Source organism: Xenopus laevis, chromosome 8S (assembly GCF_017654675.1).
Source record: "Xenopus laevis strain J_2021 chromosome 8S, Xenopus_laevis_v10.1, whole genome shotgun sequence".
Taxonomy (NCBI): Eukaryota; Metazoa; Chordata; class Amphibia; order Anura; family Pipidae; genus Xenopus; species Xenopus laevis.
The window spans coordinates 27285175-27429236 of NC_054386.1; the positions used below are offsets into that span (position 1 = coordinate 27285175).

The window sequence follows — 144062 nt, forward strand, 5'->3', positions numbered from 1 at the left end:
TAATCGGGTCAGAGAACAGAAATGTTTTTCCTCCTCAAAAATCTATTTTTGGAGGTTTTTACTTTTTATAAAAAAGTGTTTATGAACCTGGGGCATAATATAATATTACCCCCCCCCCACACACACACAATACTTTTCTAATATAGTTCAGTGACTTTTCTGTGAGTGTCAAGGAATCTCTGTTTGGGTTCAGTCTGTGCTCAGCAATGGTCACTGGGTCCAGCCCAAAGAACCACAAATGGAAAGAGAATTTTAAGGGGAGGAGGCAGCTGCACTCACACTGAGCCTAAATGTGGCCCCTGCTGTGAGATCTTACTGAGGGGCCCATGATGTAAATATTTTATTCCCTTCTCTGTATATTTCTATTAATACATAAGGGAGGGAGCTGCCATATTGCTATGCACACGGGGAATGTTCTGGGCATATAATATATTCTCCATCTCTATATGCTGTTAGCAGGAGGGGGGTATGGGACAGGCTGAAGGCTAGGGGTGTAGGGCAGTGGTCCCCAACCAGTAGTTTGTGAGTAACATGTTGCTCACCAACCCCTTGGATGTTGCTCCCAGTGGCCTCAAAGCAGATGCTTATTTTTTAATTCCTGGTTTAGAGGAATGTTTTGGTTGCATAAAAACCAGATGTACTGCCAAACAGAGCCTCCTGTAGGCTACCAGTCCATATAGGGGCTACCAAATAGCCAATTACATCGCTTATTTGACATCCCCATGGACTTTTTCATGCTTGTGTTGCTCTCCAACTCTTTTTTACATTTAAATGTGACTCACGAGTGTGACTCACGAGTAAAAAAGGTTGGGGACCCCTGGTGTAGGGTAAGGACAGTGAGGGTGGGAGGGTCTGTACAAAGAGGACACAGATAAGGGATAAAAGCTCCTCTGGGATTGGCTAAAGGACAAGATCAAACATTAAAGCCCCCAACCAGGAGTTAGAGCCCAGGACAGGGGGTTGTTCCCAGAGTGATTAGAAGTTTGGAATGAGCGGAGAGCACTTCATTAGTCTGAGGGGAGAGCACACATGGGGGGAGACATGAACATCTGCTGGGCCCTAATTTTGGTCCCCACACTCCTGGCTCTTAGGAGGTGCAGCCCAATCCAGTCAGAAGACAATATCCAGATCCAGGAGAATTTTGATCTCCAGAAGGTAAAAGAGCTGTGGGGGGGGGGGGAGGTTCTAAAGGGACAGTGCTCCTTATTCTCCTGCACTAAGCCTCCTTATGGGGGGGTGGGGACAAGACAATGTCTTGTCTATATGTGCACATTTGTGCAGGAGCTGCCATACTGCATTCCCAACACACACAACGTATTTCTTTTTAAATCTACTTTTTGGGTTACCTGAAGCTGCAGTGAGTTGTCCTCTCCTGCAGGGGGCGCCACACCCTTCTCAATTACTGACCAGTTTAGTGAGAAAGTCGGAGCAATTTAGTAGCACAAGGTTATTGGCAGCATTCCTGCTTCTACCCACTAGTACTGAGCCTTCCTTCCCAACACTGCTTTAGTGCTACAGTCGACATACCAGTTAGTTGCCCTTTAACCAGGGAACTTTCTGCCCCGTGTTTCCAGATTTACGGCAAATGGTACGACATTGCCATGGGCTGCAAATGGCTGAAGCAACACAAGGAGAAGTTCAACATGGGGACACTGGAGCTTAACGATGGGGAGGTTCGGATTGTGAACACAAGGATGAGGTAAGGGGGGACCCATCTCAGGTTACACGGGGCAGGCAGGGGTGAAGCCCAGTCATATCAAATGCTGACACTGTGAGTGTTTTAGAATCAGGGTACTCTTCTGGTGTATTGCAGAAAGACAAAGAGGATACCAGAAGAGTTATCTATAATCTAGATATTTTACATTTTGAATTCTGACAGCAGATGAGTGATCTAGAACCCAATATATATATTGGCTAAAAAAATCCAGTGTGCTCTAGAATGATTATGTCTTGTTTAGGTCAAAGGAAGGAGAAATGTATTGTCTGGTTTAATGAAAAGAGAGTGACAATGAGTAGAGTGATCTAAAACCAGGGTACACAAAAACCTTTAAAGTATGCATTGTGCAATGAAAGGGAAGAACGGAACGCTTGTCCTATTTGAGTGATTTAGAATCAATTGGAATAAAGTAAGATGGACTAGGCATGTCTTGTCCAAAGGAAAAGAATCATGACAGCCAACATGGGATCTAAAAGCCAAGTATGTCTGGCACCAAGAAATAGTATTGGTTGAAGGCCCATTTATAGTCTACGCTTGATGAGAAGAAACTAATTCCAGAATAATTCAGCACCACAAATAGAAGGTTGGCATGGAGCAAGGAGAGAGGAATAAGAAGTTCAGTAGTGTGGGGGTGCCATGGGATTCACCAGTGGAATCTATTTCCCTCACAGGAACGGAACCTGCTCTCAGATTGTTGGTTCCTATCAGAAGACAGAGACCGAGAAACCCAGGGAAGTTTGACTACTTCAAACCCGCATTAAGACTTTACCTTACAGATTGTTCTAGATCTCAGCTTTATTGATACACTTTTTACCATCCAGACCAATTCTGTTCTCTAGGGTGGGGAACCACGATCCAGAACTATGTTGTCTTCACCAACTACAACGAGTATGCCATCATGCTGATGAAGAAGAAGAAGAAGGACGCGGAGAACAAGACGACCGTCAAGCTGTACAGTGAGTATCACCTCTGTCCTGTTTTTGCCTGTGTTGACGCAGTTGGTCTCTCTCAACCGAAGAAACAACGGATAGGCGCACTCAAAACGTAGCTGGATCCAAAATAGGATGGGGTACTCTGGTACAACATGTACTGATAAAAAATCCTATTTTATTAAATATACGTTAAAAACATAATTATTGTTTGGAATGGATGTATAGAGCAGGGGAGTGCATGGCTCTACTCGTTTCATGACTGCATGGGTCCCTTCATCAGAAGCCAAAAGCGCCCCCTGCTGGCAAAATACTTATACAAAAGTTAAAACACACACAGGTGATTTAATCAATCTGAATTTAAAAACGTGGCAGTCATTATAGCGTCAATAAATTGATGATTAAATATGTAATGTGTAATATGATAAATTAATTAATAAATAGTATATTATGAATCCAATAAATAATTAAATTAGACAATATAGATCATTCATCAATTAGTTAATACAGTGTTACAGATAAATATATCTAGATATGATGCCAGTGAAGAAATAATCAAGTAGTTCATGAAGGATATATGAAATATAAAATATAAATGCAAATACAAATGAAACTTAAACAAAAAGAATCAAGCAAATGAAAAAGCGACATACAATAGAAAAATGAAAAAATGAATAAATGAGAAAGCAATCGAAAATTTAAAAGAATTGAAAAAGAATTGAAAAAAATTGAAAAATTAGAAAAGGGGGGGTGGTACAATGGGAATGACTAATCAACTAATGAAATAATTAAGTTCCCATTCCCTATTTAAACCCCTGGGTGTCACCATATCCATGGTAAAAATTCAAAAAGCCTCTTTTTTTTAAAAAACCCTTGTTTCAATTCTTCATATGGAATTTCTCTTTGGTGGATCTTAGGGCGGAGCCCAGACTTGCAACCGACTATTATAGATGAATTCAGACAGTTTGCCTTGACTCAGGGCAGCCCCGAAGACTCCATCTTGATTCTAACAAACGGCGGTCAGTACAGGGTGCCAGTGGGGGTGTAATGTGGAATTATGGCACAGTTTTGGCACTGTTCCTTTAAGGCATTATATCCTGACTACATGCCATGCTGCTTCTGCTGGCACAGAGTGATCATCTGATCTTCCTTTCTTGTTATTTCTCCTGCAGGTGAGTGCTCTCCAGGGGAAATTGAAGTTAGACCCCAGGTAGGTATGACCAGGCATATGGCAGCTCTCACCCATATACACAGAGAGGGAATGCAGGTACATGTATGTAATAGCCTGCTATGCTGTGTGTTGCAGAGAACTCAGAGGGCGGTGCTTCCTGAGGAAGAGGAGGGGTCTGGAATGGAGAACAGCCCCCTATCCAAAAAAAAGGGAGGTGGGTATAGTGCAGGGAGTTACTATTGCATTGTGGGCACCCATGCCCGTTAATTAAACTGACACACTTTGTCACCTTCCCCTAGGGTCCTGCAGGCTGGCCCCGGCATCAGGCCCTTGCTTCGGCAATAACAACCGCTACTTCTACAACTCCACCACCATGGCCTGCGAGAGCTTTCAATATGGTGGCTGTCTCGGTAACAACAACAACTTCCATTCTGAGAAAGAATGTCTGCAAACCTGCAGGACATAAGGTAAGTACAGGGGTGCTGGTGAATAAAAGTGTAAATGAATATTTCTGGGCCATTAAAGGGATAGTAGTATAGAGAGTCAGTCACTGCACTTCCTGATCCTGGGCTGCTCTCTTTCCCATGGTCAGTCAGGAACCTCCCCCTGAGTAAGTGAATCCAATCTCCCCTAGTACTTACCCAGGTACAGAACTCCGATTCTCTGTACCTCCTGCTCTTGGGCTGCTCTCTTTCCCATGGTCAGACAGGAATCTCCCCCTGAGTAAGTGAATCCAATCTCCCCCCCCCAGTACTTACCCAGGTACAGAGCTCTGATTCTCTGTATTTCCTGCTCCTGTGCTGCTCTCTTTCCTATGCTCAGACAGGAACCTCCCCCTGGGTAAGTGAATCCAATCTCCCCCCAGTGCTTACCTAGGTACAGAGCTCTGATTCTCTGTACTTTCTGCTCCTGGGCTGCTCTCTTTCCCATGGTCAGACAGGAACCTCCCCTTGGAAAGTGGATCCCATCTACCTCTAGCTCCTGGGCTGCTCTCTTTTCCATGGTCAGGCAGAGTGGAGACACATGACCATGAGTGAGATGCTGCTCCCTCTAGAGGCAATAGAAGAATCTGCACCATAAAAGTGTAGTAAGGCAAATAATGCCAAGCACATGGTTCTACAGCAGATATTTGTTTGACATGATGACATTTCACACCATATACCGAGTTTGTTTTCCCTTTAAAATCCCTATCTTTCATGTTGCAGCTGCCTGTCGTTTGGCGATTATCCCCGGCCCATGCAAGATGGACAAGACACGTTGGGCATTTGATGCGGCACAAGGAAAGTGCATGACATTCTCCTACGGCGGATGCTGGGGTAACGGGAACCAGTTATACACGGAGGAGGAGTGCAAGGAGTACTGCGAGGTACTGAAAGATGGTAAGTGACGGGGCAAATAGCAGGGCAGGGCAGAACTTTCTGATTGGGGGTGTGATGGGGTCATCTAGGTACCTCCACCTGGGCGGACCCCAGCAGGGGGGTGTGATTCTCACTACTTCCTGCTCCTGGGCTGCTTTCTTCCCCATGTTCAGGCAATAGGCTGAGCTGTAGTCTTGCACATAGGTCAATTTAGGTAGCTGATAAAAGTTTCTCCATTAGAGGGAGCACTTTCTCAATAAAACAGCTCAATGGTGGCTTGAGGACCCACCTTAACAATGGGAGGAGAGCAGCACATGCAGAAGAGACACATGGTTATTGTGTTCTTTTGTCCCCTTTCAGTGAGTGAAGAGTTGCAGTAAGGATCAAATCATGACCCCACCTCTCCTTCCTGTACTCACCCTGGTGCAAGAACAGCCGATTGGCATCAAAATATAAAAGCTGAGGGGTGAAGCGGCTCCTCTGTAAGTCTGATGGAATGGCCTTGGGACCATTGGGATAATCTTCAGCATGGGGGTGGGGTTCTGCAATGTTTTGGGGGGCAGCTTGGTATCCCCCACCCTCAATAAACTGTTACTCGAGATCATTCTGTGTGAGTATGCCTATCCTTCTGCCTATGGTAAATACTATGACTACACTGCGCTTCTCTTTTCATTGTACAATCCCAGAATCCTTTGTGTGACTGACATGAGCCAATTGCACAGATTTGGGGTGAAAGGTGCGATAAAAACTTGCATCACTAGGTGGCAGCAGAAGCACACGGAAGTGAAACATTGTTCCCTCTCATCCCCTCTAAACCAGCCTCATATGGGATCCCCGTGCTACAAATGCACTTTGCATGGCTGGTTAGAAATCAGTGCAGTCTGCAGCATACAATGATCAGTACTTACCCATGAGGCATGAGAAATCATGGGGCTTAAAGGATCAGTAACATCAAAAAATTAATTTTTTTAAAGTAAAATTTGCCCTGCACTGGTAAAACTGCTGTGTTTGCTTCAGAAACACTACTATAGTTTATATAAATAAGCTGCTGTGTAGCAATGGGGGCAGCCATTCAAAGGAGAAAAAGCTCAGGTTACGCAGCAGATAGCAGATAAGCTCTCTAGAACAAAATGGTATCTGTTATCCACTATTTATCCTGTACCATATAGCCTTTTTTCAATTTTCACCATTGCTACTCAGCAGCTTGTTTATATGAACTATAGTAGTGTTTCTGTTAAAAACCAGATCAGTTTTACCAGTGCAGGGAACAGTACATGCTATTTTCATTACTTTAAAACACTTTCAGTTTTTGGTGTTACTGTTATTTAACACTAGTTAATTTCCTCTAGGGGGGCACGGGTTGTTCTCCTACTGCCTTCAAAAAGTCCCATTGTGGTTGGCCCTGGCAACAAAGCAGAATGGGACCCCAATTAATACAAAATATATTGTCAGATTTAGACTGTGCCTCCAACGATCCCCAGTGACTCCCTGTTACACCGCAACATGATCACTGCCCTCCCACTCCCAGACAAGGTTCCTCCCATCTGGGCCCCCACTACAACTACAACTGGGCCCCCAACAGGCTGTGATCATAATGTGGGGGCAGAATAAGGGATTGTGGGTAATGCATGCAATGTCTGGGGATGGGAGGGGGTGTCCGATGAGATTGTCAGCTCATTGTCCTTGATGATGATGATAATGAATGTAGTGATGCAGCAGGAGCGCCACTTACTGGCAAAAGGAAAACATTGCAGGCAACAAAGGCGGCCTCTGCTTTTCCCAGCGTGTCCCTGAATCCAATGGGGGGTGTGACAGCTCAGGGAATGGACAGCACAAAGGTCAGCAGCCCAACTACGCTGGTTCTGACATCCCATGAGCATTGAGCAGGTTCTGCGCTACTCCTTAAAGGGATACTGTCATGTGAAAAGATGTTTTTTTCAAAACACATCAGTTAAAAGTGCTGCTCCAGCAGAGGTCTGCACTGAAATCCAATTCTCAAAAGAGCAAACAGATTTTTTTATATTCAACTTTGAAATCTGAAATGGGGCTACACATATTGTCAGTTTCCCAGCTGCCCCCAGTCATGTGACTTGTGCCTGCACTTTAGGATGGGACTACTTTCTGTCAGGCTGTCATTTCTCCTACTTAATGTAAAGCTAACCATACATGGAGAGATCTGCTCGTTTGGCGATGTCGCCAAACGAGCGGATCTCTCCCCGATATGCCCACCTTGAAGTGGGCAATACCGGGCTGATCCGATTGTGGGCCCTAGGGCCCAACGATCAGATCCGACGGGATTTTTAGTCCCATCCGATCGAGATCGGCCAGATACTTACACGGGCCAATAAACTGCTGGCAGCTTTTATCGGCCCGTGTATGGCCACCTTAACTGAATCAGTCTCAGTGGGACTTGGCTTTTACTATTGAGTGTTGTTTTTATATCTACCAGGCAGCTATTATCTTGTGTTAGGGAGCTGCTATCTGGTTACCTTCCCATTGTTCCTTTGTTAGGCTGCTGGGGGGGGGTAATTGATATCACTCCCACTTGCAGTACAGCAGAAAAGAGTGACTGAAGTTTATCAGAGCACAAGTCACATGACTGGAGGCAACTGGGAAACTGTCAATATGTCTAACCCCATGTCAGATTTCAAAATTCAATATAAAAAAATCTGTCTGTTCTTTTGAAAAATGGATTTCAGTGCAGAATTCTGCTGGAGCAGCACTATTAACTGATGTGTTTTGAGAAAAACAATGTTTTCCCGTGACAGTATCCCTTTAATGGGACGGCCACTAGGTTTTCGCCCCGTCCCCTACGTTTTCCGATATTCTTCCCAGGGAAACTACACAGCATCCATTGGACTTTTTTGGGGTGGGGGAGGGGGATTACAAACAAAGAGCACCCCCCTTTGCAAGGCCCTATGGTAACACTTTATTCTGTAAGAATGGCATCAGCCCTGGAGAGAATTTTCTGTGTGGCTGCACAGGGTGAATGAGGCCTTTGAAAACCCCATTTTGGAAAAGCGGTGGGGGGGGGGAGTTTAACCCATGCACTGCCTGTGAGCCCTTAGTAGCATTAAAGAATTCACCGTCTCAGGAGAAAAAAAATGGGCAGAGGGAAACCCAGAATTCCTGGCTCCTATAGAACAATCTGCTGCCAGAATCTGCCTTTGTTGTCTGAAGCCTCAACCCCCCTCCCCAAACCAACACACCAACAGCCTCCACACGCTCTTTAATTTTCCCTTCCCAACATCTTACACTCAGCACTGAGACCTACACTATATACAGCACAGACACCCACAGCACCGACCCAAGGAATCAGAATATTCTGCTTCCCTTAGGACAGGAGTGCCCATACTTTACTAATGCGGGGTCTACTTTTAGTGATAATGTCCAATTATGATCTACATCCATAATATCAGTTAGCATGTTCCATGGAAAATATTACTTGAATATTATATTGATTTATAAGAGAATTTTCATTGCTATTTTTAAAAAAAAACAAATATTTCTTATGTAGCCTTAACATAATAAATATCTGAATGAAAAGAATAAAACAGAAGGGTAATTTAGTCAAGCTGTTTGTTGACAGTGTATTGCGATCTACTGATCACCAGCTAAAGGTCTACTGGTAGATCCCGATCTACCAGTCTTAGGATCTCTGCAGCCACTGGGACAGAATGCTCTGTTATACAGATACTGTAGCTAGAATCTCAGCTGCCATAAAGCAGGGTAGGACTGCTGCTTCCAATGGGGATCAGATAGGATCTGTGCAGCCACTGGGACAGAATGCTCTATTATACAGATACTGTAGCTAAAATCTCAGCTGCCATAAAGCAGGGTAGGACTGCTGCTTCCAATGGGGATCAGATAGGATCTGTGCAGCCACTGGGACAGAATACTCTGTTATACAGATACAGTAGCTAAAATCTCAGCTTCCATAAAGCAGGAGAGAACTGCTGCCAGGCACACAGCACAGGGTGCAGGTTGGCAGGGTAATGAGGTGCAGATTTGCCACAGTGGGTGCTGTGTGCAGGAGTTGGGTGAAGGAGTGGGAATTTTGGGATGAAATGTTGCATTTACAAATTCCAAAGCAGACACAACAGTCTGTGAGTATGTGGGGAGGGCCGGGTGTCTGGCAGTTGGGGGGATGGAGGAGGAGGCGGAGGGGGGGGTTGCATCTATTTAATGCAATTCAAGACTATTCTGCCTGCTGGTTAATACATTTGAATGAGAAAAGGCGCCAGTGTTGGGGTAAGATGCCTCCTTTGTGAGTCTCCCTGAGTGCCAGGGCATGGCTGGATTTATTTAGCATCTTGGAGAGAGGGGGTGGGAGCTGCGGTGCACCCTCTCATTAACATAGCAGCTGCTCCATGAGGCTCCCAGAACAAGGGAAGGATTGGGGTGTCCCAGCAGTGAATAGAGAGAGAAAGAAAAGCTAGGAGAGGGCAAGATGAATGGATGGGGGCATTTGAATCAGGAGGGGGGGGATATATCAGCCTTTGCCTTTAGTCTGATGAACTTGTGCAAAGACTCACAGATCTGGGGGGCAGCCTGGCAGGTGTGACAATGGTACTGCCGATGAGCAGGGGGTGCTCTGTCAGTCTCTATCATCATTTGCTGCCCCACTCTCTGCCTCATTGGCACATGGGGGGGGGCAGATCCTGTGTCCAAATAATGAATTCCTCTACAAAATCCTCACCGACAGCTTCTACAGACCCAAGACTTCAGGAGGGATAAATAAATGTCATCTCAACTGCCAGTTTGATAGAAAAGTCTGGGTTGGGCAGTGCCAGGAGGACACTACCTGCCTGAATTCATAATGTCAATGGTAATATTTGGGGGAGGAGAAATAATAGTCTGGGGCTGTAGGTTTGGGTCCCTGGTTCCAGTGAAACCTTAAGAGCAGAGGCACACACTCAGATTTGGGGAGATTAGTCTCCAAGTGACAAATCTCCTCTTCTTTGGGGGGCGACTAATCTCCCCGAACTGCCTCCAGCCGGCTAGAATGTAAATCATCAGCGGGATGGCAATCGGTGCGCTTAGTTTTCCGAAGTCTCACAAAGTTGTCTCACAAGGAAAATTAAGAGCTCCGAGTGCCATCCATCCGACAATTTAGATTCTAGCCGGCGGAAGGTGGTTTGGGGAGATTAGTCACCCCAAAGAAGAGGCGATATATCGCCGGGCGACTAAATCTCCCCGAATCTGAGCGTGTGCCGCTGCCCTAAGGCTACAGGGTACAATGGCATTCCTGACAATTCCATGCTTCCTACTTTGTGGAACAATTTGGGGGGGCCTTTCATGTTCCAGCACCATAAAGTCCCCCCCATTAAACAGAGCCAGGGCCATACAGAATGGGTTTGCTGAGATTTGAAGAATCTCAACCCAACTGAACCCCTGTGGGATGAACTGGAACCCTGACTGTGAGCCTGATACCGAACATCAGTGCCCAACCTCATGAATGCTCATGGAACTCCCAGCAATAAGAGGGGAGACTGCATATTAACCCCTTGGGTTGGGAGGGAGATGTTGGGGGGAGCAATTTCTGACTTTTTAATTAGGGAAGATAATGAGGTAAGTAGGTGGCAGCCCTACCTGGGAATGCTCATTACCATTTAAAGAGACCGCTCCTGCTGTTATACTGGGAGGTCACATGATGATCTAATTTGAGAACTTCTAGCCCCTGGGGCAGATCAGTTCATAGGCCTGGGAAGGAGAGTCTAACAGAGGCAGCGAGAGAGGAAGAGGTGGGGGTAGTAGGTGTGGTGGGGCAAGATGGAGCCCCTGGAGCCTGTAGAGCCACAGACGAAGAGTAGTTGGGTCATTCCATAGCATTTTTGCATTTTCGCGTGCATGAGGGCATTCTCACCTACAGGGGTACATTCTCATGACCGGACAGGCTGAGGGGAGTGAGAAGGGGGAAAAGCCTGTGACAGGGAGGGTGGGGTAAGAAGACAGACAGGAGATTCTCCATCTGCTCTGCAATCTGAGGCCCTAACAAAGCAGCCGTCAAACACAATGTGAGTGAATATGCTGGAATTCCTCCTGCTGCTCCTTGGGATGGGCAGTAAAACTGAAGGATTTCTGGTTACTGAGTTACAACCCCCACCCTAAAGAAACGTGACCCTGTTCAGCAAAACTATTAAACCAATGAGCCAACTGCCAGCTCATTTTACTGTCACCTAACAGCATGTAGCTAATCTCTCCCTCAGTGGTTATGTACCAAGTAGGTCCCTTTCCATCATTGCTGCTCCCTATGTACCGGGTAGGTCCCCGTCATTCCCGCCTGCTCCCTATGTACCAGATAGGTCCCTGTCATTACGGCCTGCCCCCTATGTAATGGGTAGGTCCTTGTCATTCCCACCTGCTCCCTATGTACCAGATAGGTCCCTGTCATTCCCACTGCTTACCCCTTATGTAATGGGTAGGTCCTTGTCATTCCCACCAGCTCCTTATGTACCAGGTAGGTCACTGTCATTCTCACTGCTTACCCCCTATGTAATGGGTAAGTCCTTGTCATTCCCACCTGCTCCCTATGTACCAGGTAGGTCCCTGTCATTCCCACTGCCTGCTCCCTATGTACCAGGCAGGTCCCTGTCATTCCCGCCTGCTCCCTATGTACCAGGTAGGTCCCTGTCATTCCCACTGCCTGCTCCCTATGTACCAGGCAGGTCCCCCGAAACGTTGATCACGAGGTGATATAATAAAGAGGGGTGTCCCCCCAACTGCTGATAATAGCGTGTGTGCGGATCCGTTTCTTGTTTGCTGTTTCCAGGCAGGTCCCTGTCATTCCCGCCTGCTCCCTATGTGCCAGGTAGGTCCCTGTCATTCCCGCCTGCTCCCTATGTACCAGGTAGGTCCCTGTCATTCCCACTGCCTGCTCACTATGTACCAGGTGGGTCCCTGTCATTCCTGCCTGCTCCCTATGTACCAGGTAGGTCCCTGTCATTCCCACTGCCTGCTCACTATGTACCAGGTAGGTCCCTGTCATTCCCACCTGCCCCAGTTCAGGTTTAAGAAGGGATTTGACCCCCAACCCCTCAGCAGACATCAGAGATGAGTGCAGTGAAACAATGTAGCAAAAGTCAGTACTCCAGCCCATCTGTTAATCAGCTGCTACATTATGTCAGGAGTCGTATTATGAACTATATAACCAGCAACATGTGTATATTGGCAAGTTATGTTGGGGGTTTACACCCCCTTTTAACCCTTTATTAAACTGCAAATCCCCCCCCCCCCCTTTAAAAGACTTAACATTATTATTTGGCAACAAACGGCACAGGAAATAATGACATCACAATCTGGACTTTTGTTTGTTTCTTAAAAAACAAAAACTTGGAATTTATTTCATGGGCTACAGGATATATATATATAAATATATATATATATATATATATATAAATATATATATATATATATATATATACACCATACACTCCAGGTCACATGGTGCAGACGTCATCCAGTTCATCACAACACAGCTTCAATATAAGCCTATAAGTTTAATTAACATAATTAAAGAAATGGTTTGTTTTTATAAAGTCTGGCGCTGGGATACAAGCAAACGTACATTAACTCCTTTCTGGAGTAGATTTCAGCCACGGCGTCCTGCTCATCCCAAGGATTTCAGTGAAATAACAGAATGAAATGGGGACAGGACCCAGAACGGACAAGACGCCGCTCTCTGTGGGTGGGGCACCTGCCGGTGCCCAGTGGTGGCAGAAATGGCTCTAGACACCATATGGCAGGGGTGCCTGCAAGGAAGATGCTTCACAGTGGAATAATTCATATATAAAAAAAAATGAAGTTCCCCTTTAAAAGTGGGAGTGGCTTGAAACCCTTGAGATGAACACAGAATATTCACATCATAAATATTATGACATTAAATTGTGGCAGATCCACTAACACAATGTGCAACAAGCTGTATTTTTTTTTTTTACATAAAAAAATCCTCCCTCCCAACCCCCCCCACCACTTTATTGTCTTTTCATTTAACCCTTCCCATTTTATACTCACAGAAGCACCAGTATGTGCTCCCTTTAATATCGCCAGTCTAGTCACATAGACACATTAAATAAAAGGGGGTCCCCCCTTCAATACAGTTTTTTTTTTCCTTTTCCTCCTCGATTTTTTCCTGCGTACGGAGAACGGGGGGAGGTTGGAGCCCACTATTGATGAATTGAGGCAATTCTGGATTGTCTTGAAAGATTATAAGCGTTTGCACCCCCAGTCTTGGTATAAAACACCTATTATAGGGCAAGGCTCTGATAAGCCGGCTCATTTCATTTACATCTCTTCCCCTGAAAAATAAAGGGAAGAAACAACCCCCCCAAGCACCAACCTATGGAGTGGACCCCACATTTGGACCAGGTCCATTAACCTGTTAAACCCATCCCTTTGGATATAAAGCAGAACCCACGTTAATGGGAGGTACAGGTGTAGTACAGACAGCTATTGGGGTGACCCTTCTTCTGCTATCTCATCCATAACTGAACCCCAGTGATTCTCATTTCCTTTAATTAAAGCAGCATCACAGTTCTGTCTCTAAATAGTCACACTATAAACAACACCCCCCCACTGCGCGTACACACACAAAGGCAGATCAGTAGTCGACAGGTCAGTTCCCAAGTAACTTTCAGACAGCAGGTGGCGCCATTGCTACTGTGCAAAACAGAAGTGCCCCCTTCACAAAAATATATATATCTATATAAAAATATTCCTAAAAGCCCAGATTGGGTGGTCAACTGCAACCTGTTGCTTTGCCTTTAAGAAAGCTTCCATAAAAGGGATATTTTTCTTATAAAAAAAGAGGGGTGGGGGTTATTTTTATCCCTTCCTGAAATGTTCAGCGTTTTTTTTTCTATTTAAACCCATATTCCACAGAGGTCATGAAGCTGTGTTTTATGGGGGAGGGTACTGAAGTGCAACATACAGTATCTACGTCCTGTGGGGGCAACACTGTACAAGAACGCCGAGGTAGATGAGAAAAGGAAGTTTTAAAAAAGTGATTTTTTTTTCTCCAAAAAAAAATATTTCTTTACAGCCCCCCCCCCTCAAACCTTCCTACAGACTGGGGGGAGGGTCTAGAGCAGCTTTTCCATGTCAAGTAAGAAAAATAAAAGGCAAGAAATTAAAAAAAAACCCACAATCTCTCCGTTGTACCTTGAACTCCCCCCCCCCGGACGAATGCAGACTTTACCCCATTTACAAATTTAAGGAGGAGGGGGGTATCATGGAAATGGGGGGCTCGCAATACAAAGAACTGAAGCAGCTGTTAAAATTCATTAAGACAATTAAAGGGGAAGAAAAATGAAAGAGAATTGATCCAATTTGCACTCCCCCCCACCACACTAGCACACTCACACATACACACAAGGACAGGGAGTGTTGGAATGTGTCTGAGTCCTGCACTCACTCCGCCACCTCGGTTATCGGCTGCTGGAGGAGTATTTGGCCTTAGTGATCAGGTAGAGGACAATGTCTTGGTGCCCACCATAAGCGGCTATGTGGAGCGCGCTCCATCCGTCCCTGTTTGCCAGCCTGATATCTGCCCCAAACTTTACCAACAGTTTCACCAGTTCCAGGTTCCCATCGATCACAGACTGGTGAAGAGCAGTCTGGCCCTCTGGGCCAAAGGAATTGACGTTAAACTCGCAGTTGGTCATGTTCTGGAGAAGGGAGTGCAGTTCCTTGGTGTTGCCATTGCGCACGGCCTCCTGGAAGACCCGCTGGGTATGGGGCATGGAGCAGGTGGACATTTCTGCCTGACTCATGGCTGGGCGACAGAAGAATAGATTCCAAGGAAGGAGCTTGAGCAGATGGTCAACAGTGAGTTGCCCCAATAGAAGGTCCACAAAGGAAGTCTCTACAGAAGCTGATCCAGTCGTGTGATCTCTGCAGCGAATGTCCAAAGCCAGAAGGTTCAGGTCTTGGATATGGCTCAATTGTAGTTGGTCCAGAGAAGAACTCTGCTGGTCCCAAGAGCTGATGGTTTGTAACCGGTCCACATAGGAGTAGATGGGCAGAAGAAAGCAAGCCAGATGGGAGTGCCTGGAAGCTTTGGACTAAGGGTGCAGCTAACAGCCCAGATGGTGGATCAGTAGCCAAATGTTTGTTCTGCAGCCAGTATTCCAAGAGGTCTCTAATAGGTAAGCCAGGTAGGTGCCCAACTGGAAGACCTTTGCAAGGGGTCGGCGACACAGGAGGCAGCTACCCAAGTAAGTGCAATAAGCCCAGGGCAATTCTTTAGGGGGGATCCCAGAAGGCCAGCCAGGCAGATGCTGTAGTCCCAGGGAATCAGGCACAAGCTCACGGATTCCAGTTCCCAGGCGAATCTCTTCCAGTGTTCCCCCTGGCAGCAGCGCCGCTGATCCCCGTCTCTGTGTCTCCCCTGCGCTGCGCGTCCGACTCGGAATTGGCTCCGCGTTGCCGCTGCTTTTTTACTCTAACCCCCTGATTTGCATCACAATGCTCAACAGCCGCGGCCGCCCATTGGCTGGAGGCCCACGTGGGGAGGGGATAGCGGGGGACTTGGAGAGCCCGCCCTTCCGTGTGGAACGTTGAGAGTCTGGGCGTGGCCGTGAGGTTTGAGTTAGGGAGAGAAGAGAAAGTTCTCACGCGATGTGCAGCCGAAGAATAGGCATTGCAGCATTTCCTATGCTTGGGGGGCACTCTGTACTCCATTATTGCCCATGCCATGGGGTGGGTTACAATAGCCATGACAATTTTGGCTGACCTGCCATTTGTATGTGCCTTGCCAACAGTGGCTCTTGGGACTACAAGGAAGTGGTGTTAATGGCATGAAAAAATGACAAATTAGGAGAAGGCCAAACTATTAAGGGAATTGGTATTGAAGGGCTAAATGCAGGACTCACAGAAGGAGTTTACAATCTAAAAGCTACTCTGAGCCAAAGGGCTTACGGTCTAATTAGTAGGGAACCGAATATGAATGTAGGGAACTGAGCCCCAGATAGAAGGTTTGGGGAGCAAATGTCGGGGCTCTGAGCTCATGAAAGGTGAGATTGTTGCTACCAGAGATCTGGCCTGTTCCTTTATGTGGAGGCAGGGGGCAGTACAGATATCCCACCATTCTTACACCGAAAGGACCCTCATTGTAACACTGAATGGCTCATCCAGGGAGGAAGCAAAGCAGGAGGGTGTGAAACTGACAGGGGCAAGAAAGGGATGTCACTTGTTACTTAAACTCCAGTAATGTCCCCCCCCATACTGTAGTGTACTGTAATGCACTATGGCACCTCTCTCCTCCCATATGTATAACTATAAATATACAGGGAATCTATATGGCACCTCCCTCTTCCAATATAAATATAAATATACAGGGAATCTATACAGCACTTCCCTCTTCCAATATGTATAAATATAAATATACAGAGAAGGAATGTTCTGGGCACACAATAAGCTATACCCTCACACTGTACTGTCTAAGGGAATCAATATGGCACCTCCCTCCTCCCATATGTATAAATACAAATATACAGAGAAGGAATATTCTGGGCACACAATAAGCTATACCCTCATACTGTATTGTCTTAGGGAAATAATATGGCACCTCCTCCCATGTGTATAAATACAGATATACAGAGAAGGAATGTTCTGGGCACACAATAAACTATACCCTCATACTGTACTTGCTAAGGGAATCAATATGGCACCTCCTTCCTCCCATATGTATAAATACAAATATACAGAGAATGAATTTTCTGGGCACACAATAACCTATACCCTCATACTGTACTGTCTAAGGGAAATAATATGGCACCTCCTCCCATATGTATAAATACAAATATACAGAGAAGGAATGTTCTGAGGTGCAGGATGCTCGCTGCAGACTGCACCAGATTAAGGAGGCAGCTGAACAGGACAGGACTTGCACTGGATTGCAGTCTGCGTGGGGACAGACATTTATACAGGGGGCTGGGAGTGAATGAGTGGATTCTTTCATATCCTATGTACACAGCAAACAGAGAGGGGTCAGTGGGAAAGAGAGGGGCAGATTGTTTGTGAATACCAAGTGTTCCCTCTTTCAAGGATCAAAATGAGATTTCCCAGCATTCCTAGAAAAAAAAGGTCACTGGTCGTCACTTGTGCACTGTCTCTTATTTGCATTTTTATATATATATTATATATAAAATATACATATATATTTTTATATATAAAAATGTTTTTTATCTGCATAGCTGCATAGGCTACTAGGGGCAGCAACATTAAAATGTACACAACTATGTAAAAACGGGTACTATGATCTCTGCGTGGCATCTTCACCCAAATACACAGAGGAGGATGGGGGGATTCAGGGGACCTAACTTAGGGGGGGGACTGTCATGCCAAGCATATGTGTTACACAAATCAGTCAGTTCTGGGTAATACCTATGTGATACAATGGCCACATTGAATGAAACAACCACGACCAGTGACCTTTTTTCTAATTCAACCCCCTTCACTTCTGACAGCTGAAGGGTGATGGGAGTTGCAATCAGTAAACAGACAGACAGGAAAATGGATATTTCAAGCCTCTCATATTCCCCTTTTGTTCCATTTGTACCTACCTTGAGGCACTCGCTGCTCTCACATGTGGCTCCGGCAGAGACAGGAGGGTGCACCCAGGAAGGAAAGTCACTTAGACCATTTGCTGGGTTCTCCCCACCTGCTGCAACAGCTCTTAATTGGACACAAGCTGGGGACGAAGGGACATACCAACTACCTTGGGGGGGTTCCACATACCCATGCTGCTTGGAGACCACTGCAGTCTGCAGCACAAGCCCATACAAATAGACAGGTCCGGACTAAGAATTAAAATAGGCCCTGGCATTTCAGGTACACAGAGGCCCAATCAGCCCACACAGAGGCCCAAACAGCCCCCACTAGCCCACTAAATACCTACTTTCTATGGCAGCTTATAGCAGCCCCTCTGGCATTTGCCAGAACCCACATATTGCCAGTCCGGGCCTGCACATAGCTGGTGGCTAGGAGCTGAAGAGAACTGAAAAGCAGGCACTTATGGTTTCCATATTCACATCCTTCTATATCTATCTGCAGCCTTTGACACAGATGACCATCCACTCCTCCTAGGCATTTTATACTTTCATGGTTTACTTCTTATCTGCCTGACTGTTCCTTTAAAGTTGCCTTCTCTAACTCTACTTCTACTACATTCCCTCTCTCTCTGTCGGAGTTCCTCAAGGCTCTATTCTAGGCCCACTGCTGTTCTCGCTCTATACTACTTTGCTAGGAAAACATAGTTTTTTGGACTTCAGTATTACCTTTATGCTGATGACACCCAACTCTACTTGTCTACTCCTGACCTCTCTCCTTTTGTCCTTTCCCAAGTTACAGACTGTCTCTCTGCTGTCTCCTCCTGGATGTCACGGTGCCACCTGAAACAGAATCTTTCAAAAACAGAACTCATATTTCTGCCAAGATCTTCCCCTGTCCCTCAGATCTCACTCACAGTAAACAACACCACCTTTCATTCAACCACAAGGGCACGCTCCTAGGAGTTATCCTAAACTCGCATCGGTCTTTTTCACCACACATCCAAACACTTGCAAAATCTTGTCTTATTCAGCTGTCAACATTGTCCCAATACGACCATATCTCAGTTGAGAATCAACCAAAACACTGTTTCAGTCTCTCATCATCTCCCGCCTTGATTACTGCAACCTACTCCTCGCAGGTATTCCAACAAGTTGCCTTTCACAACTCCAATCTGTTCTAAATGTGGCTGCTAGACTCATTCATCTAACTCACCACTCAACATCAGATACTCCCATATGCATATCCCTTCACTGGCTCCCAATCTCCTCTAGAATCAAATTCAAATTACTAACACTCTCATTCAAGGCCGTTAACAGTGAAGCCCCTCCCTACATTTCATCCCTGATCTCCAAATACACTCCTTCAAGAAACCTTCACTCTGCTTCTGACCTTCGCCTCGCTTCTCCTCTCATCACTTCTGCCCATTCTCGTCTACAAGACTTCTCTCTGGCCACTTCTTTTCTCTGTAAATCTCTACGTCGAGCGGTCAGACTTTCTCCTTTCCAAACACTCCTTAAAGACCCACCTATTTAAAGAAGCTTATTCAATGTACCTTAAACAATCATTACTGTATCATAAATCAAAAAATTGTTTCTAATATCCTAATGTCTCAATTGTTCCCCAAACATTTAGTTTGTAAACTCTCATGTGTAGGCCCCTCTAATCCTATTCTACTCTGTACACGCTTGTTTGTTATTCACCATTTACTCCCTGTTTGTTATAACTAAAGTAAAGCACTGCGTAACTTGTCAGCGTTATAGAAATAAATGGTGATGATGATTATATCCTGCATGACTTCTTTAATGCTGGTTTTGTATGCAAATGAACTGCGATGCGGCCACACAGTGGAAGGGTTTCCTTCAAGGAATGCTATAATAACACACTATTAAATGTGCATAATTAAGGAAGCCACCCATCTCACCCACTATAAAATAAACAAGATCATTAGCACTTCATTTGGGCACAGCGCTGCAAGGACATCAGTGTAGTCTGCAGCACGCATCTATTAAAGGATGTAAATTTAAAGGTGAACTAAAGCTTAACTAAAGAAGTAGGCTAGAAATGTTGTACATTATGTTTTGTGCTTCTATACCAGCCCAAGGCAACCACAACCCTTTAGCAGGGAAGATCTGTGTCTCCAAAGATGCCCCAGTAGCTCTTTTCTGTTGATTCACTGCACATGCTCTGTGCTGCTGTCACTTACTGAGCTTAGGGACCCACTCACAATATACACATAGAATAGAAATGTCATAATATAAGGCTGATAAGTAATTAAAGGGATGGTTCACATTTAATTAAACTTTTAGTATGTAATAACTATGGCTAATTCTAAGAAACTTTTCCACTGGTTTTGATTATTTATTTTTTATAGTTTTATAATTATTTGTCTTTTTCTTCTGGCTCTTTCCAGCATTCCAATGGACGTCGCTGATCCCATCTAAAAACAAATTCTTTTTTAAAATCACAAATTTATTGTTATTGCTCATTTTTATTTTTCATCTTTCTAATAAGACCCTCTACTTTTCATATTTCAGTGTCTTATTCAAATCAATGCATGGTTGCTAGGGTCATTTGGACCCCAGCTACCAGATTGTTTATAATGCAAATTGAAGAGCTGCTGAATAAAAAGCTAAATAACTCAAAAACCTTAAATAATAAAAAATGAAAACCAACTGCAAATTGTCTCAGAATATCACTCTCTACGTCATACTAAAAGTTAACTCAAAGGTGCACAACCCCTTTAAAAGACCAGTTTTTTATTAGAAGTCCAGCATGAATAAACAGATGATTTCACTTTTGCAATAAATCATTCATGTTATTAAGAGTTTTGTATGTGTATATTTTCAGTAAAATATTGTTTTATATAGAAATCTTGAAGGTTCTTTCCCCCCCCCCGACATACATGAAAAGATATTTGGTGAAATCTAGAATCTTTTAGGATGAGGCGGTGATATTTACATTTCCATATGCACCACTACATCTAAGTAAGATAAGTGCTGGAGATTCATTTTCTCTATTTTTCGTAAACATTTATAACAATACAAACAAAAATGGTTAACTTAAAATCACATGCCCATTATTTGCCTTGGAAGTAGAGATGTGGAACATCCACAATCACCCATTTGTTGGTGGATCCTGGGAGGCAGTCTTTGTCATCGTCAGGTTCAAGTCATTATGGCTAAGATTAACGGGTTGTTGCCTCGTAGGCATTCTAAGGGCTCTTACAGACGAGCGTTTTTACCTGCGCTCCCCTGCGTTCCGTTTTTCTGCGTTCAGCCGCAGGGGAGCGCAGGAATAGAGGCATTACATTTTTTCCAATGGGGCTGTACTCACACAGACGCATGTAGGTGCCGAAAAATGCAGCATGTTGCGTCTCAACCTGCGTTCGGCGCCTACACGCACCTGTGTGAGTACAGCCCCATTGGAAAAAATGTAATGCGTCTATTTCTGTGCTCCCCTGCGGCTGAACGCAGGGGAGCGCAGGTAAAAACGCTCGTCTGTAAGAGCCCTAAGTCATACCATGGGGTATAGCGGAAGGTAGAAACATTGAATTGTCTGATATCAGAGGAGAGGCTTAAGATGTATGTGGTCCAGGTGTCAACAAACTTATCAGTTTGGGTGGTTTTATTTAAAGAGGCTTCCAACCAGTCCATATAGAACAAGAAATGTAGTTTGTTCTTAACTAGGTTAATAGATTGAATAGGTTGTTGCTGCTAATCTTTCTGCCAATGCTTTGTTAGTTTTGGATACTTGTTGTGTCCCTTTAATTTTGCTAAATAGATCCCACTCTATATTGGGTTTGAATGTTTGTTTAGTCAGTGATTGCCAGTATTTATATATTTTTAGCCAGAATGTATTAATAATTGGACACGGCCATATACAGTGTATCAATGAGCTGGGCAGCCATCAGGGGGGGACAGGGGAGAGAGTTGTAGGGGGCCCTGAGGGGCCTAGCCACACCGACCTTACTTGATTAGCCAGGCCTCCCTGCTTTCTGAGAGCTGCTGACTTCAGGAAGGCAGGGCGGGAGCACAAGGGGAGGTTTCTTCTGTCCAATACTTCCCCTTATTGGTCACTGAGTTTAAGTCCCGGTTGAGCTGCTCAGGGATTGGATTGCTGAGGTTTGAACTTCTTCTCCAGCTCATCCAATTACCATGCAGCTTTACCAGGGCTTGAAATTCTGTGACCAATAAGGGAAGAAAATGCTGTCACTGAAAGAAGATGTAGCCACTTGTGCTCCTCTCCTCCCTTCTGTAGTTGGCAGCTCACTGACAGCAGGTGGGCCACACTAATGAAGTAAGTGTAACATGGCGAGGCCCCACTAAAAGTAACCCTTTGTGGTCCCTGTTGTGTGGTGGGGCCCTGGGCACCAAATCATTTTTAAACTTCTGGGGGGGGCAAATTTTTTTACATGGATGTTTATGGGGGGCCCTGGCTACCAATTTTCTTATAACGTGGGCCTGGCCACAAATGTTTTTTTTAATGAGGAGGCCTGACCACCAATATTTTTTTTTTTTTTATTAACATGTGGGTACCCTAGCCACCAATGGTTTTTTTTTACTGTGTGGTGGGGAGGGCAGACCTGTAGGTGGGGCTTTTGGTGGGCACAGCCCAGGGGGCCCAGGAAATTTTGTTGTATGGGGCCCTGCGATTTCTGATGGCGGTCAATGAGGCTTCCATTTCCAAGCATCTTAAGCATTTTGAATTGGACAATAAGCCCATTTTAAACCTCTTTAGAGGGGTCAGGTATGATTGATGTAACAGTTGTAAGGCCATGATTTGGTATTGTTCTCATAGAGTGGGAGTGAAGTTTAATAACGTCAGATGCAGGGAGAATTGGTGTTGTGTCTGACCATTTTCCAAAGGGGGTATCACTTGTCGATGGGCCAGGAATTGCCCTAATAAGTTTATAAATGTAGGATGTGGAGTGCAGGGTGTTGACTCCTTTCCATATATAGTTTAGAGAATTAGAAATATCCTGGTCTGTCATCCTATGTAAAACATCTCTCGCATAGCGAGAAGCTTGTAAATAATAGAAATATTGACCACAGAGGGAAGGATATTTGGCTGAGGCTTCTGAATGATAACCATTAGGTTTTTGGTAAGTATATCTCTGACGCAATATATACCCTCTTTTCACCAATTGTTAAAGACATTTGTTATTAGGCCACTTGAGAATTCTTTGTTACCAGTCCATGGTAGATATAATGAAAGAGATTGTGTGGCTTTCCATCTGTGGCGAGTATTCCTCCATGCTTTATGTGTATTTAAGAATAAAGGATTCATTTTTTTGTGTTTGTGTGAGCTCCTTGGGAGGGAGATGGAGCAAGGGGTTTAGGTATGTGGTTCCCATCAGTTTGCATTCTAATTCTATGTTGCTATAAGTGTTGGTATTATACATCCAGTCCCCAGCGTGACGCAGCAAAGATGCTTTGTTGTATTCTCTTATGTTTGGAAAATGTATGCCTCCATTAGTTCTGGGATATTGGAGTTTAAATAGTGCAATCCGGGGTGGTCTACCCCCCCAACTGAAGTTTCTAAATATTTTATTTATAAGTTTCTGGTCCGATTGCTTTAGATAGGAGGGTAGCACTGGATTTTATATAATAGCTTGGGAAAGTATACCATTTTAAGAAGGTATGCTCTTCCCAGGAATGATAGGCTTATCGCCTTCCGGTTCTCTAAGTCACTCTGGATACTGGATAAAGTTTGACTTATATTTAGTTTATAAGTATCTGTGTGATGGTTTGTAAATTTAATCCCTAGATAGCTGATATGATGTTGTGCTTTTTTAAAAGGGTTGTTTTGTGTCCAATCTGTATGGATGGTATGTTTTAGCATAATAGCTTCTGATTTATCATAGTTTATGTTTAGGCCTGAGAAGGTGGTGTATCTGTTGATAGTTTCCATTATTACAGGGATATCATGCTTCGGTTTATTTATGAATAGTAGGATGTCGTCTGCAAATGCTATTATTTTATATTGCGTTTGTCCTATGGTGAGGCCTGGAAATGTATGATTTTGGGCCTGGTGCCAAAGTAATGGATCTAATGCTATGTTAAAGAAAAGGGGGGATAAAGGGCAGCCTTGTCTGGTGCCTTTTCTTATAGGGAACTTATCTGAGTTTATATTGTTTACCGTAAGAAAGGCTGATGGGGAAGTGTATAGATTCCGAAAAAGTTTGATGACTAATTGATGACTAAAATGTTGGAATTTAAGTAGTCTGAGAAGATGAGTATGATATATCCTGTCAAATGCTTTTTCCGCATCTAAATTTACTAATATTCCATGTTTACGTTTTTCTATGTTATGTATATATATATGGAGGCTAAGATCTGCCAGGTAACTTTTACTGAATTTCTACCTTTCGTGAAGCCCAGATGAATTGGAGTCAGGATTCTAGGTAAGGTAAGTTGTAGACATAATTTAAAAAAAAAAATGTTTCTTTTTAACGAAAAAAAACCCACCAGTCAGTTTTAACTTTTAATTCCACCCTGCCTTCTATAGGAGATAGCCAGGGAGGAGAAATTGAGCGCCACGCAATGGATCGTCGCCCTATCGCCGTTTCTGAAGAGGAGCGCATGCAGAGAATTGGTAAGTAATTTCTTAATTAAAAGTTAAAACTGTCTTGGTGGTTTTTTTTCGTTAAAAAGAAACAAATTTTTTAAGAAAAAAAATTATGTTACTGGTCCTTTAATACAGATAATTACTACATGGCAGCACAGAAACCAGTGCAACTAGCACCAAAATTTAATAATCAGCCCTGTAGCATCAGCTTATATTACAGGCCAACCTCATTTTGTGTGATAATTTGTTACGACCCCTAAGCTTAGCTTCTCAACAGCTGCTCAGAGCCCACTAAGCATGTGAGCGTCGCCGATACTTTCCAAGATATTCATTTTTAGGGTTTACTTCTCCTTTATTAGCTATTGAAAGACGTACGTGTCTGCCTGTACTGCTGGCTCTGACAATTGAAACAATGTAGCAAAAGCCAGTTGCAAGGCATTGTGGGAACTGGTGTTGCATACCTCCCAACATTTTGGAAATAAAAAGAGGGACAAATAGTTGTGTGGCGAAATTGTTTTGTCCATGCCCATTTTTGTGGCCACACCCCCTAATTACCATGTTAATTTTACAAACTTTGGCAGGTTATGCGAGTTTGAACCTATTTCTGTGGTTATTTTCAGTTATTACAGTTTTGCTAATGAAGGTAAATGGGATTCTGGGTAAAATCCAATAAACCCAACCTTAAGTATACCCCTCGGCAACAGTCATAGGTTGGAAAGGCTGTAGCAGCATCACCCTGTTAATCTACTGACTACTGTGGTATAGCAATGCTTTAGGGAAAGTCCTGACAGTATTGGTCAAGTTTCATTATTGGTCACAGTGAGGCTTCTCCAACATTATCTTGTATCATGTGATACTGCTTGGTTCATTAAAGGGGTGGTTCACCATTAAGGTAACTTTTATTATGTTATAGAATGACCAATTCTAAGCAACTTTTCAATTGGTTTTTTTTTTTTTTTTTTTATAGTTTTATAGTTATTTGCCTTTTTCTTCTGACTCTTTGCAGCTTTCAAATGGGTGTTGCTGACTCCCTTCTAAAAACAAATGCTCTGTTAGGCTACAAATGTATTGTTATTGTTACTTTTTATCACTGATCCTTCTATCCAGGCCTCTCCTATTCATATTTCAGTCTCTTATTCAAATCAATGCATGGTTGCTAGGGGGATTTGTACCCTACTTAGCAGATGGCTTAAGATGCAAATTGAAGAGCTGCTGAATAAAAAGCTAAATAACTCAAAAACCTTCAATAAAAAAAAAACTGAAACGAATTGCAAATTGAAGAATATCACTCTATATCATACTAGTTAAAGTTATTTCAAATGTGAACAACCCCTTTAAAGGGAATTCCTGCTTTATAAGCATGATGGGAATTAGCAAAATAATACTGTGTTCTAATATATATTGGGAGGAGGTGTCATATTGATTCCCTTAGACAGTACAGTATGAGGGTATAGCTTATTGTGTGCCCAGAACATTCCTTCTCTGTATATTTGTATTTATACAAATGGAAGGAGGGGCCATATTTATTCCCTTAGACAGTACAGTATGAGGGTATAGTTTATTGTGTGCTCAGAACATTCCATCTCTGTATATTTGTATTTATACATATGGGAGGAGGTGCCATATTGATTCCCTTAGACAGTACAGTATGATGGTATAGCTTATTGTGTGCCCAGAACATTCCTTTTCTGCATATTTGTATTTATACATATGGGAGGAGGGAGATGCCATATTGATTCCCTTACACAGTACAGTATGAGGGTATAGCTTATTGTGTGCCCAGAACATTCCTTCTCTGTCTATTTGTATTTATACATATGGGAGGAGGGAGGTGCCATATTGATTCCCTTAGACAGTACAGTATGAGGGTATAGCTTATTGTGTGCCCAGAACATTGCTTTTCTGCATATTTGTATTCATACATATGGGAGGAGGGAGGTGCCATATTGATTCCCTTACACAGTACAGTATGAGGGTATAGCTTATTGTGTGCCCAGAACATTCCTTTTCTGTATATTTGCATTTATAAATATGGAAGGAGGGAGGTGCCATATAGCTTACCCCTCTCTGCAGAATATTAGAATGTGGCAGAGGTGCATGTTTGTAGCTACAAACAGAAGCTGAGAGTCTCTTTCTTACGGCACATTCCAGAGACGGGTCAGTCACGTCACTGCTCGGATGATCAACTAAAGGGAATCACAAGCTGCAACAAGGAAGATATAATTTTCCTTCTCCTCAGAGATAAAATGACCAAATTCTGGGGAAAACTCCTTGCAGCCAGAGAAAGAGAGAGAGAGAGAGGTGCATTGCACCGGTGGCAGAAGGGTTAATGGGCTGCTGTGCTGCCTGAGCACCTGACTCACAACTTGCAAGCGAATCTCCAAGGTCCCTAAAGGCTTCCAAAGCCACGCCCATGTCTCCAGCAACAGAAAGGCAGGGCCCAGAGGCAGCCAATAGGGCAAAGGATTCGGAAGCAGATGAAACAAAACAGGGTGTGGCCTTTAGTTAATTCATTAAAATGTGTCGGAGAGCGTGGGAACAGAGAGAGTTTTACTTCCCAGCACTGACTAATAGAATAGGAATAGAGATAGAGAGAGTGCAGACATTCTAGACCCCCTCACTCTCCCCATATATTACATACTTATAATAAGAGTAATAATAAGTACAACTAATGCAAATACTGGTGTGGGCTTTGGAAAATAAAAAATATCGACAAGAACAGTTTCCATTTTAAACCGAGTCAGCTACTGCAACTCCCAAGATCCACAGAGAAACAAGATCCGAATGTGGGGATGCTGGGAGTTCTAGTAGATTAGGTGTTGTTCTAGACTATTGGATGGATAACCTGGTTAAGTATTCTCCCTGACCCGATGACTGTACAGGTGACCTGGACATGATCACTTTGTGGGTGGCCTAGATGATGAATTATTCTGGAGGCTGTGAGGGTGACCGGGAGTTCCTCTAATGATAATCATTGATCGGGTGAAGTGATGCCTTTCTTGGTCATCTGGATTAATTACTCTTCTAGAGATACAGCACTGGAGTAGGCAAAAACAGTGCCTGTGAGCTCATTAGGTATTATTCTAGAGGTAACAACTTTACAGGTAACCTGGAATATACTGTATGTTATTACAGACCTGACTATATGATTGGACCTGGATTAGACATTCTTCCAGACATGGTGATTACGTGGGTGCCCTTCTTTAGGCTTTCCTCTCCTGAAGGCACCGGTGACGTGAATTAGATATGCTTTACATCTGATACATTTAAGTGTGATTAAAAATTCTTCTAGAGATGACCTGAGCATGTGTGGCCTTGATTAGGTATTCCTCTAGACTTGATGTCTTTCTGGGTGACCTGGGTTAGGTGTTCCTCTACTGAAGACACCGGTGACCGTGAATTAGATATGCTTTACATCTGATACATTTAAGTGTGATTAAAAACTCTTCTATAGATGATCTAAGCATGGGTGACCTGGATTAGGTATTCATGTAGACTTGATGTCTTTATGGGTGACCTGAATTAGGTGTTCTTCAAGACATTGTGACAGTGTGGGCAACCTGAATTAGGTGACAAATTATATATGTTTTAGATTTGATACATTTAGGCTTGACTTGGATTAAAAACTCCTCTAGAGAAGATTTAAACATATGTGACCTGGATTAAGTACTCTTCTAGATTTGGAGTCCTTATGGGTGACATGAAAAGATATTCCTTTAGATTTGATGTCTTTATGGGTGGCATGGATTAGGAATTCTAAAGATGACCACTGCGTATGTGACCTGGATTACATATTCCTCTAGAAATGACAACAGCATGAATAGTATGGGCATCCTTGCTTAAAGGGATACTGTCATGGGAAAAATTTTTTTTTCAAAATGAATCAGTTAATAGTGCTGATCCAGCAGAATTCTGCACTGAAATCTATTTCTCAAAAGAGCAAACAGATTTTTTTAATATTCTATTATGAAATCTGACATGGGGCTAGACATATTGTCAATTTCCCAGCTACCCCAAGTCATGTGACTTGTGCTCTGATAAACCTCAGTCACTCTTTACTGCTGTACTGCAAGTTGTAGTGGTATCACCCCCCTCCCAGCTGCCTGTCAGATCTAAGAACAACACTCAATAGTAAAAACCCATGTCCCACTGAGACACATTCAGTTACATTGAGATGGAAAAACAGCAGCCTGCCAGAAAGCATTTCTCTCCTAAAGTGCAGGCACAAGTCACATGACAGGGACAGCTGGGAAATTGACAAAATGTCTAGCCCCATGTCAGATTTCAAAATTGAATATAAAAAAATCTGTTTGCTCTTTTGAGAAATGGATTTCAGTGCAGAAGTCTGCTGAAGTAGCACTATTAACTGATGCGTTTTGAAAAAAACATGTTTTCCGATGACAGGATCTCTTTAAGTCTCTTTCTAGACCTGACATCTGGATGATTGGCCTAGTTAAGGAATTACTCTAGACATGGACGCTGTATAGATTACCCGGATTCATTGTGTTTGAAACCATGATGATTGTGTGAGTGAATGTATGTGTTGGTGGCCTGGATTAGGTATTCTTGAGATGACCAATGTATGGGTTGGAAATCTTCTAGATCTGATGACCTAGATTAAGTATTATTCTAGAGATAACCACTGTTTATCTGCTCCAGTCAGGATGTAGAGGCCTGATAAATGATGGTGAACGAATGAGAAGTTGTGCTATGGAGAACCTTGTCTTAGAGTGATTTTAGTCAGTGCCCCCTACAGGCCAGGCCAACTGAATATGAGATGATGGGGGGGGGGCATACACAGGTTTACAGGAGTCACAGGATTACAATTGCACAGGAACAAAACGTCATTTAATCCAGAAATAAAAGATTCAGGAGGAAGTTCATGAATGTCGAAGTATAACTTCATATACAAAGGCCATCTTTTCAGAAGAGTATGTCACTTCCCTCTCCGGCACTTTTGGGCACTTTATAGCAATAAAATACAGTGAATAAAAGATGGGGGAACCATATTGAAAACATAAAATACAGTATTGTCCATAAATGTTCATTAAAAGGAAAAAAACAACAGGAAGGAACAATGGCAGCTACATGGCAACTAGCAACGTGACTCATGAACACTCACTGCTCTGCTAAGGAATGGTGGTCTGGGACAGACACAATAGCACAGAGTAATTGGGCACCCGTCTTTATTGTCCATCCATTTAGGGATTCGGGTCCGCCAGCCAGTCGAGATTTTCCCCAGTGTCCTGCAGGACCTCTCTGAATTGGGACACTACTCTGCCAAAATGGGAGCCTTCCCAGAATACCTTGCCACACTGGCTGCAGCAGAAGAGGAGCACCAACTTGTGCAGAAGGCCTGGGGGTATGGAGTCCAGTTGCAGGGCTGCGCCACTGGGAAGGGTAAGAGAGCCCTGGCAAATCCCAAACTCTTCCAGCCACTGTTGCTCTTCACTACTGGGACACCTTGTCTGATCTTCTGATTCTGTGTGAGATGTAGAATAGGGAATGAATGAGCAGTAAATCCAGCACGATAGAGGTATGTCTATAGAAAGTACAATGGCTTCACTTGCTCTGCTTTAGCTTAGCTCCCATCTCTCTCTCAAAGTATCATGGTTCCACTTACTCTGCTTTAGCTTAGCTCCCTTCTCTCTAACCAAGTAACATTGTTTTACTTGCTCTGCTTTAGCTTAGCTCCCACTTCTCACTCTCTCTAAGTATCATGGTTTTACTTGCTCTGCTTTAATTTAAGGTGGCCATACACAGGCAGATAAAACTGCCAATATTGGTCCTTTAGACGAATTCGGCAGCTTATCTGTGCGATTATCAGGGCTTCCGACAGGTCTTCCCGATCGATATCTGCCCACGATATTGATTGCTCCTCGTCGAGCGGGCTCTCTTCTCTCTCTCCAATTGTGATGGGTTCATCACTTGTTCTGCTTTAGCTTAGCTCCCACTTTTCTCTCTCTCCAAGTATGATGGTTTCATGCTCTGCTTTAGCTTAGCTCCCAATTCTCTCTCCAAGTATCATGGTTTTAGTTGCTCTGCTTTAGCTTAGCTCCCTTCTCTCTCTCCAAGTGTCATGATTTTAATTGCTCTGCTTTAGCTTAGCTCCCATCTCTCTCTATCTCTAAGTATCATGGTTTTACTTGCTCTGCTTTAGCTTAGCTCCCCTCTCTCTCTCTCTCCATGTATCCATGTATCGTGGTTTTACTTGCTCTGCTTTTGATTAGCTCCCTACTCTCTCTCCAAGTGTCATGGTTTTACTTGCTCTGCTTTAGCTTAGCTCCCTTCTCTCTCTCAATGTATAATGGTTTTACTTGCTCTGCTTTAGCTTAGCTCCCTTCTCTCGCTCTCCAAGTGTCATGGTTTTACTTGCTCTGCTTTAGCTTAGCTCCCATCTCTCTCTCTCTCTCTCTCTCTCTCTCTCCAAGTATCATGGTTTTACTTGTTCTGCTTTAGCTTAGCACCCTTCTCTCTCTCTCTCTCTCTCTCTCTCCAAGTGTCATGGTTTCACTTGCTCTGCTTTAGCATAGCTCCTCTCTCTCTCTCTCTCTCTCTCTCCCTCTCTCTCTCCAAGGGTCACAGTTTTACTTGCTCTGCTTTAGCTGAGCTCCCATCTCTCTCTCTCTCTCTCTCTCTCTCTCTCTCTCTCCAAGTATTGTGATTTTACTTGCTCTGCTTTAGCTTAGCTTTCTTCTCTCTATTCCAATCTTCTACTTGTTAGAAGTAAAAAGTCTTTCAATTTACAAATATATATTTAATCAGTATGGCAACAGTCTATTGAACACCTGCGCTAAGGGCTTTCTTCTGATTGTCCACACCACCACCTTGCTGTCTGCAGCTTTATCCCTGTCTGTTTTGTGGTGCAGGGGGAACATATTTTTACAATTAGAGGCTCCAGCTCAGACACTCGTGGGACCATTTAACGTTCCAGTTTGTAGAAAGAAACAAAAGTAACAAGTGGAGGCATGAAGAAGAAGGAGGAGGAGGAGGGCTATACACTGCGTCAGGCATTGTCGGGGCTGTCAGAGTTGTGTAGAGACGGTTTCATAGGGAAGTGAGACAAGGCTTAGTGTGACTTGTTAGCCCCAGGACCTGTGCAAGGTGTGAGAGGATGAGGACTGTCACTCTAACATTAGGGAAAGGAAATGGGAGTACAAAGCACAGCTTCCTTCTACCTCCAGGCTGGCCTCACGGCCCATGAACTCAATTCTTACAGTGCAGCCCGCAAGCCTTGGAACTCCCTCGCTCCTACAGATAGAACTGCAATTTCACATAATGTACCTGGCTGCCAGTAAAGCACAGTTTCTTGTCTTTCTAAGCTCACTGGGGCATACATTGATGGGAACGTGATAGGGACCTTAGATTGTAAGCTCACTGGGGCATACATTGATGGGAATGTGATAGAGACCTGATATTGTAAGCGTAATGGTGCAGGCACGGATGGCAAAGGGATAGAGACCTTAGATTGTAAGCTCACTGGCGCATACATTGCTCACTGGGGCATACATTGATGGGAACATGATAGGGACTTTAGATTGTAAGCTCACTGGGGCATACATTGATTGGAATGTAAAAGCGAACTGAGATTGTAAGCTCAATGGTGCAGGCACTGATGGCAATGGGATAGAGAACTTAGATTGTAAGCTCACTGGGGCATACATTGATGGGAACATGATAGGGACTTTAGATTGTAAGCTCCCTGAGGCATACATTGATTGGAATGTAAAAGTGAATTGAGATTGTAAGCTCAATGGTACAGGCACTGATGGCAATGGGATAGAGAACTTAGATTGTAAGCTCACTGGGGCATACATTGCTCACTGGGGCATACATTGATGGGAATGTTATAGAGATCTGAAATTGTAAGCTCACTGGTGCAGGTACTGGTGGCAATAGGATCTTAGATTGTCCTTAGATTGTAAGCTCACTAGGGTATACATTGATGGGAATGTGATAGAGATCTTAGACTGTAAGCTCCCTGAATCTCCCTGTTTGACAGGCAGTCAGATGTGACTCTCCTCTCCATGGCGAGGGAAGTCGGCCAAGAGGAGAAAATGTACGGCATTGTTTCAGGGCCGGCCATTGTTTCCTGACCTTTTGCACACTTCAAGGAATGTTTGGTATTTCGGATTTCTCAGCAACCCCCCCCCCCCTTCCCAAAGGCATCTCAGCTCTAGATGGTCACTGAATAGTAGGCCAACGTCACAGCTGGGGCCGGCCAATGCCCAACACACTCCATGACCGGTAATGGCCAGAGATATGTTGTAACATTGATGGGTTAACGTTGTAATCATATCCTCTGGTGCACCCCTCTAGGGTTCTCACCTCACCCCTTTAAAACCCAAACCAAAACACATATGGAATCCACAGCCTGCATGGCTAATTAGCAATTCATTTAGATGCACGATGCATGGCTGAACATAAATCAGTTCAGTCTGCATCATGCATCTAAATGAATTGCTAATTAGCCATGCAGGCTGTGGATTCCATATGTGTTCGGGTTTTAAAGGGGTGAGGTGGCAATCCTACACCCATCCATCACTGGACACAAACAGGACAAAGGAGGGTGGGTGTCCATACCTGCTGCTTAGGTACTCTTTTTATAGGGGTATCCAGGGGCCACACAGAGCAGCAGTAACCGTCCCAACATACTATGTGCAAGGTGCAGAAAACAAGGCAGACTAGCCCTGTTCTTTGCACTTTGCCCCTTCCCCGTACATAGGAAATAGTCCCTATAACAACTAACAGCATGCCTTATGTTGCTTCAGTGTACAGGGGCTACTCTTGGGATTTTAAAAATCTAACAGCAAGTGCATGTGATGGGAACCAACGGTGCAGTCAGTCTGAGGGGTGCCTGTCAGCGTATGAGATGTCAGCGAGGTTGGGGGGTGGGGAAAGGGTTAATGAAGCGGCAGGTGGGAACAACTGGAACGGGAGATCTGGTTTCCATCTCAAGGATAATACCTAAGGGAATGAATCGGATAGGGATGGGGTTGCTAATTAATTAGAGCTGGGGCCAATTGGTTATTTAGGTGCTAATGAATAACCTTGGCTCTCAGTCATTGCCAGAGACCTTGGTAAAGAGCCCGGTTCCAGCAGGAACATCTGGATATGTTTTTAAGAAAATGCATTGAGTGCTGGTCAGTGTACCCCCCTTAGAGCCCTGGCACATGGGGTGTTTGCTGTACTGCTGCCCTCCAGCCAACAGCAGTGGGCAAATTGCCCCTCTCCAACACCATCTGATGCACATGGGACATTGACAGGCACCAAAAACTTGGAGAGCCCCAGCTGTCAGCAAGCCGTGAGCACCAGATGAAGCACTTTCCTTTACTAGAGCCGCCCAGGTCCCAGATTCTGCAAAGCTTGAAAGCATGCCGCAGACTGTGCTGGATGCAATGCAGCCATGTATCTAAAGGAATGACTGATGAGCCGGCGAAGGCCGTACCTGCACAAACAGAACAAACAAAACAGCAACAGCTAAAAAAATTTATGTTATGGGTATTAGAGGCTTGTGTGAGAAAGGATGGTGTAGGAATGCTGGGATGTCACCCCTGCCCCGGGGCTACAGAGGTAAGTGTCACTAGTCAGAATAAAGAGTCACTGATAGAAGATAAGGAAAGGCAGGTATCTCAGGAATTATGCAGTTACCTCAGGATCAGCAGTGCAACTACCCTGCAACTGCTGGTGGGCCCCATTAGGGCACTGACTTACTGTATAAGCACTTTAACATATGTTTATGGACATTTTTCAATAAACAGGGGCCCTTAAATGATGTTACCCCACTGCTGAAATATCACTTAAAGTGACACTACACTAAAACACAATGCAACCTCAGGTGTATGATGCAGGTGGCTGTATGGGGCCCTAGGGAGTATCTGGCTCCCTATGCTCATTTTGCAACAAAGTGGATCTCGAGGTGTATGACCGGATTTACATAAAGGGGGAATCAATTGTCTGCAGCGCTTGTAACTTCCTGCTTTTGAGCCAAGTCTAACGCAGTAAACAGGAAGTGAGACGCTGACAGGAAATGACCCCCTAAGTATGCAAAATTATATAGTACTGGCTGTGAACACACTTGAACAGAAGCTTGATCACCACTGCACATTTAAAGGGGAAACGCCACCTAAAATATGATTTGGTAATGAAAGAAAATTGTCAGTAATTAAAAAGATACTGACACCAGAAATTAAAAATTTAAACATCTATCATAATAATGCCTTTGAAAGCTTCTTATGACTTTGCCATACAGTATTTGCACAATGCATTTACATTAACTGTCTGATGCCCCATGTTCCTGAATGAGGGGGCTGCCATATTTGTGCAGCAGGAGTCCATTAACATTAGAAACTCTGACCGGCTGAGATGGGACAGTCAGGTTGGCAAAACAGTCAGGTTTAGAAACTTCAACTAACAATTACTTACAAAAACAAACCTCTCCGCAAAAAATACTCAACATGACCTATAGGTAACTTTGTAACGCACAGGGCCGCCATCAGGGGGGGACAGGGGGGACAAGCGTACCGGGCCCGGGCATGAAGGGGGGCCCGGCAGCGCTGCATTTTTTGAAGATCCGGGCCCCCCTAACGAGCGCCCGAGCCGTACGTCCTCCCTCTGCGTTGCCGAATGCGGAAGTGCCGAAAAGCCGAAGCCGATGCGCCGAAAAGACCCGAAGTCACGGAAAAAGCCGAAGTCACGAAGCGCCGAAAAGACCCGAAGTCACGAAAACAGCCGAAGCCGAAGTCCTGAAGCAGCGCAAAGACCCGAAGTCACGAAAACAGCCGAAATTGAAGTCCTGAAGCGGTGAAAAGACCCGAAGTCACGAAAGGAGGCGAAGTTGAAGTACTGAAGCCATGAGTTCAATCCTACTGAACACCAGTTTGTGTTTTTTTTTTTTTTAATCCCCTGGCCACCAATGTATTATTTTAATATTCTATAGGCCCCTGCCAACAATCTTTTTTTTAAAACATTTTTTTTGGGGCCCCAATTTTTTTTTTAACTCGTAAGGGGCACCTTGCCACCATTGTTTTTTTTTGGTTTTTATAAAAAAAAAAAAAACTTAATTTTCTTTTTGGTGGCCCCAAATTTTTTTAACTTGTAAGGGGGCCCCTGCCACCAGTTTTTTTCAAAAAAAAAATTATTTTTTTTTAAAATTTTTTTTTGGGGCCCCAATTTGTTTTTAACTTATAAAACTTAAAAAAACACCTGCCACCAATGTTTTTAAAAAAAAAAAAAAAAAAAATTGTAATTTTTTTTTTTTTGGGGCCCCAATTTTTTATAAGGGGGCCCTGACCATCAATAGCTTTTTACAACTTGTGTGGGGGGGGTTACTTTTTTAGCGCTGCGATGTGGAGTGGGCGGGATATGGGGTGGAGCTTGGTCGTCAGTGTTGGGGCCCAGGGGGCCCCAAAAAATTTGTTGTACGGGGCCCCGTGATTTCTAATGGCGGCCCTGGTAACGCACATTCATATTTTAAAAAGTAGTTTTTTAGTGTCAGTATCACTTTAAGCTCTGTGTACCTGTCATCTTATCTGTCTGTCCCTTTCTTTCTTTGCACTGTAGGTTCTGATTCCTGAAACAATGTTAATTCTAAGAAACTTTCCAATATCCATTTATTCCTTATTCGCTCTGTGTGTTAGTGTCTCTGCACTTGATACAATGTAACAGTATGGCCGCTGCGTTTTGTTACATTGTTTTCAGGCAGAACCAACATGGCAGGCAGTTTGTGTTGATAACAGCAGATAGATTTTCCCAGAACTGTAAAACCAGTGAGAAGGAAGAATAAATGGATATGGGGGAGATACTGAGAATGGTATATCCTTTCATGAGGCAAAATATTATTTTTGGATTTATATGCCCTTTAAAGATCTATGATCCAGATTCCAAGCTGAAGAGCCTGCAGTTGCTGGGGGGTAAAGCTTCCATTTAATGCTATTATTTTAGTTATTACAGTGTCTGGGTGACAAAGCACAGAAAGGGGCAATTTTGGAGGTTACTGTGTGGCACATGGAAGCAATCTCAGCCACCGTGTGAGGTCACCAGCCATAAAGAAGAGAGGAGTGAGAGCAAGTGCAGGCATCAATCTATCAGTTAATTGTGAGGGGCTAGGATTATAAGGCTGGCCGGGGCTGGAAGGAAATTGACCATTTTCCGCTGCTAGTGCCGAGTGCCAGTGCAGTTAGGGAGGGGAGAGTGCAATGGGAAAGTAGCAAGGGAATAGGGATAGGCATCTGGCAGGACACACCTTTACTGCAAGGCAAACCAGCAAGTTTTTCTCACACTTATCTGCAGACAGAATAAACAGTGGGAAGGGGGAGCGGGGAAGGGTGCGAACAGGCAGCTAAGGAATGGCAGCACAGGTGAAAATGCTACGCACCCTTTCCTGCCCGTGGGAACTCCGCAAACCCACTGCATTTTGGCCTAAAGTGGCATTTGTTTCTAAAACAAAAACATCTTGCCCTGGCAACCAGACGGGGATTCCTGTAGTGTGAACATTATGACACTCCTAGCTCACATGACACAATGTGCTGGCACTAACTGGAATGTGGGGGGCTCATCTGGCACTTGGTTTGTGTCCCTCAAGTAACTGTGAAGTTGCAGCAGTCGAGACATTTTGTCCTGGGAGATGTGCAGGTATCTGTCGCAGTTGCACACCTGGAATAGAGAAGACAGGAGAGGTTTGTGGGTGGGGTTTGATTGGATCTACTGAGTCATTACTGCCAGGGTCTCTATCTAACAATAGTGAGAACTAACCTTAAGGTATCTGAAGTTGTAGTTCATTGGAGTAAGAGAAACATTTGGGTTGTCACCCTGCTATAGTTCCGGGGGTACCCAGGGCACAAATAAGCACTCAACCCAAATCTCCCCCTAACTGGCCTTTAGGCTGGGCCCCCTTATCATATATATATATATATATATATATATATATATAAAAACATTGGGGTAACAGTCACCCTGCTATAGTTCCAGGGGCACCAAGGGTACAAATAAGCACACACCCCAAATCTCCCCCTAACTGGCCTTCAGGCTGGGCCCACTTAGCTCATAAGAAGGTTACAGATATATAGAAACAGTCACCCTGCTATAGGTCCAGGGGTACATATTAAACACAATAGTAAATGAGTAATGCCTCGCTGTGTGTCGGCAAATAAGCTCCTCTATCAACGCCTCTGGTATATTTATTTCGGAAAAGGCCAGTATCCACTCTAACCCAAACTGCAGACAATAATAAATTCTTTTCCCCCCATTACGGAACTGGGCTATGGAGATCCGTGGCGCACCTTGGAGAACAAGTGAGGAGAGCCGGAGCGAGAGAAGCTATTTGCTCACATAGGTGTTTGTTTAGGTGCATATAAAAGCCACAGGTTTATGTATTAAAGGCCATAAGGCTGACATGGCACCGGCGGCCCATGAGAAATATAAATAGACTCCAGTGAGACTGAACACGGAGCTAATCCCGTCACACGCAGACACCGCTCTCCCTGCACTGCTACACAAAGGGATGTGGGTGCAGGGAAGGTGCTCCAAGAAGATTTGGCTATACATAATGAACATATTTAGGGCTTATCCCTAATACAAAAAGGAAGGTGTAACATCTCATGTCTGTAACAGAGGGTGAAGATACCTCAGGGGGGTGACTTCTGTCCCTCAGTTACAGTTAAACTGCTTTACCTGATATCACCTGCAAAGAACTGAGCTTTCTCAACCTGAGGGTGTATCTTCCCTTGAATCAGTTTGTGCTTGTCTTTATTGGGACATATGGATGTGCAAGCCCTGGGGTAGGCACTGCTAAACAGGCTGGCACCCAGACAGAAGGGGCAGCATGTGCCACCCACAGAGCCTCTGCTTTTATATAACATAGTGGGGCATACGGTTGTATGAGCCCTGGGGTAGGCACCACTAAACAGGCTGGCACCCAGTCCCAGACAGAAGGTGCAGTATGTGCCACCCATTGAGCTACCACCTCCTATATAAAGTGCCTTCCCCAGTTCTCCATATTACAAATGTGCAGGCTCTAACCAGTCCATTTGAGGGTGGGACCAGGCCACTACAGGGCAGGAGAAGATTTAAATTCAGGGCAAATCTGCCCTCCAGCTCTAGGTGACCCTTGGCGGTTGTTTTGTAGAAAGGATTCGGGCCTATAGTGTGGCACATTCTTACTTTGCAGTGACCTTTCCCTCTAATCTGGTCTCATCTATTTGTCAGACGTGCCTAACAAAGAGCCTTCACCACCCCCTCTGCACACCCAGTTTCACAGGTTTAGGTGTAATGTTAGGCCTCTTGGCACTTGCTTTCTCTTTCAGATGAGGCGGCTGCATTCCTGTTTTAGGGCCATGGCACACAGAGCAATTCTGGGATTTTCGAGATCCCAAACACTGGCACCCCAATGGGGTTCTCTGGGCGTTTGTCACACCTGAAAATGTGTCTGTAAAAGTCATAGAATTGTGCAGGTACTATGGGTGCAACAAGGTGTTCTTAGAAAGCTGAAGGTTTAATAGTGATACATTGTAACACTGAGATTGGATGATACTAAAGAACTCTTGGAATACTATGGGAAGCCCGTAGGGCAATGTTGCATGAGGCGCTTTCTCCGCCGCTGTATTTACACCAGTGAAAAATGACCTTGTGTATCATGGTCCTTAAAGGGGTGGTTCACCTTCAAACAACTAGTTGTTTTCAGAGAGATCACCAGAAATAACAACTTATTCCAATGACTTTCTATCTTCTATGTGTCACCGTTTTTCTAATATTGAAGTGTAAAGTGTAATTTTCACATTCTGAAGCAGCCCTGGGAAGGGGGGGTCGTCGACCCTGTAAACTGTTCTAAATGGATACATTTAGTTGATATGTCTCTTATCTTTGTCCCTGCTGAGCAGAATCTCTGGGTTTCATTACAGGCAGCTGTTAGAATTGATACAATAGTTGCCAATACTCCAGAGATGTATCATCTAAATGTTGCAAAATTGTAACAGTTTAGAGTCTGCGCCTGAATTACTGAGCTGACAGACTGAAACACTAGAGACATGAACATTAAACTTAGATTTTGGAAAAACAGTAAAAAATAAATACGGTAATGAAAAGTAATTGAAAAAAGTCTTTATTTCTGGGGAACAATCTGAAAACAACTCAACTGAAAAAAGTGTTTGGAAGGTGAACAACCCCTTTAATAAGGATACCAACCAATGGTCATGGGATTGTAGCAGATACCAATCAAGGTACAGAGAGCTATGATTTTATTATGATGTATGGATGGAATGTAAGTTGTGGTTCCTGCCAGTACAGAGTGAATATCAGAGGCACGAGGGAAGAGAATTATGTGCCAATATGGGGAGTGGAGTGTCCTGGTGCTGTTGCCCCATGGCAGTGTATTGGCAGCAGGTGCCTTAGCAGAGCCTGACGCTGGTAAGAAAAGAGTAAGTATAGGAAATCTGATCAAGCCCTTAAGCAATGTTTCCAACTTTCTGAGAAACAAAAGCTTCTGACAGAAAAACCGGTTCCTCCGCAAAGGCACCATAAAAAGAGAGAGAAAAGGGGCAGACGGGGGGAGTTGGGTACAGAGAAAGGAATGAAAATCTCAGGTTTGCTGCTTGAATTCTATGACGGCAGAGAGAAGATTTGGATACAGAATTCATGATATCAGCATCCATTATTTTCCCATTTCATGTAACCTTCCCAATGGGGACAAATAAATTAGTCCAGCACCTGCAGTTTTAAATATAACAGCCTTTATTGGTGCAAGGGCATTACAGCAACGTTTCAGACCTTATGGTCTTTTATCAAGCTAACCAGCATGTGTTTAATACTGCTACTTATACTCTACCTACCTTCCCAATGGGGATCAGATAGGATCTGTGCAGCCACTGGGACAGAATTATACAGATAGCTACAATCTTAGCTATAAAGCAGGGCAGGGCTGCTGCTTCCAAAGGGTATCTGATAGAATCTGTGCAGCCACTGGGACAGAATGCTGTTATACAGATAGCTAGAATCTCAGCTGCCATAAAGCGTGTATAAGCTACAGTAAATCCACTCTGGGTGCCATTATTCTGAATTACAGGCTGGTAACCCAACGTATACCATATAAGGGCCTGTTTAGTTGACATGGGCCAGGGGTAGAGTTGTCACCTTTTCTGGAAAAAAATAACGGCCTTCCTATATATTTATCTTTTTTTACTATTAATAACATTGGGATCAACCATCATTTTTACCAGCCAGGCCAGTAAAATACTGGCCAGGTGGCAACCCTAGCAGGGGTGTAAGGGAGTGGGGGGTTGGACATGAGACCCTTAGCAGAGATCTGTGGGAATTCCTCTTTCTTTGTCACCGATACAAGCTTTAATTCCTGCCTGAAAGGCTGTGGTGTGTAAAAGTAAGGAGGGGGTGCATATTCCTTGCCCCACTGCACTCACAAAGCTTCTGCCACTGTGGCTCCATTCCCCCAGGCAGTGTGGGAAATTCTCACACAATCCGATTGCTACAGATCTGCTGGCAAAAGAACAGCGAGATAAAGAGGGGACAAACATTGCACCTTTCAGCACGGAGTATAAATATCCAGTGAGGGGGAGGGGGGCCATTGTGTGTCAGTGTATCAGCTTTCCTGGGGATGAATACAACAACACAACTGGCTCTCACACAATCCCATTGTGCCCATTCACAGAGAGACTTGCACAGGACTTTATATGCTCCCAATTGCACGTGTATCAGTAGCACCCCCCAACCCCAGAATTAGAGGGTGCCATATATAGAAAATGCTGAAGAAAAGGGGACTTCCCAGAATGCTTGCTTTTCTGCCAGCCATAATAAAGTGCAAGCTCTTCTGCTCATTAGATATAAGAAGGGAGAGGACAGGCAGGAGTTAAGCCATCCCTGCCTATCATGAGATTTGCTACTGAATTTCTGGCAGGAACCAAATATTCACTAAAGGTCAGGCCTGGACTGGGAGTCAAAATAGGCTCTGCCATTCCAAGTACACAGATGCCCAAACAGCCCACTACCCGCCCACTATATGGTAACTTTCTATGGAACCATACAGCAGCCCCTCTGGCATTTGCCAGAACCCACAGATTGCCAGTCCAGGCCTGCTAAAGGTGCTTGGAAGGGAAGAGAGGTTACCAGGGAATAGGTGAGAAGTGTTCCCTCCCCCACCCTTGTGTGTGTGTGGGGGTGAGAAATCCGATTTCATTACCCCTTCATTAGGAAGTAAAGTGCTGCGCTGGGTTTTCTCACATGCACCTAGGATTGCCACCTTTTCTGGAAAAAATACCGGCCTTCGTATATATTTATCTTTTTTCCCTATTAATAACATTGGGATCAACCATCATTTTTATTGGGCAGGTCAGTAAAATACCAGCCAGGTGGCAACCTTACATGCAGCCTCCAGATCCAGCACCTGACACATCCACTTTATGCTCCTGGGGAAGACAAGTGCTAATCGGCTGCACCCCTCCCACTTACATTGGATTTGGCCTTATATAGGGAGCCTAGGGATTCCCTGCCCCACAGAGCTTGCAATCTAATACCAATAGACAAGGGGTAAACCAGACCCTGCAGTACTGCCACCTGTTGTACACACTGCTTTGTACCCAAGTATTTGCACTATGCTTCTCTATAGGGTTGTAGCACACCAAATTAGCACCCCAAATCTCCCCCTAACTGACCTTCAGGCTGGGCCCCCTTAGCTCATAACAGGGTTACAGATATATAGAAACTTTGGTCTAACAGTCACCCTGTTATAGTTCCAGGGGTACCCAGGGCACAAATAAACACTCACCCCAAATCTCCCCCTAACTGGCCTTCAGGCTGGGCCCCCTTAGCTCATAACAAGGTTACAGATATATATATATATAAACATTGGGGTAACAGTCACCCTGCTATAGTTCCAGGGGTACCGAGGGCACAAATAAACACTTACCCCAAATTTTCCCCTAACTGACCTTTAGGCTGGGCCCCTTTAGCCCAAGGGCACTTTGATAGGCTGCAGTTTTGGTACCATTTGGTCAGACCATTTGTTATACAACCTTGAGACTCAATTGTGAGTAGAGGAAGGTGCAAGGAAAGCTCTATGGCAGCAATAAACCAACCATTTGGGAGTGGCAGCAGGATGACTGATGTGGGGGTTTATCTCTAATAAGTCATTTGCCCCCACTGTTTACTAATCAACTCCATCAGGGCAATTCACAGGTTGCTGCCAAAATGCACAGAGCAATGATAATACCCCCCATGCCCCACAAACAAGTAATAGTGACCAACAGGCAGGGAAGTATTCCGCACCCAAATGTGACAGGTGGTAGAGCAGCAGGGCGGGTAAGTCTGGTACAACTGCCATACAAAGGGTGGAAGTGGCACTTCCCCACATTCCCATGTCGAGGTGCCGGGAATGACAGGACGTTGGTGGGATTTGCACAGTTGTGAGATGCCGCTCAGGAGGAGTTGGGAATCCGGTATTAACTCTGTGCTGCCCGGGAACCAGGACAGCTAAATACAGAGCAGTGAGTCTCTTTCCCATGTGGCATTGGGCACGAAGCAATAAATCTGCCACCAGAGATGCCCAGGAAAGGGGTGGAACATTCCGTGTATTCCCTGTTGCCAGAGGATGCAGGGAATAGTTGTGCAACAGCAGGGAGTTGCAGTGCAGCAAGGTTGAATTCCATGTACAGTCTGTCTGGGCCCCGTCACTCTTTCCTCCTCTGTATCTAAAGAAAACATCAGCCTTAATCGCTCAATAAATACCCTCTAGCAGTGAGTAACCATGGGCTCCCCAGACACACGAGCCGACATTCCCGGCTAAATGCTGCAGGATTTGCTTAAATCGCATGCACATAAGGCAACACAGCCGGGGCCAGGAATACGGAGGGGCCCCACGCTGCCCCCCTCACTCCCCCCACCACTGGGGATTTACACTTGTTCCATACTGTAGCTACACCCACGGCTGCTGTAGATGTGGGGAATATTGTGTTGCGGGTAAAAGTAAAAACATGTCCCTCAAAATGTTCTCTGAATATATATAGCAGAAAGAGACTTGGGGAGCATTGAAACATTTGCATATAAAAGAGACAGGACTGGACTTAAGAGCTAACAATCTATTGGAAGTAAAAACAAATCGTATTGGGTTTAACAAACTCTAAATCCCCTAAATCACAGGCTGGGTAATTCAAAGGCGTTGGTGAGCCATTATCCTGGGCTGGAACACTGTAGCCCCTTTACGAGGCAGTGAAAAGGTTAAAGGGCTCATAGCAGGCTCTGCCAGCATAAGCAGGGGGCATGGGTGTGCATGGCTTACGGGGTTAATGAGGGGGGAAGATCTCAACAATACACCAGAGGGTGTGCCCCCTATATCTGGGGGGTCAGCTATTTAGCCTGCTTTGTTCTGAGTGGGAAAGATTGGCACCAAGATAAGCTTAGGAGGGGGCTGTGACGCACATGAGGGGGACCAAGCATTGAAGGGGTGGCCGAGATGACAGAGGGGTCTCACCATTACAAAAGATTAGAAGGCGAGAGTGTTTGTTAGTGGCTCTGGGGGGTGGCTGAGCCCTATAAATACCTGGGAGAGATGGGGCCCGGCTTATTATTTTATCAGTCACGTCAAAGGTGGCTCTTTCAGGCTGGCAGGGGGGCAAAGCCGAATGTGTGAAAATCCTCGCTCCATGCATCCATAGCAGGAGACAGAAGGGTTAGGGCACAGGGGACCCCTTTATTCTGGATTCCTGTTTGGCACATTCACCTGGGATGACACAAAAGCTGCTTGTTATGTCTCCCTGACACCAGCATCTGCCTTATTGCCTCCACACCTCACATCAAAAGCCTCTACACCCCACCTAAGGCAGAGCACAGGTGAAATAACACAATTCATACAGAACATCTTCTAAAGGGGAACTGTCACTCAATTCTACCCATAATCCCTTGCTTGAGAGACAGGTCTCATGTCTGCACAGTGATTAAAGTCAATATGATGACTGAGGTTTCCTAGATTGCATGGCTGCCAGTGCTCTACCTGCCTGTCTCATGGGCATGAGAAATACTCCCGGGACCCTGTAACCCTACTGTATACTTTTAAACCAAGAGAAACACTATGGCAGGTCCCTCCTCCCCAAGTATACATATACAGAGAAGATATCAAGTACAATAAAGTGTTACAATGTATCTGACAGATAAAGCCTGAGCCCCCAGGATGTCACTGATCAGCAGGCGATGGATTTGTCACACTAGCGGGGACATTTGTCTTCTGAAGTGGGAAGGCCATTTAATGAGAGGCGAGCGGCTGACATGGTTAAAGCCACTGAAGGTTAAACAACAAAAGGGGAAAGGAAAGGGAGACAGTGTGAGACCCTCCTGGGAATGTGCCTCTGGGATTGGGATTTACACTCAAGCGTGACAAATAGGACTCCTATTAACTCCTGATCTAGATGGTGAGACACAGGAATAAGACACTTCGGCACCTTTATTACCTCTTACTCCTGATATGTATAGCCACTGTGTCCAGCTCTCTCCTCTATGTGCGGGTATCTGCACTGCTGCCTCTGACTCCTGATACAACTTCCAAATATCCATTAATTTCCTATTCTCACTGGGTTTATAGTTCTATGTAACTGTCATTGTGTCTGTCCCTTTTTCTGCACTGCTGCCTCTGACTCCTGATACAACTTCCCAATATCCATTTATTCCTCATTCTCACTAGGTTTATAGTTCTGTGTAACTTTAATTTTGTCTGTCCCTTTCTCTTTTCTGCACTGCTGCCTCTGACTCCTGATACAACTTCCCAATATCCATGCATTCCTCAATCTCACTGGGTTTATAGTTCTGTGTAACTGCCATTGTGTCTGTCTGTCCCTTTCTCTGCACTGCTGCCTCTGACTCCTGATACAATGTCCCAATATTTGTGCAACTGTCATTGCTATTGAAAGCAGTGACTGTCTCTGCGCTGTTCATTCTGAACCAGGGTAATTCTGAGCAACTTCCCAATACCCGGGTGTAGGATGGACTTCTGCTACACTGTTTCAAGAGTCAGATGTGGTGAACAGAAAGGCATGAACACGTGGAAATACATTTAAGAGCACTAAATAGCCATGGTGCTGCAGAGGATGCTCAGTATAGCTATGCACCAGATGAGCTGGTGGGAAAATAAACTGCGCTGCTCACACCCCCCCTTACAGAAACGAGGAAAAGGCGTCTGATTTACAAATCTTAACAAAGGGATTGTACTTTGCTGCCGGCCCCCAGCCATTGACAGACAGAGGATGAGGACGTGAGGGGCAGGCAGGCCAATCTGCATGATAAAGACAAAGCAGTAGAAGGCAGCCTCCTCTATAAGGTCACATATTGTCTTCCAAATGACCTGAGGGTTATGCAGGCCTCTTTATTCTCTCACATCTGTAACTGTATATTCATCCCCTGAACAATGTACTCTTGAGAGCCTCTAACTGCCTGTGAGAAACTGCCCCGGGGGCAGGAAAGTCAGGCTAGGGATGCTGTGGTCCCCAGATATTTACCTATTCTTAATATTGGCCCTTTCCCACCCGAAAAATCTGATATAGCCCTTTATCTAATTGGAAACCTCTACACTAGTGTAACCCACACTGTGGGCTATTTCATGCGAGAGCCTGATAAGTCTCTCTGTGGACACCGTGGTTACTCTAGGGGCAATAAATATCTCCGGGAGGGCCCCATTCGACCCACAAACCTCCAACTAAACAGCTCTGCTCAAGGATATAACTTAGTGTGTGCCCAGAACATTCCTTCTCTGTATATTTGTATTTAAACATATGGGAGGAGGTGCAATATTAATTTCCTTAGAAAGTACAGTAAGAGGGTATAGCTTATTGTGTGCCCAGAACATTCCTTCTCTCTATATTGATATTTATACATATGGGAGGAGGAAGGTGTCATATTGCTTCCCTTAGTCAGACAGTACGGTATGATGGTATATCTATTGTGTGCCCATGACATTGCTTCTCTGTAAATCTGTACTTATACATATGGGAGGAGGTGCCATATTGATTCCCTTAGACAGTACAGTATGAGGGTATAGCTTATTGTGTGCCGAGAACATTCCTTCTCTGTAACTTTGTATTTATACATATGGGAAGAGGGAGGTGCCATATTGATTCCCTTAGACAGTACAGTATGAGGGTATAGCTTATTGTGTGCCAAGAACATTCCATCTCTGTATATTTGTATTTATACTTATGAGAGGAGGTGCCATATTGATTCCCTTGTTATAAATGTATAGAAGGTACAAGAGAAACCACTCACACTTGTGTTGCACACTTCTCATACACTACATAGAAGCCAGTGAAAATCTGTTAAGGATTTTTGGATGGGTGGAGGTTTTCCTGAGTAGATTTCCCATTATACCTAGGACCTCTGGCCACTGTAATTCCAAAGCCCCCTGCATCAGTGACCTCATGTCCCAGAATTCTCAGTAAGCCAAAGATTAAAGCTGAAAGGCTACAGGCTTAGGTTGCTATAAGATCCCAGAGTACGTATCACATTGCACCTTGGCAGGGCACGGAGCCTTGAGAAGAAGCTTTGCGGGGCAGGGAAGTTGCTCTTTAGTTGGCGTGGGAATTAGCTGGTAGCCCGGCAGCGTGGGAAAATGGGGGGAGGGGAAGTGTCTTATCACTAGTGAGAGAGACACCACTCAGTGCACCAGGGATGCACACAGTTACACTTGGAGTGGTGAGAACCTTGTGGCAGGTGTAATGAGGGAGGTGGGGCTTAATGCAGGTAAGGCTCATTCTCATGACATCACAAGAGGAACTAGTGTTTCTAAACGTGACCAAGCTAAAAATAAAATGGCAGATTTTACTCTAATCCACATGTAATACTACTATATAGTATTTGGATCTTATACATATACAGTCTGCTGTCAGCTAGGGCACACACCCTAGCTGATCCCCATTGGAAGCAGCAGTCCTGCCCTGCTTTATGGCAGCTGAGATTCCAGCTATCTGTATAACATAGCATTCTGTCCCAGTGGCTGCACAGATCCTATCTGATCCCCATTACAAGCAGCAGTCCTGTCCTGCTTTATGGTTGAAATTCTAGCTATCTGTATAACAGAGCATTCTGTCACAGTGGCTGCACAGATCCTATCTGATCCCCATTACAAGCAGCAGTTCTGCCCTGCTTTATGGTTGAAATTCTAGCTATCTGTATAACAGAGCATTCTGTCACAGTGGCTGCACAGATCCAGTCTCATCCCCATTGGGAAGGTTACATGAAATTGGAAAATAATGGATGCAGATATCATGAATTTTGTAGCGAAATCTCTCTGCCACCACAGAATTCATGTATATATTTGTATATCAGAGCATTCTATCCCATTAGCACAGAGGGTTGGAAATACATTACTGGAAAAACACTGTGTGCTTCAGGTGTTGCTGACCCACAGTGCTTACAATCTAACCAGTGCTGCAAGCCAATGGAAGTGCCTGGGGGCTGCTTGGGTGCAGCTCAGGGTTACAGTCAGACACCAAGTACAAAGCTGATTCACACACACAAAGCCCGTTCCTGGGAGCTGAGCAAGTGAGCAGGAGAAAATTCCCACGGGGAGGAGGTGCCGGGATCTTGTTACCGACTTGGAAGAGAGAAAAACGCCCAAAATGCACCACAAACCACAACAACAAAAAAAGCCACAGAGGGAAATCCTGTACTCTGGAGCCTGACAACAATCCCCTGGAAATGAAACTTCTTACATTGGGCCTTATAATTTTTGGGGCTCCTGTGATACACTATGAAATCAATGCTGACGGCACACTCTGTACCCTATGAAGATGAAGACATAACTGCAATGATCAGTAAATCTATTATAAAGAGAGATTTGCACTAAGGTAAAAGCAGGGAGGGAGCTGCACCTGCTCTGTGCTGGATAATAAGATTGCTAGCCTATAAGGTCAGGCTTTTTTGGTTGAGACAACATTTCCATTGTTGATTCTTTTCCCTACCTAGTGTGAGGCTCGATCCTCCTCCGGCCCCTTTGTGTGCCATTCTCTGTGCCCCGCCGCCCCCCTGCTTCCCCTTCACTGTGTGTGAATAAAGCCTTTCACTGCATTATCACAGAAAACAGGATGCCGTGTGGTCAAAAAACTAGCAAGAGGCAAAGCCGTGCGAGGGAACCCTGTGGCCCGGAGGTTCTCACTGAGTTTCCACTGGACCTGCCACTCTGGCTCCCACAGGGGGCTGCGGAGACACGGAAGTAGTGAGGGATTCAATACCATGGATGAATAATAATACATATTAATAATACATACATATTAAAGTTTTATTCCTTAAATTGCTTTGTTTCAAAACGCCTGGCAGAGGATGCAGGGAGTTCGAGTTAGCGGGGGGAGGGTCTCCTAGTCATCTGTTGTAGTACCTGTTTAGCCCTATTACATGTTGATCCAGAGCATTGATCCCCAACCAGTAGCTCGCGAGCAACATTTTGCTCTCCGAACCCTTGGATGTTGCTCTCTGTGTCCTCAAAGCAGGTGGTTATTTTTGAATTCCTGGCTTGGAGGCAAGTTTTAATTGGATAAAGACTATGTATAGTGCCAAGTAGAGCCTCCTGTAGGCTTCCAGTCCACATAGGGGCTACCAAATAGCCAATCACAGCCTTTATTTGGCATGCCACGGGACTTTTACATGCTTGTGTTGCTCCCCAACTCTTTTTACATTTGCATGTGGCTCACGGGTAAAAAAGGTTGGGGACCCCTGATCCAGAGACTAGTCCGATTGCCATTTTGGAGTCAGGAAGGAATTTTCCCCCCTCTGAGGCAAATTGGAGAGGCTTCAGATGGGTTTTTTTTTTGCCTTCCTTTGGATCAACTGGCAGTTAGGCAGATTAAAAAAAATAACTAAAAGCTTGAACTTGATGGACGAGTTTCTTTTTTTCAACCTTACTTACTATGTAACTACTATGTAACTATCACTGCTACTTTTACCAACTGAGTACATTACCACCTGTGAAATAAGTTTCAGCTTTCACTAATGTATCCATTTGTTTCCTCTGAAACAGTTAAGCTTTCCTACAGTATCTTTCTTTCTCCCTGCACGTCCCCTCCTGTCATCTCCTGCCTGCAGTGCTGCAAACTAACTTTAAAATGTGCAGGACTGCTTCACATTCATATACAGGCACTGGTATGATGGTGACTGCAGCGTACGGGAAGGCTCAGGCATTGGGGAGAGGAATGAGTCTGGTATTTGGGAAGGGGGGGGGGGGTCTGGGAAAGGCTGCCGTACAAAGGCAAAGTGACACATCGGGTCTCAGTCCTGATGCTTTCTGGGTGGGTATTGGGGGGTGGAAAGTCACAATGTCAGAAGGGTGAGAATATAAAACAGAGGTCAATATCCTTTCACCTCTCACAGCTGGGAGGGCCTGTGAAAATGCTAGTACTGAGTCCCATTCCCTGAAACCCTACACCTGTTACTCACACCAACACAAAGCTCTGCTTTCACTCACACCCAGACATGTCCTATATACACAGAGCCCCCAAAAATCCATATCTCACCGCTAATATTGGCTCCCCCACACCTCCACTGCAACTGTGCAGAACCCTCATCATCACAAGCCAATTAATATCCTACAGATAAGTCAGCATGTCATTCTTTTGTAAAGGTTAATCAGGGATACCATCCGCAGGTTATTGATGATCAAATCCACAGAGCAACTCAAATTAGAGTCCTGTGCGGAACAAATTTGCTAAACCCGACCTGCGACCCACATACTTACCCACTTCCCGACCAAACGCGCAAGTACTTTATCCGCAATCCGACCGCGACCCACTGACCATCAAGAAAAAGGAACTGCTGTCATTGTAAACCGGAAGTGACATCACTGGAAGTAGGCGTGATAAAAAAAAAAAAAAGGAGTAAAACTCGCTATTGAGAAGACCCACGGACCGGAACTCCAAACTTGGAGAACTGAAACCTGCGTCTATACCTGCTCCCGAAATTTCTACCTGAAACCTGCAGGGTACCGCAGGTTTTTGCGGGTAACCCGCAGGTACCCGACCCGCTGCAGGACTCTAACTTAAATACCCAGAGACACATTCTTGGATTACAAAGAAAAGACAGAAAACAACAGGGTACCTATTGTAGTTACCTACAACCCACAACTAGGGTTGCCACCTTTTCTAAAAAATGTTACCGGCCGGTGGGGGGGCAGGAACCAAAGGGGGTGGTCCGTGATGCAAAGGGGATGGAGTCACGCACAGTGCCGCAAAAGGGGGCTGAGCAACAGTCACGATGGCCAGAAGCCTGAAAAAAAAAGGTAAGTACTGAGTGAATTGGGGCAGGCCAAGGGCTTTTTTTTAAGGGTGTTACAAAATGCCAGCAATTACATTGCCTGTAAATTTGTAATACCGGCCCCGGCCTTGGCAGGTGTTTTACCAACTATGCCGATAAAATACCGGCCTGGTGGCAACCCTACCACAACTGAATATTATTAGAAAAATAGCCAGAGACCTGCAACCCATACTCCATACAGATACCCGACTAAAAGAAATATTCCCGGAACTACCTCTCGTTTTATAAGACAACCACCTAATCTGAGGTAAACAACAAAATCAGGTACATTTCCCTGCAACAGATGTGAAACCTGCAAATACATCTTGTGCAAAGATCAAGTTGTTATACCGAATACACAAAAAGTCTACACCAGTCTAGATTACTATTCGTGTGCTTCATCCAATGTGGTATACATGATTACATGTACTAAGTGCTCTACCGGAGGCATATACATTGGTGAAACAGGACAAAAATTGCGCACTAGGATGAACCACCACAGACATAAAATCAACACCAAATCATGTAAAACACTTGTGGGGCAACACTTCTGCAGTCAAAATCACAGTCTTCAGGACACGTAGGTCTTAATTCTAAAAGGGAACTTTAAAACAGAACGGGGAAAGGAAGATTTATGAATTCAAATGTATGGAGTTTTTTAACACATTAAGACAGGGCCTTTATTTAGGGTCAGGTTTTATGTCACACTATGTGACCTGACTGAACCCAGACTCCTGGACTATTTACAACAGGACCGCCATCAGAAATCACAGGGCCCCATACAACATAATTTCCTGGGCCCCCTGGGCTGCGCCCACCGCAAGCCCCACCTACAGGACCACCCTCCCCACCCCACAGGTCCGCCCCCCACCACACAGTAAAAAAACAAAAAAAATATTGGTGGCTAGGGTTCCCACATGTTAATAAAAAATAAAAAGATATTGGTGGTCAGGGCCCCCCATAAAAAAACATTTGTAGCCTGGGCCCTCCCACTAAAAAAAATGGTGGCCAAAATTGGTGGCCAGGGCCACCACCCCCACATTATAATAAAATTGGTGGTCAGGGCCCCTTAAATGTCCATACCTTCCCGAAGTCAGCAGCTCTCAGAAAGATGGGGGGCCCGGCTAATCAAGTAAGCGTGGCGTGGCAGGGCCCCCCTTTACCCTCGGGGCCCCCTACAACTCTCCCCCCTGTCCCCCCCTGATGGCTGCCCTGATTTACAACCCACCCTAATTCATTGTATTATCTCTACAATTAATCTCTATCTATCTGTGACTTCCTAATTAATTACCCATGAATACCATTCACTGATCTAACAGTATATATGCTGTGCCTTTCTAGCTTTCATTTGTATTTTGCCTGACGAAGGGGCCTTGGTGCTCCGAAAGAAAGCAAAGTATTTTAATTGTTAGCCAATATAGGTATCACTTCTACAATACTTTTTATATTTGTTTGTTTTTTTATTTGTTATTTTTGTAAAGAAGCAACACTCTACTGTCCAGGGGAATCAATATGGCACCTCCCTCCTCCTATATGTAGAAATACAAATATACTGAGAAGGAATGTTTTAGGAACACAGTGATCTACATTTTTCAGATACATTTCTATTGTACACACACATATACAGGATAGAGTTTTCCTTTAATCGTGGAAGAAGAACCTAATTGCTGCATTTCTCAGGCAGAGGAGGCAGAGATCACAGGGTTGCCATGCTGGTTCCCTTGCTGTATTTAGTATTGATGCAGCTCAATCCTCCGGGATAATCTTCCCACGGGCTTTCAAGGGGCACATCGCTCTCAGTCAGGCCAGGCTGCACTAGAGGAAGCGGCTTCCCTGGGAACAAACCCAGTTCCGATTCTCACTAGGGATGAGGGGGGAATAACCTTCTGGGAATGAATATAAATTGTCACATGGGCCTTGGGGCTGTCAGTACCAGTCTGTCCCCTCCATAGCCAGACAATGACAAATGTGCTCGCAGAGAGAGAGAGAGTGGAGCACAGAAAATGGAGCCCTAGTAACAGCAGGGAACCCATGTACCCGCTCTCATGGACATCCCCCTACAGGCACAGTGTGCCCCGAGGCAATGGCTGTCATTCTGTAGGCACATTAACTCATGCCCTCTGTCTGTCTCTCACATGTACTTACCTCTGTAAATACACAACTCTCTTCCTCTCTATATTTGTATTTATACATATGAGAGGGAGCTGCCATAAGGCAGAACAATAGGGTATTCGATCTTGTTTTGTTCCCCTGTAATGGCAAATATAGGTTGGTTTTCACATTGCAGGTGTAGGTGTGTTGGACTGGTGGTTTGTGGGTAGGGCACTTGTGTTCAGAAACTTTGCTCATGTGAAGCTGTTTCACACGGGACTGGGGAGTACTTACTTACATGTGCACAGCAAGGCCCCCCTATTAAGTCTCTCAGCTGATGTCCAGTTGAATAAGGGGCACTAGGGATTAGGTACTTGGGGTAGGAGGTGGCATTAGCATACAATATATGTCAGTGTGCACCTCCCAAGGAAGCCAGGCCCAGAGAAATTGGTGCAGAACCCACCTACAAGCACAGGTTGATGGGAAAAATGGTGCAGCAGTGCCAGGCAATACAGTAAAGAGGTTGTTGGGTGTTGGCACCTGTCATTATAGCTATATAAAGCTCCATTCACGCCCGTCCAGGCCACACCATCCATTTCCGCTGTTATTATAAAGTAGCATGGGCAGGAAACAGGGGTGTTGCCAGTCTGAACCCCCCGAGGGCATGTGGCCCAGATCTTGTCAGCACTTAGGATACAAGAGACTGAATGTGCTGCTTTCCAGCAAGCGAAGTGGCCCAATTACCCAGAGCACCCATACCTGCGCCCACTCCGCCTAGCACAGGATTCTCAGCTGACAGATTTGCATAATGAGAAGCAGACATTTTACTTGTTTACTATAATTCTATAATTATACCGAGGGGTGCAATGAATGAATATTGGGAAGTTGTTTAGAATTACTTTTTTATTTTCATTAAGCAACCTTTTATTTCTGGGTTTACATCCTCTTTAATTAACAGTTGGGTTCATTAAAAGTGTCCATGGGGGCTTCCTTCCAGGTCCGGACTGAGAATTTAAATAGGCCCTGGAATTTGAGGTACACAGAGGCCCAAACAGACTACACCAGCCCACTAAATAGTGACTTTCTATGGCACCTTATTGCAGCCCCTCTGGCATTTGCCAGAACCCAGAGATTGCCAGTCCAGGCCTGCTTCCTTCCACCCTACAGTTAAATCCACTTAATTCTCAGAGACAGGAGGGGTCTGCCATACGCTGCCCACTACTGACATCTTTAAAAGGAAACAAAGCCCCTTTTCCAGGGAATATGATTTCAAAAGAAATGCCCCTCTTCCTGATAAGGAGGGTGTTATTCAGGGCAGTTTCATGTGATATAGAATCTGGAAAATGGAAAGCACCGTCAATGTCTTGGCTGGATGCCTTTAGCCCTGGCGTCAGGGTAGGCAAGTAGGACAAGGTGATGGGGATCCGGTGTCAGTTCTGGGGTGAGAGTGGAGCGTCCCCAGTTTACCAAATTGTAAATAACCTGAACTGCTGACTGTTGTGACCCAATATAATCACCTATTTCTCAAGCAATTAGAGAGAGAGAGAGAGAGAGAGAGAGAGAGAGAGAGAGAGAGAGAGAGAGCTGCCATATGGGATGGTTGCCTGTCAATGGGTGACTTGTTAAATATCCGTAGACTTTTCCTTTTGTGGGTGACATTGTGCACAGGTTGAATAGGGGAAGGAATATGAAGTGGTGGCTGAGAGGCAGGCGCACGGGTGACTGACTCCATTGTGCTGTAGGATGAACTGAAGTGGCACGGCTACATTTAAGGAACACATCTCTGTATCTTTTTTTCCCATGGCCACGTGGGAACGGGCCAGCTTGTGGGATTTTCCAGAGGAGTCCGAGGAAAGATAAGGAGACGGAATGATAAAGAGGAAGGAGAAAGATCTGCGACTTCTCCAATCCCAGACTCCCCCCCCCTCGTGACAAAAGAGCCAGGGAAAGATGCTCATTAGTCTGATAGGACCTGAGTGATTGGCCTTTAATAGGAGGGTAATTGAGGGACAGCAGTGGGAATGTGTATGCAGGAGGAGGGGAAAGGGACAATTATGACTTGCGGGGTGGATAATCAGGCCCAACACATGACATTTACCCACCTTTGGAGCAGTGTCCTGACAGCTGGATTCTGGACAATGGCAACCCTCAAATAAGGCAGACATTGAATGGGGGGGGGGCAGGCAACTGGTGTCCAATGAACGCACATTGGCATCTTCTACTCACAACAGTCCGTAGGGCTGCTGCACAGACTAAAAAAGGATAATGCCCTGGTGCGAACAGTAATGTTAGTTTTTTTTTAGATTTGATAAAGACCCCATTGAGGGTTGAAACGTTGATTCCAATAAAGTTTTTTATTGTTCAAGTCCCTAGAGTGCAACAGGATTTTTTGTAAAACTATAATATATATATGTATATATGTATGTGCTCAGGGTCCCATAGAGCAATAGGGTTACAGCAAGTATAATAGGAAATGAGGATGACAGTGGGGCAGGATGGAGAAAGTAGGCGAGATGGAGACAGTAGGGCAACAGGGGTACTGTAGGACAAGACGGAGACAGTAGGGCAAGACGGAGACAGTAGGACAAGACAGAGACAGTAGGACAAGACGGAGACAGTAGGACAAGATCGAGACAGTAGGACAAGATCGAGAAAGTAGGGTTAGACAGAGATAGTAGGACAACACAGAGATAGTAGGGAAAGACGGAGAAAGTAGAGCAAGACAGAGACAGCATCGGCTACTACTACTACTACTACCCTGTTAGGGACAAGCAAGGCCATTCAGATGAGATCCATGTGCGGCCAATGTCTGGAAGAAATCATCATTTAAGCAGCTTCATTGGCTCACCAACTGCAACTAACCATTTAGAGAGGGCACACAATCCAGGCAAGTATACGGGGGGCATGTCTGAGCCTGGTTGGGAATGATGATCAATTCCAGAGGTTGATTAAATGATGTCTAATTAAAAATGTGTCTAATTGTCAACAGGATGGGGAATGTTGCTGCCAGAAGTCAGGTTTGACTGCCCCACCCCCCGGTTACAAATACAAGAAAGGGACTCATAAGAGAGGGGATTTATCCAATGAAAGGGAAGTTTCGCTACGGACTGATACCATTACACACTCACAGCCCCTACCCCTTCTATCTGCCCAGTCCTCGGCTCCCAGCCTTTTGTTTGTGTCTCTGGTGACCCAGCAAATTATGAGTGTGGGAACCAGGTCCCAAGGGAGAGCCATAGATGTGCACTGTGGGTCCTGCTATCGGACAAAGAGAGGCAGGAGCCCGTGGGAACGCAGAAGACGGACAAGTGAGTGAGGAGGCTTCGTTGAGATATGCAGTTTATTTTCATTTCCATTAGCTCCTCTATTCTGAAAAAGGGTTAATGGAGAATTTAGGCTGCAGGTCCATCTAATAAAATCCACTCAAATTTCTATGATTGGTCAATAACTAGTACAGGGGGGATGTCTGCCCTCACCCAGCTTTCCTCATGTCTCCACCTGAAAGTCCAGATTCTCTTGGCACAAAGCCACAAGTGGCATGCTGGGAGTTGTAGTTCTAGAACAGCTGCAGGCTGGCTGTGGGAACACCTATGAGATTCCCCCAAGGTCTGGGGCCGCGCATGGGTCAGAGCTGTATTACAGGAGCAGGGCAGAACCCCTTCACGGTGCATTTGGAATTAGTCATGGGAAGGGAGCACTATTTCATGGATCCTGTTTGGGTGCCAAACGCTACCAATGTCTCCTTCTAAGAAGCAATCAGCCACTTTCCCACACACAGATACGACTCAATTCTGCCCCCTGATTGCAGTGTACTCAGCACTCTGCACCCCTGACAGCCAGACTTGCATTCCCCTCCTTCCAGCACATGCATTTATGGGCATGCGGAGCTGGGGGGAGACTGCAGCATCAATGGGCCTGCATACTGATACAGGCTTGTATGCTGTGGGTGAAGCCATGTTGCTTGGTGAAGACTTATATGTATCTTTAACCAAAGGCAGATCAAAGGCCAAAGTAGCACCAGATTGTCCATGAACTAACAAGTATGTATCGGTCTGAATCCCCACTGCATGCAATACCCACAGCCTATATTTCCTGCACCAACACTGTGCCCACAAGAGCCCCAGGGCGCAGAACATTCCTCCAGGGTTCTCACCTCTCTCTCCAACCAGTGGTTCACACGGTGTGGAACCCAATAAATGTGCCAATCACAGGGTAGCTGTGCAACACGAGATCTCTAAAAGCAACACGCCATGGCAGCTAATTATACCCTATCTCCTGCTGATGTAACTCAAGATAATGACAAATTCTCATTCTCCTGGGAACCTGCTCCGATCCGGGTTTTGTTTGCACATGTTTCAATTGCTCCCAGGAACATTTATAGCATGTCAGAAAATTTCCCTGGCACATGGTGGTGCCGCCAAATACAAGGTGATTTTCCCATGGAAACTGCCCTTAAAGGTCAAAAGGCTTGGGTGATAAGGTGCTGGAAATGGCATGGGCGCTGGGGGTAGCTCTGATAAAGGCCGAGACGTTGGGCTTTCTAAGCAGCCAACAAACAGATAAAGGCTCCTTCAGGTTTGATGGGAACTCAAAATAAATTTCTCAGCGATCTGGTGGGAAACGCTGCCCCTGAGCAAGTCATTCCCTCCCGTCAGTAATGGGGGTTTACTCTTTGTGTTTGTAGAGATGGCTGGGAGTTTGTCACGAGGGGTCAGAGGAAGAAGAAGAACAGACCATGCTGTCCAACAGGTGCAGCCCTACAGGCAAGTGCAAAGTTAGCTTACCCCCAAGTCAAACAGCAAAGCAGAGAGTGGCATCCCCCTACACTGCTCTTTACGACTCATTTGGGGTCAAGTGGACAATGCAATAGCCAATGGGCAGGTAACATGGCTGTATTGAGGTGTGGGAAATTTATAAAAACACCCTTATGTGTAAGGCAGGACAGGAGGTTCTGGTCTTATGAATAAGAAAAGTGGGAGCCCATATCCTTTGTACCCCAGAGCACCATCAAGCTTTAGCCCGGTGTGGGGACTTCCAGCTGCATGGCCTGCACCCAGGCCCCACAGGGTATAGATCAATTACTGATAAGAGGGGAGAGAAGGGTGCAAGGAATCCATGTATTCTACCCCCACCCTCCCCAAAAAATAGCTTAGAGGTGTGTAGTTTGGAAGCCTGACAGTAGATGGGTGAGCTGCTGTCTCCCAGAGTCAATATTGACTGATACGCAAGGGGGAACGATGCCCGGCCAAGCATCAGAGACACTGACATGCTGCACATTCTGAGCCTCTTGTTTGAATTGGGCTCATTAAATTGGGGAGTGCTGAGAATGAGCAAACAGATTCATCTGGATCTGAAAGGTGCAGGGGAGAGGCTCCTGGGCTGGATGCTTTTTACCTTCCTTGTCTCTATTATTATACAATGTGCATTCAGTGTAAACTGAGAATTTCAGTGTACGACCAGTTTATCTCCTGTTCCATGGAGTCTTCCAACCCAAACCCTTGGCCAGGCTCGAAATTGCTCAGTAATTGCATTGCTAAGTAATACAGTACTAGTTTCTGAGCCCATTCATTATGGAATCTTGCAGAAACTCCTTGCGTGAGAATGAAACTAGTACAGATGGGTCAGCAAAAGACCCGGGCCACGCAAAGATATCCCTAAATCTGGCCCATAAGGCATCTCCCATGATCTTCTATTGATACGACATGCATGAGAATAAGTGACCTCGCTCCTCAGAGCTCACAATCACACTGAGGCTGTCTATCTAACGCCATGTTCCACCATCAGGCACAATGACAAATTGCTTAAATGTTGGACATTTTAGAGAAATCAAGCAATGTGGCAGCTCAAACATAATTACCAAGTGGGTAACATGACACAGCAAAGGTCCCCCTTGATCCCTGCTCCCAGGCGGAATTGTAGCCCCCTGCCTGACAGAACCCGGATGACCCCTGATAAAGGGTTAAGCAGATCTGTGAGGCGGTTCTGTGGGAAAGCTCTCACGGGGCACTGCTTGCCTCACAGAGACTTTTTCCCATTCCATTTATAACTGGGGCAGCCTTGGGGTCCTGGTTTTCCAACCAATTAAGGCTTACTTGATGAATGACCCCAAGTTTAGTTTAGGACTTAACCCTCACTTTGCTGGGGATGATGGAGGCCAGCCCACTGCGCAGAGGGAGTTCAATCCCTAGGGAAGGAAGGTTAATAGAAGGACACAGTGACAAACACAGACATTTGTTCCTACAGGGTCCCCCCTCTCTGTTTAGTTAAAATCTCACAATCCCATCCTCAGAGCTGGTACCAAACTCCTGAGCTACAATGACACTGTCCAAGGTTAGAGGGCCAACTCCATGGCTCCAGGTTAGAGGGCCAACTCCATAGCGCCAGATTAGAGGGCCAACTCCATTGGTGCCAGGTTAGATTGCCATCTCCACGTTGCCAGATTAGAGTGTCCACTCCACAGCTCCAGGTTAGAAGGCCAACTCCATGGTTGCCAGATTAGATCTCCACGTTGCCAGGTTAGAAGGCCAACACCATGGTGCCATGTTAGAGGGCCCTCTCCATGGCAGCAGGTTAGAGTGTCTTCTCCATGGCAGCAGGTTACAGTGCCTTCTCCATGGCAGCAGGTTAGAGTGCCTTCTCTATGGCAGCAGCAGATTACAGTGCCCTTTACATGGCACCAGGTTAGAGTGCCAGGCATTAAGGAAGTTTATGCAAACTCATTAATAAAATAGAAACAAGCAAAAATCCTTGTATATGAATGGGATACTATTCCCAGTATCTGACCCCATGCCACTGTCATAAACCCACTGGCATTCATTCCCTTTGGGTGAGCTGGCATCGAGCAGCAGGAGACATGCCAATAGTAGTGGATGCATATATTCTGTATATTGTCAAACAAGCAAGATCTGGTAACTGCACACAGCACCTGGCACACTCTGAGAAGGGCCCAGCAGTAAGCATATGGCAAAGCTGGCACTGAGCACCAGAAGAAGTGAAAAGGGTGGGAAAATGGTACTTTGCCCCCCTTATCCAGTAGCTGGAACTAATATAAAGAAACCGCGTCGCTTATTTGTTCTTTCTGGTTTCTGTATTTTCCTTCTTTTTGTTCTAAAGGAAGGGCATGCAGTGCAAGGGTTAAACTACTGTTTGTGGCTGACTATAAGGCAGCTTTATTTGGAGTCTGGCTGGGAAGGTGCTGGCCTATTCCCACACTGGCTCCCACGTCACTGAGTGAGACAAAGTTTAGCCGCTGCCATTGTCTTCTCGGAGCAGTTTTGATTTTTATCTGGATTATTTTTACTGCCGATTATTTTGGGCCGCCCTTTAATGCAGGAAAAGGAAAAAGGTTGTCCGAAATTAACCCAGAATGCCCCAGGGAGTGCCCATGTCTGCGAGCAATGCCACCTGCTTCCTTAACTGGGCATCCCCCTTTATGTATACATATCACCCCTTGGTGGCTCTGCCTAGGCCCCACTTACTGGGGCAGTTGGGGCAGATTAAGGAACGGGTTGAGCCACCCCGTGCATTACTGGAAAGGGGCCAGACAGGTAAGAGCTCACACTGAGGATGCCAGGAACTCTCCATGCACAACGCGCGGTCACTCCCTTCAGGAGAATGTGACAAAGAATTCAGGGAATTGTTCCACCAGGTAATCAACAACCTCCAGTTACAAAGCAGCAACGGTGTCGGACTCCTGTGGCCTGAAGTATGAACTGCAACTCCCAGCATCCTTAGCACGCAAACAGGAGAAACAGCAAACAAAGTGAATGATGCACAGTAGGAGATTGGAGAATTCCCACATCCTACCTGTATGTACTTATCATTCCCACAGGCTCATCGGTGATCCCTAATCTCTCACCTGTAGGGAAAGCACCCAGTTTATCCAAGTCCAGTAACCAGCTGGAGCAGAACTCTCCACCTCTGAATGTTTCTGAATCTAAACATATGGGCAGGAGCTGTCATATTGTGTCGCTTAATGTGGCCATACACAGGCCGATAAAAGATGCTGACAGACCAAGTATTGATATTGGCCCATGTATGGGGCCCTCAGACTGGTCGGATATCTGGCCAAAAGTCGGTCAGATGTCAATCGGGCAGGGCTTAAAATCCTGTTGGATCTCGGTTGACCGCCCCTATTCCTTCCTATTATGATCTGATCATTGGACCCTAGGGCCCATGATCAGATCAGCCCGATATTGACCAACTCAAGGTGGGCATATCGGGGAGAGATCCACTCATTTGGCAAAATCGACAAATGAGCGGATCTCTGTGTGGCCACTTTTAGGCAGTACAGTATATATATTGATAGCAGTATCACACCTGTGCTAGAAGCTCGCCAGCTATTCTAGTCTATTAGTAATATGTGGGTGGGCACCCTGGGGTGTGGGGATCTCCCACACAGTAAGGCTAATAGAGCAGTACTGAGTAGTAGGGGTTATTAGCACATACAGACTGGAAGCCCCTCCCTCCTCATTCCCAGTCCTATCCCCATGCTGGGGAGTTCTGGATATGAGAATATTAACTGGTTTTGTTTCATGTGGTTTCCTGCCTGCGGTGGGGGCGTCTCACTGTTCCTTTGGGTGGGGTGAGAGAGCAGGTGACTAATACCCAGGTGGCTGCCATCCCTGCTCTCCTGATCTTGTGGGTACATGTCAGAGAGGGAGATCCCTATTATGTGTGTGTTAGCTTCCAGATAAGTGAGAGCGCGGATTACTACTCCCATGTGCCCCATCTCTACTGCCCCATCTCTAACAAGTCAGGAAATATGTTTGTATTAATATAGCACTACTTATGTACCCAGAACAATACACTAAAAGAACAAACAGGAGGTCATTACAATAATAGACACAAATGTTGCATCAAAGATTCCCCAGAGCGTTATGTCAAAGAGACAAGAGAATGGAGCTCCTTGTCCTGTAAAGCATACATTCTAAAGGTGGCCATACATGGATAGATCTGCTCGTTTGGCGCGGATCTTCCTCCGATATGCCCACCTTGAGGTGGGCAATATCGGGCAGATCCGATCGTGGGCCCTAGGGCCCAACGATCGGATCCTAGCATTCGGCAAACGGGCGGTCGGATCGCGGGACCGCATCAACGAACAGATGCGGCCGCGATCCGACGGGATTTTTAAACCCATCCGATCGAGATCTGGCTGACTTTCGGCCAGATCTCGATCGGGGAAGCCCGTCAGGGGCCCCCATACACGGGCCAATAAGCTGCCGACACAGTCTGTCAGCAGCTTTTATCGGCCCGTGTATGGCCACCTTTAATCATATTAAGATTAATGGAACGTACTGAAACTAAAATCAGAGTTATAATGAAAGAAAACTTTGCATCTGAAACCTGCTCCTATTACCTTATTAAAGCTGCAAAGATACAAGTCCATTGGCATTATTGCACCCACCAGTCACTGACATCCCAATTAGGCATAAAGGATATACTATATATGTTAAGGGCAGGACTGCTGCTTCCAATGGGGATCAGATCGGATCTGTGCAGTCACTGGGACAGATGGCTCTGTTATACAGATAGCTAGAATCTCAGCTGCCATAAAGCAGGGCAGGACTGCCGCTTACAATGGGGATCAGATAAGATCTGTGCAGTCATTGGGACAGAATGCTCTGGAAAGCTGGCCATAGATGTTGAGATTTTTAAAAGATCAGAACCTGATCGTGAGACCACGATCTTCTCAGAACGATCGTACGAATTTACCATCAACTAAAAAGACCAATTTGCCAGGAAAACAAAGGGGAGCTGCCTGCTTGGCCCTGCAAACATAGATAGATTGCACTGGGACCGACAAAGATTTTTTGACCTGGCCGATCAATTTCCTGACAGATGTCGGCCGAAAAATCGTAAGATGTACGATTGTTCGAATCCCACTAACCGCACGATAATTTCGAAGGATCGGTCGGGCTTCCCTAAAATCGTTCCCTAAAGTCGTTCGGCAAGAACGACTAGAATCTCTGCTGCCATAAAGCAGAGCAGGACTACTGCTTACAATGGGGATCACATTGGATCTGTGCAGCCACTGGGACAGAATGCTCTGTTATACAGATAGCTAGAACTTCAGCTGCCATAAAGCAGGGCAGGACTGCTGCTTCCAATTGGGATAAGATAGGATATGTGCAGCCACTGGGACAGAATGATCTGTTATACAGATAGCTAGAACCTCAGCTGCCATAAAGCAGGGCAGGACTGCTGCTTCCAATTGGGATCAGATAGGATATGTGCAGCCACTGGGACAGAATGCTCTGTTACAGATAAAGGGATTTTGTACTCACCGAAAAATCTTTTTCTAATAGGCCCAAAATGTCAGCGCAGACGTTGGGGTTTTGTCTTTATTCATCTCTGGAGGCAGGACATAGAATTGATTTTTGCCACTTCCTGGAAACTCCCACTAGATATATAGTTTGTCTCCACCCTCTCACATCAGTTCCATTGTCAATTTCAGTCGGTGGAGACAGTACAGATAGAAGGAAGATAAGCACACTTTGTGGATGAATTGATCCTAGTGGATTCAACTTCAGAGTAAAGGTGGCCATACACGGGCCGATAAAAGCTGCTGACAGACCGTGTCGGCAGCTTATTGGCCCGTGTATGGGGGCCCCCGACGGGCTTCCCCGATCGAGATCTGGCCGAAAGTCGGCCAGATCTCGATCGGATGGGATTAAAAATCCAGTCGGATCGCGGCCGCATCTGTTCGTTGATGCGGTCCCGCGATCCGACCGCCCGTTTGGCGAACGCTAGGATCCGATCGTTGGGCCCTAGGGCCCACGATCGGATCAGCCCGATATTGCCCACCTCAAGGTGGGCATATCGGAGGGAGATCCGCTCGTTTGGCGACATCGCCAAACGAGCGGATCTATCCGTGTATGGCCACCTTAAGGCACCGCCAGGCCTTCCAAATATTCACAAATAGTAGATAGCACTCTGGAGAACCAGTTTCCGTAGTTAAAAAGTTACTTTATTTAGAAAATGCACAACATGTTTCGGATCTGGGTGATCCTTCCTCAGGTGCTCATATTTGAGCTTGTATATGAGCACCTGAGGAAGGATCACCCAGATCCGAAACATGTTGTGCATTTTCTAAATAAAGTAACTTTTTAAAATACCGAAACTGGTTCTCCAGAGTGCTATCTACTAATTGCAGATAGAAGGAAGGCCAAGAGACATAGGTAGAAAGGATAGCAAGAAAGAGGTCCTATTTCCCATACTAAAATCAGCCTGGGTAGGACTTAATGCACTGACAGTTCGGGCCTACTAGAAAAGGATTTTTCGGTGAATACAAAATCCCTTTTTCTCTAGTCGGCCCTCCTGTCAGTGCATACGTTAGGGGACATCCAAAAGCTGTCCCTCTTATGGGTGGGTAACTTAGATATGCATCGGCCCCATATGCCTGCTGTAATGCCACTGTGGCCTGTAGAACTTTTCAACCAAAAGTGCCCGATTGAAAAGCATAACGTTTAACTTAATTTGTGCCCTAAGTTTATGTAATTTTTTCTCCTTCTCATTGGAAGGGTTTGGACAGAAGGATGGCAAAATGATATCCTGGTTCATGTGCCATCACGTTACTACTTTTGAAAGAAAACCTGGTGTAGTTCTGAGTATTGCGTTATCCTGGTGGACTGTAAGCCATAGTTCAGTGCAAGAAAATGATGCGATCTCAGATACCCTTTTTGCCAATGTGATGGCTACCAAGAAAGCTACCTTGAGGGATAACCACTTAAGTGCGCACGTCGATAAGGGTTCGAATGGTGGTTGTTGTAACCTTGTCAGGACCAGTGGTAAGCTCCATGTTGCCATGGGTTTCTTCAGAGTAGGTCTGGCCCTTGTTACACCCCTGATAAATTGTTGCACTGTGGGGCTATCTCCCCATTTGATATGTTAGTGCCACCAGTGCCGACACCTGTGTCTTTAGGGTGCGTAGTTGAAGTCCCTTTTGGAACCCTGACAAAGGATATGGCTTCTAGGGCTGCTACCATCAGACCTAGGAGTCGCAAGCATTCCTCCGCTGAGGCCTTCTCTTTGTCTAGAAATGAAAGAGTTGTTGCTATCAATGTGTTGCCCTTGTCCTGAGACAGGTATATGTTTTGTCTCCTGGTGTCGAATAGAAGGCCCACGCATAGGATTGTCTGGCTTGGTGCAAACAAACTCTTTTTTTGTGGTTGATTAGCTAGCCGTATTGGGTTAGTACCTTGAGGTTTGTATCCTTGGTTGCCTGTTCTGCCGTGGGAGCTTTTATTAAGAAGTTGTCCAGGTATTGTATGACATCTACTCCCAGAAATCTTAGATACGACACTATAGGGGTCAGAACCTTTATGAAGATGCGTGGTGCTGTATAATGAGTGTCCCTGACAATTGGTATGTGCAAGTAGGCATCTTGCAAGTCTATTGAGGTCATAGTGGTTGATGGGATGAATCTCCCAGTTGGGAGGTGTAGGGAAAAGGGTATTTTGTAACCTTGTCGTATGATGGTTAGTACCCAATCATCTGTTACGTGCGTCTCCCATGTTCCAATAAATTTTTATAGCCTGTCCCCCATATCTTGTGCCCTGTTTTGGTGGGCTGAGTGAGGCGGAGCTAGGCTTGTTGGTGTTAAGTTTTCTGGTGTTTCGTGTTTGTTGCTGACAGTTAGGTCTGCCCGTCTTGCAGTCTGTTCTGCTATGGGGTTTCTGGTATACTGTATGTAGAAAGGAGCGAAATGGTCTTGATTGTGAGGACCATCCTCTTTTTCCAGTATATCTGTTGGTAGAATCAAACCTAGGTTTTTTTACCCATAAAAAATACTTTTCCCCCTGTCACTTCTGATATAATTTTTTTAAAATCTGGTCCGAATAGTGACTTGCCTGTGAACTTCAGTGATAATAGTCTCAGATTGGATGCTGTATCTCCTGTCCAATGTCTTAGCCACAGGACTCTACGTGCCACTACAACATTTTCAATTGTTTTGCCCGCTAGTTTTGAGGAAGGTTAAAGTGGTGGACAGTCTATCTACCTCTGTTTGTAGTTGCTGCTTTGACTCTGGAGATGTCAGGCTAAAGTTGGCCACAGACGCAAAGATCCGATTGTACGAATCAACGTACGATCGGACTTTCCATCTCCCGACCTGCCACTAACCATCCAGATCAAAATCTTTCCGATCAAATAAAGTACAAAAGAACAGATCAGCCAATGTTTTGACCCTGACAGCAATCGTACGATATCCGAAAAAGCTAGTGACAGTCTCCCACTGAAAATCGTACGATCGGCAATACACGCAGAGATATTATCGGCAGCCGACAGAAATTTTCTAACCTGTCCGATCGACCAAACGATCGATCTCTGACGAAAAATGTCGGGACTCTCCACACACACCATTCCGCCTCAATTGCCTGAGTGATGGAGGTAAAGATTGGAAAGGCTAGTTTTGTTTTTTTCTGAACACCTAAGAGTTTATCAGCTCTTGAGAGAGTCGCTGTTTCATCTTTGATCTCCAGCGTTTGCAACATTTCTCTCAATAGACTTAGCTACATCTGGGGTTGCTGCTGATTGTCACCCCTCCTCAGAGTCTGAGCTTGACTGAGGTTGGGAGTGGTCTGAGCTATCCGAGTCCTGGTCTTCCTCCCCTGTTATATAAGAGGCCAAGCCCTCTTAAGGTATTAGCGTAGTATGAGCTCCACGCTTTCTGTTATCTTTGGTCATTTTGCACCCTTTTTGAGTAGGAACCAGTTATACCGCTTTCATAATCCACTGAAGGAATTCACCAAACTGGGCCTGCCCCATGCCTGATGTATGGGCAGTTGGTTCATCTGCCCAATTTAAGGGTATAGGATTCTCCTCTGAGGGTCTCTGAGCCTTTGGTGGAGTGTTGGGTGCTGAGGTAGAGTCCTGAAAGGGCTGGGTTTGGGTTATCTGTGGAGATAGTACTGGTGGGTCAAGTGCTAGTGATATGTTTCAGTCAGGCTTTCAGTCAGAGCAGTAGTTCTGCTTTTCTCAAAGAATGTTTGCATACCCTGCACTTATGAGGCCTCTTTTTCTGTGCTACCTCTCTGATGTCTCTAAGTCGATCAGCCTCCTCCAATCTACTCCACAGGCTTACTTACAGCAGTGATAATATGCATGGAGATAAACTGCGCATCTGTGCTGTGTCTCAAACCTAGTGCTGTTCCATGAAGTGCGTTGTGTCCTACAGCGTATCTGCACTGTTGTATCTGATCGCGTCGTGATCAGCGTGCGTATGACGTCAGTGCACTCAGCTTCCGCCACTCTGGTTTGGCTCGAAGCTGCAACTTGGCACGCAAGAAGCCAGAAAAGACTTGTGCGTTGCCCAGCAACCCGTGTTCTACGGTGCCATGACCTTTTCTGTACTGCGATCTATACCGCACCTTTCTCTCTCCTCCACTCTGTTCTGCATCATCATCTTAGGATTCCTAGAGTAGGCTTACCCCTGCAGCATGTCAGTTGCCCATATTCATCAGGGGGGGGGCACCTCTGTGTGCCACCCCAATCTAAGGGCAGCCATGCCATAAATCCTTTTATATGAGAGCAGCTTTGCGTGCCATCCCATTGGGCAGCTCTGCATATCACAGGGACCAAATGGGCAGCTCTGTGTGCCTTATGTCTAAAAGGCCACTCTGCGTACATTATGGTACCGAAGTTGGTTTTAAGTTGTGGAAAGGAGAGAATCAATAAAATTAAATTGAGAAATAAGAAAGAAAAAAAAATACTATTAAATAGTTTGTCCTTCACCTCCGAGGTAGGACAAAGAACTGATGTGAGAGGGTGGAGACAAACCATATATCCAGTGGGAGGATCCAGAAGGTGCCAAAATCAATACTATGTCCTGCCTCCAGCAGTGAATGAAGACAAAACCCCAATGTTTGCACCGACAGGAAAGCAGACTAGAGAAAGCTAGAATCTCAGCTGCCATAAAGCACGTCAGGACTGCTGCTTCAAATGGGGATCAGATAGGATACGTGCCACTGTGATACCTCACCAGAAGCACTGTGGTAGTTGGTTGCCAGTGACTGGTAACAGCATTTCAAAACATCTGGAATCTGTGGCTCTAAAACACAACTCCCAGCATCCCACATCAGTTAAAACTTAGAGTTGCAGGGAAACCCAAAAGAGAATTTATAATAAAAAAGCAGAGGGCAAGTGAGTGAGAGCGGTATGTTGGGTGGTATGACAGTTGCGGTGCACTGGGGGTTGTAAAATCACAGGAAATATAACGTGAAGACCCTCTTGAGGAACACAGGTCATATGAACTCAGTGAACCCCTAAAACAAAAAACACACACACTGCCTGGGTGGTTCTGAGCTGTTAAAAGGGAAACAAAGACCTTGATGTTCATGATTTACAACACCTTCACCACTAGTTCAGGGGAAGTTAACCTTACTGTTTAATTGGAACATAATGTAGATCTGTGACGTGCAGTGTGAGCTGATAGATGATAATCTGACATGCTTGTTCACTGCGAGTGCGGGTGGACATTGGACTGGTGGTCTAGTAGTGCTAGAACCCTTGCTATTTTTGTGAGTGCATTTAAAAAAAAATGTACCACTTAATAAAGGGTTTTATACTATTTACCTGCTCCTATTTAAAGCTACAACAGAGGAAGGGAATTGTTGTTGGAGGTCAACAATTGATGGGCCTAACTATATCTTAAATGTCTGTGAGTACCCAATCGTTAACCACAGTTGGTGATTTGGACTACAGGTTGTGAGAGTCACATGCGTTTGCTTTGCCATTTAACTCTGTGTATGTGAGAGTTTAGAAAGTGGGCTTACTGTATCTAAAACGAGGTTAAATATACTACACTATATATTATTATCTGTATACTGCTTAATCCCCTGAAGCTTTTTTAGCGCTGCCTCAACTATATTTTGAAGGAAGTTTTTGGTGTGCTCGGAGGAGAACAAGTATTTTAGAGCCGGCAAAGAAAGGGGAGTTCCGGTAATCTTTGGATAACCTTTTGACTTTTGAATATACTTGTTCCTAGGCCAAATTCAGTTTTAATGATGCAGCAGAAATATGGAATGCAGTAGGGCCCACATTTTGTTTTTTAAATGGCTGCTTGGTTGCTCAGATGACTTTCCTAGCAACAAGCCAGGGGTCTGTAAAATGGACTGTGAAAGGAATAAGCAGATAAAAAGAGAAGCCCCTCTCTTTTGCAAGGCAAACTTTCTCTTTAACTTATCAGAAGCCTTGCAAATGGGAGCTCTCATGCATCCTGTTAGTGTCACGCTAAGTGTGCTGGTGAGTGTGTGCCAGATGCAGCGAGTGCACGTGTGTGCACCAGATGGAGCGAGAGTGCATGTCAGTGACAGGATGTTGAGCCTGTCTCCTGCGGCCGGCCCATGCACTCTCATCTGGCAGCTGAGCTACAAAGCCGCAGTGTTTACTTGGCACCTTCCGCCGGGGTGCAGGGAAACAGGAGAGAGGCTTTAACAAGTCCCCCACCAGGAAACACGTGGCTTGCATGAGAGAAAAGGCTATCCCTTCAAAGGTCCCCCGCACACTGGAGGGGCGTGCAGAGTCCCAGCCTCACAGGGACACACCACCGGTTAGAGGTGAATGGGAAACCAGGTCAGATTTTGGGGGCCTGCACCCAAATTACAGCAGCTTCATGTTCTCTGGGAGTCAGGTAGGACAGTGCTGGGAGTAACTGGGCAATATATGTGGGGGACACAATGTAGAACATTGCTGGTGTCATTCTAAGCGTCACCCTGGAATCGCTTTTCCATGCACCCAACCCGTGTTCATTTCAATAAGAACCCCCCTCCCAGCTTGTACACAGAGAGAAAGGAAAGACCAAACATCTGATGAGAGACTAGGTTACCCCTGTCAGTATGGCACGTCCCGCGTGCCATATGTATAAATACAAATATACATAGAAGGAATGTTCTGGGCACACAATAAGCTATACTCTCATACTGTAATGTCTATGAGAATCAATATGGCACCTCTCTCCTCCCATTTGTATAAACACAAATATACAGAGAAGGAACGTTCTGGGCACACAATAAGCTATACCCTCATACGGTACTGGCTAAGGGAATAAATATGGCACCCTTCCTTCAAAGGTCCCCCCGCACACTGGAGGGTCCCAGCCTCACAGGGACACACCACTGGTTAGAGGTGATTGGGAAACCAGGTCAGATTTCGGGGTCCTGCACCCAAGATTACAGCACCTTCATGTTCTCTGAGAGTCAGGTAGGACAGTGCTGGGAGTAACTGGGCAATATATGTGGGGGACACAATGTAGAACATTGGTGGATCATAGCCACTGGGCCATAGCAATGGAGGCCACATTGGGTAAAAATATGCTTGTTTGGCAACCTCTCCATGTGACCGGATCAGTGTATACCCAGCTATATTCGCCAGTACATTTAGAGACTGAGAGATAACTGGCCAAAGGCATATAGGGCTACGTTATTAAAGAGCAAAATACAGAGTGGCTGTCTGACTGAACTGGGGTACTATGGTCTGCGTGGGGTTCCACCCACAACCCAAGACACACAGGCAGGTTAACTGGCTCCTTAAAAAACTGTCCCTAGCGTGTGTGTGATAGAGACCTAAGGCTGGAAGCTCCTCTGGCAGAGGGTCTGCTGTACGGCGCTGCACAATATAGATAAAGGATAATGGTATAGGGCTAAAGGTATAGAGCTAAAGGACAGATAGCAGCAGACAAGGCTGGAGAGAAGCAGTGTGAGACAGGGAGGATGAGGAATGATACAGGCAGCAGAGAAAGGATATGGAGGGATATTGTGGGAACAGAGAGAGGATGACGAGGAATGGAGGGAGCAGAGAGAGGATGAGGCGGATGGAGGGAGCAGAGAGAGGATGAGGCGGATGGAGGGAGCAGAGAGGATGAGGAGGGATGGAGGGAGCAGAGAGAGGATGAGGAGGGAGCAGAGAGAGGTTGAGGAGGGAGGCAGCAGAGAGAGAGGATGAGGAGGGATGGAGGGAGCAGAAATAGGATGAGATGGGATGTAGGCAGCTGAGAGAAGATGAGGAGGGATGCAGGTAGCTGAGAAAGGATGAGGAAGGATGGAGGCAGCAGAGAGAGGATGAGGAGAGATGGAGGCAGCTGCGCCAGGAAAGAAGAGAGGAGGGGAGGCGGATGTTAAACTCCATCTCTGTATATTTTGCTCTAACAGCAGTTGACATCCCCTGTAACCCCAGAACCCGCAAGGCTTCCTGCTCCCCAGCTCACTGCCAGCCTCTATCTGTCGGCACAAAGAGCCCTTGGAACACAATTGCTGCAGGGAGGAAGCTCTTGCACCCGCTGACGTGGTTGTTATTGTGTCTGGCCCAAGCCGCTCTCACAGTTCTTGAACACGGGCCAAGCTGGGGAAGCGCCTAACCTTGAGCTCTGCTTGGTTTCCAGACATTGGAGGAGTGAACTGTGGAGAAGTGACAAGTTGTTGCATGGGAATGGGGGGGGGGAATAGTATCGCCTTTGTAACTCCCTGGCACTTTAAGCAGGAAACTCACTTTTCAGAGCTCAAGATACCTGTTCTGGAGCCGTCACTGTGTCAGGTCTCATTCTAACCGTCACCCTGGAATGGCTTTTCCATGCACCCAACCCGTGTTCATTCCAACAAGAACCCCCCTCCCAGCTTGTACACAGAGAGAAAGGAAAGACCAAACATCTGATGAGAGACTAGGTTACCCCTGTCATTATGGCACCTCCCGCGTGACATACAGTATGTATAAATACAAATATACAGAGAAGGAATGTTCTTGGCACACAATAAGCTATAGCTTCATACTGTACTGTCTATGAGAATCAATATGGCACCTCTCTTCTCCCATTTGTATAAACACAAATATACAGAGAAGGAATGTTCTGGGCACACAATAAGCTATACCTTCATACTGTACTGTCTAAGGGAATCAAAATTGCACCACCTCTCATATGTATAAATACAAATATACAGAGAAGGAATGTTCTGGGCACACAATAAGCAATACCCTCATACTGTACTGTCTAAGGCAGGGGTCCCCAACCTTTTTTTACCCGTGAGCCACATTCAAATATAAAAAGAGTTGGAGAGCAACACAAGCATAAAATAGTCCCTTGGGGTGCCAAATAAGGGCTGTGATTGGCTATTTGGTTGCCCCTATGTGGACTGGCAGACTACAAGAGGCTCAACTTGGTACTATACTTAGTTTTTATGCAATTAAAACTTGCTTCCAAGCCTGGAATTCAAAAATAAGCATCTGCTCTGAGGACACAGAGAGCAACATCCAAGGGGTTGGAGAACAACATGTTGCTCGCGAGCTACTGGTTGGGGATCACTGGTCTAAGGGAATCAATATGGCACCTCCCTTCTCCCATATGTATAAATAGAAATATACAGAAAAGCAATGTCCTGAGCACACAATAATGAATGTGCACAGGCTGAATGGACTGCTGACTATTGCATGGTTAGCTCGGCACTGGCCAGCCTCCAGGAGTCTATGGCTGCATCTGTAAATCCTTAGCAGCTTCTGCAATTCACACCATGAATAAATGAAATACCAGGGCCGGTTGGGCTATGCTGGAGACCTCACTAATGTAGGTGACATTGTGCATGAACTCTGACTTTGCCCCTGAGGGTCGAGAGAGAGAAAGGGAGGGCGGGATACAATGTCTGGGAGACAAGGTGGCTCATGGAAAGCAGATAAAGCCCATCGCTCAGCCTTCCTGACTGGCCTACAGCTGTTGCTCCCATTAAGACCCAGGGCCAGAGTAATATCATACATGGGAAATGGCAGTGTTCTTTCTCCTTACATGCCTCTCCATTCTCTCTTACTTGGGGAGGGGGGGGAGATCAAACCTACAGCCTTCCATATGCTGCTATAGGTTGCCAAGTAGCACCTCACCTAAGCTTGTCGCCTAAACTCCACTCCTACGTAGCACATTGCCTTCCACTCATTACCCAAATCATTATTAAATCTCTGTAAGTTTTTGTGAAATGGATAAACAGGGAAGCACAGCTACATTTGGTATGCTCAGGCATGGAGGAATTTCTACTGGTTTCTGTAGAACTATACCCAGTATCCAGGTGAGATGCCCTTACACTGGGGCACCAATAGGCCATTCATTGGTCTAATGCCATAGGCCATACACTCTATAGCTAAATGGCTCTGACTGGAGGGACATTAATCCCAGACATGTTCCTTTAACAAACAGCTGTTCAACTGATGTGACTCTCTCCCTTAGCTCTCCCCTTCTCCCAACCCAGAATGGCCCTATTGGAGTCTCTTTCAGATGGTCCCAGGTCAGGCAGCTATAGAGTCCCACTCAGTTACTGAATTATATGCGATACCGGGGCACATACGTGACAGTAAGAGAGTGCAGTGGATCCAATGTTGCACAGAATGTTGCTGCTGTATAAAGAACATAAAATTATTAAAATGGCTGCCACCCCTGGCCACACAGTGGTACTGCAAGCAATGCTGCAGCTCTGGGACTATAAAAAAGGGTTAGAAAACATGAAACCTTGTCTAACACTATCATTTTGGAGTTAAAATTAAGACAACTGTGAAGAGTGGCAGATGAGCAGAAGAGGTGCCAGTGTGTGACAGAGAGCCTTGTGGGAATTAAAGAGATTAGGGGTGGCTGTAATAATAGGTAATTGGAAAAGAGCACATCCGCACGGCTATCCCATTCAACGAGAGATTACCAGGGCCACAATGTGTCAGTCTAAGGAAAAGGGGCTACCCGGGAGGGCTTTATTACAAAGTTGGGGGTAGTGTGATTGTTTTGCCAATGAACTTCCAATCTATACAAGGGAAATGAGCAACATAAGATTATTGTACCTTTCTTCCTTTTCCTTACTGGGATGAGGGCAAAGGTATTCTAATAATGGCTGGGATTCAATATAGGCCCTCCTAGTACACAGAAGCCCAAACAGACCCCATCGGCATACTTAATAGTCACTTTCTATGGCATTTTACAGCAGCCCTGGCATTTGACAGAACACACAGATTGCCAGTCCATGCCTGAATAAGGTGGTCTAATTGATCTGTGGTCTGTTATTAATTGTTGCTGCTTTTCATAATATGACAGCTCCACTCCATATATCACAATGAGCACTTTGCTATTCATATAATAGATGGCAGCTTGTATTGACAGGCAGGACATACTAATCCCTGACACCTTCCTACTGGTCCCACCTCTGGATCTGCCCCACAGGGAACAGATAAAAGAAAAGGATTGGAAGGAGGAGAAGATTTTCTAAGAACCTGTGAGAATTCCTGAAGCAAAAGCAGAATAAAGGTATTTCTGTAACTTTATCCCTGTGTCCCATTCTCTCTAATGCTCCTTGCATAACAAAGGCCTTCCCCTGCCCAAATCCCCTGCGGTGTCATATGCACTCTCCTACAGGCACACTGGCAGATGTACAATAGGGGTATAGTTTACCGTGTGCCCAGAACATTCCTTCTCTGTATATTTGTATTTATACATATGGGAGGAGGAAGGTGCCATATTGATTCCCTTAGACAGTACAGTATACACAATTGGTATATTGTGGTATGTATTTTTACTTGATGGCATTGCTATATATATATATATATATATATATATATATATATATATATATATATATATATATATATATATATATATATATATATATATATATTATATATATATTTATATATATGTTGATCTTAATAGATAAATGAGAGACCTGTTTGTGCAATGTATTGATTGATAAATAAATATAAAGATTTTTTATATTTCATGCCAATTTTTTGTGTGTGTGCAAACCCAATAGCTGTAATATTGTACATCTTATTGTGTGCCCAGAGAATTCCTTCTCTGTATATTTGTATTTATACATATGAGTGGAGAGAGGTGCCATATTGATTCCCTTAGACAGTACAGTATGAAGGTATAGTTTATAATGTGCCCAGAACATTTGTTCTCTGTATATTTCTATTTATACATATGAGAGGAGGTGCAATATTCCCTTAGACAGTACAGTATAAGGGTATAGCTTATTGTGTGCCCAGAACATTCCTTCTCTGTATATTTGTATTTATACATATGTGAGATGGGAGGTGCCATATTGATTCCCTTAGACAGTACAGTATGATGGTATAGCTTATTGTGTGCCCAGAACATTCCTTCTCTTTATATTTGTATTTATACATATGGGAGGAGTGAGGTGTCATATTGATTCCCTTTGATAGTACAGTATGAGGGTATAACTTATTGAATGCCCAGAACATTCCTTCTCTGTATATTTGTATTTATACATATGGGACGAGTGAGGTGTCATATTGATTCCCTTAGATAGTACAGTATGAGGGTATAGCTTATTGTGTGCCCAGAACATTCCTTCTCTGTATATTTGTATTTATACATACGGGAGGAGGGAGGTGCCATATTGATTCCCTTAGACAGTACAGTATGGGGGTATAGCTTATTGTAAGCCCAGAGCATTCATTCTCTGTATAACCATGTGATGAATTAGCTGGGGCTGTGTATGAATAAAGCATTGGAGCTGCCCAGGCCCGGATTTGTGGCAAGGCCACAAAGGTCCGGGTGGCAGAATAATAGGGGTGGAATGCCATCCAGCCGCTTACCAGGGAGTACAGCTCCCCTGCACTCCGGTGCAGGCAAGCATGTGTGCTCACACCGGAGAGGGGTATACGGGCGGGCGCTAGTGTGTTGCAGCCTCGGGGCGCCCGACGACTAAATCCGGTCCTGGAGCTGCCATAGAGAACTTCTTTGGTGCCATGGAGCAAAACAGGACTAATGTAAGGGAGCTGTCTCTAATCATGGGGGTTGGCAGCATTCTTGCAGTTACATAAATGGAAATGAGGGGGCAGGCCATAAAAGTGACTGGGGAGCACAAGATCTATTTGTAGGCTGATTGAACCCAAGAAGAGGAGGAGACAGTGGCTGGGCAAGAGAAAGGGTGGAGAATTTATAACCTATGTTCAAAGGAGGCATGGGACAAAGAAAAGCAGGGGGCGTGGAGCCCTTAATTGTCACCAAGCTGTCAAAGCCTCATTATACTCTCTAAAATGTCCCCCTTCTATTGGTTCTGCACTTTTGTCTAGGCCCTTAAATTGTCCCTAAACTGACAACAGTGCAATGGGAGCAAGCTGGTAACATTTCTACATGTTGGAGGGGGGGGGGGGGAGCACGAGAACTGGTCCTGGAGTTTAGACAAGTAAGGGTTGAGGGAAATGAGCTAAAGCAATACTAGTGTAGCTCATTTCTGCAGCATAACCAAGACAGAACCAGCAGTGCAGACATATTCTGCTTTCAATGGGAAAAAAAGTAATTTTGGGGATTCCATCCCCTTTAAGTAAATATGCTTTCCCCAAACTTTCATTCCCAACGTGCTGTTTCCTGCGCCATGGATTCCATTACATCTTTCTTGGCACCTATCAATGACTTTTGTCTTCTTCCCCTTATCTGTGTGTAGGGAATCAGTGAGATGAGCCAAGCCCACCGAGCACTGTGTGAGACCTGGATATAAGCTGGATGTTACTAGCCCCTTTAAAGACACAGACAACTATAGAGAACGTTGGTAGAATCCACAGCATCAGGCAGATAGCGGTACAGTGAGGCTTTTGGCGCGGGTAGATTTGAGACAGACAGGACGCCCACGGTGGCCACCTCGCACTGCTGCACCTCAAAAACATTCCACTTGAGCTCTGCAGCGGAGCCTACTATCCGGGGGATTAGAGCTGCTACTGAAGTCGATTTAGGGAGTCGTGCATCAGGGCCACTGCCTTTGTGCCGATTCTATGGAACGCGGCGAAAATACAAGTCGCTATTATGTGTATAACAACCTCTGCTCCTTGTTTTTCTTCAGTTTTCCATGAGCAGAACCAGAGGAGCATGGAACACTTCTCTGTCACTGGGAAATACTGTATGTGTACAGAAAAACTTTCAGCACGGAATTTCCACCTTCATTAACATGGGCATTAAATAGTGGTGCTGTGCATTAAGTCACATTAGTATGTATTTTATTCCTGGGGAGGGGGTTATTTTGCATCAGCAGAGATCCTCACTAAAACCAATAAAAATGCACATTTAAAATAAATGGTAACTGAGCTCAGTACCTTGGGAGGCAGTGGGGATTGAGGCTCATTTGCAGAGACCCTGAGGGCAATTGCAAGAGTGCTAACGGGTGCAAAAGCACAATTTTTTATACAGCTCTGATTCTCAACACATAGCTAGAAGGCCTGCCATAGCAAGACTGTACTGCTGTACTGCTGCTACAGCCAATGATCATCTCTGGTGTGAGTTTCAAATGTCATTCAAGTGCACAATGGTCCATACAGGGTCCGGTTTGCTAGTCCAGGCCTGGTGGTGGTTCATACGATTGGTTTAGTCAGGAGTCCCCAACTTTTTGTTTTACCTGTGAGCAACATTTAAATGTAGAAAGAGTTGGGGAGCAACACAAGCATGAAAATAGTTTCAGGGGGTGTCAAATATAGGCTGTAATTAGCTATTGGTAGACCCCTATATCGACTGGCAGTCTACAGGAGGCTCGTTTTGACAATACACTTGGTTTTTATGCAACCACAACTTGCCTCCAAGCCAGGAATGAACACTAAACACCTGCTTTGTGGCCACTGGATGCAACATCCAAGTTTTTGGGAAGCTACATGTTGCTCATGAGCTGCTGGTTGGTAGGGTTGCCACCTGGCCGGTAAAAATGATGGTTGATCCCAATGTTATTAATAGGGAAAAAACAGAAATATATAGTAAGGCCGGTATTTTTTTTTGAAAAGGTGGCAACTCTACTGGTTGGGAATCACTAGTTTAGAGGCTGACAGGCCATCCAGCAGACTCAGTCAGAGTGAAGACCCTGCAGAGAGGACTGGAAGACAGGAGAGGATACAGAATGCAGGGAGTCCTAGTACAGAGAAGAGGGAACATATGAAAAGCACTTAGCCAGTGGCAGGAAGGAAGCATTTTATAGAAAGAGCAGGAGTTAATGGAATAACACGGCAGGGAAAGGATGCAGGCGCAATACCATGGATGCCCTTCAAAGAGGCAAGAGATCATGCTCTGGGGAAATATTAGGAAATGGAAATTCCAATGTTGCACAGCCTTCCCATAGCAGAGGTGGTAGGAAGGCTGGGCCTGGCCAGAAAGCACTGCTGAGGGGAACTAAATAGGGAAAGGATGGGGTTACGGCTGGAAGGAGAAAGGGCCAATTGTAATCTAAGGAGGGTTTCTGGTTTCTCCATTCTAAATGTGTAAAATGAAAGGAAAATGCTACACTTGATTAGTTTGTCTGGATTGGGAACCAATTCTGTTGCACAGAAAGCCTCCTTTATCTGATTATATGGCAGGTCCTACCCATATGTATCAATAGAAGGAATGTCCTGGGCACAAGTGAGAAAATAGCCCCCGGGAAGTAGCAATTTCAGGCTGGCTCTTTGGCGAAGTCGATGAGCTCTCTCTCTCCCGCCTGCCTACTTACAATGGCTGCTCCCTGGGGAGGTGCATGTGAAGCATTGGGCCCTATTGCTGCCACTGTGTATAAGGAATTTGCATACATAGCTTAACTGATATGCTAATGGGCAGAACAGCCCCATGAAGCCATAATAGGCGCACACCTGTATTAGCAGGACTACATAGAAAAAGCCTAGCCTGGGGCCATTAGGGCTGAATGGGGAGGCAAAACTATAAAAAGGCTTTGTGAGCTGATGGGGATGAAATGGAACAGCCTGTTGGTGTGGGGGGGGGGATACACTCAATAAAGCGCTGTGCCTTCAGGAGTATAATAAGACTCTGGCCTGGGTGCAGAACAATAGGAAGGAAGGGTTTATTCATTAACTAATTGGAAGGTAATTAAGCCTTCAAAAGCAATGCACCGGACTCTTTAACAACAGGAATAAAAAGGAGTGCCCGCCTTGCAGAGACTCTACCATGAACCCATGAAGTGCGAGAAAGTCCAGCAAAGCTTTTGTTATGATACAGTGATTTGGGACAAACCAAGGAGATGCAAGAAGAGTGGGGGGTCTCTAGGGGCTTAACATGCCACCACTGGCTTTAGTTGACTGGTGGGATCTGAATATCTAAAGTAAATATCTATGTTATATAAAGTCTACAACTCCCTGTGACCCTGGAAAACAGATTATGAATAAAGCTCATCCTTTAATATATGCAAGAACGGTCAGACATACAGTATGTACCCCCAAGTACAGGGCCCAACAACCTCTGCACTGTAAAGGGCAGGTCAAATGGACCTACTGGGAACCCCAAAGACCTCTACAGATTGTAAGCTCTCAACTACAAGACCCATCTCTTCATTAAACATACCTCCCAACATTTTGTAAGTAAAAAAGAGGGATAAAATTGTTTTTCGCATATAGCACAGCGATTTTTGATCACGCCCCTTTCTGTGGCCACACCCCCTAATTACCATGTTCATTTTCCAAAATTTGACAGGTTATGAAAGCTTGAAAATATTTCTCCTTATCTAAACTGTTTTTTTGTCTCCAAATTGTTACAAAGTATCTTATTTGCACCTATTAGCTTTTCTGTGCGCTCTGCTTAAAGCCAATTAAGTTAGAAACTGTTTCTTTTTCTGGCTGTTCAGTGCAGAGAAAATAGGGACTTTCCAGTACAAATGTGGGACTGCAGGTTGAGTTTCAAAAGAGGGACTATCCCTCTGAAAAAGGGACAGTTGGGAGGTATAATTAAATAAGCCAAAGGAAAGGGTTGCTATGGCAAGAATTGCTGATATATTTAGTTTAGTTCCATTTACATGTCCCGGAGGAATGGAATTTTCCAGCAAATTCAGCTGTAAGTGGGGAGTCTGAAATAGAGATAGAGTGCAATGAAGAGGAAGAGCATGGAAAGGACATAGAAAAATGACCTTAGCAGACAAACAAGAGCAGAACACTAATGGCAGCCAAGCCAAACAGAGAGATCTGCTCCAGAGATGCTGGAATAGCTCAGCCCAGACGGGGAGACAAGGTTCAGCTGCTGGAGATCACTGGGGGGGGGGGGGGGGGGGCTAGCAGGGAACCTCTTCTATGGGTCCAATAAGGATTTCATACAAATGGAGGCAGGCAGGGGCTATAGGGTAGTCTCAGTGCATGACAGCACAGTGGTGCACAGAGAATATATAGCAGTCACTTATTGGTACAAGCCTACAGAGGGAGTTCAACTCCGACATCCTGAGACTGCCCTTATGGATCAGGGAAAAATTGGTAACAGATGTTGGGTCTGTACTTTACACAAGGCTGAAACCGGACAGCCTGTCACCTCTGTCTCCCCTCCACTTGAAGCATTGCAGCTGATCTACTGCAGACCCCCATTTCAGACTTTCAGCATGGCCAAAGGAAAGGAAAAGGCAATGTGAGACACAACATTAGCTCTCTAAATGAGTTGAGGGGGGTGGTGGTTACTTGGAGGTAAGATTTAATAATTTCCCTACCCCTGCAGATGATAGAGATCTTGGCAATGAGAGAGTCAGAGTCTCACTGCTGTCCATAGACGCATAGATCCTTGATTCGTACAATTTTCGGACTGTGTTTGGAGAGTCCCAACATTTTTCGTCCCACTGAGATCAGTCGTTTGGTCGATCGGCCAGGTTAAAAGATTTCTGTCGGCTGCCGATAATTTCTCTGCATTTATTGCCGATTGGACGATATTCAGTGGGAGACTGTCACCAACTTTGTTGGACATAACTTCCGTACGATTGCTGTCAGGGGCAGAACATCGGCTGATCTGTTCTTTTACTACTTTATTTGATCTGAATGGTTAGTGGCAGGTCGGGAGATGGGGAAGTCCGATTGTTCGAGGATTCGAAAGATCAGATCTTTGCATCTATGGCCAGCTTTAAACAGTACGGTATAAGGGTATAGTTTATTGTGTGCCCAGAACATTCCTTCTCTTTATATTTGTATTTATACATATGGGAGAAGGTGCCATATTGATTACCTTAGACAGTACAGTAGATGGGTATAGCTTATTGTGTGCCCAGAACATTCCTTCTCTGTATATTTGTATTTAAACATATGGGAGGAGGTGCCATATTGATTCCCTTAGACAGTACAGTACAAGGGTATAGATGGTGTGCCCAGAACATTCCTTCTCTGTATATTTGTAATTTACATATATGGGAAAGAGCTACTGTACATAGAAGACTCTATCCAGTTAGCCAGTTGCTGGTAGGGGGCTCAGAATTAGCAGCTGCCCCCTTAGTACCAGTTTTGTTTAGATTTCTTTTTCTCCCAGCTGAGGCTGGACATCCGGAGAAATGGGCTAAAGAGGAATGCTAGTTATGCCAGGGAGTTCCCCTTTTCCACCCTAAACCTTTTGTTCACAGGCTAAAGAGATTCCTTAGCACCAAAATGCCAGAGGGTGGGAGGAAGGAGGCCCCTTTTATCTGGGAGGTGTTGGGAAGCACAGGAAATGAGAGTGTTAGTGTCCCGGCCATTCACTGGAATGATACACCATCAGAAGTGCAAAGCTTTAGCACCAGCTGCTGCCACTGACACCCTAAGGTACTTTTATTCATCCACAATCAGATCCCAGTTTAATGATGTCTCTCTGTCCCTGACAACAAGCAATAAATGATTACTAAAGGTGGCCATAGATGCAAAGATCCACTCGTTTGGCAACATCGCCAAACGAGCGGATCTTTCCCCGATATGCCATTATGGCCGAACGATCTGATTACGATGTGCCCTGGGTTCCGGCGGGATCGGTTGGGTCAAAATCAAACCTGACCGATCGACCAAATGACCGATCTCCGCCGGACGAAAGATGTCGGCACACGCCACACACAATCCGAAAATCGTACGAATCCTCAATTCGTACGATAGGATCCGTGTGTCTATGGTCACCTTTAGTGCATAGACCTCCCTGACCATGAACCTTACTTTCTGCTTTACATCCCCATTCACTCTGCTACAGCCGGCTCTGTTGGCCAAATGGGTGGATTATCTTGCCCATTACAGGTTTACACCCTTGTTTAAATGCCACTCTCCGCCCATCACTCGTGTAATTAAACAGCGCTGGGTCACGATTTCCTGCCAGGACCTCAGATGAGCACCAACACCTTACTCTCCCTATGAAAATAGGACAAATAAGGAAAATAATGGTGCAAAACTTTCCAACACTCTGCCAGCACTGAGTCCCAAAGCCTTGAAAGGTCTATGGATTCTGACAGGAGCAAACAGTACAGTTTAGATTACAAACCAGAAAAACATGTTCTGCCAAATGCATATTTTCGTAAAAGCGCTGCACCCCGGCTGCTGAATGAATTCTCCTGTGTGCTGCCTTTATAGATACTATCCACTGGACTATTGGTTTCTGGGTAGATAACAGCCAAATCCACAAAATATTGCAGCACTCCCAGATAATAAAACCGCCTTTATTAGCACTTTACATTGGCACAGCAACGTTTCAAATACTTTGTCAGCTTGAGAAAGGACCAGGAGGTCCGAAACGTTGCTGTGCCAATGTAAAGTGCTAATAAAGGCGGTTTTATTATCTGGGAGTGCTGCAATATTTTGTGGATTTCGTATGAAAAGATGTGGAGGTGAAAACATCATTTGCGTGCACCCCAAGAGAAAAAGTAAGCTCCATGTGAGATAAGTGCTGGATGATTGTTTATATGTAGATAACAGCCAAAGGCATCTTCTTAAATAAGAAATCCAAAGAGTTTATCTCAGTAAATTTATGGAGTGGGGCAAGGGTGCTAGGTCTGTATTTTAAGCAACAGATGATGGAACTTGGCAAACCAAGTGTTTATTAAGCTTCATATTATTGCTTTTTCCTCCAAGGACCTTTCTTATTATGCAGGAGCTGTCAAGCCATAGCCTGGCCTACAAGAAGGTAGAGCTCCTGTCATTACCAATGTCACAAAACCATTAGGCTTGAAAGATCCCTTACCTGGCATCGGCTGAACACATCAGTCAGTGCAACCCAGATATTGAAATGGTTCAGCACCTTGATGGCTTGCTATTTGTCTTTCTCTGAGCAATCGACCAAGAAACACTTTCCCTCTCCAACTTGTGAGCGAAGCTGCAAGGGCAGAAACAGGGTAAAATTAGGGCATGAGCAAGGAACGGGTGCTGAAAGGAGCAATGTACCTGGATATGCAAAAGATTTGTGAAGGAGTCATCTCACATTAGTCACAATAAGGTCCTTTCACTATTTCCCTATGGCAGAATGCAAGAGTAATAAAAGGGGCACATTGTTGCACTTCTGCCTAGAGCAATAGCCTGTGCTCTGTACCTTTCAGCAGATTAAAAAAACTGGCTAGGGGGCATTCCAGGGGATGCCCACTACCTCTGTATAGAGTGCTGCCCATTTCTCGAGTGCAAAGATCACCTTAGGACTTTGCTCATATTTTTTTGCGTGTGTGGTTTCAGTGCTGGTATATGGGCCTCTTTTTTTTTTTTTTACTCACTGTCTCATAGGGCAATCCACAAGTCAGGATCACTCTACCATCACGACGGGCAATCTGCAATAGAGAGAAATCATTTTGCATTAGTTCCCAAATTAAGAGACCACAGGGCACACACAGACAGGCTAAGCAAACCATTTATATCATGGAAATGTAGCCCACTGAATCAGGCAGGTCTGGCACTGTAATACAAATGATCCCACCAAGAGCCCACCAAATCCTCCACACCTTCACTGCCTAGAGATGTATCCAATACACTGTTGTAGCACATGGGTGACGAGACAATAACTACAAAATTAGGCAGCTCCAGTACTTGTGGCAAGAAGATTCCTGTAAACTTTTCTTTTCTAGGAGAGCATTCTTATTTCCCCAGAGCAGTGTATTGGAACATCCAGCGCCTGGCCGCCCCCCACACACCGCAGATCGAGTGCATGATGTGCAGGGACAAGTCCAGCGCCGGTTTTGTGCCAACCGCAACTGCCCCATAGACCAGCACCACCACAACCAGTACCAGTACTGCCGCATCAAGAAGTGCCTGGAGGAGAAGAAGAAGCTGGCTGTCAATCTTGCCAGACATAGGGCGGCCAGGAGGGATAGCCAGGGAGAAGAAATCAACTGCTGCAGGATAGATGGTCGCCCTGTCCAGTGTTGAACTGGGTGCCAGGGGCCCACCAGAAAACCTTAGACAGTGGGCCCATTCTCCAAGCTAATTTTCTTCCACTTCTCACTCAAATTTTTATTTTGTTTTCTTTAAATGATATATTCTATTTTCCATCTATTCTGTCCCTTTGTTTCCATAAAGAATTAGGGAATGAATATGAAATTGTTACAGATGCTTAGAAGCAGGAGGGCCCACTGACACCTGGGCCCACCGGGATTTTTCCTGGTATCCTGCAGGGTTAGTCCGAGACTGGCCCTGTCGCCTTTTCTGAAGAGGAGCTGAAATGGGGTTTCAGCAAGTTATTTTTTAATAAAGGTTTTGCAATTTAAAAGTAATTGAACTATTGACTCAAAGGCTATTTCATGGGCATGTATGGACAATTCCTTTGTTATGTCATTATTAATTAAGCAGATAAAAGCCCTGGAGTTGATTTGAAGGTGGTGCTTGTATGTGGAAGATTCTGCTGTGAACAGACAATATGCGGCAGAAGGAGCTCTCCATGCAGGTGAAATAAGCCATCCTTAAGCTGCAAAAACTGAAAAAACCATTTAATGCTACAATATTAGGAGTGGCAAAATCTACAGTTTGGTACATCCTGAGAAAGAAAGAAAGCACTGGTGAACTCTGCAACGCAAAAAGACCTGGACCACGGAAGACAAAAGAGGCGGATGATCACAGAATCATTTCGATGGTGAAGAGTCACCCCTTCACAACAGCCAAACAAGTGAACAACACTCTCCAGGAGGTAGGCGTATCGATATCCAATTCTACCATAAAGAGAAGACTGCATGAAAGTACTGTAAATACAGAGGGTGCACTGCAAGGTGCAAGCCACTCATAAGCATCAAGAATAGAAAGGCTAGATTTGGACAGATGAAACCAAGATCAACCTCTACCAGAATGATGGCAAGAAGAAAAGTATGGAGAAGGCGTGGAACAGCTCATGATACAAAGCATACCACATCATCTATAAAACATGGCGGAGGCAGTGTGATGGCTTGGGCGTGCATGGCTGCCAGTGGCACTGGGACACTAGTGTTTATTATCAATGATGTGACACAGGACAGAAGCAGCCGAATGAATTCTGAGGTGTTCAGAGACATACTGTCTGCTCAAATCCAGTTAAATGCAGTCAAATTGATTGGAGGAGTTTCATAATACAGATGGACAATGACCCAAAACAAATGCCTGGCAGAGCATTAAAAAGGAGGAAACCCAGAATCTGGTGATGTCCATGAGTTCAAAACTTCAGTCTGTCATTGCCAGCAAAGGGATTTCAACCAAGTATTAGAAATGAACATTTTATTTTCAGTATTTTAATTTGTCCAATTACTTTTGAGCCCCTGAATGAAGTGATCATGTTAAAAAAAGGGATTTTGTACTTACCAGAAATTCCTTTTCTATTAGGCCCGAACTTGTTACTTAAAAGACCAGTAACAATTTTTTTTTTTAATCGTTTCTAATCTAATCAATTTCTCCTCCCTGCCTTCTATAGGAGATAGCCAGGGAGGAGAAATCGAGCGTCGTACGATGGATCGTCGCCCTGTCACCATTTCTGAAGAGGAGCACAAGCAGAGATTCGGTAAGTAATTTCTTAAATAGACTTTGCGAATTTAAAGTTAAAACTGCCTTGGTGTTTTTTTTTCGGGCCTACTAGAAAAGGATTTTCGGGTAAGTACAAAATCTCTTTTTCTCTAGTTGGCCCTCCTGTCAGTGCAAACGTGTGGGGATGTCCAAAAGCTGTCCCGAAATTTAGGGTAATATAATCAAAAACTTGTTATACAATTGAAGTTTTACTGTATAATCTAATAAAACAGTGAATTTTTCACTATGCCAACAATAAACATGGAAGAATATTGTTACTGTGTAGCTATTAAATAGTTAACTTTTTACTGTGCCACCGCAGCCTGTAACTCCTTGCGGCCAAACACGGCAGAAGTTAAAGTAAAAACATGCAGTTTATAAACTGTACAAAAGTGTTGGGAGAAGCCAAGTGGCTGCCCTGTATATTTGTTCAGGTGTAGCCAAGTTTTGCAAAGCCCATTAAATACTTGGGTTCTAGTAGAGTAGCATGTCCAAAGTCAGGCCAGGGGGCCAATTGCAGCCAGTTTTCAAATTTTCACCTGCCCTCAGCCTCGATCATGAAATTAATAATATTGTGGCCCGCCAGCAGGAATCTGATAGCCGTAGCAGTAATATTTGGTGTTAAGCATTAGCAATAGACACATACTGGCACATAGTGATGCACGCTCTCGCATACTTCTTTAGGGCTGAAGGTGCAATAGACGTTCTGACGTGCCAGTACAGTAAACTAAAGAAGTATGTGAAAGCAGCACATCACTATGTGCCAGTATGTGTCTATTGCTAACACCTTCAGCACACAGGCAGCTGTATAGACCAAATGGCAGATCATTTCACTAAGGTGCCCAAATATTACCAGTACGGCTACGCGATTCTTGTAATTTAATGTTAATGGTTCAAAGAATGTCGGGCTGAATGGTCAGCCCCCAAACATTTTCACCTCACCAAATCTGGCCCTCATTGCAAAAGGTTTGGACACCCCTGTAGTAGAGTGAGCCTTGACTTGGAAGGTGTCGGGCTTCTTGTTAAATTCGTAAGCAAAAAAATGACTTTACTAACATCTAGCGATGGTTATTTTGGAAACTCCTTGGCCTTTGTTTTTTTTTGTTTTAACAGTGTTTATTTTATTTCAACTTGAGGGGGCACAGAAAGAAAAAAAAGGGGGGGGGGGCAGGTTATCAGGTACATCTTTCTCTCATCATTCGTTATTTCATTTATTATCATTTACAGTAGTTCCAGATCCGGTACACATCACACTTTATACACAGGTACACATTTATACAGGTGCATATACAGTAGATACCAATAGATACCTTAGGGGCGGATTTCCCCCTAGTTAGGAGTCTTAATACATCCCTAGTGGGCCCTTATGTTATTAAGAATTGGCCTCAGTCCACTCATCCCATAAATTCTAGTATTTGTCTCGGCAACCTCTGACTAGGTATGTCATTATTATTATTAACATGTATTTATATAGCGCCAACATATTGCGTAGCACTGTAAAGTAAATGTGATTATACAACTAAATCACATGAATTTCATATATAGAATATATGGAGTAACAAACATCACAATCAATACAGGTACAAAAAGGTGAGGAAGGCCCTATGCATAGGCATACAGTCTAAAGGGAAGGGAGTAATACACAAGGTGTGGGAGTGGGCAAGATCGAATTAAGTGGGTGAGAAATGTGGTATTGTATGTGGTGTTGCGTTTGGTAGTTAAGCAGAGTGAGGGTAGGCTTCTCGAAAGAAGTGCGTTTTCAGAGATTTTTTGAAAGCAGAAAGGTTGGGAGAAAGTCGCACAGACCGTGGAAGAGCGTTCCAGAGGAGGGGTGCAGCCCTTGCAAAGTCTTGAATGCGAGCATGTGAGGAGGTAATGAGAGAAGAGTTGAGTAGCAGGTCAGTAGAGGAGCGTAGTAAGCGAGTGGGTGAGTATATAGAGATGAGTTCAGAGATGTAGGGTGGAGCAGAGTTGTGAAGTGCTTTGAAAGTCAGTGTCAATTTGAATTTGATTCTGAAAGGTAACGGAAGCCAGTGCAGGGATTGACAGAATGGCGAAGCAGAGGAGGAGCGGTTGCTGAGGTGTATGAGCCTCGCAGCAGTGTTCATTATGGACTGGAGAGGTGACAGTCTCTGGAGGGGGAGGCCAATTAAAAGAGAGTTACAGTAGTCTAGACGCGATATGATGAGAGAGTGAATAAGAATTTTGGCAGCGTCTTGGGTGATAAATGATCGTATTTTGGATATGTTCCTTAGGTGGAAGTGACATGATTTAATAAGTGACTGGATATGAGGAGTGAATGACAGTGCAGAATCTAGGATAACCCCAAGGCACCGGGCCTGGGGAGAGGGGGTGATAGTGGAATTGTTAACTATGATGGATACTTCGGGGATGCTACTGCTGTTAGTTGGAGGAAAGAGAAACATTTCAGTTTTAGAGAGGTTTAATTTAAGGTAGCGTTGCGACATCCAGGTAGAGATAGCGGACAGGCAGGAGGAGACGCGAGTTAGGAGTTCTGGGTTGAGATCGGGAGATGAGAGATAGATCTGAGTATCGTCAGCATAGAGGTGGTAGCGAAAACCATACGAATTTATTAATTTGCCAAGGGAGGAAGTATAGAGGGAGAATAGTAATGGTCCCAGGACAGAGCCTTGAGGAACTCCAACAGAAAGAGGTAGGGGAGAAGATGATACTCCATTGTAGGAGACACTGAAGGAACGATTGGTGATGTAAGAAGAGAACCAGGACAGGGCTGTGTCACGAAGGCCAAGCGACTGGAGGGACTGGAGGAGGAGAGGGTGATCTACAGTGTCAAATGCGGCTGAGAGATCAAGCAGTATTAGTAGTGAGAAATGATTGTTGGCTTTAGCGTTTAAGAGGTCATTAGTTAGTCGAGTCAGGGCAGTTTCTGTGGAGTGTTGTGGCTTAAAACCAGATTGTAGGGGGTCCAGCAGGTTATTGTCAGAGAGGAATGAGGTAAGTCGGTTGTAGACTAGGCGCTCAAGTAGTTTAGAGATGAAAGGTAGCAGAGAGATAGGTCGGAGGTTGTCAAGATTGGAGGGATCAAGAGAGGGTTTTTTCAGAATGGGGGTGACAAGAGCATGTTTAAGTTGAGAAGGAAACAGTCCAGTTGAGAGCGAAAGATTAAATAGGTGAGTTAAGGCTTTGATTAGACAAGGATTGGTATTGCGGAGCAGTTTTGAGGGAATTGGATCAAGTGGGCAGGTGGTAAGGTGAGAAGAGGCCAGAAGCTTTGAGACTTCCTCATCAGTGACAGGGGTGAAGGAGCACAGGAGAAACTGGGGAGTGTGGAGGGAGGGTGGTGGAAGTCTAGGGGGGTTGAGTAGTGTAATGTCCCTTCTGATAGTGTCAATTTTGTTTTTGAAGTGCTCAGCAATATCTTGAGCAGAGACAGATGTGCATGGAGGGGGTGGAGAAGGGGAAAGGAGAGTGTTAAAGGTGGAGAAAAGTTGTGCTGGTTTTTTAGAAAGGGAGTTGATGAGTGAAGTAAAGTATGTTTGTTTGGCTTGGAAGAGGCTGATGTTAAAGGAGCGCAGGGCAGATTTGTAGCTCCAAAAGTCTGATTCTGAACGGGATTTGCGCCAGCAACGCTCAAGTGCACGTTGAGTGTCTTTGGAGCGCTTTTGTATGAGCAGTATGCCAAGGTTGAAGTGGTTTGGGTCGAGAATGTTTAGTTTTTATAGGAGCAAGCTCATTTAGGGCAGTGGCCCTTATGTTATTAAGAATTGGCCTCAGTCCACTCATCCCATAAATTCTAGTATTTGTTTTGGCAACCTCTGACTAGGTATGTCATCTGTATAATCAAAAGGTTTTCCTTGGCCTTTGTTATTGTGGAGTTCAATGACTGTCTAGATGACTAATCATCTAGTAAAGGTTGTTTTGGAAACTCTATGGCCTTTGTAAATTGTGAAGTATGATAGCAGAGATATGGATGTCTGTAAACCTGCAGTTTGTTTTAGATTTGCTCGAATTGCTCTCACCATATCTATCCATTAGCTGGGTTTGGACACAGGGATGGTAAAACTAACTCCTGATTGAATCCGAGACGACCTTCGGAAGGAAACCAGATACCGTTCTGAGGAAGAATACCAAATAGGAAATGTATACCAAACCTTGTGGTATGCTTTTGTGTTGGAAGGTTTTTGAGTCTGGAGAGGTATGTTTATACAGTAGTTGATGGCAAAAAAAACCCTCTTTATGACAATAGTTGGGTTTTTTTTTTTTTAAATATGTTTTTATTAAATTTCCACAACAAACAAATTAAAATAAGAGTAAAATAAAAATACAAAGGAATTTGGAAATAAAAAGAAGAGATAAATGTAGTACGTTGCTAGTATACATTGGTAATAGCAAAAATCTTAGTGTCTTCATCACTCTTCGTTTTGAAGCATTATACAACATTATACTGTACAACATTATTTCCCTCATACACATTTAAAGGAAATGATTAGTAGTGCCTTGTTCTCAGCATCTGGTTTATGTGGTGGCTCCTGGGGGGCGTTCGTTGACTTTGTTCTTGTAAATTTTGAATATATTGGTCTGTTTCTTGGATAATGATATTGTCGAGTAATAATTCCATGTCATACCACGTAGTATGTCGGAATTCATAGATTGTGAGATGTCTAATATGTGTTGGAAGCGATTGTATGTAGCTCATCCATGTTGTGAAAAACTTGTCAGTGAATTGCTCTTTATTTGTGGTAGATTCCAACCAATCCATATGGAAAATATGGTGGAGTTTCTGTTTGACCAGGGATAATGGGGGTGCGGATGAGGAAAGCCAGTGATGTAGAATGGTTTTCTTTGTAGCAACCATCAACCTTTCTGCTAAATGTCTTTCAGATCGTGTGAGTTTTGATTGTGGAGGAGGGGTCCCAAAAATTGCCCATGTTAATGTGAATGTATTTGTTTGTTGAGTTAAAGATTTCCAATATTCCTGAACTGCCCCCCACAATTGTTGGATAATAGGACATTGCCAAAGACAGTGCACGAGGTCAGCCCTGGGTTGGTGACATCTCAAACAGTTATCCGAATTTAAAGTACCCATGTGATGTCTCCTAAGTGGTGTAAGGTAAGAGCCATGCAGTATCTGTAAGGCCATTTCTTGATATTTACTGGCCGAGATGGTTTGCATTGTTTTTGCATGGTATTGGAGTATGTGGGAGGCTTCTGTTTGTGGGATTACGGAGGTCCATTTGAGTAAAAAGGAATCTGGCGATTCAGTTGACAATGTGGTCCTAATAACACGATAAATCTGAGATGTAGTTTTGTCCGTGTTGTGTCTAGGCCACAGTGCATTGAGTGAGTTGTCTTTATCTGTCTGAGAAAGATGTCTTAACACAGTTGTAGTATAATGGATAATTTGACTCAACAGCATATAGTCATTCACCAGAAACGGGAACTTCTGGATTAACTGTTCCCTTGTTAAAACAGTAAAGGTGTCACTGGTGATGTCTTTAACTGTTTTCAAATTTAGATTATACCATTCCGCTAAAGTTTTATTATTTTTCCCCATCGGAAATGTTGGATTGCCAATCCAGGTAAGGTAGGTGGAGTAGCAAGGTGTCAGTTTGAATCTGCGTCGTACTGAGCTCCATGTCCTGTAGGTGTCTATAAACAGGGGATGTTCCTGCATATCTCGGGGAATGTCTTTTAGCGGAGAGTGTAGCAGAAAATTGAGGGACAGACCTCCTGTCAAGAGTTGGTCAAGTTCTGTTGAGGTGTATATATTTCTATTATATAACCAGTCCCCTGCAAAACGTAGTAGTGCTGCCTCATTATATTCCCGAATATTCGGAAAATTCACCCCTCCCAGAGTTTTGGGCTGTTGCAACTTAAATAGACTTATTCTTGGACGTTTCTGTTTCCAGATAAAATTGCGCAGCATTTTAATTAATCTTTTGTAATCTGATGATTTTATACTATAAGGTAGCATTTGTAATTGATAGAGCAGTTTAGGAAATAAGATCATTTTGATTAAATGAATCCTCCCCATAAAGGTTAAATTTAGCATGTCCCATTTTTTAAGGTCTTGTTGAATATTGTCTATAGTGTGCCGAATATTAAGTTGGTAGATCTTTGTGTGTTCCTTCGCTAGTTTAATACCTAAATATGTTATATGAGAGTGTGCTTTCTTAAAGGGAAAATCGGTGGTCCTATTTATTGTGTTTCCTTGATCTCCGAGTTCCAGTGCTTCAGATTTGTTTAAATTAATCTGGAAGCCAGCAAAAGTGCTGAACACCTGTATAGTTTCCAGGATCGTAGCCAATTCTATTTGAGGCTGATTAATAAACAACAAAATATCATCCGCAAAGGCTGCTATTTTATGTCTTATATGTCCGAGTGGTATGCCTGTAAATGTTTCGTTTAGAAGTAAATGTTTTATTAGGGGATCTAGAGCGATATTGAATAATAGAGGTGAAAGGGGGCAGCCCTGCCTAGTCCCTTGTTGAATTTCAAATGGAACTGAATTGTAACCATTAACTGTTAGGAAAGTCTGAGGGGTATCATATAAGGCTTTGAAGAGGTTAAGCATATGGATTCCAAAATGTTGGAATTTTAGAAGTCTTCGTATATGTGCATGTGAGATCCTATCAAAAGCCTTATCTGCATCTAAGTTTAGTAATAATCCTTGTCTTTTTTTCTCTAGGTTACACTGATAGATAGTGGCAATCGCCTGTCTGATGGCTTGAACTGGATGTCTGTTCTTAAGGAAACCCATTTGATTGGAGGTAAGTATAAAAGGGAGAACTTTTTGTAATCTATTAGCCATTATTTTTGTCATAATTTTAAGGTCTTGGTTTAACAGTGATATTGGTCTGTATGAGGATGGGTTGGTAGGGTCCTTACCTTCCTTATGTAATAAAATTATTCTGGCGTCAGCCGCTTTGTCCCATAGTGAGTTACCTTGTAAAATGTCATTGTATAATGGCGTAAGTAATGATGTAGTTTCAGGTAGTAATATCTTATAAAATTCTGCCCCTAATCCATCCGGACCTGGTGATTTACCGTTTTTAGATTTTGTAATAGTCATTGAGACTTCTGTTTCAGTTATAGGTGCATCCAGGATTTCCCTATCTCGGACAGTGAGTTTGTTCAAATGGGCTTCCTGAAGAAATCGGAGACCGGTCTCAGGAGAATCAGGAACTCTTTCGTAAAGTGTCTTAAAATGTGTTGTCATCAATGTGACGATGTCCGATGTGTCACGCGCCCACCCCGTGGGCGTTTTAAGTTTTTGAATAAAGGTGTTACTTTGTTGTCGTTTAACTATATTTGCTAACAGTTTCCCTGATTTGTTTCCCCATCGATAATATCTGTTTGCCGTGTGACTTAGTTTATGTTGCATTTGTTCTGTCAATAAAGTGTTGAAAAGAGTTTTTGTTTCTGTGTATTTTTTTTTTGCTGATAACGAGTTAGTAAGTTTGAATGTTTTATAGGAATGGGTAAGTTCCTTTTGTAGTAACCTATACCTTTCATCAAATGACTTTTTCCTCTTAATCAGGTAGGCTATTATGTGACCTCGTAGTACTGGTTTGGCTGCAGCCCATAGTAAGTTTTTGTCATCCCAGTGTATTAAATTATCGTCAATATAATTCGCCCAATGTTGTTTGATGTAGGTTCTAAAATCTTCATTATGATACAGGTATGTTGGAAATCTCCAATTAAATGAGTAGGGTTGTGATTTGGATAGTTTCAGTAGTAATCTCATGGGTGCGTGATCTGAGATATCTATATTGCCTATACTAGCATCTTCTACTGAAGCGAGGAGGTGTGTGGAGAGGAAGATGTAATCAATCCTAGAGTGAGAGTCATGGACTGCGGAGTAAAAGGTGTAATCTTTAGTGTCAGGAAATAAATATCTATAGACATCTTGTAGTAAAAGATGATTACAAATAGCGTGAAGTGGTTTAATTCGTCTCAGAGTGTGTATGAGCGATGTACCTGATTTATCCATATATGGATCATTCACTGTGTTCATGTCTCCACCAAGAATCAGGTTCGAAGCCCCCCAGGAGTCTAGCCGCTGGAGCAGTTCTGTAAAAAGGATTGGTTATCATTGTTAGGAGCATATACGTTTACAAAGGTATAGTTTGTCCCATGAATATTTAAGTCCATGATTAAATATCTGCCCATTTTATCTCTATAAAGTTTTCCCCTCTTGCTGTTTAAGGAAGTATTTATTACAATTGCCACTCCTCTAGATTTAGATGTATAAGAAGCAGCTGTTACAGGAACTAATCCACCTATCCCTCATAGAAACCGTATCCTGTCTACGCCAATGGGTTTCCTGAAGGAACGCTATGTGGACTTTCTCTCGTCTAAGATAATCAAGTACCTTACGTCTTTTAATGGGCGTATTTAAGCCCCCAACGTTCCATGAGATAATCTTTATGTTTTCAAGATTTTTACTAGCTGTATGATCTATATTATCATTACTGGCAGACATTTTAATTTATCCGATACCATTTGGGAAGGAAGCATATGAGTTGAATTTAACAGTTTGCCCGGTCTGGCTGTCCCAGCGAGCAGACCAGGGTCCGGGACCTAATAGTAGTACAAGGGAATGTGTTGTGCTTAAAAGAATAATAAATTCCAAATTCCAAAATAATAAAAAAGAACATAATAACTGAAATTTTTACATATCTCAAAGTTTAGCGACAGCTTGTCCGGCTGTCCCTAGCATACCACACCCATGGTCTCGCAATGTAATAAAGTAGTGAATTTAGATTAGCAAAAGAAAACAAGATGGTCATTAATTTTGTCCACATCCTAGACCACTGCTAAAGACTTCCCCAATCATCTCTCCTGATAGCCTGAGTATTATGGCTTTTAATTAACCGATAACTTTGTTTTAAACTATAACAGAAAAATGGAGGATAATCCCTCCTGCAAACAAATATAGAATGTTAGACCAGTGATCTAAATTATCCCATCAGTAAGAAGCTGAATAGAATAACTTGTCTCATTCAAAGTAACCGTTGTAGTTTGAGTCCAGCCGCTTCCATTGAAGATAACTTTGTTTTAAACTGTAATAGAAAAATGGAGAATAGTCACTCCTGCAAACAAATATAGTATGTTAGACCTGAAAGCTGAATAGAATATCTCGTCTCATTCAAAGTAGCTGTTATTGTAATCTGAGTCCAGCCTTTCCCATTGAATATATTGTTCAGAAGAGATAGCATTCTGGTCCGGAGTGTAACTTGAATAAAAGTCCTTGGGTCCCGTTTGGATGGTGTTCTCGTGGCTATGTGGATATTGAGTCCATCGAGATGTATCCTGTAGTTGTTCTCATATGAGAGTCTAGCTGACTCTTTATGGTCGTAGCTGATAGTTTCCAGATTACAGATATAGGCATCAGAGAAAGGAGCCATCAGTGAGCCAATTTCCATGACTAGTAGGTCCACTGTCAATCCAAACTTATCGGTTGAATTGTATATAAAAGATAACAGTGCTTTTACTAGGCCTGAAGAATCAACCTTCTTGATCATTTTGATGGGTTTTTATGTAGTCCAGTGCTTTGCCCGGCTCCTCAAAGAATAATGGTTTTCCATCAGTTTTACTCAGAATTTTCAGTTTTGCTGGATATATTAATGAGAATTTGTATCCAGAGGAATAAAGAGATTTACAGATAGGTGAAAATTCTCGTCGTTTAGCCGAAACTGATGCAGAGTAGTCCTGAAAGAGAGAGAGTCTATGCCCATCAAGTTGTAGATCCTTTGTCTTTCTATATGCATCCAGGATCTTAGTCTTGTCCGCAAAGTTAAGTATACGAAAAATGACCTGTCTTGGTCTGGTTGCGGAATCTTTCAAAGGTGGGCCAATCCTGTGGAAACGTTCTATCTGATATGGGAGTGGCGAGAGAGGTAGTTGGAGCTCTCGGGGTAGCCAGTCTGTTAGAAGATCTTCCAGATCTTTGCCTTTAATAGTTTCTGGAACCCCTATAAGCCTTAAGTTGTTTCGCCTACTGCGGTTCTCAAGGTCCTCGACCTTATCTGCCAAGATGAGAATTTCTTTCTGTTGTGTGTCGATGGTGTTGTGGGCTTTGTCCAGATCATCTTCCAGAGATGAAATGCGGTCCTCCGCTTCTGTTAGCCGCTGTGAATGTTTAGTTACTTCTTGTAGGACCTCCGATATCGAATCTTTTATTGGAGCTAATTTCTGATCGAGCAAAGGGCCTAGGATACGAACCAGGTCCTCAGTGGTAGGAGATTGAGGGTCCACCTGAGAGTGCTGCGAATCTGATTCCTCCTCCATTTGGTGTTGCTCTGTAGATTTTTTGGTGTCCTTTTTTTTGGTCCTATTTGTTCCGTGTGATTTGGTTGTATTATGGCCCAAATATTTATCCATGCCCCTAACTCAAGGTGAGGGTAAGATATGTAATTGGGTTAAGACTTAGATATCTTGTTTTCTATGTTTCCAAACAGGATTGTGTGATGCCTGATTGATGCAGATCAGATCATTTGCAGGGTGAGACCCTGGGTGTGTATTGCAAATTTTTACATATTTTTTTGTTATATAGTAAAGAACTGACAGTCTTTCAATAAACACTCTATGTATTGTACTCCATACAGAGTGGTAGTCTTTCAATCATCCAAATATTATTCCCGCCAACAAAACGATTATCTGACCTCCTTTATTTGATTTACTGTTGAGATGTGCACGTAAGTGATGTGGTTAGGCCTGTCTCTACTCTTCACAGTCAGATTCTTTATGGGTTATAAGCCCCACGTTGATAGTGTTTTGTATGTCCTGGTTCGATGTTTTCCACCACCAGACTACATGCGCTGTTATTTGGGCCTGTAGAGTCACGGCCTAGAGAGAGAGCCGGCCTAATGGCGTCACCATGTAGTGCGCTTATTTGGCCGTGCGTTATGGCCTCTTAATGAGGTACGCCGTGTGTGGGATCCGTATCTAGTGGGGAGTGTGTCTGCCTGTGACCGGACTCACGTTTGCGCTGGTCGGGAGTGCGCAGCTTCTTCTCAGGTAAGCTGTTTCTCCGATGTAAGTGCGCAATGTATTTTTGGTTCCGGATCCACGTGGTGGGAATGGCTGCGGGGACTTCTGGGGTTGCAGCGTGGAGGGGGAGCCGAATTGCGATGGTAATTTCTTCTCCCCTCAGTTTATCCTGTGTCGCCGATTTGCCCTTGTCGTTTTTGGGTTGTTTGTATTTGTCCCTAAGCAGGGATTTGGCTTCAGCGTGCGGAGCTCTATCTAAAAAGCGGCCATCTCTTGGGCCCGCCCCCCGGAAGTCCCAATAGTTGGGTTTTAAGATCCAGGCTGTGAACTTGAGCATGGCTAGGTTGTGGTGTCTGGCTGGACTTTGGATGAGGAGGTCCGGTGGTAGAAGTAGCCGCCACGGTTTGGACACTGACACGTTGACTAAGTCTGTTTACCATAATCTGTTAGGCCAGTCTGGTGCGAGAAGTATGTTTGTGATTCGTTCCCATTGTATACTGGCAATTATTCTGGGGAGGATAGCCAGTGGTGGGACGCATACCGTTTGTTGAAGGTCTATGGTATAACCAGTGCATCCGTGTATGCTGCTCCCGGATCTCTGGTCCTGGAGCAATAGTAGGGAAGTTTGAAACTTGTGCGGGAACGCCAAGATATTTATTTCTGGTAGGTCCCTTATGTATTGGTTTTGCGAATACGTCGTTGTGCAGTGCCCATTCCCCTTGGTTTATTGTTCATCTGCTGAGGAAGTCCACTTTCCAGTTCAATACTCCAGGAAAGAATACTGCAGATATGGCTGGGACTGTGTTTTCTGCCTATGTCATCACCTTTAATACCTCCTGCATAGCTAGACTGCTCCATGTGCCTCTCTGTTTGTTGACATAAGCCACCGCCGTGGCATTGTCCGATTGTACTCGTACTGGGCGGCCCCGGGGTCTGTTGGACCAGGCCTGAAATGCTAATCAGTTGTAGTTCCAGGATGCTTATCGGAAGTTGCGCTTTTCCGAACGCCTTCATAGAGTGAGTGTGTGTTAGACTTCTCCATATATGAACTTGCTGGCATTGGTTGTAATCAATTCCCACTCTGATCATGCTCAGCTTCTGCCTGAGGACACAAGTGTGCACTGACCACTAGGACAAGCTGTCTGTGGTTGTGGGTAGCATGGGGATGATCTGTGCGTTGAGTTGCCATCCGGCCGGTATTTTACTGGCCTGGCCTGTTAAAATGTTGCTTGATGCCAGTTATTTATAGGGAGAAACTATATAAATATAGGAAGGCTGGTATTTTTTTCCAAAAAAGGTGGCAACCCTATCAGAGATCTTGATGATTTTTGTCCTAGTGTTTATGGAAGTTGTGATGTAGGGTTCGTTTGTATTTTACTGTCTGTTGTTTGAAGTCGAACATTAGTCCTGGAAATTGAATTATTTGTAACGGAAAGCAGGAGCTCTTATGTTAGTTTATTAACCAGTCGTGTATTTGCAGGGCTTGTATACAGATCTCTGTGTCTACTATATCCTGCGCTACGGACTGAGCTCTCAGGAGTAAATCGTCTAGGTATGGTAGGATATGAATTCCTGTGCATTGTAGGTATGCCATAACTGGTGGTAAGATCTTTGTAAATAGTCTTTGATAGCAAATCTCAGGAAGGGTTGTGACTTTGGTATGTGCAGATAAGCGCCCTGCAAGTCGATTGATTGATGAAATTGTTGCCTTCCAGAAAGGCTTTGGTGTAGTGCACTGACTCCATCTTGAACTTGTGTTGGAGCTGGAAATAACGAGATAGAGAGAAAAAAAGATTTTTTTTTGAGGACTGCTTGAAGAAGCCTTCCATTTTTCTCACCAGAAAGAGGGTGGAGTAAAGGCTGCAACTTTTGAATGACTCCTGCTTGTAGCAGTAAGAAGAGATTGCTAGATTTAATGCCTTCCTTCTTAGTGGGTAGGGTATAGACAGAACACTTTATTTTGGAGGGGGGCTGAAAAGGGAATTTTGTATCCCAATTGGATGATTTGTAGTACCCATTGAATTGTGACATGTGTCTCCCAGTAGGAGAGTAACTGTGTTAGGCAACCTCCTACCCGGGAGTCTTGTTAAGGTGAGTCATGAGGATATGGATTTTTGAGGTAGCCGGTTTCCTGGATTGCTTGCATTTGTAGAATTAACTTTAGGAGTTTTTTTTTCTTATATCCTACCCTTATGGAATAGGGTAGGTGTAAAATCGCTTGGTTAGTGGTGAGCGAATCTGAGTGATTGATGTATATGGTGCACTATTGAAAATGCCAGTGCCTTTAAGAGTTGGTATGAAACTCCGGTTTGGCAAAGAATTTTTATTTTTTTTATCTGTGTCTGACACACTATCTGATTCTGATACCTGATAGTCTGATGTTTTCAGACCAAGTGCAGCTTAAGCCATCTCTTCTTTTGGGAAAGGGGCTTCGGGTTCAGAGAAGTCTAAAATGATCTCCTGGACCCTCCCATTCTAGCCTGTGGTGTATACTGATTGAAGGGGGGGGGTGGAGACAATTTGGTGTTTCTGGTGGATTAGAATCAGAACAATAATTGTGTTCAGATTTCTTCAGTGTGTGCTTGCATTTCAGGCATCTCACCACTTTTTCCGCAAAAGTAAGCACTTAAAGGAACAGTAACATGAATTTATTTTTTTTTTATAAAAAATTTGTTTGCCCTTAACGGAAAAAAAACACTAACACACATTTAACTTTACATTCACAAAGACTTTATTAAAAAATATCTTACCGATACTCCGCTTGTGCTCCTCTTCTGAAAAGGCGAAATGGCGACGATCCATCGGGCGGCGCTCGATTTCTCCTCCCTGGCTATCTCCTATAGAAGGCAGGGAGTCGAAATCGAGCGCCACCTGATGGATCGTCGCCATTTCAGAAGAGGAGCAATATTAGCAAAATTTAATTTTGATCAGTTTGGGTGGTTTTAAATGATTCCATAGTTTAATTGATAACATATCTTCCCGCAGCCTTCGTTACCTTCAAGACATGTTCCCTGCAGAGTGACAGGTCATCAGCGCTGCGAAGGAAGTGAACCTTGTCCCTGGGAATAGGGAGCTGGTAAAAGTGTTCCTTCCTGGTCTGGGGATCATCAGGAACATTTTCATTCTCCGACAGCCTATAACATTAAGCAGAACCTGAGAGAAGGAACCAAGGCAAGGGGGGGTATTCATTTATAAACCTTTGGGAAATGGGAGTGTGGGGAAGGAGGAAGCCATTCTGACAAGGTGGAACATTTGACGTCTTAAATGGATATGACAAAAGCTTGTATATTTAATAAAAGCAAACCCTTTCATCTTGCAGCAGTAAGTTCTATTTGCACGCTGTAAGCAAACAGAAAAAAACAAATTCTAATTTCATTCCACGATTTATGGCTTTAATCTGCCCAGTGATAAATGGTGTCCGTGGGGCTGGTTTACAGTGGAGTACAGAAGTTAAAGGCCCTATTAATAACTCGCCGTGTATACAAAACGTCGACAGTAATGACCACAAACCCATTTTAGAGGAGTCCTGTGGGAAATGACAAGTTTCAAGTGTTAATCTTTATTCTTTCAGGAGACGGGCCCCTACTTTCTGGAAGGAAAGCCAGACCCACCAGGGTCAGAGGTTAGTAGGACAAGGAATTCTGGGAAGAATGTGAAGGCCATAGCAGTAACTGCCACAACATGAATACATTTTCCAACAGAGTTTCGTATGGCATCAATGGGATTCTGCATATGAGAACACATCATGCCCACTATCTGGGCAGCACAGATATCTGGGATAACTCTAATAATAGCAGTATTCACAAGCAGCCAATATTAAATCATGAGTCTCTTGGCATTAGTCAGCAAATCACAGCAAGGATCTGGCCAAGAATCCCAACATGGCAGCTTGCACAGAGTGAGGTCATAATTCAGAATAATGAGTGTTGAGTTTTATTGTATTTCTGTATACTGATTTACTGATTACTATGGCTAGAATTTCTGTATTTTATCCAATTTAACTTTATACTGTACCAGCTACATAACAGAAAACACTCCAGCCAATTGTGGACATAGATCAGCTTCATATCCTGGCAGTTAATTACACACTGTATAAATGGAGTAGATGTCTGCACACTGCAGTGGAAGCCTTGTGCAAACTAGAAGTGTAGACAAACAGCACAATATATGAATCAAGTAGAGGAAGGTCCGGTAACTGACATAATTCCAATCAGCAAACTCAAAAAGCCACAAACAAATGTGTGGCTTTTTGGCCAGGGTTCTCTGGCCAGTAAGAAAACAACAAATTTCTGTCTCTGTGCCTTGTGCATTGCAGCGATTCCTTATTTACCCATTTATACAGTTCTGTGGACCATGATACCAGTGGTGGTGGTGAAGGTGTTAATTTGTAAACACTGTCTAGCCATAGGTAAGAAGCCAGAAGTCTCTCTGCTCCGGATTCCCACGCTACCCTGAAATAATCTCTTTATGCATTCACAGTTACAGGCTGGCCTTGTGTTCTGGGGCGCTATTCCCGATAAGCAAACACTGCACAACCCATTATAGATGTGTAATCGTGTGACTTTATGTAGCGCACAGATAGGATTCTCATTCAGACGTAGCCTGGGCGCCAATGTAGAGGTGAAGTAATTTATTGGAATTGCTAAAGCTATGCCTCCTACCCCCTGTATGCTTTTTGCACTAGCTGTAAACCTAACCTGGGTTTCTACTTTTTCAGCCCTTATATCTACAAATATTTGACACAACATAGCCTGACAATGACGCCTTGACCATCAGTCAAAAACAGCAATGATAACTGGCCTTATTTCAGGCACTTCTAAAAGAAAGAAAAAAATACCTGCATGTGATCAGTCCAGTTTCCATGGGTCATTGATTTCTGGAAGAAACAGTTATAAGTTAAATGATAAGTCAATGCAAAGCAACAATTCACAAAAAAGATGTCTGTACAGTGGCTCAGATTGGGTCAGTGGTCAGACAGTGAGGCCCCAGTCATCTGAACATGCATGCCAGTTTAGGGGGCCACTGCAACATTTTGAAAATGCACAGTAAAATTAAAGGAGAACTAAAGGCTAAACATATAGCTAGAAATACTGTATTGTATCTGTTGGATTTATTGGTTTATCAGTAAGGATCTATTGTCCAGGGCAGTACCCATCTTGGATCGTGTTGTGGGTCAGTGACACTGCACATGCTCATTGAGCTCTAGGCTGCTGACGAGAAGCTAAGCTTAGGGGTCATAAGAATATCATCAGAATGCTGATGCAATCATTTCTGATGCAAACTGCACTGGTTTCTATACCGCTGTGTAATGTAAATTTAAAATTTTGAAAAATATACTGTACATTGTGAGTGGGTCCCTTAGCTCAGATAAATGAGAGCAGCCCAGAACATATGTAGTGAATAAGCAGAAAGAAAGATGGGTAGCTACTGGAGGTATCTTCCTTTCCGAAGAGCTGCCGTTGCCTTGGGCTAGTAATGAAACAACAACAAAAGGGGTTACATTTCTGGCTTACTTTGATAAGCTTTGGTTCTCCTTTAATTCAGCATAGCTGCAGCACTCACAGATGCACATACATGGCAATAAATATGAAAAGTCAATAGGATATTAGATATTACAGACAGAATGTGTAGCTTATAATGAAGCAATTCTACCCTGCACTTGTAACATCCTGCTGCTTCTTAGGTGTGTAACTGTACAGCCTTTTTACGGAGGTGCAGTCAAAATAGCTTCCGCCATTACTGGAAAAATTCTACAAAACTATGTGTGTCATATTCTATCCACAGATGAAAAAGATGCCCTAAATCCTGAATATTAAACACACGCTCACCTGCACAAACCTCTTGTATATGAGATATTTCAGAATTCCCAGATGCCGCTGGTTTAGCAGGTTTGAACACAAAACTGTCAGGGAAACATTAGGAATAAACCCGATATATATAGAAAATACATTTCAGATATATAGGATCTACATATTATTTTTATTAGTCTCTATATCACCCTCATATTGCACATCAATGTACAGAGATTATACATCAGTCCCTATCCCAGTGGTGTTTACAATCTAAGGGCCCTATCATATTCACATACGGTATAACTAGGGCCAATTTTACCAGGCGCCAATCATTTGTATTTGGAGTGTGAGAGGAAACCAGGAGATTTGTTTCACATACCCAGGGAGAGGTTTCTGCCTGACCATGGGAAAGAGAGCAGCCAAGGGCAGACCAGTCTAAGCAGGGTGATATCCCAGTTTAAAGTATGTAAAGTCATGAATTAATTTTTCTCTTGTGGATTATTAAAGTGTTATATCATAACCTGGGTCGAGGTTATATAGCTCCAGAAGCTTGAAGGCCAATCTGCTGAGGGTTTTCATGTTTACTTTATCTGGTTTGACAGGTGGAAGTCCTTTATACTGTCTGCAATCACCAAAGGAGCATGGGAAATAAAGGAATACAGTCATTACATGTACAATCCCATGTAGTGTTTTACACAAGATCTATATATTTTCTTCCACTTACAAGTAACAACAGCTTTGCACAATGAACAGAGTCTGAGTGGGATTCCCTGCATCACTCTAGGACAGGGATCCCCAAACTTTTTTACCCGTGAGCCACATTCAAATGTAAAAAGAGTTGGGGAGCAACACAAGCATGAAAATGTCCCTTGGGGTGCCAAATAAGGACTGTGATTGGCTATTGGTAGCCCCCATGTGGACTCACAGGCTACAGGAGGCTCTGTTTGGCAGTACATCTATTTTCTGTGCATTTAAAACTTGCTTCCAAGCCTGGAATTCAAAAATAAGCAAGTAACAACAGCATTGCACAATGAACAGAGTCTGGGTGGGATTCCCTGCATCACTCTAGGACAGGGATCCCCCAATCTTTTTTACCCGTGAGCCACATTCAAATGTAAAAAGAGTTGGGGAGCAACACAAGCATGAAAATGCCCCTTGGGGTGCCAAATAAAGACTGTGAATGGCTATTGGTAGCCCCCATGTGGACTCACAGCCTACAGGAGGCTCTGTTTGGCAGTACATCTATTTTCTATGCACTTAAAACTTGCTTCCAAGCCTGGAATTCAAAAATAAGTACCTGATTTGAGGCCACTGAGAGCAATATCCAAGGGGTTGGAGAGCAACATTTTGTTCACGAGCTACTGGTTGGGGATCACTGCTCTAGGAGTTGTCATTTACCTGCTCACTTTCCGGGCATTAAAATTGGAGGAGCTCCAACAATCCAGCATCTGCACAAGTCTGCACTGCAGCTCTCTGTAATCGGCTACATAGGCTTCCACAAGGTTACATCTCTCAAGGAACAGCAGAGGGGTGCACATATATAGGGACACAGAAGCATCACTTGAATTCTTCTCTATATTTTGGTAAAAGGGCTACCTACTACTATTAACAAACAAGGTTATTGCATTTAAGTGAGGGCTGCCATATTGGTTGCTCTAGGAAAATTATAACATGGAGGGTGTGGTTTAATATGTGCCCAGTATATTTTTTTTTCCCGTATATTAGTATTTATACATATGGAAGGAAGGACTTGATGACAGTGAGGAGGCATACTATACAAGAGCATCCCTTTTCATCAGTGCTGGGAAGTTGCAATTCAGTTTTTATGCTCCATAATTGATGTGCTTTCCAACCCACCTCTTCCAAGTCCAGATTTGGCTGCAAACCTAGCATGGTGGCCATAATAGCTGCCTGCAAGAGATGAAAGATTGGTTACAGCCAATAGGGGCCAAACACCTTTAGAGAGAGCATTGGCTGTGGCCGTACCCACTCTGTGAGGCATCTCTCTTTGCCTGGCATGCAAGTACCATTTCTTTCAGCTGATAGGAGCATCCCCAAGGCCACAGAAACTTATCCTTGTGGAGGGTGCCACTTATCTGCCGAGATATAAAAGGAAAGCTGTGAAAAATTAGATTTACTGTCCCATAAGTAAGCAGAAGCTGAGTCAACAGCTGGAGCCATAATTGCAATAAGGTCAACCAGTCTGCTATGATCCCATGTGACATGGGGTTCTAAACAGTCTAGGTTATGCTAAACACGTTCACAGTCTCCCCAGAAGGGGGACCCCAAGACACGAACAGGCCATTAATTTGCCAGCCCCCCTGAGCTAATGAGAGCTGACAAGGCCCTGAATGCATTTTGCAGGGATGCAAGGAGCAGTATGAGGAGGCAGTGAGGCGTGCACAGACTGCCAGACAAGTCTCTGTATGGGTGACAATGGCTTTTTTCCTGCTGGAAGGGCTGGCCTCTGACAAGAGGTACCATTGTCCTCTCCCCCCACTATTCTGCCTTTTGGAGTGCAGGAGAGCCCCATTCAGCCTGCCACAGACACTCTTTCAAAAAAGGCTGAAGTGTAACATTAGACATGCATGAAACACTAGCCAGCCTTCTGCTGCTGCCCCCTTATTCAGCATGCTGCACAGAATAGTGGCACACTAGAAGCCGAGCCTGTCAATGCCACCTTTGATTGCTGCTGCTTCTTTCTGAAACAAAGCAAAGAGGAGGCGACTGAAGTAAATGAAGAAAGGGACCGTTAGCATAGCAGCCATGTTGGATTTGGAAAAATTTTCCCCCCTAAAAAAAAAAGAGAGACATTTGGAGCAGCAGAATGGAGTTTTTTCAATAAACACCTTAGGGATATGGTCAAAAACATCTCATATCAAAAAACATTTATTGAGACTGGTGGAATGGAGATTTCACCATCAGCACAAGATGCATATTTCTAATGATTGGGAAGCAAACAAGCCTCAATCACCTCTTTGTATTTGCCAGTGCTGTGCAGGTGAGTCACCTGCCCCAATAAAAGAGCTCTGTCGGCCTCCGCTATCTTGTACATGTCCATCAGCAGATCCAAAAGCTGTCCTTCTGAGACCAGGCTCAGGGAACGAACTTGCAGTTTCCTCAGTCATAGGCCAGACTAGATGGAAAGGGAACAGAAAGACAAAAACGATTTGTTACACAATGTGTAACTGGGCTCCATTTGGGTAGGCAATGGCAGATATTAAAGAGTGTAGGGAAATCACGTGCACACTCAGGCCCTTCTAAAGAATACCGCTGGTGCTCAAAACCTAAGGGAGAAGGCACTCCCAATAGTCCAATACAAAGAAACAAAAGGCTGGTACACGAAGCAAATTAAACCTGGGTCCTACCCCTGGTGTGTTTATTGCGCCCCACAATGTTTCGGAGGGCGTTCCCCCTTCGTCAGATATTAAAGAGGCTGCAACATGCCTCTGTCTGTCAGATGTCGTTGGTTTTAGACAAAAGTGCAATTTTAGATATCGGGTCCAGCGGGATCACAACCAATCAGATCAGAGTTTATTGTCACAGTCAGCTTTCCCTCCAGTCAGTGGCTTATAAGGACTGTATTTTACCTGCTGTGCAGCCGGATTGGCTGCCAGCCATTGATGAAACTCATTAGCAATTAAAACCACCAGCGCATTACCTTTCCCCTTCCATGTACTGGCGATCTCCAGCATATCCAACAGCGTTGTTATTGGGTTCTCCAGCACTGTCATCTGCTGACGGACCACTTTGCAGATCTGTCACCATAACAGATGGCATTATTATGTAATGCATTATCCTCAGGAAATTAGCAGTTATAAAGCAGAAATATCTATCACCTGAACGACATCTTTCTTGGCCCAAAGGCTCTGCAGGGTGCTTAGGATTTGGAACAAATCTTTCTCTGCAATCACATATACTGGTTATATGCATGGTTGAATGCAATAACATATCCTTTCTACAGAAGTGTAGATTATGTGATTATAACTTATTAAATTGCACAAACATGGCTTCTGGCATGCAAGTTTACCATCATGCACCATTTCCTGGAATCATTAGGGACCCTCCTGGAACTAAAAAGGTCAGGGCTGTGGGAAATAAAAGGAGAATAAGAAGAGCAGCCGTGGGGCACTCTTGAGGTTGGAAGGATTCCCCTCTCTCATACCTCTGACCTCAGCCATTGGAATGTGACCATGCCCAGAGACAGAACATTAGAAGGGCTGATCTTTGGCCCCTGCTTACATTTAGCCGGGGACAGGGTGAGAGAAAAGAAGGGAAGACTGGTGGGAAAGAGGCAGAAGAGGGGGCACTAAGGTGTAAGCTTGCAGGGGGGGGGGGCGATACAGGCCTGTGAATAAAAAGGATAACATTAGCTGAGGGCACAGTAAACAGAGCTGCCGTTGATGGGGTAATTATATGAACAGTACAGTCACGTGCAATTTGCTTTATGGGTCCGAAAATGGCATTAGTGTACCAAAGCCTTCCTTACTCTATACGCCAGCACCAGCGTGGGATACATGTGCCCCTTATCATATGGTTTTGATCAACGTGTTCCCCTATAAAAAAAAAAAAAACAAAGGAAGGAAAAAAAGTCTGTGTGCCCTTTAGAGATTCCTCAATGTATTTCTCAGAAGAAAATTCCATGAATACTAAAGGGTAGAGAACCTCCCCAACAAGAATGATATTTACTTACCAGCGAGGCTGATAAATAACCATTTATTTATATACTACTGACATATTCCACAGGATTGTACAGAGAGTCTACATTAGTCCCTGTGCCAGTGTAAGACTGCCCAGGTGGTGTGACAAAATTACACATCTGTGTAGAGCGCATTGCTGCTGGGCACGTAGTCCCAGGCCTGCTATAGGCAGGCAATAAGGGCAGAGTTTCTCAGCACCATTTTCCCCGCTTCTCAATAACTTGCATGTCCCAATGGCCCCCAATTTAGGAGCTGGGTAGGGAAAGAGGACAGAGCTGCCAAACACAAGCAGCACTGTACTCATGTAGGAAGCACAGGTCCTGGACTTGTGCCTGTGGGCGCTCATGGTGGGGCAAGGTAAAAACATGGTGGCTTTCATCTGTTTTTTTGTAAATGGGCGATGTTTTACCAGTACAATTTTTTTTTCCAGCAAAACCCCTTAATTCAGCCCCCACTGTTGGGAGCAATAGCCACTCAATAAATTCTGCATATGGGCACATGGGTGCTGGGTATTTGATCCAAGATGGGAACAGAATATTACAAGGGGGAAGAACTTCTCATAAGGTTCCAAGCATTTCATATATAATATTATATATATATATATATATATATATATATATATAAAACTTTCAGACGAGCATCCGCACTCCAAGGCCAGAAGGAGGGGTGCATGGTAAATCGTGTATACACCAATAGTTTCCAAACCAGCACTCCCTTGAAAAAGGTCCCAATAGGGACTGAAACGTTGGGTATCGATGTAACAATAAAAGATTATAATTTTTACACAAGAGGGAGTGCTGGTTTGGAAACTATTGATATATATATATATATATAGATATATATATATATATATATATATATATATATATATATATATATATATATATATCTAAGGGTGGGATGATGGCACAAAGCAAGCTGCAATAGGAGCCATTGGGTAATAGCTTGAAGCAGGAATGACTGGTGTGGCAACCACCTCCTGCTAGGGGCTATTATCAGTCAGATGGAAATGATAGTATCATGCCCTGGGGGGGCAGCGTGGGAGAAATGGCGTGAGGACCCCTCTGCACCAAATGGGACGGACTTGACTACCTACAAGGCCTGTGAAGGGATAAAAGTGAGATTGGCCGGGGAAGGGGGACAGAAGGCTACATGCCTTAGGACGCGCCAAACAAAAGGAAATTGCTAATTGTTATCCTGAAGATTAAGGAGATTGGGCTGGGGGGGGCATTCACAGATATGTAAATGGCCAAACGCCTTCACAAGAGAGAGGCGCAGATGCCATTATACAGCAGAATGTTAAGTAATCCACGGCCTCAGCCTAATTAAAGCCTCCTTGTCAAAGGGACAGCCGGGGCTGCTGTGAGGGACGCTTTGTAAACATTGGGAAGAGACTCTGATCCCTGCGCTCCCCCTCTCCTTCTTTCATTCAGCAGCTGGATTATGCTCTCTTGACCCCCACACCCCCACCCTATGGACTCATAGCATTCATCTGCTCCTGCGCCCACTGACTCTGTCTTACCCCAAGCAGCTTTGTAAGCCAAGCCTGGACGCACGCAGAGTCCCTATTCTGCTACCCCCCTGGCTAATAAGAATGGGCAGAATGGGGATACATTGTTTCTGCCACTTCCCTAAAAGCAAAGCAGGAATGGCATAGATAATAGTGATATAGAGGGTGGAAACACACAGGGCTCCAGTTTAGATTACATTCAAATATCCCCAAAAATGTTGCAATGAATCCATATATGATCCAGACAGTCGAGTCTTGATGTTGTGACTGCACAGCCGTTAATCACAGCACAAAGGCGGCAGTTTGGCCTTCAAACAGGAGCCAAAATAATGAACAAAGGTCAAGTATAAGGGCTTGTGGGTTATCCATTGGAATGTATTCAAGGGTTTTCAATGAAGAGGACTGCTGAGGATGCAGAGATTTGTTTTTCAACTGCCTGTTTTGGTTTCAGATTTACAGAAAGAGTGTGAATGTGCTCATCTTTGGGGTATTTCCAGATTCTCTCATGCACTGCTCCTGTCTCCCAATATCCCTCATACCAGTCTGTATCATCTGCAGCCAACTATAAGATGCAGCTTCCAATAGGTTCCTGCAACGCCCAATGGCACATGGCCAACTAACTGGTCCCAAGGGACACTAGGAAACGCTTGTGTGGCTGCAGTTAAACTCAAACAATATTTTCTATTGGCCGGACTTACAACAGGCTACATTTGCCCCCCACCGCCCTGATGTGAAAGCACTGCGACCCAACGTAACTCCTACAGGAGAAAAACAGGTCATGCCATTGTATTCCATGTGACAGACAGCCGCAGTAAGATTATTTACACAAACAAGCTGTATTATCTGGGTGCCCCTCTTCCTCCCCAGTGCCTGGGGCAAAGTATATGTGAAGTCCATTGCATGGGAGGTAGGATGGTATTAGGTGCTCCATCATGCTACAGGAGCCAGAAAAAGAAGTACAGAAAGGTGACATGGGTGGGGTAGATTGGAGGCAAATATTGATCCACATCCAGCTGCTATAAAGCAGATTTTGCCCTATAACACGATTAAGGGCTTAAACTCCATGTGGGGCAAAAGATCCTTATTAACCCCATTAGGATACGGCACTGCATTATCATGTATTTATATAATTATACAGAGTATGGCCTAGATGCGGGGGGATAATAATGAAATACAAACAGGAGCCCATTCCTGCGGCCGGCTCTCAACAAACAGGAAACCCTGACATCTTGACACTTCCAATTAGAAGAAGCTTTAAGGATTGAGGGAGGAAATCTAGCAATGGAATAGGAATTTGTATGGTCTGAAAACACACGTGCCCACACAGTTATTCTAACATGAGAACTGAGTAATAAGAGGCAACACTGTACACCAATAGGAGGCAGGGAAAGTAATGTCTTCTTTCAGGGCATCTTTATATTCAACTCTTGGATCATCTGAAGAAGCAAAGACCGTGGTCTTCTCGGGTGGCCCATGGAGCCAGCGTCCCCTAGGAGAGGCCCATGGAGCCAGCGTCCCCTAAGGAGATGCCCATGGAGCCAGCGTCCCCTAAGGAGAGGCCCATGGAGCCAGCGTCCCCTAAGGAGAGGCCCAAGGAGTCAGCGTCCCCCAAGGAGAGGCCCAAGGAGTCAGCGTCCCCCAAGGAGAGGTCTGTGGAGCCAGCGTCCCCCAAGGAGTGGCCCATGGATGCAGCGTCCCCTACGGAGAGGCCCCTGGAGCCAGCATCCCCTAAGGAGAAGTCTGTGGAGCCAGGATCCCCTAAGGAGAGGCCCATGGAGCCAGCGTCCCCTAAGGAAAGGCCCGTGGAGCCAGTGTCCCCTAAGAGAAGCCGTGGAGCTATAGTCCCCTAGGAGAGGCCCGTGGAGCCAGCGTCCCCCAAGGAGAGGCCCGTGGAGCCAGCGTCCCCCAAGGAGAGGCCCGTGGATGCAGCGTCCCCCAAGGAGAGGCCCGTGGATGCAGCGTCCCCCAAGGAGAGGCCCGTGGATGCAGCATCCCCTAAGGAGAGGCCCGTGGATGCAGCGTCCCCTAAGGAGAGGCCAGTGGAGCCAGCATCCCCTAAGGAGAGGCCAATGGAGCCAGCGTCCCCTAAGGAGAGGCCCGTGGAGCCAGCGTCCCCTAAGAGAGGACGTGGAGCCATCGTCCCCTAGGAGAGGCCCGTGGAGCCAGCGTCCCCCAAGGAGAGGCCCGTGGAGCCAGCGTCCCCCAAGGAGAGGCCCGTGGATGCAGCGTCCCCTAAGGAGAGGCCAGTGGAGCCAGCATCCCCTAAGGAGAGGCCAGTGGAGCCAGCATCCCCTAAGGAGAAGCCCGAGGAGTCAGGATCCCCTAAGGAGAGGCCCGTGGAGCCAGCGTCCCCTAAGGAGAGGCCGTGGAGCCAGCGTCCCCTAAGGAGAGGCCGTGGAGCCAGCGTCCCCTAAGGAGAGGCCGTGGAGCCAGCGTCCCCTAAGGAGAGGCCGTGGAGCCAGCGTCCCCTAAGGAGAGGCCGTGGAGCCAGCGTCCCCTAAGGAGAGGCCGTGGAGCCAGCGTCCCCTAAGGAGAGGCCGTGGAGCCAGCGTCCCCTAGGAGAGGCCCATGGAGCCAGCGTCCCCTAAGGAGAGGCCCAAGGAGTAAGCGTCCCCTAAGGAGAGGCCCGTGGAGCCAGCGACCCCTAAGGAGAGACCCGTGGAGCCAGCGTCCCCTAAGGAGAGACCCGTGGAGCCAGCGTCCCCTAAGGAGAGGCCCCTGGAGCCAGCGACCCCTAAGGAGAGGCCCCTGGAGCCAGCATCCCCTAAGGAGAGGCCCCTGGAGCCAGCGTCCCCTAAGGAGAGGCCCCTGGAGCCAGCGTCCCTTAAGGAGAGGCCCCTGGAGCCAGCGTCCCCTAAGGAGAGTCCCCTGGAGCCAGCGTCCCCTAAGGAGAGTCCCCTGGAGCCAGCGTCCCTTAAGGAGAGGCCCCTGGAGCCAGCGTCCCTTAAGGAGAGGCCCCTGGAGCCAGCGTCCCCTAAGGAGAGGCCCGTGGAGGCAGCGTCCCCTAAGGAGAGGCCCGTGGAGGCAGCGTCCCCTAAGGAGAGGCCCGTGGAGGCAGCGTCCCCTAAGGAGAGGCCCGTGGAGGCAGCGTCCCCTAAGGAGAGGCCCGTGGAGGCAGCATCCCTTAAGGAGAGGGCCGTGGAGGCAGCGTCCCCTAAGGAGAGGCCCGTGGAGGCATCGTCCCCTAAGGAGAGGCCCGTGGAGGCATCGTCCCCTAAGGAGAGGCCCGTGGAGGCATCGTCCCCTAAGGAGAGGCCTAATTAGTAATAATATGTTTTTGGGCAAAAGGTACTGCTACCATGTGCGAATACAGTCCTAATACCTGGGTCAGGAATCAAAGAGTTTTCCATGCTGGGCGGGGGGGTTCACCGAAAATTCATGTAAGTGATGTCAGTCTGACTTGAAGAGCCCTGACTCCTGACCCCAAGGAGACCCTGAAGAACCCGAACTCCTCACCCTCAGGAACAACCCTGACGAATCCCGACTCTTCACTTTGAAGAGCCAGAACTCCTCACCATAAAAAACCCTAATACTGAGGTGCAATCTGGAGAAGAGATGGCAGTTAGGGCTGCAAATAAAAAAACACTTTGTGTAGATGTAGGGGTACCAAGTGTTAGCTAGCAGGTACAATTGTGTTTGTGACAGATACAATTGGGCATGTATGTGCTTACAAATATTACTACCAACTGCAAGGCAGCGTCAGTGTGTTAATGTGTAAAGATCAACATGGCAAAGAGAATTCACATTAACTTGTAATGGCAGGATTTATTTGTGTGAGTTAAAAAGAATGGGGGATCCAGTGACAGCGATTGTGAACATGGTAAAACAAAACCATATGCACTGGAAGCGCAAGCCAAACAGCTTCCTCCAGCTTGCAAACTTGCTGCTCCCTAGGGCAATCCTCTGTTTCACTTAACCCAATCCTGCCCCCTTTCAGCGGCCACCATCCCAAAAGTCAGGATAAAGCTTCTGTGAGCAGAGTTGTCTTCAGTAGACATCTCCCCTTACTATACACACTATCCTACAGTTACAGATATTCCGCTACACCATCTTATTACTATACACACTATCCCAGGGTTCCAACGGCTGATCCCCACAAATAACTAGTTTCTGGGAAGTCACCCCCAAGTTGCACTTCACCTCAACACAGGTTAACAATATCTCAATGAAGAGTCAGCAGCATGAGGCTTCAGGCTCTCAAGGTCCTTGGAAATCTGGGGTGTCCAATGATCAGTGTTGGGTTGAAAGGCCAAGACCCGGCATCTCTTTCATGTTACCATGGTTTACATTATTAATATTTTGGGGGTAAAATCAACCTAAAGGCCGTCAGATAAATGAGCAGCCACTGGCAATGGAGAGTCCTACTGCACGATGGGACTAATTTAGGCGCTTATTACTTATTAACATGCAGTTGCATGACCTGTTCTGTAGGGATTAATAGGTATAACATTGCAGTATTGTGTAGAAAAGGTGGCCCCAGGGCGGAAACCAACCCAAAAAAACTTTTTTTTCTGATCAGCACACAAAGCATTCCAGAGCCGCATAGGAAGAGCTGCAAATCAGAGAGGCTCCCTTTAATCTCCAAATATTCAGCACATGTTGGACACGCTGTTTTCCAGATGCTGTAAAAAAGAGTGAGAAGCAAGTAGAATATAAGATGGTTATTGCCACAAAATCAGATGCATGAACTGGGGCCCGAATGTGGCTCTCGGAGTGTGATGAAAAAAATATGCGGAAAATGAATGGGAATTCCACGCGACTCCTGAGGGGCGAAAGGCAAAGGAGCAGCGCTGGAAGATTTAAACATTCTTCAGCCGGGAAAAAAAAAAATCAAAAAAGAACAAAAAACCAATTGCCAAATTGTTCAATTATTTAAACAAACAGAGAAGAGAGAAAAGGGAGAGGGGCTTTGGGAGTTTGCGGGGAGTTTTGGTTTTTTTCTATTTTAAACGAGCCAGCAATGGGCTTTGCCAGATTCCCAGCGCCGCTCCAACTTGAAACCAGAAAATCTCTCCTTCTCGGCTTTATTTCCATGACAGGAATTTGAAAACAATTCTGCAGAAATCTTCATGTTTTTTGAGGAGGGGGGGGGGGGTCTCAGGTTCCGAGGTCGGGGGATAGAGAATCAGCTATGGGGTCTGTGCTTCCTAACTGATTTCAGGGCTTATAGACATGCATTAACCACTTGCATTTTATGATGCTTGTAAAAATAACTGGAAATTACCATTAAAATTAGTGATAACATTAAAGGGGATATAAACCCAAACAATGTGGAGAGATACCATAAAACCAGGGCAGCATAGGTATTCCCCTGTACTAAGCACAATTCAGCAGGAACGACCCCTAAGTTTGCTCATAGCCTTTACATAGAGCTCCCATAAACCTATGGCAGCACAGCCATTCCCCTGTACTAATCACAATTCAGCAGAAACGGCCCCTTAAGTTTGCTCATAGCCTGTACAGAGAGATCCCATAAAACTATGGCAGCATAGGTATTCCCCTGTACTAAGCAAAATTAAGCAGAAACAGCCCCTAACTTTGCTCATAGTCTTTACATAGAGATCCCATAAAACTATGGCAGCATAAGTATTGCCTTGAACTAAGCACAATTTAGCAGGAACAGCCCCCTAAAGGTGGCCATACACGGGCAGATAAAGCTGCCGATATCGGTCGTTTGGACCAATTTGACAGCTTATCTGCCCGTGTATGGAGGCTTCCGACGGGTCTTCCCGATCGATATCTGGCCACGATATCGATCGGGAAGGTTGGATTTTTAACCGACCGACCCATCGGAGCCCCTTGGCGCATTGTAATTCGATCATTCGGCCATACGGCCGAACGTTCGAATTACCCCCGATATAGCCATGCTGTTAAGTGGCATATTGGGGAAAGATCCGCTCGTTTGGCGACATCGCCAAACGAGCGGATCTTTGAGTCTATGGCCACCTTAAGTTTGTCTGGAGGAACAGGCCAATCACAGAGAGTGAGCAGCCAGTGGTACTGTAAGTAAAGGCTCTGATCTCTATCAGTCCAGCCACACAGCCAGAGCTCATTAACTCTATTGAAGTTGTGACTCATGAACAACTAAATCATCTTGTAGAAATGATTTCGGGGAAAGGAAAGGGGATGTGGGTGCTAATGACGGCTGCTACTCAGGATGCACTGGGCTAAATTCTGTAGTGATTAGCTATGCTCGGGCTTCAGAAGTCTCATTTTGTGATGGTTGTTTCATGAGATCACACAGGGCCCATAGATGAAACACAAGACAAGAGGGCGATTGTGTTGAAGCGATGAAAAGTCTGCAGATTAATAGCAGCAGCCTGTCTCCCCAATGGTTAATTGGGAAAGCGCAGACGAACAAATCCAGTGGGTCACAAAGCACATCGGGGTCAGGGATTCTATTTAAATGTCATTACCAGCAGCGGTGGAACAACTGAAACTGCAAAGGGTAAACAATCACAGCTCACATTGGCCAACAGCTGGAACTCATACACAGGTATTTGGATTAGATCCCCACCAATATGTGACCCCTTAATACCTCCCCACCCCATATGCTAAGGGGCCCCTTTCTCCACTTATAATGCTAATACTGAGTGCCACGCATAGTTGGTGGAATTCTCAGTCTGTGTTTTTCCGCAGACCGAGAATCCGGTATGAAACAATATGGCAGTTCCTGTCAGGGGAAGAGAAGATTTACCCTTTTATTATAAGGTTTATGATTGTAAAGCCCATAAAAACCTTCAGACTTTCCCTTTAATGGCCTGGGGCTCATGAGCAGAATGTGAATTTATAAGGAGCAGCAGTAAAATACACAGAGTTCAGCGAATTTGGATAAAAACAATGAATTTGTGTGTCTGGCTTTTTTAACCCCGTCACACCCGGCTCACAGCTCGGAAGACAAAGTCTGTTCCGAGTTTAAATAAACGAAGAAAGATGCAGAGATGAGAGGCACAGAGCAGGGTTCCCATGTACTGCACTATTGACTCCCGACATCCACTCAGGAAATCCGTGGGTGACATTCCCGTATTCCCTGCAACAGCAAATAGAACCCAAAGCCACAGCTGTAAATTGCTCTTCCAGGAAACAGCATGTTGTCATCACCAGGGACCCTAGAGATCTGATTAGGATTCAGGCAGGACTAACAGGGGAATTGGCAATGTTATAAGGGTCACTGACCCCGAACACCAGGCAGTGGTTTGGTGCAAGGGGAAACAAAATGCAGTGCGCGCCTCACTTCCTATTCCCTAGAGTAGACAAACCTGTAAATATGAAGTGAGACTGGAGAATGCGGAGTATTGTGCTCACAAGACTCACCTACCAATGACCTGGAACAAAGGGAAAGTTAACCTGCTCCCTGTGGGATCTTTGCTCATTTCCCTGCATAGATCAGAGCCATAAAGTGATTTTATGATGAGAATGAAAGCCAAGCTTTTATGGGTGCAAAAGGAGAAAGGACACCCCGACCATAAAACGTGCTGAAAGCTATGGGAGGGTGCAGCAGTCACATATGGAGGTGCAGGCGTGACCTAACCCTCCATCACTTAATCTACACATAATAAAAACAATATGGGCCCAAAGATAGCAACCGCTGGGCTCCCAGCTAGGCCATCTTGCAGTTCTGCAAGGCTGGGGATTTATGAGCAGATGCCAATGTCACCAAGATAAAAACTGATGGCAGACGAGAAACATTTGGCCAAAGGAAAGACTGCCAATTCCTCTTGCTGGACTGGGAAGTTTTATTACAGCAAATATTTTACTAACAGCACCCGGGGGAGGGGGTGTATATGTTAGAGCAATGGGTCTCGATCATATGAAATAATAAGACATCTCTATCAGCAGGGCAACCATACTGGTTTGGATTCAATCTCCTTTGTTTAAAGCACAAGGAAACACAAAATCATAGGGAAAGGCAAAGAGACAAAGCAGTACATTTAATAAAGCTGCCCATACTCTGAATGATATGCTGATCTGGTGCAGACTTGATGACTTGGGCTCAATTGATGCTGAAAGCGGACTCCAAAATTTTTCAGCCCAATATGAACAAGAGGAAAAACAGGCTATCCCCTCCCATTTCTTTTGGTACCCAAAGAGGAAATAAGAAGGTGGTAAAACCCTTGTAACAAAATGATCATGTTCCGTCTATTACCCTTATGCTCTAAGGCTAATGGCACACAGGGAACTTTTGGTCAGCCTCTGGCCACGAGAGCCTCAGAAAGCAAAGGGTTACAATAATAATAATGATTCTCAGGGTATGTTTCCCTTCGCATACTGTGTGCTGAAAGTGGGGACAGTCCTAGACATAAACTTGTTCTGCTCAATAGAGAAAGACTATAAACATCCCACATGGTTCAAACAAGACATCCCCAGGGGTCCCATGCACAGACTAAACAGTGAGGTGGGAAAACAGAAACTAGCTAAGTAGAACCCACAGGGAGGGATAGCAGTTCAGCACTAGGCATGTCCTTGTGTACGCACCACTCTACCACATAGGCAGCTGATAGCCTACCTTCCAGAAGGCTGAACTTCATATTGGGGAAGAAGTAAGGAAAATGTCACAATAGGAAAGTATGTGGCCTGCAAGATGATAATTCACAGTTAAAGGGGAACTAAAGCCTGAGAATATTTAAGTGCTGACTTTGATGGGAGGAAACTGGGGACACAGATCTCTGCTGAAGGACAGCGGTGGCACTGGGCTGGTACTGCATTTCTAGACCAAATATGTGTTGAACTTTAATTCCCCTTTCAACTAGTGGTGCTTTCTGGACAATTGTGCAAAAACAACACTGGTATGTGTATTTATAAGTAGGCTCTGTGTGTGTGCACGCAAGGCTGTCCCATGTCACAGCTAATTGCCTGAGGGGCTCTGCAGACGTTTCCAATTAATTAAAAGGGATTTAAAGGGCAGACTTCCTCTTCTCCTTCCTCCTGTCCCTTTTTGGTGGCACGCGCTGCTACTTGGGGAGATTAGTCGCCCAGCGATAAATCGCCTCTTCTGCGGGTGACTAATCTCACCGAAATGCCTTCCGCTGGCTAGAATGTAAATTGGCCGCATAATGGCACTCGGATCGTTTTGGTTTTTTTTGGTTTTTTTTAAGTTGTCCAAAGTTTCCTCGTGAGGCAACCACAAGTGGATTATCTCTTACTGGAAGACAGGGAGCAGTTTTGGTGAACTCTTAACTCCCCAAGGAAGGACTGATGTCTGCATCATTGCCATAAATCAGGACAAAGAGTTTGCTGTTGGCGGGAGAGTCCTAAACCACACACACACTCACAAAATATGGAATTCCAATAAACTCCCCCCCCCGGTTTTTGGAGGGAAAAGCCTGCTAAAGTTTGGTTTTGCAATGACCCGACAAGGCAGAGCTGGTCTCTCTCATTAAGCGACCGGATGAGATGCACGCCAGTGGTGGAAAAGTAGACAAATATGCAATAAACTAATGAGCAGTTGGCTGGGACAACTTTGTGTTGTGTTCCCTGTAAAGATATAAATTGCAGCTCTCAGCATCCATTGCAAACCAGCAAGCTTGATGTCTATGGATTGAACATCCACGCTATGCACCTTAATGAGTAAAATCGATCCTGCCTTTGACGTCACAGAGGACTGTGTTTGGTTCAAGCCGGCACCTTCTGCCCCTAAGGTCACAAGGCTCCCCCTGGTTTCAAAATTAGACTGTAAGCATCACAAAACAGTAATTCACTGTGCCTGCCTTACTAATAGATGAGATAAAAGAGAATGGCTTAATGGAGTGGCGTTCTGGTGCCATCTCATGGCACATTCAGGAACAGCCGTTTCCTTCAATGACTTCTGCTCATTAGAAAGCTAAGCCATATTGAAAGCATCCAGCGACCCTCTATAGGAGTATGTGTTTCAGTTAAAGAAGGTAAATAAGAAAATTCCTCACCTTTCTTTTCTTTCATGAGGGAGGGAAATTGGCAGAAAATACTTGGTTGAGTCCCAATCCCTATGCTGACCTCAATAACCTATAAAAGAAATGTTGATTTGCTTAAGAAACATTAAATTAAGCGAGGCAGCTAGGAAAATTAAATTAGCTCTTTGGATCCACCACCAGAGTAGTGTTGTGTGACTGTGGCACCCCATTGATTGAATGAATTTCCCTATCCCAGTGCTCTACAGCAATTGAGAAGTCTGAACATATTTTGCTGCCATTTTGATTGTTGCTAGGATAGTGTTTATGTAGCCAGCACAGCAACTGCAATGTCAGAATGCCTGTCAGAATCAGCCCCCCCTTCCACTGCACCCAATACCTCCACCTGGATAGAAGTTGGGCTGCTCCCAGGTGGCCAGACAGAAGACTCCCAATCCCAATATCAGATTGAGTCATATACTGCTCAGGAAGACTGGAAAATCCCATTAGCTGTACCCTCTCCCTCTGTATGGGCAGCATTCATTTGTTTGATTGGGCAGTAGCTCCCTCTAGTGGACAGAGAAGCCCCATATAATCTGCCACACTTACAGTGCTCTTCTCCCCCAGTGACAGGGGTAACTGATAAGAAATATTTAGTGGCCCCAGATATGTAAGAAATCTCTTTGGCAGCATATTAAAATAGAACTAAACCCTAAATAAGAATGTGGCTAAAAATTCCATATTTTATATACTGAACTTATTGCACCAGCCTAAAGTGTCAGCTATTCAATAGCAGCAATGATCCAGGACTTCAAACTTGTCACTCGGGCTCACCATCTTGGAAAGTGTCTGTGACACTCACATGCTCAGTGGGCTCTGAGCAGCTGTTGAGAAGCTAAACTTAGGGGTCGTTGCAAATTATCAAGCACAAAATGAGGTTGGTCTGTAATATAAACTGATGCTACTGGGCTAATTGTTAAATTATATGTATTAATTACTAATCAGCCTTATATTGTGACTTTTCTTTTCTATGTGAGTGCACTGTATATTTTGAGTCGGCCCCTAAGCTCAGTAAGCGACAACAGTACAGAGCATGTGCAGTGATTCAACAGAAAAGAAGATGAGGAGCTACCGTGGCGTCTTTGGAGACACAGATCTTTACTGCTATAGGACTGTGGTTGCCTTGGGCTGGTACAGAAGCTCATCACATAATGTATAACATTTCTAGCTACTTCTTAAGTTAGACTTTAGTTCTCCTTTAACTCTGGCTGGGCACAGCTCATTTACTACATGGGGTGCCACCAAAAATGTATCACATGGCAGAAGCCCGCACACAAGTTTAGGGCACATAGGTTTACAAAGTGTGCACACAGCCAAGAAAAAATGAGAGGGACATTGATCCTAACTGGATAATCAGCCTTTAGATTGTAAGCTCCTATTGGTAGGGCCCTCTCAATCTACTGTCTCCATCCGCAACTCATTTGTGCTCATTAGTATCAACTCCCCTGTCCCTCCCTAACTGTAATCTATATGGGTGGCACTGTAACCCCTACTGTACCCGGCCCATCTCATAATGCAGCAATTTAACCCCTGCTTTGTCCAAGCAGCCACAAATAAACATATGGCCTGAGCATTCCTGCCCCTCAATATGCATGTGACCCCTATGTACAACTATAGGCTGAGCTATTAACAATGTATTTGCCCAGCAGACCATACATACCTGCAGATAAATTAAACCCTGCATCCCTCACAGAGGCACACATACAGGCATGGACAGGTAAATTAACCCCTGCAGCACCACACAGATGCATAAATACAGGTTGACAGGTGAATTAACCCTTGCAGTACCTCACAGAGGCATAAATACAGGTAGACAGGTGACTTAACCCTTGCAGTACCTCACAGACAGGCCCAGACAGGCAATCTTTGGGTTTTGGCAAATGCCAGAGGGGCTGCTGTACGGTTCCATAGAAAGTTACCATATAGTTGGCTGGTTTGGGCCTCTGTGAACTTGGAATGAAAGGGCCTATTTTGACTCCCAGTCCAGACCTGCTCACAGAGGCATAAACACAGGTACAGACAGGCGAATGAACCCTTGCAATACCTCACAGAGGCATATATACAGGTACAGAAAGGTGAATTAACCCCTGCAGTACCTCACAGAGGCATATATATACAGGTACAGAAAGGTGAATTAACCCCTGCAGTACCTCACAGAGGCATATATATACAGGTACAGAAAGGTGAATAAACCCCTGCAGTACCTCACTGCAGGGGTTATACTATATCTAGTATATCCCTGCCATAAAGCAAGAAAGGAGGGATGCACCGAATACAGTTTTTTGGATTCAGCCGAACCCCCGAATCCATTGTGAAAGATTAGGCCGAATCCGGACCCTAATTTGCAAATGCAAATCAGTGAGGGGGAGGGAAAAATAGAGGCGTGAATGGCTAAAAAAATTTTCACTTCCTTGTTTCGTGACAAAAAGTCACATGATTTTAAGGATTCGGTTCGGCCAGGCATAAGGATTCGGCCGAATCTGAATCCTGCTGAAAATGGCCGAATCCTGGCCAATACAGAGGCATATATACAGATACAGACAGGTGAATTAACCCCTGCAAAAAATACAAGTACAGACAGGTGCATCAACCCCTGCAGTGCCTCAAGCATAAATACAGGTACAGGCCTTGTTCCCAGCTGAAGGACTGAGGGGGAGTGACAGGAGCACTTGGGACTGCGGTACCTCAGGCACGGTAACACCTTGCCTGTATGTGTCAGCGCAACAGTATGACTGTGTCAGGCAAATAACCTTCCCATGCCCTCAGGAAGCCTCACTTGTCCAACCCGGAAACAGCAGTTCGGTTCTGTAACACGCTTTCTTTCCTCGCACGCCTCATTCCTACCTCTTCCGCCCGGAACCTTCTTTACCCTACCACTAGCGCAGACAGGACAGTTTGACAGGACGGACCGGCTGCCATAACACGGAAACGCTGTTTGGCGCCTAGCCCCTTGAGGGTTGCCAGGGTAACGCCGGGGCACGTGACCTCCTCCTGAAGCCACACCACAGCCAATACGCAGAAGCTGTGTTTGGCGCCCAGCCGCCATGCTAGTTAGAATCAGCAGGTGTGAGGGAAGTTCCAGATCAATGCTGACAGGGAAAGGCACTGAACCCATATCCTGCTTTGTGTGTGTGTGCTCCCTGTGTCACGTATATGTGGCCCGTGCTTTCAAATATTAACCCACCTACCTATGTATAATTGTGTTTCCTGATGTCAGTCAATTTGATGATAAAGGGTAACTAACCCTGCCATGTACATTCTGGGACTATTGCTCTGCCGATGAAACCTTACATTTTAGGGTTTTTTTGTCATCCCACGAATATACACATTATATATAATGCATAATAAAGTTTCTCTGAGTTTGCAATGTCCCAGATTCTACACCATTTTTTTCTGCTCCCCTAAAAAACATAAAATAGGGGTTATACTATATCTAGAATCCCTGCCATAAAGCAAGAAAGGAGGGATGCACTGAATCCAGTTTTTTGGATTCAGCCGAACCCCCGAATCCATCGTGAAAGATTAGGCCGAATCCGAACCCTAATTTGCATATGCAAATCAGTGAGGGGGAGGGTATAATAGAAGCGTGCATGGCTAAAAAAAAATTCACTTCCTTGTTTCGTGACAAAAAGTCACATGATTTTAAGGATAAGCATAAGGATTCGGCCGAATCTGAATCCTGCTGAAAATGGCCGAATCCTGGCCAATACCGAACCGAATCCTGGATTCGGTGAATCCCTACAAGAAAGTACTGCTATTTGCTAGAAAGGAAGTACAATTGAGTAGCAGGAATATTCGTTTCCCATGCAAGTACAGAAAGAGGCTGGAAATCTGTAGGATGTGCTAGTTACAGTTACTACTATACTACACCAAAAAAAAAAAACTGCATCAAACTCCTCCCAATTCAGAGAAATGTGATTCCTTTTGGGGCTAGAGCAACAAAATGTATCTACTTTCTATTTTGATTCACTCCTTTTCCTTCTTTCCAGCTGATGTTTATTTAAGCATTGGAAACCTGTCCTTTTCAGGATAATGTATCTTTCTGTAATTTAAAGGAAAACTATACCCCCAAAATGAATACTTCAGCAACAGATAGTTTATATCAAATTAAATGGCATATTAAAGAATCTTACCAAACTGGAATATTTGCCCTTAAAATAAATAAAATAAAATATTGCCCTTTTACATCTCTTGCCTTGAACCACCATTTTGTGATGGTCTGTGTGCTGCTTTAGAGATCACCTGACCAGAAATACTTCAACTCTAACTGTAACAGGAATAAATGTGGAAGCAAAAGACAGAACTCTGTCTGTTAATTGGCTCATGTGACCTAACAAGTATAGTTTGTTTGTTTATTTGGTATGTTTGTGTGCACGGTGATCATACAGGGCTGCTCTTATTTTTTTAAACTATCAGATTTCTATTTATGATTACGCAATGGCACATACTACTAAAAAGTATATTTTTATGAAAATGGTTTAGTTACATGAAGCAGGGTTTTACCTATGAGCTGTTTTATGCAATATATTTTTATAGAGACCTGCATTGTTTGAGAGGCATAGTTTTCCTTTAAGTCTACTAGAAAATCACAAATGCATTAAATACGCCAAATGGGCTGGTTCGGTTTTTAATAAGGATTAATTATATCTTAGTTGGGATCAAGTACAAGGCATTGTTTTATTATCACATAGAAAAAACAAATTGGTTTTAAAAATTCAGATTCTTTGGATAAAATGGAGTCTATGGGAGAGGGACTTTCCATAATTCAGAACTTTCTGGATAATGGGTTTCCGGATAACATATCCCATACCTGTACTAATATTTTCATAAGACATCCAAGAAGATGTGAAAACTTTATCTCTTCCTAATGAAAATGGACCCCAAACATTCCAAACAGTGTCACTTTTATTGAGAGCACTTGGCCAGGTACGGGCACTCTGTATATCAGGGATCCCCAACCTTTTGAACCCATGAGCAACATTCAGAAGTAAAAGGAGTTGGAGAGCAACACAAGCATGAAAAATGTTCTTGGGGTGCCAAATAAGGGCTGTGATTGGCCATTTTTAGCCTCTATGTGAATTGTCAACCTACATTGAGGCTCTGTGTGGCAGTGCACCTGGTTTTTATACAACCAAAACTTGCCCCCCAGCCTGGAATTCAAAAATAAGCATCTGCTTTGAGGCCACTAGGAGCAACATCCAAGGGGTTGGAGAGCAACATGTTGCTCACGAGCTACTGGTTGGGGATCACTGCTGTATATTGAGCACATGTTAATTAATGTGCGTGCGTTCTGCAAACAGACAGGTCAGTGTTGTATCTCGGTGAAGCAGCCCTGGAATTTGATTAATCACGGAGCAAGTGAAGGAGGGCAGGGCAGGTCAGTGTTGTATATCAGTGAAGCAACCCTGGAATTTGATTAATCACGGAGCAAGTGAAGGAGGGGAGGGCAAGACAATTTCTCAGAACTTCCTGGTAGATGCAGGTTTGAAGTTCACACTGTGTGTGTCCACTTAAGAAAACCCAAGACACTCAGATTTAGGGCGTTAATTCCTTTATCAATGTAGAGGAAATACATCTTGTTCCTCTTCCCAAATTGCTGTGGGTCTCAGTGAGAGATGCATTACAAGGACCTGGTGAGACATTGGCATGAAGGGATAATCTCTGCTGAGGAGAAAGACTATGACTTGGCTTTTAAGAGCTTCACTTGTATTGAGGACCCACCGGCAAAGATTTGGTTTAATGTGGGGCGTATTTACCTCTTGAGAGGGGATTTGCTGCAAGCTTTGGAGGTAAGTGTCCCATTGTCTACCTGGGAAGGGTGACTTTTCCAGAAGACACAAAGGTATTCCTTGATGTTAGAAGGAAGGAGGGTTTGGGTAAAACAGTCACACTGGCTGATACATTCTATTATTTCAAGGAAGGATCAAATGTGTTTTTCTTTGATTAAATCCCTGCCAGATTTCTACAGAGTTTATGTGTTGAAAGAGAGCAGGCTGTATCCACAGGTGTGACAGTGCCGTAAAGCTCCTTAATCTTTTTCTTTGGAAAAGATTTGCCAAAATTGTGGCCCTTTAGCTCAGGGAATTCTCTGGCCCTCCAACAATTTTTTTTAAATATAACAGCTTTCGCAAACTACATTGCTTTACATTAGATGCCCATTAACAGTGTATCCCTTTAACATATATTCCTCGTGTGTAATACATAACAACTAATAAAGAACCTTAGCAGATCCCATAGTGAAACATCCCATAGGTACAGTAAGGGTGGTGCTCTGGCAAGGACAGATGCCTAATTAGTATTCAAAGATCACTAACTTTGTATTTATTATTGTTGTAACTTGCTAAACTACCATCCAAACCTTACTTGAAACTAATCTAATGTAGCTGCCAATATAACCACTCCAGGGAAAGAATTGTACAACTTCATAGCTTTCCAAAATAAAAGATGCCCAATATGGAATTATTCAGTCCCCAAGCCTTTATATTCTAGAGAGAGATAGAGGTTCTTGCTTTAGGTCCTTTTGGAATCAAATCAGACTTCATGACTAAACAGCCACTCTGTATGTCTGAGAATAGGTGTAACCTACTGTACTGTTATCCTTGCAGGCATATGATAAATCAGTCATCAAAGACCCCTGCTTAGCTATCGGGTACTTTCAGAGAGGATACACACACACTTCAAGTTAGGGAGGTAAGTCCTTCATTTCAGTATTTGAAGAGGTTTCTTGTGTAGGGACCCTGAGATTTGGGTAAATTATGCAGGCAGTTCCCCTTTAGCATTTGGACACCTAAGGGTCCTTTAGTTAACTCAGGCAGCTATGTCCCTTGCTGGGTCCACATTAGTTTACGGAGATTGTCCACTAGATGGCACTGTTTGTCAATATAAAGGGGTTTAGCACCATGCAGTCTGGGTCTGTCCTGGGTCTTTGCCTCACTGAGAGGTACTACAGGTCCAGGTCTGCTGGTGAAGTTAGTTAAGTCCAGGACTGCATCGGCTAGTTGATGCAATCCTGTGACCTGTCGGAGCCTATTCGTAGTATTGGAATCCGATTGTTCGGCCCTGATATTGCCCAACCGTTAGTGGGCATATTGGGTTAAGATTCGCTCGTTTGGCGACCTTGCCAAACGAGCGGATCTTATAGTGTATGGCCACCATTACTCATGCTGTAAGTTGCTGATAGATTTCTCCTGCTCTTATTGGCTGATTCTTACATGACAAAACATCAAAAGCAGAAGGCGCACTCTCCTTAGTTATAAAGCAAAAATATACAGAAAATCAAATATATGCGAGGTGCTAATCCTACAGGAGGCTGCCCATCTGTAGTCTCCACATAAATCATGCATGAAACAAAAAATAAGGATCGCACACTCTGTTAAATCAAAAAAAAGAATATTTATTACATGCTAGTTACACCACATGGCAACAGCATGTCGCACTATGCGTTTCGACCTAAAAAGGTCTTCATCAGCGGCACAAAAATAATCAAATAACACGTAAGGCGACATGCTGTTGCCATGTGGTGTAACTAGCATGTAATAAATTTTCTTTTTTTTGATTTAACAGAGTGTGCGATTCTTACATGACACACTGTCTGACTGTCTCTGTTTATTACATAGGTAATTTCCTCCATTGTACCCAACGACCAGTACAGTGGGTTCGAGCCTCTCCGCCCTCAAGTAAGTTGGACACTGGATTTACTCATTTACAGGGTGTTTACAGAGCTGAGATCTATAATCTGTCGCCCTCCTAAGAACCACTAGTCCCATTATCCCCTGACAGCCATAAACTGAAAGTGCTAGGTTAGGTATAGAACTTAAGCCGGCCATAGACACACAGATTTTAGCCTCTTATCTCAGGAATGATCATACGGCCCTATCTCCCGACCTGCCAGACGAAATGAAGTAGTAAAAGAACAAGACGATGTTCTGGCAATCTAACTACTAATAGTAGTGGCAGTTGCCCATTGATATGGTCAGATAGGCAATATATGCAGAGAAATAATCTTTAGCTGACAGAAATCTTCTAACCTGTCCCATGGATTGAAAATGTCAGGGCGATCCACGCACAAAACTATTTCTCGTCAAATTTATCTTTGTGTCAATGGCCGGCTTTACATGATAATGACATTATCAGTGAGGACCATTGTTCAACATTATCATTAACCAGAGTGATCTTTCCTGTTCCTCCAGCAACCGGGATTTTATGAGCCGTGCCGTGACACAATGCAGTAAGTAGTCCAACATTTATTTTTTGTTTTCATTATAGTGTCCTGTGAGCTCCAATAAAAGTAATGAAAAAAGTTAGCTGTTTGCTACAACATTTTTGTATGATGGTTCCATGCCCATCAATGCTTTCAAGACCTCTACATGTCTACTGCACCTGAAGAAATCCTCTTTATCAACTGATAATTATTTGTATTCTTCTCTTTTCCTCATCAGAAGCCGGGAGGCCGGTTATCATCGCGTTGTGGTGCATTATTACCCAGAGAATTCAAATGAAGTGAATGCAGTGAAAGCCAACAGTGTCCTGTTTGTCCTCAACAAAGATGGAGACTAGGCCACTGTCATTCATGATGGCCAGGTCAGTCCTATGATATGGCTCCATTTTTTTACATTCTATAATCTATTATTCCATCTTCTTAGCCTCTTTATTCTCATATAAATAGGGAATGGCCATGAAATAGGCCAAATTTTTAGCAGCAGGAGGGCCCACTGACACCTGGGCTCACCGGGAGTTTTTGCTGCCATGTTGCTTCCTCTAGACATGTACAACAGTACAGTTCTATCTCGCAGCAGGTGTTACCATTTTAAAGGCTGGTGTTGTAACTTCTGTGCAAGCTGGTCATTGACTTCCATTGGTTTTATGTCTAAAGAAAATTCTCATTCCTACCAGTTTCCTAGAGCCAACAAACCCACCCAAAGCTGACATAAAGGTGAGCAACTTTTTATTGTTTTTTTTTGTAACTATATTACTCCAAATAGTATTACGCATTGACCTTGCATCACCTTTTGTGGTATCGGAGTCATAGACCGCAGAAAACTTTCTCTGTTCCTGTTATAATTAAAGAGTAACGTCACCTACTGGTCAAACTGGTTTCTCTAGTTTTTAAATGGCAAAAACACCACATGTGTGGACTAAACAAGGAAAGAGTGAATAAGAAAAACCCTACCCTGGTACATGATTTGTATTTAGGTATATCCAGCTGGCTAAGAGTATACAGTATGATATTGTTACGGTGTGATTCTCTGTTCTTCCTGCCTCTGGGCTGCACTCTTCTCCATGGTCAGGAGAAAAAATAACTAATCCAGTGTCTCCCAGTACTTTTGCAAGTAAAGAGCTTTGATTCTCTTTAGGGTAAAAGTTAATTCTATCCCCCCCCCCAGTATTTACCCAAGTGCAGAGCTTTGATTCTCTGTTTACTATGATCAGGAAGAGTTCCATTATCCCCCAGGATGCAAGTTTTTTTGTATTTAGTTTAATATTATTTCCCCTCGGAAAAGAAAATGAACAATGGGATTCCTCTGCCGCCTATGAAAACTCCCCCCAGAAGACCCAATGTGAAACCAGGAGTGGAGCAATTCACACTGACCCAGCAAGGTAGATGATCCTCATGGCTAACTTAAAGCTCCTTAAAGGGTTAATCAGTATAATGCCTTTAAGTTCTACTTTATGCAATCTGCAGGAAATCCTGTGCCACCGCCAGTGCCAGATTTAACGTCTTTGCCTCCTCAACCCACAGGAGACACTCCAGAGCCCTACAAGGTACAAGCAGATTGTAGCGATGTATTTTTGCTTTCATTTGCTGCAATGCTGGAAATGGCATGTGCATTTGGCTAACGTTCATGGGTCTTTATTTCCTTCTCTTCCAGCAAAAATTGGTCCCAATGAGAATGGAGCCAATAGTGGAGGTGGCTTTGCCTTTGCAAAGATCTGCTCCGATTCGCAAGGAAATGGTGAGCAACAAGTGGGATTTTTTCTAATTAAAGGGGAAATGCACCAGGCAGGATGGCAGTTCTCCTTATAATTCATGTAGCATGCCTGCCTTTCAGAACCAGAACCAGGGCAAGAATCCTTACCTGTCATAAATGGGACATTGAGACACAGCTGTCAGACCAGGGCCCCAGAATAATTTAGCGTTTTCTTCATTGTTTTATACATTTAAAAGTAATGGATCGCACACCCAATTTAGAAAAATAAGTAAATTTATTACAAGAAAAAAATTATACTAAAAATTATTAAATATAAGAAGGTGAGCCCAACGCGTTTCGACCTTAAGGGTCTTCCTCAGGGACACAAATAAACAAAAAAATTAAAAAGGCCTTTTTGATTTTTTTTGTTTATTTGAGCCCCTGAGGAAGACCTTTAAGGTCGAAACGTGTTGGGCTCACCTTCTTATATTTAATAATTTTTTGTATAATTTTTCGATTTTTGTCCCTTTTTTTCTTGTAATAAATGTACTTATTTTTCTAAATTGGGTGTGCGATCCATTACTTTTAAATGTTTGGAATCTTATCTGGAGATCCTCATGGGGAGTCCCCCATGGATTAGCACCCCGCATTTTGATCTAAGGGAGTGCGCCTTCTCTCTCTATTTTGTATATGTTCTTCATTGTTTCAACCCAGGCAGAGCTAAATATTGGCCCAAAAATGATGCCCCCAGTGGAAGAAGACAAGCAAGTTCACTTTAAATATGAACCTAAGCAGGGCCATGACCTACCCGGAGCTTCAGGAGGTGCTGAGGGACAAGCTCAAGAAACATGGGGAACAAATGGCCAATCACTTGTGTGCAGTAATTCCTTCATAATGTTCAGTGGGTTCCTTCCTTCTATCACTCATTCTACAGTATATTTTCCTGCCATAAAACCATTTAAAATCCTTTCTCTGTATTTGCCTAAAACTGGACTTTTTTAATATTTAGCTACAGGGATCCAGAGAGCAAAGGACTCGCCCTGGTGAAGGACAATATGGCCTGGCAAGAGATGCTGAAACTTTCCAAAGACAGCTGACTTTATGATGCAAAGTGCGTAACCATTGCCCCAATAATATTCCATGTTTGCTCTGTTGCAAAAAAGCTACTTTATCACTAACAACGTTTTCAATGCAAACCATTTATCCGTTGCAGGACCCAAATCTTTGCATGGGGAGGACCATTCTATATCGCATGAGAGCGCAGTATGATTATCGGGCGGAGGGACCGGCGGACCTGACGTTCCAACAGGGAGATGTCATCAGTATTCTATCAGAAGGTATAAACTGTACACACCAGTCCGACCCTGGCACTATGCAAAATCACACCCCTTAGTACTCATATAAGAAGCACTTGGGGTCTGATTTATCTGCCCTTTGTTTGTTTGGAGCACAGAGACATCCACAAAATGTTCTACCTGCAGGGCTTATTCAGGGTAGCCCTCAGTACACAGCCTCATATACTGTACATATTCAAATATGTATGTGCCCCCCAAACTCAGACCCTAGCTGTTTTCATACTTATTATGGGGCCTTCCTAAACCAAAGCTAAAGTCGGGCCGAGCTGAAAGATTATTCCTGTTATCTGTTTGTCAGTGAATCAAGAGTGGCTGGAAGGACACTGCTATGGAAACAATGGCATATCCCCCAAGTGTTTTGCCAAGCAAGACAACGGCATCTAACGGCGGGCATCAGGAATGGAGAGAAAGGACGGCTTATTCAACTCGAGATTGGTCAGAGGCAGGATTGTCCTCATTATGAATTATCTATATTGCATATATATATTTTTGTACCGTGGTCAACTATTAAATATTAACCTGTGATTGCTGGTGCTTCTCATTATTGCCATGTTGTAACTGCCTGGATTCTAAAGTCAAGAAAACCCTTTGCCATCCTTTCTGTCGCTGAGCAGGATATAAGAGCTTCATGGTTGTCGTTTGAGCCCTCAGAGTTATGTAAGGTTTATAGAGAGTCAGAAAGGTCTGGCTCTTTATTACAAATGCTTTGAATGAAGTATGGAAGTAATAAAGACAGTAATGAGCAAAGATATATAAATACAGGAGTCCAATGTACAGTACACAGATAAGAACCAGTGCTCCTTGGTTGTTTACTCATGTTCCTGACCTGATCCATGGATCTTAGCAAGGATTCTTCACCCTTATATTAATAAGCAGGATTCCATGGTCTCCTCCTATGTCAAGCATCAAGTGCTTAAATATCCCATCTATCTCGGAGCCTTTAAAACAACACCAATGTCCAGTGTGCTTGACTTGAGGCACTTGGATGGCCAGGGCTGAGACTTACCGTAAGTGAAAAGTATTGAAAGTATTGAATATATAAATCATGAGTTTGTTGGACACTTTTATGGGTGGGAATTAAAGGTCTGGTTCCCCTCATGTCCATCTGGTCTGCCCTGGAGATAGGTTTCTACAGAAGCAGTGTAAGGGAGCAGCCAGCAGCCCCACCACAATGCTCAGTACAATGAAGAATATGGCTCCCACCCAAACACTGTAGCTGTGGGCCTGCAATTTCATCGGAGCTTCGGACGGGATCATGTTGGTCAGATTCAGCATGTACCCAAGGGTCCATCCAATGTCCATGTTGCCGACCTTAAGGGGAGCAAGTTTAGCCAGTTACAACACAGAGCTTACACTTAGTAGACATCGAGTGCAAGGGAGACTTGTATACATTGTGCATTACTGTGTATTTATTCTTTATCTATATCATCTTCAATATTAAAACAAATACAAGTCTAAAGTGTAGAAATCCACTCTTACCTGCTTAGAGAAGTGTATCTTGTTCCAGGTCTGACTGTCAAACTTGTACCCGTCCAACAGGAGAGAGAGTATGTACATCCCAGAGCTGCAGTATTCCAGCAGGCGCTTCCGGTTCTCCAAAGGAAAGGATTCCATAAGCTGAAAAAACCAAATTCCTTTATATTGAGTCTTATTTCCCCTTTAATTTCTTTTCAGATTTACGCTTCACACACACAATGAAGCTTTTTCTATTGATTTTAACAGAGAAGCATAAATTAGGGACCAAGGAAAGACTGTGCTATTCAGTAGCAGTCTAGTCAGCAGCAGCAGCAAATGATATGGCAACTCCTGCACTACAAATGGATACATCGTGCCCAGAAGGAAACCCCCCCCACCATGACACATGTATTTATATTTATCATATGGATCCGTTGCTGGTGATTGTTACCTTGCTCCAGTCGCTGGAGCAGAAATTCCAGATGGTGCCATTGGCCTCGCTCAGTGATTGTCCGCAAGTCAAGTTGAGGAAGTTCAATGTATAATAAAAGGCAGAGAAAGCCTGTGGGTGAAAAAATAAAAAGGGAGGGATGTTGTAAACGGGTGGTTCATCTTTAAGTAAACTTTTTGGTGTATTATAAAATGTCTAATTCTAAGAAACTTTTCAATTGGCTGTCATTGTTTCTTTTTTATAGTTTCTGAATTATTTGCCGCCTTCTTCTGACTATTCACATAGGGGTCATAGACCCCATCTAAAAAAACAGATGCTCTGTAGTCATGGCCAGCAGATGGTGCTAGCCTCTCACTGTACACCCTGCATAGAAGCTTTTCTATTCATTCTAGTTCTGTCTGCCCAGTTTTTATGAGACATAGGGAAGGGACAAGGCGTGGGCTCTCAGTTACACAATAGCTCACGTTATGCAAGAGACAAACATATATTCATGACAGCCGGAAACTGTGTTCCCAAATATTCTTTATTCCTATATACCTTCCATTCACTTACATAGAACTCCCCTTGCACAGGCGGCTGGTAGACCCCATTGAAAGAACAGTTAGCATTGTTGGCACAGGCAGAGAAGTTAAAGACATTGGTGATGGCTCGGTGACATTCTGCCGGGTCCCCCGTCCCTTCCACGGTGACATTTAAAGCCAAGTTGGCCGGCCCAGTGGGTACGCAGGGGCTGTTGAACACAGATGCCAGGGAAATGTTGGCAGTGTAGCTCTTGGCATAGCAGGGGTGTTGCACTATGCCAAATGTCCTGCCCTATGGATAAGCAAAAGAAAGATTGGCACATGGACCCTAGTGAGGAACAGTACACAATGCACCATTTGCTAAACTGCCATATACCTGGGTAAGTACTGGAAGGAGGCTGGGGTGTACTTCCCCTTTAAAAACACTCTTCTCAGTGGTGAACCCTGGACAAACCAGACAGACTAATGCTAAACTGCCAGAGAACACAGAACAATGGATAAATGGGGTGAATGCCAAGCACGTTAGGGGCTAGAATTACACTAATATGAGTCGAAGGTGTTCATTAAATGAGGATTAGTCTGAGGAAATAGGATTGGCTGGCACTGAAGTGTGACCCGTTCAACTGCTTGGGTTACTTTGATGGTGCAAAGCAAAGTGGTAGATTGACATCGTGGAGTCCCATTATTCTAATGAAGGCCCTTTAGTAGTTTTGAAGCTACAGCATCTCTATTCCGCTGTCAAAGGGTGCTGGTACAACTGAAAGGCTGTAGATTGGGTAGCATTGCTATAAAGTCTCTACCTTGCCCTTCTATCCTCATCTTTCCCTACTGCCTCCTTTTTACATTACTATCTTCATTTTAATGGGGTATATTTTACCCTGCTGTCTCCATCTTGCCCAGTGTCACTATCTTGAATTACTTCTTCATATTGCCCTACTGTCTTCATTTTGACCTAATGTCTCCATCTTGGCCCTCTCTCTCAGTCTTGACCTACTGTCTCCATCTTGCCCTACTGTCTCCACCTTGGCCTACTGTCTCCACCTTTCCCTACTGTCTCCATCTTGACCTATTAACTCCATCTCATTCTACTGTCTCCATCTCATGCTCCTGTCTCCATTTTGCCCCTACTGTCTCTATCTTGTCCTGTCTCCATCTTGACATACTAACTTCATCTTGCGCTACTGTCTCCATCTTATTATACCCATATTTAGACCTCCCCAAAATCAACATTTAATATTCCAGCCTTGGCACATGAGGGTTGGCACCTGTAGAAGATTCGCGAGCAGCCTCTTAAAGACTTGATCCTGACCATAGCAGAGATAGCTGTGGGTGTAGACTGTGTAGTTATAGCCATACAGCCGGAAAAACATTTCGGTGTCCTTATCTTGAATGGCCCCTGCAGGCTGGAAGGTCATCTGCGTAGAAGCCCCACCAAGGTCCATGGCTCCGAACGTCTGTCCGCCGGTTGGATGAACCCAGCTGCCCAGGAACGTATACTACTTCATCCAAGCACAAAGACAGGTCCACAGTTTAGCTGTGTACTCTAAGAACAACCAATCAGAACAGGAGGGCTCTTGCTTTACTCACCCCGATAAAGGTGCTCAGAAGATAGTTGACTGTGATCCATCCTAAGGAACCTTCCTCGCTGCCAGTCAGTATACGTGCCCCCTGGAATTTCATTGGGTACCCACCAAGCGTTTTAGAGATCTCATCAAAAATAAGTTGGGTTTTGGTGGCATTCTGCATTCTGAAGAGACAAGGGGGCACAAAGCCAAATGTTAGACCTTATGTAACTGTACTCATTGACCCACCTTGAATGGAAAGGACAACTATAGCTTAATATATCTATGGTCCAATGGGAATATTATAAGATCAATGTTATTGACTATCCTTTTGCTTTACTGTCCCATGCTTCTATAAAGATCCAATAAAAAGCATAGGTATTCCCCTGTACTAAGCACAATTCAGCAGGAACAGCCCAATAATACTAGTATAGGTATTCCCCTGTAGCGAACAGCAGGGAAGTTTCAAGGCAAAGTCCAAGCCTGGAATTGATTTTTCCATTCAGAGTTATGCAGCCTGAGATTATCTCAGTCTTTCTCACTTTTTATTTCTCTTAAACAGAGTTATATTATCCAGTAACCAGAGTGCAGGTACAGTCACTGTCTAATTATAGTTCTGTCAACAGGAGCTGTTACTTATCTTAGAGCCAATGTAACCTCCGGGCTCCTCCTGCTCGAGCTCAGCCACAATATAAGGAACTGATTAGCTAAAAACGGTGCTAATTGTATTGCCTATTGCTCATATTGCTTCCATACAGTATGTGGGGGTACACGCTGAATCCCACCTGAGAAGCCTCATGCCGGCAGTTGCTCCGAGCAGGACAGTGGTCTCCTTCTGCAACGCAGCTGGGATGACTCTCAGAACCTGGTCCAGACAAGGTTTCAGGCTTTCCCCTGCCTGTGACGGGCTCTCGGCATAGGAGGAAATCCCAGGTCCTGGCACAAAAACACAACATTCTCTAATGTTACTGTGTGTGTAGGTTCTGGTTCAGTATAGAGGGAAGAACCTCTACCCAGAGCCTGTCAGTTATACTTTTAGTCTACTCATAGGACAGTCTCTAGGTCCCTCCAAGGAGACCATATTTGGGGGAACGTCTCTGGGCAGCTTCCCCCACTGTATAGAAACTTATATACAGGTATAGCATGATTTCCCCTAACAGGGAGCCTGTATTAGGATCTACAGGGTACTTAAATATTCATGAACACTAAGGGCGCTGTTGCGTTTGGTCCATATAAGGAGTACTGAGTGGGTAGCTATATAATAGAAAAAGTAGATGACAGATGAAGGCTGCTTATCATTGGGAGATGGTTCCTTTCTCGCGGATCCCATATCAGAGCCCTATTGGACTGAACATTGTTCACCAGCTGAGATCAATCCATTGTTAAAGAGGCCGGTCAATATTGGACTTTCTCAGGGTTTCAGAGAAGACTGAGCAAGCCGTCCTAGTGCCGGGACATACAATCCCTTTATGAATCATAGACCTTTCCAAGGAGGACCGGATCCTGTGAGAGAACTTAGGCACCAGCTGTTTTTTTATTTAGCTCTAGATATTTTTAAAACTTCAAGCAGTTTTGAAACCTTTCAAATGAATCAGCATCCAATGGCAGTCAAAAATGGGAATGTCTCTGCTATGTCTTGCCCTACTGTCTCTATGATGTCCTTCTGTCTCCTTCTTGTTCTACTGTCTTCATCTTGCCCTATAGCCATCTTCTACAACTGTCTCCATTTTGCCCTACTGTCTCTATCTTATTCTACTGTCTCTTCCTTCCCCTTCTGTTTCCATTTTCTCTTACTGTCTCTTTCTTGCCCTACTTTCTCCATCTAGTCCTGCTGTCACCATCTTACTCTACTGTCTTCATCTTACTCTACTGTTTCCATCATGTCCTACTACCTCCATCTTGCCCTACTGTTATGATCTGTAGGTATAGGAGTCCAGGACTGACAGAATACCCTTTAGGTGCAGTCGGAGAGCCTCACCTTATTCCGGTTTTCACTTATGCCCTTTTGGGGCCCCGGACTTTCTGCTGCGGAACAGACGAGGATCCTAAACATGGCCAAGGAAGTCGGAGTAAGGTACAAAAGGATCAGGTGAAAACCAGCTTGGGCTCAGTACAAGCAAAAAGTGCCTTTTATTTTTAAATTTGATGCAATTACGTAACATCAGCACGTATGCCGACACCATATTGACGTGCATGCATGTTTTCTCCTAACTGCGGCCAGAGGCACCCGGGACCGGTGTGCAGGACCGCCATCAGAAATCGCAGGGCCCCATACAACAAAATTTCCTGGGCCCCTAGGCTACGCCCACCACAAGCCCCACCTACAGGTCCGCCCTCCCCACCACACAGTAAAAAAACAAACAAAATATTGGTGGCTAGGGTTCCCACATGTTAATAAAAAATAAAAAGATATTGGTGGCCAGGACCCCTCCATTAAAAAATATTGGTGGATAGGACCCCACATGAGAAAAAAAATTGGTGGCCAGGCCCCCCCCACATTATAAGAAAATTAGTGGCCAGGGCCCCTTAAACGTCCATGCCTTCCCGAAGTCAGCAGCTCTCAGAAAGGGCCTGGCTAATCAAGTAAGTGTGGTGTGGCCGGACCCCCTTACCCTTGGGGCCCCCTACAACTCTCCCCCCTGTCCCCCCCTGATGGCTGCCCTGCCGGTGTGTCTAAAGGTAAGAATGCCTTACAGTACCCCCAATCTCAGGAGCACCCACTGGGGGCTCCCAAGGCTTTTCCTGGAATTTTTTTATGAAATTAACTAGTCGAGGGGCGTGAGTGTCCTTGGCAGCAACCCAACACCTCTCCTCAGGACCAAATCCCTTTCAATGTATGAGGTATTGAATATTATTTCTAAACCTGCGAGAGTCAGTGATCAAGGAGAAGGGGAAGAACAAATGGAAGAAAAGGCGTTATTGATTACTGGTTTAAGAAGAGAGACATGGAAGGAATTGGAAATATTCATGCCAGGAGGCAGCTCAAGCTTAACACACCGGGTTAACAATTTTTGGGATTTTGAATGGACCAATAAAACGGGGCCCCAGTTTAGGAGAAGGATACGAAGCATGATGTTCTTAGTGGATAGCCATACAGAATCACCAACATTAAAATAGGGAGCAGGTTTGAGACATCTATCAGCTGCCTTCTTTTAACCAACTGAGGATTTATCACGCTCCCATAAAGGAGAAGCCCAAGCGAGAACTTTGCCTTGAAACAAGGCGATGATAGAAGCCACCTTAGACTTTTCCGTGAGTAACTGCTAAGGACAGAGTTCAAACTGGATGAGGCATTGATTGAGGAATCCGCGGCAACCTTCAGGATCTCCAAAAAAGCATCTTGAAAAAGGTGCTGAAATCTTGGGTTCTGAAGGAGATGCCCCAGAATGAGGAGGAACTGGAGCTGGAAGAGGGAGCAGACCCTCCCTAAGCACTCTGAAGTGCGTCCAGACGAGAAGAAAAATGCTGAAGAGTCTGGGAAATATGGTGTTGTTGTTGCTCCTAGATTTCCAAGTCAAGTGTTTAAGAAGTGGCTCAAGCACCATTTCAAGGGAAGCTGTTGGTGCTGTAGTATGAAGGGCTCCATGTTGGGCCCAAGCTTACTTTTACGATCTGTAGGTATAGGAGCCCAAGGACTGACAGAATATCATTTAGGTGGAGTCTGAGAGCCTCACAGCACATTTACTCTACTGTCTCCATCTTGCCCTACTTTCACCTTCTTACTCTACTGTCTCCATCTTGTCCTACACTCTCATCATGTCCTACTGTCTCCATCTTGCCCTACTGTCTCCATTTTGTCTTAATGTCTCCAACTTGCCCTACTGTCTCAATCTTGCCCTACTTTCACTGTTTTACTCTACTCTCTCCATCTTGCACTACTTGTATCTTTTTACTCTTCTACCTCCTTTCTTTCCCTTTATCTCCATCATGTCCTACTGTCTCCATCTTGCCCTATTGTTTCCACCTTGTCCTACTGTCACCATCTTACTCTACTGTCTATATCATGTACTTTTTTTAACCTATTGTCTCATTATGTCCTACTGTCACCATCATATACTACTGTCTATATTTTACCCTATCGTCTCTATCTTCTTGCTCTACTGTGTTCATCATATCCTACTATCTCTTTCTTGTCCTACTGTGTTCTTATGTCACTTTATTTGTCTGCCACCTCTATCTTGCTCTGTTGTTACCATTACAATGCAATGGCTCCCTAACTGATAACCCAATACCAATTCCTAATACATGGTAGCATACATTCTAGTGCTGACCTCATTAAAAAACCAAGAGGAGAGGTGGAATGACCCCACTGTAAGGTGAGTATTTCTTTTATACCCAGCACGTGGGAGGCTGCCTGTCTCTACCCTTATGGCCCCTCAAGCACGAGGAACTGGATCCCAGGAAAGACCAGTAAATTCATTAAATCATAGTAAATAATAACCTGGGATCCCCGCCAGTGTTATAAAGGGCAGAGGGTGAGGTTTATCCATATAAATGTCACAAATGAATCTTAGTTGGGCAAATAGAGTAGGACACGCCCACACTGGTGTTTGGGGATGGATATAAACTTTGTTAACCAGGCGAGGAAAAGTGGAGCCAATGCCTCCCTGCACGCACACACTGGGGGCCTCCACTTTAAGACAACTAAGGGTTAAACAGGAAATGAGAATAATGAGATATTTACATAGGGATTTATGGCCCTTGTGCAATTATCTCACCTGTTGGCATAGGGTGGGTGTGCTCTCAGGGCATGTTCTGATGCCCAATGTAACTTCTTGCAGCCGGGATTGTTTTACAGCCCTTGGTTCTGATTGTATGCAACTCCCAGCACCTTACTACTTTATAACTAGTCCTTCAGATATTACATTGAGTATCAGTAGTTGGATACGTTCAGTAGCTCCATCCTAAGGCCGAGCAGCCCCAAGCACAGGGTTATGGTCACCTTTGTGCAGAACTACAGCTTTTAGAATGCCAGGATCCTTTATTGTGTATTGGAGGTTGCTGGGAATTGCAGGCTTCAGGTTAAGAAACAGTTTGGTTAACATCATACACACCTGGTACATCACAGGTATAGACTTGTTTGACAATCCCTGTGTCATTCTCCTTATTGGCCGGCCACTGGTACAAGAACAGGGTGGTATGGGAGGAACCTGCATCGAACACCATGCCATACTGCAAGAGAGAGCAAAGAGCATTGTGGGAATACTCCCATAAGCCACTAGGGGCTATCATGTAGATTTACTAAGGCAATAAATTGACTTAAAACTGATTTACAGATCCATGTAGCTGGGGCCAGATTATGACTGAGCTGATTCATGGGCAGGAAACCACTTACTAATAAGCCATGATTAGAACTGAATCCTTATCTGCCGGCATGGCTTTATTTTGTTAATATGGAAAGTGAAAGAGACACACAGGGTTCAATAGGTTTCCTTATCACCGAGGAAGGGCTTGAGGATGTAGGAGGGGTCTTGGAACCCTATGAATCTTCAAGAGCAGAAGGTTCCATCTTTTTTCCTCACAAGGATTTCAAGAAATGAGAGAATGTTGTCCCATCATGTTTTAAATTAACCATTGTATCAAAAATATCCCTTTATTCCCAATATGTGGCATCTATGGGCAAACCAAAAACAGGTGGTGTCCAAATGAGCTTGTCCCACTCTCTCCATCTTGCCCTACTGTCTCCATCATGCCCTACTGTCCCCAACATATCCTACCATCTCCATCTTGTCCCACTGTCTCCATCTTGCCTTACTGTCTCCATTTTCTTCTTCTGCCCCTATCTTGCCCTACTGTCTCCATCTTTCCATACTGTCCCCATCTTGTCTTACTGTCTCCATCTTGTCCTACAGTCTTCATCTTGCCCTACTGTCTCCATCTTGTCCTACTGTCTCCTTCCTGTCCCACTGCCTCCATCTTGCCCTACTGTCTTCATCTCCTCTTATTGTCCATATCTTGCTTACTATTTCCATATTTCCATACTGTCTCCATCTTGTACTACAGTCTCCATCTTTCTCTACTGTCTCCATCTTGTCCTACTGTCTTCATCTTGTCCTACTGTCTCCAACATATCCTACATTCTCCATCTTGCCCTACTGTTGCCATCTTATCCCACTGTCTTCATCTTGCTCAACTGTCTTCATCTTCTCCTACTGTCCCTATCTTGCCCTATTCTCTCCATCTTTCCATACTGTCTCCATCTTGTCCTACTGTCTCCATCTTGTCCTACTGTCTCCAACATGTCCTACTGTCTCCATGTTGTCCTACTATCTCTGTCTTGTCCTACTGTCTGCATCTTGTCCTACTGTCTCCAACATGTCCTACTGTCTCCATCTTGTCCTACTATCTCTGTCTTGCCCCACTGTTTCCATCTTGTTCTACTGTCTCCATCTTGTCCTACTGTCTCTGTCTTGTCCTACTGTCTCCTTCTTGTCCCACTGTCTCCACCTTGCCCTACTGTCTTCATCTTCTCCTACTGTCCCTATCTTGCCCTACTGTCTTCATCTTTCCATACTGTCTCCATCTTGTCCTACAGTCTCCATCTTGTCCTACTGTCTCCATCTTGTCCTATTGTCTTCATCTTCCCCTACTCTCTCCATCTTTCCGTACTGTCTCCATCTTGTCCTACTGTCTTCATTTTGTCTTACAGTCTTCATTTTACCCTACTGTCTCCATCTTGTCTTACTGTCTCTTTCTTGTCCCACTGTCTCCATTGTGCCCTACTGTCTCCATTGTGCCCTACTGTCTCCATCTTCTCTTACTGTCCCTATCTTTCCATATTTCCATACTGTCTCCATCTACAGTCTTTATCCTGCTCTTCTGTCTCCATCTTGTCCTACTGTGTTCATCTTGTCCTACAGTCTCCATCTTGTCCTTCTGTCTCCATCTTGTCCTACAGTCTCCATCTTGTCCTTCTGTCTCCATCTTGTCCTACTGTCTCCATTTTGCCATACAGTCTCCATCTTGTCCTTTAGTCTTCATCTTGCCATACTGTCTCCAACTTGCCTTACAGCCTACATCTTGCTCTGGTGTACCTATTAGGGATGCACGAATCCAGGATTCGGTTTGGGATTCTGCCTTTTTCAGCAGGATTCGGCCTAATCCTTCTGTCTGGCCGAACCGAATCCGAATCCTAATTTGCATTTGTAAATTAGGGGCGGGTAGGAAAAGAAGAATTTTTCCCACTTTTTCCTGCCCCTAATTTGCATATGCAAAATAGGATTTGGATTCGGTTCGGTAGTCACCCAAATCTTTTACCAAGGATTCGGGGATTCGGCAAAATCCCAAATAGTGAATTCGGTGCATCCCTAGTACATACTTTCTTCCCCAGTCTCTTCTCGCCCCCATAGCCAGGGCCCTGATCCCTATTTAAGGACAGGATTTCCAGCAGTGGCAGCCATGGTGGGATCAGCCAGTAATTTCCCACAGATAATGAAACATCCATTACCAAAATTTCAGAGAGCCATTACCAAACCCTCTCTAATCACAATGGGAGGATGCTGCTGGGATGCTTGCTTTGTTTAGCTAAAACTTGTGTTACAATGAAGACCGTAACAATTAAATCAATCACTAAATCAATGAATCAATATCCAGAGTCATTAACTGTATGGAGGGACCCCACTACCCAGTCACTCTTACCTTGTCTGGTGACGGCTGAATGAGAGTTTGGGAACTGACGAGGCTGAGGATGAGAGCGATTATCCCAGAGAGCAGTGAGGTGACTATGAGACACCCTACAATCAGACCCTTGTGGTTCCCAAACATGACAGCATCAGCCTGCAAGCAAACGGGCGTTTAGAGGGGATTTCTAATGGTCAGCCTGGGGCCCCCTGGCTTTTTAAGTGGCTACAACTCCCAGCATTCTCTGGCAACCTAACAGGAGTTCTGGATGTATAATAAACCACATAAGCTCAAAATATACAGAGATGAAAAGTTAAGGGATGAATAAAATAACTGGTTACAGAAGTGGTAGGTATACTTTGCCTTTATTTGGAGCATGTGAGTTAGGGTGGGGCCCCAATATACTACATACAGAATAAGCCCGTCCCCAGTAGCTGAAGTTAATGAGAGAGGAAAGGATTTAGAATTCCCTGTGTTTATTCAAGGGATTCTCCTATTGTTTGTTCTTCTGCGCTTAGTTAACAAATTGTGTGCCCTGCTGCATGGCGTTACTGCACCTCCCTGTTGGCCAAACCTGGGTGGCAGGGATTAGGGTAACCCATTTGGGTATTGCTGCTCTATTCTGGCATAGGTACATGTGTCCATTTCAGATCATTGGTGCTTCCCCAATATGTGCCCTCCCAATATGCCCCCCTATGCCATAAATTCAATGTGTTTTCATCCAATAACTGCATTGACTGCTGTGTGCCCAGAGGTACAAGGAAGCAACACATGAAGGCTGGGGCACCCCCTCAGCTGGGCAGCCAGTGTCTGGGATCCCTCATGTAATTGCTCTCACTTATTGCACAATGTAAGTATCACCTGGTGCGGCTGAACTTCCCCTCACTCCCCGAGTGCTTTGAAGAGGTAATACAAACATAATTCAGATATAACAGTTCCTCTTATCTACCCCAAGAATAATTTAACCCTATGGTGACAGACTGCGCTGGGGCCCACTCTAATAACCATTTGATTAGTGAGAGGCATCTCTATGGTGGGCTATTCCTTGGCACCCTGGTGCCATATTAATCCCTATAGAAGTGTCCAGTCCTCTCCCTGATATAGGGTCACTACTGGGTGCTTCAATATAATAACAAACATAAAGTAACCCCTATTGTGTCACTGCTGCTCCCCCATAATACCCTCTCTTCTCTATAGAGATAAAAAGCATTAAAAAGCCTGGAACCCACGGTACCTTTGCTGTAGGTTGAGACGAGGAAGGTGCCAGAGAGCACAGCAAATCCCCTTTGGCAGTCACACTTGGTTTGGGTCAAGGTGCACCGTATACTGTACAGTTATACCGACCGTGAGCCCGCCCCTCTACAGGTAACCAATCCCAGCAGGGCTCACCTGTGCATTGGACCAAAACACTGAGCTGCCAGGTGGGGAAGGGGGAGAGGAGGGAACACAACTAGCAGAGAAAGAGGAAATATATTGTAGAAAAGAGAGACTGACATAAGGTGATGCCACCTCTCAGCAATGCAGCTTCCACACTACACTACATTGCTTGTAAAACTGGGACCCCCACCCTGTTTTTTGCATCCACATGACTTAAAGGTCCAGTACCTCTAAAGCTGCCCAGCTGCCCAGTTGTCCGAATCTATGCAGTCTGTGCATATGTGCCAACTGGGTAGGAAAGGCTCCCCTTTAGCTCTGACAATGGACTCAATTTAAACACCCAATTATTTACCCTCCCTGGTCCTCTGTCACACGTCTGTCTGTATTCTGCTGTTTATTAATCACTAGGCATGAAAGGCACTGTACTTACCCCCTCACTATAGCAGGGTGACTGTTTCCATATATCTGTAACCTTGTTATGAGCTAAGGGGGCCCAGCCTGAAGGCAATTTAGGGGGAGATTTGGGGTGAGTGCTTATTTGTGCCCTGTGTACCCCTGGAACTATAGCAGGGTTACTGTTAGAGAAGTTAGAAAAGCACCCAATATATTTCTGAATAAAAGAGCCTCTATTGGTGCAAGGGCATTACAACGTTTCAGGCCGTGCGGCCTTTTATCAAGCCTCTTAATCTGCAGCAGAGGCTCAGTGTGAAAGTGTCATCTGGTCACAATGGCACTATAACAACTGCATCACACCTTCACAGTTTCAGCTAAAGGTGGCCATACATGGAGAGATCCACTCGTTTGGCGATGTCGCCAAACGAGCGGATCTCCCTCCGATATGCCCACCTTCAGGTGGGCAATATCGGGCTGATCCGATCGTGGGCCCTAGGGACCTGTGGTGGTTGTGCAGATGGCCTGTAGATGTAACTGTGCTCAAGACTTATACTGTGCATACTTCCTGTCATCGTAAAAATGAAAGTTACTGTTGTGTAATGGCTGCATGAGTCTCTGCTAATAAAGCACTGTTATACTCTACTCATCCTCGGCTACCCAAAACATAACAAATTTACGACGAGATGGCTCTTCTACCTCTGCAGCAGCCTGCACCTTTTCTTCCAAAGCCTGTGAGCCTACCATACCTTTTACTGCTTGGATCCGTATGTTTGAAAACTACATTATTGCTGCTGACCAAGGGGAGATTTCTGCTGCTAGAAAGCGTGCTTTACTTATTCACTGCCTGGGAGCAGAGGGACAGCGTATATTCTATACATTACCATTACCTGATGAGATTTATGAAACTGCTCTCACTGCTATAAAGAACTTTTTCGTGCCAAGAGTAAATGTGGTTGCTGAAAGATATAAATTCCGCCACGGTGGACAACGTAGTAGCGAATCCACAGAACAATTTGTAGCAGCTTTGAGAGAGCTGGTTGTTACCTGTGAGTTTGGGAATCTAACAGATGAAATGCTAAGAGACCAAATAGTGGAAAAAACAAACTCACCTCGCATTAGAGAGACTGTTTCTAGAGCAGGATTTAACCCTTGCAAAGGCTATTACAGTTGCTAGCCAAATTGAAACAGCAATGGCAGAGGCTAAAACTCTCAGTCAGGGAACTGCTGGGAATGTACA

The 144062-nt window shown here is 44.6% G+C and overlaps 2 protein-coding genes, 3 long non-coding RNA genes and 3 pseudogenes across 7 annotated transcripts; 4 read left to right on the forward strand and 4 right to left on the reverse strand.

Annotated features, from left to right (window-relative positions):
• The first annotated feature begins 823 nt into the window (after positions 1–823).
• On the forward strand, positions 824–5779 carry LOC108699875 (annotated as a pseudogene).
• A 6705-nt stretch (positions 5780–12484) lies between these two features.
• Positions 12485–15046, reverse strand: nrarp.S (NOTCH regulated ankyrin repeat protein S homeolog). Its single transcript, NM_001094984.1, is given in 1 exon segment — positions 12485–15046. A coding segment is annotated over 1 exon segment (345 nt). The 5' UTR covers positions 14946–15046; the 3' UTR covers positions 12485–14600.
• Positions 15047–29125: 14079 nt separating this feature from the next.
• Positions 29126–83305, reverse strand: LOC108699876. 2 transcript variants are annotated; one of them, XR_005963741.1, is made up of 4 exons: positions 83037–83305; positions 82517–82648; positions 36833–36948; positions 29126–29776 (listed from the first exon to the last, which is right to left on the reverse strand). It is a non-coding gene; the product is annotated as an uncharacterized LOC108699876 (long non-coding RNA). The 2 variants fall into 2 exon arrangements; XR_005963742.1 differs by lacking the exons at positions 82517–82648; positions 83037–83305 and adding an exon at positions 62934–63184.
• A 1920-nt stretch (positions 83306–85225) lies between these two features.
• LOC108701113 lies at positions 85226–92673 on the forward strand. 2 transcript variants are annotated; one of them, XR_005963740.1, is made up of 3 exons: positions 85226–85276; positions 91949–92030; positions 92350–92673. It is a non-coding gene; the product is annotated as an uncharacterized LOC108701113 (long non-coding RNA). The 2 variants fall into 2 exon arrangements; XR_005963739.1 differs by lacking the exon at positions 85226–85276 and adding an exon at positions 89143–89455.
• Positions 92674–99141: 6468 nt separating this feature from the next.
• On the reverse strand, positions 99142–102922 carry LOC121397549. Its single transcript, XR_005963743.1, has 3 exons — positions 102084–102922; positions 101093–101131; positions 99142–99389 (listed from the first exon to the last, which is right to left on the reverse strand). It is a non-coding gene; the product is annotated as an uncharacterized LOC121397549 (long non-coding RNA).
• A 6837-nt stretch (positions 102923–109759) lies between these two features.
• Positions 109760–110777, forward strand: LOC121397769 (annotated as a pseudogene).
• A 12669-nt stretch (positions 110778–123446) lies between these two features.
• Positions 123447–129965, forward strand: LOC121397770 (annotated as a pseudogene).
• Positions 129966–130330: 365 nt separating this feature from the next.
• entpd8.S (ectonucleoside triphosphate diphosphohydrolase 8 S homeolog) lies at positions 130331–142346 on the reverse strand. The gene is made up of 10 exons (XM_018232517.2): positions 142290–142346; positions 141074–141211; positions 138490–138607; positions 134221–134371; positions 133461–133620; positions 133139–133369; positions 131905–132165; positions 131353–131463; positions 130926–131063; positions 130331–130757 (listed from the first exon to the last, which is right to left on the reverse strand). Exons 2-10 carry the CDS (start codon positions 141197–141199, stop codon positions 130542–130544), a joined length of 1512 nt encoding a protein of 503 aa, XP_018088006.2. The 5' UTR covers positions 141200–141211; positions 142290–142346; the 3' UTR covers positions 130331–130541.
• Between the last annotated feature and the right edge of the window lie 1716 nt (positions 142347–144062).

Coding starts and splice junctions, on each gene's coding strand:
- entpd8.S (XM_018232517.2), bottom strand. CDS start 141,199: ATGTTTGGGAACCACAAGGGTCTGATTGTAGGGTGTCTCATAGTCACC. Junction 133,370..133,460: donor TTCTGAGCACCTTTATCGGG/GTGAGTAAAGCA, acceptor TGGATGAAGTAG/TATACGTTCCTGGGCAGCTG. Junction 131,464..131,904: donor CTGTGCAAGGGGAGTTCTAT/GTAAGTGAATGG, acceptor TTTCACCCACAG/GCTTTCTCTGCCTTTTATTA.